This window comes from Nicotiana tabacum, chromosome 22 (assembly GCF_000715075.1).
Source record: "Nicotiana tabacum cultivar K326 chromosome 22, ASM71507v2, whole genome shotgun sequence".
Classification (NCBI taxonomy): Eukaryota; Viridiplantae; Streptophyta; class Magnoliopsida; order Solanales; family Solanaceae; genus Nicotiana; species Nicotiana tabacum.
This window is the reverse complement of record NC_134101.1, coordinates 75,957,328-76,101,506: the sequence shown is the minus strand read 5'-3', so window position 1 is coordinate 76,101,506 and position 144,179 is coordinate 75,957,328.

Sequence of the window (144,179 nt, the reverse complement as noted above, 5' to 3'; positions counted from 1 at the left end):
GCCGAGGTCATACGACCCAATCCAGAATAATGTGTACACTTCCGAGGGTCGAGCGGCACGAACCATAGATGCATCTATCAACTGCCAAGGCATTCGGCCCACTCCACAAGAAGAGAGGATACTTTATAAGCTTTTGACTTAAACGTTATTAAAGGATAATACACAATGTAATACAAATTCCATTAACGATATTTCACAATTCCTCTAAAAAGTCCCAATATAATTTAGGTCCTTTAATTAGAAAGTAGGGTGCAAACATCTCAAATAATTCATTATTTAGGTCCTAAGACTACCCGAACATAATCATAATTAGTAGTTACGCATGGAATCGCGTCACCTCGTACGTATGTAGCCCCCATAATTAGAAGCAACCATTGATTTAAATCACCTATGGGATAAATTTCCTCTTACCAGGTTAGACAAGAGATTTACCTCATCTCAAAGCTCACTTTCCGGCCTCAAATTCACTCCAAAGCCTCAACTCGGTGCCGAACAATCCGAAATTAGTCAAATGTTGTATAAATCGATTAATATATGTTCAAAAATTCATATTCTAACTATTAGAGTGATTACCCAACCCCAATTTAAGGATCCCTAAAATTCATCCCCGGGCCCACGTGCCCGAATTTCGAAAATTTTCAAAGAAAGTTGTTACCCATAACTTCACAAACTCAAATATATAGTTTTCACTCAATTCCATTACCATTTTCGTGGTTAAATATCATTTCTATCAAAACCTAGGGTTATTCATCTAAACCCATAATTTTAACAAATTTTCATGTTAAATCTACCCATAATCTATGTATTAACCCCATATTGCATAGAAATTACTTACCTCAATGAGCTAGAAAGCCCCCTTTTTGAAGCTCCAAAATTGCCCAAGTGTGAAATAAATGAACTCAAAATAGCCTAAGTCCTGTTTTAAAAGGACCACTCTGCCTCCAGCGATTCCGCACCTGCGGTCGCTGGGCCGTATCTGTGGCATCGCTTCTGCGGACCAAGGTCCGCTTCTGCAGAAGTGCCTAAGGCTGGCTGGTTTCGCTTCTGCGGACGGGATACCACTTCTACAGTCCCGCTCCTGCGCTTCTTTCCCCCGCTTCTGTGGACCACTGGCCAATGCCCAAAGCCGCTTCTGCGATTCTCTTCTTCGCACCTGCACCTCCGCAGGTGCGGTCCCTTCGCTGCTTCTGTGATCACTGGGCAGCCTGTGCTGCACCACTTATGCGGTCCATAGCACACTTCTGCAAGCTCGCACCTACGGCTAGCCTTCCGCAGGTGCGATTACACCAAAAACCTGGTGCTTCAGCTGTCCTTTCGAGTCCAATTGAGTTTCGCGCCTCATCCGATTAACACCCGAGGCCCCCGAGCCCCCTCCCAAATATACCAACAAGTTTGACATCATAAAACGAACTCGCTCAAATCCTCAAAATGCATAAAATAACATCAAAACTAAGAATCACACCCCAAACCAAATTGAATCAACTTACGAACTTCAAGTTCTTCCAACTTACTCCGAACGCGTCGAAACATACTTAAACTACTCAGAATGACCCAAAATTTTGTGTGCAAGTCTCAAATCACCATACGGAACTATTTTCAGGCTCGTAATCCCAAACGGACCTCGACAACACCAAAACTTACTCCAAACGAAATTTAAAAAACTTTTAAACCTTCAAGGTGCCAACTATCAATATTAATTGTCGAAACGCTCCCAGGTCATCCAAATCTCGGTCCAAACATACGTCCAAGTCCAAAATAATCATACGAACCGGTTGAAAATATCAAATCCCAGTTCCAAGGTTGTTTACTCACAATGTTGACCAAAGTCAAACTTAGCCTTTTAAAAGTCAATTAAGGAACCAAGTGTTCTGATTTCAACCCGAACCCTTCTGAATCCCGGACTAACCATCCCCACAAGTCATAAAATAGTAAAAGAACATTTGAGGTGTCTTATTTGGGGGAACGGGAATCTACAAGGAAAAATAACCGGTCGGGTCGTTACATTATTCCTGCCATCAGCTATTCCATGTAAATCTCTATTGTGCCATGTGGGTTGTGAGACAACATGATTACTCGCACATGTGTTGAGGTCTCGTGTAGCTTGTGGTGTTATGTGAGCAGGATGGCTCTCGATATGCAGGTTATTTATTGCACCTTAGTTGTGCTTGGGTTTCATAGAGTATGGAGTTATCCGTCTCCCCAAGGTTTGTATTATTCACTTGGCGTGCTTGTGGTCGATATTTGGGCATTTCATAAGTATAAGCACTACAACTTGATGTGTGTTTTCTTCTTGATTGTTATGTGTGGATCAGGTGGCGCGCCGTCACGGGTATATTGTTTGGACCGGGTGGCATGCCGCCACGGGCATGTTATGTGGATCGGGTTGCACGCCGTAACATTGTCATGTTTGGATCAGGTTGCACGCCATAACAGTGTCATGTTGGATCGGATTGAATGCCGCAATAACGAGATGTTGAGCATAGATCCTTACACTCATTTTGTGTGTCTTATTTTTCATATCTGAGGTAGGTTCACAGCATCTATTTGGCTATTTTGTTCGTTATGCGGGCTGGGTAGTCCTTTTCTAGAGTTCTTTTTTCCTTATGTATCAGATTAGAGTTTGTAGCTTATTGGTGCATTGTGGGCGTCATATGAGATTTCTTTTGGCAGTGTCTGAGATGGCTTATTTCCTGAGCAGCTTGGACTGGGTGAGATGAGGTTATCGGACCTGGGATCAGTGCGAACGGAGTTATGTAGGGTATATTAAAGATCGAATATCGTTATTCAGTTCAGAATGAGGTAATGGTTCTTGTCAGGAGGAGAGACTCTATGATCTGGTGATTCGGTAGGTGATTATTAATTTCTACACATCTTTGCCGTCGTGGCAGTATTTTGAGAGTTGGAATAAGACTTATATGAGTCATGAGGCATATTGCGGGCATCAAATTCGTGAAATTCCAGCTATTGTGGTCATGTTTTCAACATAGCTGCATGATCATGTTTTGGTACAGTGTGTGGTGATTGATATGGTGTTCGTGTGTTAGAATCAGGTCTTGTAAAGAAATTCAGAAGTTGGAATTCGGTTCTAAAGCTTATTAGCTAAGGTTATAGGGAGGATCTTCAGTCTGGCTCGAGATAATGTGCTCCATTGGGTTGTGGTGGCATGGGTAGGTGCCCGAGGTATTAAACAGTGATTTTGGACCACTCCAGAACAGTTCTTGGAACGTTCGAGGATGAACGTATGTTTAAGTGGGGGAGAATATAACAACCAGACCGGTTGTTTTGAACTTTAGCATATCGTTCGGCGGTTTGAGGCCTTGATTAGCTTCACTTCAGGTATTATGACTTGTACGTGTGGTCGGAATTGGATTTTTGGGAAGTTCGGAGTTGATTCAGAAGCTTTAGGTTGGAAGAGTTGACTAAGGTTTGACTTTTGAGTAAACGACCTCAGAATCGGGATTTGAAGGCTCCAATAGGTTTGTATGATGATTTCGGACTTGCGTGTATGCCTGAAATTTCATTTGGATATTTCTAGAAGGTCTCGGCACTAATCGACGAAAAAATTAGAAATTTGAAGGTTTGGAATGTTCATAAGTTTGACCTGAAGTTGACTTTTATGATATCGAATTCGAATTTCGGTTCTGTAAATTTCAGTAGCTTCGTTATGTCATTTATGACTTGTGTGCAAAATTTAAAGTCATTCCGGATTGATTTGATACATTTCGGCATGCATTTTGGAAGTTGGAAGATTCAAAGTTCATTAAGTTCGATTTGAGGTGCGATTCATGATTTTGATGTTGTTAGGTGTGATTTGAGGCCTCGAGTAGGTCTGTGTAATGTTACGGGACTTGTTAGTATATTCGGACGGGGTCCCGAGTGGCTCGGGTGTATTGCGGGGTGAGTTTTGAACGAGTTTGGGAATTTCGGCACTCTGCTGATGTTCTGGAACAGTTGAAGTGCGAAGAGCACATTTTGGAGTGCTGAGGCAAAGCCTTATGTGCGGAACGCAAAGGAAATGTGCGGACCGCAGAATTCCTCTTACGGCCGCAAAAAGGGGAATCTACAGATTTGATGGTCCCACTTTGGAAGATTATATTTTTTAATCTATACGGAATTGGGAGATGATCCAAAAATAAAAGTTGTAGCTCTTTGAGACTAGTTTCCAGAAAAATAAACCATTCATTATTTTAAAATATGTACAGAAAGTTATGGCTAATTTACTGAAGCCTGGTATTAGAGTCACTGTGGATGTGCGATCACACAATTTGGATTGCAGTCGCGGGACATGGGATGTGCGGTCAGCACAATGAGAGATCAGATTTTTGTACTTTATAAATGAGGGTTAGAGTATTATTTCACATTTGGACTTCGGAAGCTCGGTTTGTGGTGATGTTTTGTGGGTTTTTCAAGAAATTCATTTGGGGAAGTGATTCTAACTCGGATTTGGTTAATATGCATGAATATATCATTGTTTTCATCATTTAATTAGTATTTTGAGATGGAAATTTGGAGAAAATTGTAGAAATTTCATAAACTATAATTTGAGGATTTGAAGGTCGAGTTGTTATTTAAAGTTATAACTGAATTTGATATAGAAATAAATATATATATATATACTAGGTCGAGCCTTAATACTTTGAGTTGTGGGTGAATTATTTGAGAAATGGTAAAGATTATATTCATTTTGTGCTCATGTACTGTATTGTAAACACGTATCTCAAAATTCGGTAACTTTCTTCCTTTATTGTGGAGCGTGGCGAACGCCTCGGCAGTATACTAGATGCATCTATGATTCGTGCCGCTCGACCCTCGGCAGTGTAAATATTATTCTGGATCGGGCCGATCGACCTCGACAGAATCATGTGTTATATCGCTAGTAGTCCGAATATTCGCGAGATTAACCTTCCATTGATGCCCGACATTTTTACGGCATTCATTATTTATTTGATATTGGCATTAGGCATTTTCTGAGCTCTTAAGGTAGACTACAAGAGCGATAAATTTATACTTTAAAAGAAATATTTGGAAGATTAAGAAATTTATAGATTTACCCCACTATCGTTGTGCACTTCATATCTGTTATGATTTATTATATTATTTTATTGGACCTCTAGTAAGTGTCGATATCAACCCCTCGTCACTACTTCTCCAGGGTTAGGCTAGATACTTACTGGGTATGCGTTGATTTATATAATCATGCTGCACTTCTGCACTAAATGTACAGGATCTGACAGGTTCATTTGGTGATCATCTTGGTGCGTAGGCACATCTGTTGAGGAGACTTTAGGTGAGCTGTAATTCAGGCTACGCATCGCAGTCCACCGAGTCTCCATCGTACTATTTATTTTATCCTGTCTTATTTAAATTTTGGATAGACATTATATTTTTATTCTACTCCATAGAAAAATGCTCATGCACTTGTGACACCGGGTTTTGGGGTTATACTAGTTGATGCTTAGGGTTTCATACATTATTACCTCCTTTCTTTTCTTTTATAAATTACAAATGTTATATGTTCCCGTGACTTGGAAGTGTAAATCTTCTCTTCTTATTAAAATTTGTGATTTCGAAAGTAATAAAATGAGCAATAAAATTGGTAAATCACCATTGGCTTGCCTGACGATAGCGTTAGGCGCCATCACGACCTATAGTGGATTTTGGGTCATGACAATATCTATATTATATTAAAAAGAGGGTAGTATGCATTGTGATTAAGCCAAGTAGAAAGCTAAAATGAAGCCACTTGGAAATTTTAGGACAACATTAATAATTAGAAATTATTAATGGAAACATTATTAATGGAAGTAGTTGAATGAATCTTATACATAATCTAAATAGATCTTAGACAAATCTAATATATATATATCTATATTTATATATATATATATATATAGACTTTCTTCTACATTTGTAATGACCCGACCGGTTGTTTTGAGGCTTAGAGTAGCTTCACTTCAAGTATATTGACTTGTACGTGTGGTCGGAATTGAATTTCGGGAAGTTCGGGATTGATTTCGAAAGAAAATTCTAATTTTTGAAGCTTTAAGTTGGAAGAATGGGCTAAGATTTGACTTTTGAGTAAATGATCTCGGAATCGGGATTTGAAGGTTCCAACAGGTTTGTATGATGATTTTGGTCTTGGGAGCGTGTCCGGATGTTGATTTGGAGGTCCATAGGTCGTTTCGGCGTCAATTGGCAAAAGTTGAAAATTGGATGATTTTTGGGAAGTTTGACCGGAAGTGGACTTTTTGATATCGGGGTCGGATTCCAATTCTGGAAATGGGAGTAGGTCCGTAATATCAATTATGACTTGTGTGCAAATTCAAGGTCAATCGGGCTTGATTTGATAGGTTTCGGTGTCGAATGTAGATGTTTGAAGTTCTAAAGTACATTAAGCTTGAATTGGGGTGCGATTCATGGTTTCGACTAAGTTCGTATTGTGTTTTAGGACTTGTTGGAAGGTTTGGTTGAGGTCCCAGGGGGCCTCGGGGTAGTGTCAGTTGGTTAACGAATCAAGTTGAAGCTTAAAGAATGGCAGAAGTGCACCAGTTCTGGTGCAATCGCACCTGCGCAAGTTTGACCACAAAAGCGAAGAAATGGTCGTAGGTACGGTTTAGTCGAAGCTGGGCAGTGATCGCAAGTTCGAAGGGTTGTTCGCACCTGCGAGGTTGCAGATGCGTAGAGGTGTCATAGGTGTGAGAATGGGAGAGGAAGCCTGGGGGCATAGGTGCGGAAGTATATCCGCAGATGCGGATGCGCATATGCGCATGGGGGAGCGCAAATGCGGAAGTGGGCTGGAAGTCTTGGATCGCATAAGCGATGGGAAATCCGCAAAAGAGGGACCTCAAATGTGGTCAAGTGATCCGCATAAGCGAACATTGGGCAGAACATAAGGGATCAAATTGTTCATTTCATCGTTTTCATTTGGGATTTATGGAGCTCGGTTCTTGGGCGATTTTTAGGAGTTTTCGTCATGTAAAACAACGTAAGTAATTTTCCACTTGTTGTGAGCTAAATGTAAGGTGTATATGCGGATTTAAGGAGGAAAATTTAGGAAAATTGTTGGATATTGGTAGAAAACCTAAAATTGATAATTTTAGATTTTGACAACGATTTTGGAAATGGAATTAAGAATAAATTATATATTTGGGTTAGTAATGTTATGGGCAAGGTTTATCTTCGAAAATGTTCGAAATCCGGGCACGTGGACCGGGGGTTGACTTTATCAAATTTTCGAGCGGAGTTGAGAATTGTTTAAATTGATTAATTATGGGTATTAGAGTATATTTTGATTGGTTTGCACATTGTTTGACTAGTTTTATATCGACTGGCATCGGTTTGAGGTGTTAGAGAGGCTTTGGAGCCGGTTATGGAACTTCGGAGCGAGGTAAGTCTCCTGTCTAACTCTGTGAGGGGGAAACTACCCCCAAGTGATGTATTTGTTATGTGCTACTTGTTGCGGGGACTACGTATGCACAAGGTGATGAGAGTCTATGCGTAGCTAGATTCATTTTATGTTCGGGTAGACTAGGTTCCCGCCATGCTATAACTGTACTATTTAAGTTATCTCTTGCCTATTAAATTCCTTTATTTTACGTTGCGACTTAAGACTAGACTTGTGTAGAGTAATAGATTTGCTATTGTAGAGATTCGACGGGCTTCATGATTAGCCGCGAAATAATTGTACTCCTCTTACGGATTTCTCCCGCGTTATGTGTTCTCATCGAAAGGTTTTCTGTAAAATTTATAACTCACACATCTATTCGTGAGTGGGGTCAAGGACCCGTCAAAGCTTCTTATTCTAATGGGATCGGGCCATTCCCCTCGGCAGGATAGATACATCTATGGTTAGTGCTGTTCGACCCTCGGCAGTGCGCACATTATGATACATCGGGCCGTACGCCTCAGCAGGATTATGTACCACACTCTCATGTGAGCGGGACGTTTGCCTTAGCAATAAAATAGATTTATCTATTGTTCGGCAATGTTATGATGGATGGGTCATACGCCTCGGCATTTCGATAAAATACTCTTATGAAATCGTGCGTAATAATTAGCAAGAAGCCAGTATATGTGTGTGCTTTTCCTGATTTGAACTGTGACGACCTATCTGGTAAGGTCCATTATGTATGTACTCCGATTGAGGAGGTAACTACTAGCTGAGAGTTGAGTTATTGCTGGGAGGAGAATTTTACCATGTATTTATACTTATTATTTCGTTTATTTTCTCTGACTCACATCTGTTTACTTCTACTGTTTCTGTATTATTGGACCACTAGTAAGTGTTGATGTCGACCCTTCATCACTCTTTCTCTAGGGTTAGGATAGATACTTACTGGTATGTATTGATTTACGTACTCATGCTACACTTGCTGCACTTTTTGTGCAGGTACATATACGTATGGTGATCTTTTGGGCACTGAGTGGGGGCTATTGCGGGACTTTACCGTGAACTACAATTCATGTTACGACCCGCAGCATGCAGAGTCTCCATCAGAGTTATTTATATTCTCCTGTCTAATTTATATTTCAGACAGATGTTGTATTTTATTATATTTCCTAGTTGATTCTCATGCACTTGTAACACCGGGTTTTGGGGTTTCCTACGGGTTATTCATTATTGTAGTTCATGAAAATATTACCCTTTACCCTGTAAATTCTATTTCATACTATTATCAATGAAAATTATGATTTCAAAATAAAATGAGTACTTAAGTGATCAATTACCGTTGGGTTGCCCGACGGTGGTGTTAGGCGCCATCATGACCTTTAGTGGATTTTGGGCCGTGATAGCTTGGTATTAAAGTGTTAGGTTTACTTAGGTCTCACGAGTCATGAGCAAGTCTGGTAGAGTCTTGCGGATCAGTCCGGAGATGTTTGTACTTATCTTCGAGAGGCTGCAGGGCTGTTAGGAGCTGTTCCCTTCTTGATTTCCTCATTGTGCGGTTTGATTCCATTGGTGCTTGTGCCTTTATTTCCTTCCTACTCAATCTTATGCGATGCGAAGCGATTGTTATCGATTGGGCGTCGAGGAGTTGTAGTGGTACTGCAGACGTGGTGCAGGATATTTTTCCCTGCATGTTTGGGCAGGCTATTATCGTCACCTTGGGGTAGGATGTTCTTTTGTTCCAGCTCAGTATCTATATTTTCTATGGTTTCGAGACTGAGCATCGATTGCTACGATGTCTATGCATTGTTATTGCACAATGTTGGTGTAATGGTAAGGTTCTCGTTTATGTGTTGAGGCAGTGAATGGCTTGAAGAGAGGATTTCTCAGTTCATGATTAAGGGGTTCAGCATTTAATTCCAGCGGAGGAAAGGCAATCAGACTATAGATGTCCAGGTTTGGTTGATGAAGTAACGAGACTTGATATTTTCGAGCGTGGATGTGATGACCCAAAAGGTCATCTTATGTTTTAGAACTCGATTCTATGCTCTTAAGCCTTAAAAATCTCATTTTTACCCTCCTCGATTTGCGTACGCACTCTGGGCGTGTTTTCGGAAAACATTTATGTTAAAAACTGATAAAAATAAGAATTTTTTTAGTTGTCTTCGGTCAACATTTTTGGTAAACAGGCCCGGATCCGTATTTTGACAGTCCCTGTGGGTCCATATCGAATTATGGGACCTGGGCGTATGCCCAGAATCGAATTCGGAGGTCCCTAGCTCAAGTTATGAAAATTTTGATGAAATTAAAAGTCTGAAAATTATTTGTTTTTGAGTATTGATTGATGTTTGGCATTGTTAATACCGGGTCCGTATTTTGGTTTCGGAGTCCGGTACAGGTTCATTATAATATTTAAGACTTGAATGTGAAATTTGGTGAGAAACGGAGTCGATTTGACGTGATTCGGACGTCCAGTTGAGAAGATAGGAATATTAAAGTGTTCTTGAGAATTTCATTTGATTAATGCTAAATTCGTAGTTCTAAGTGTTATTTTGGCGATTTGATCGCGCGAGCAAGTTCGTATGATTTTTTAGACTTTTGTGCATATTTGGTTTCGAGCCCCGAGGGCTCGGGTGAGTTTCGGATAGGCTACGGGATGTTTGGGACTTAGAAAACATGGTATTTTGCTGCAGTAGGTGTTCTGGTATGTCCTTCTTCGCGTTCGCGAAGGCACTCTCGCGAACGCGAAGGCTTGGTCGTGAACGAGAAGCGATGGGGGCGTTACCCTTCGCGAACGCGACCACGCTCATCGTGAACGCGTAGTGTTAGGCACTGGGGGTGAGGGGAGTCAGTCTTTCCTTCATCACGAATGCGAAGGTCAGGGGGTAGCCTATGCGTACATGAACAAGGTCTCGCGAAGGCTTGGAAGCCTATGCCCTTCGCGAACGCGATAGTGTTCACGCGATCGCGATGAACACTGTCGCCCAGCACTTAAAACAAAATCAAAACGGGAATTGGCCATTTATTTCATTTTCTCAAAAACCAAACGGGCTAGAGGCGCTTTTCAAGAGTTGTTTTCTCCCCCAAAGTGTTGGTAAGTGATTCTAAACCATTTTCTTTCAATTACCTATTACATTTTATGAATTATCAACCTAAAATCTAGAGTTTTTATGGTAGAATTAGGGGTTTGAGTAGAAACAAGGAATTTCTGAAATTTGGAGATTTAGACCTCAATTTGATGTCGGATTCCAAAACCAATTATATATCCAGGCTCGGGGGTGAATGGGTAAATAGATTTTGGTCTGAACCTCGGGTTTTGACCAAGCGGGCCCGGGGTCGATTTTTGACTTTTTGGAGGAAGTTTGGGAAATCTAAATTTATGCAATGAAATTAATTCCTTTAGCAATGTTTGATATTTTTGAGTCGTTTTTTAATTAGATACGAGTGGTTTGGAGGTGAATTCTAGAGAAAAAGCTGTGATTGAGTATTAAGTGGCCTTCGGAGCGAGGAAAGTGTTGTGTCTAACCCTTACTTGAGGGAATTAGGAACCTTAGATTATTTGCTATGTGAAATTCATGTGAGCGGCGCATATGTGAGGTGACGAGTACTTATGCACCGCAAATTTACCTATTTTCCCCGTTTTTCTTATATTGTCTTTCCTATGCCTAATTGTTACATGTTTAAACTAGTGTTGTTAAATTGATCGTTCTTATCATGTTTATGGATTCTCTGATGATAATTGAGTATTTATTTCAAAGTTGAGATTGTTATTGTGGAACTAAATGTTGAAGTAAGGCTTGTACTTGTTATTCTATCTCCCTGTGTTATTTATGCATTGCATTATGGTAAGGGAGAGTGTTAATACACGAAGGGTGATGCCGTGCCATATTGTGAGTGTAAAAGCATGAAGGGTGATGCCGTGCCATATTGTGAGTGTTAATACACGAAGGGTGATGCCGTGCCATATTGTGAGTGTAAAAGCACGAAGGGTGATGCCGTTCCATGATATGAGAGTTAATGCACGAAGTGTGATGTCGTGTCGTTCCTATTGATTTTATGGTGAGATTGAGAGTAAAAGCACGAAGGGTGATGCCGTGCATTTTTCCTTACTGTATTCGTGATCCTGTTGATTCATAGTACATTAGTTGTTTCAATTCTCATTATGCTATATCTCTTTATTTCATTTTTTCCCCAGCATGTTTCCCCCTCCCGATAATTCTTGTCTAGCTCTTCATTATTGTTATTTGTATATGCACTGTTAAATTATACAAGTTGATTTGTAGGTGCCTTGCCTTAGCCTCGTCACTACTTTGTTGAGGTTAGGCTCGACACTTACCAGTACATGGGGTCGGTTGTACTGATACTGCACTCTGTATTTTCTGTACAGATTTTGGTACCGGCTCGGGTTGATCGAGATTTTTGTTGTTGGACCCGCTATCTGGAGACTCAAGGTAGATCTATCGGCATTCACAGACCTTGAAGTCCCCATCTATATTTTCTGTTTTACTGTTTCTTTCATTCAGACAGTTGTATTTCTTATTACTTGTTGTAAATTCTAGAATGCTCGTGAATTGTGACTCCAGATCCGGGTGGTAGTAATTAATATAGTTTTTATATTATTCTGCACTTATTATATTTCATCTTAGTTAATTATTGTTATTTACTAAATGGAATTAAGGATTTTGTTTAATGATTCTCTAATGTTGGCTTGTCTAGCAAGTGAAATATTAGGCGCCATCACGGCCCCGACGGTGGGAATTCCGGGTCCTGACAGTGGATGAATTTTCATTGTGATGTGGTGTCACCGTCCTTGTTTGAATGCATTACGGTTGTCCAGTGTTATGGTCTTCTTGGATTTTTCTTTCGGGGCAGGGAGTTATGAAATGGTGCCTGAGGGGCGGTTGTCAAAGATAGCAGTGTGCAGCGATTCAGAATCGAATTGGTATTTCTAATGCGGATGGCTTGAGGAAGATGATCTTCTAGGAGGTTTAGAGTTAGTAGCAATTCCTTAGTTCTGGTGCTACAGGTATGGACTGGATTTTAGGCAACATTTGGGCGGCAAAGTATGAGGAAGGACATGGCGGGAGGTGTCTCGCGACGGATGAATTACTAGCAGGTTAAGCATGAGAAGCGGGGGTCGAGAAGTGTCTTAAAGGAGATGGTTTGACCGAAATGGGAGTGGAAGAGTAGCATATGGATTCTGTGGTAGGATAGCCATGTACCTTGAGGAAGATTAGAGCGATTTGGGATGTCATGGTGGAAAGTGACTAGGTGCACAAATTATAATTGGAATGGTGGGTGAGCTTGGGCTCAGGAGAGTTTAATGATTTCGTGGTGGTTGTACCTAGTGCAGCGTCGTTAGAAGAGGTCGGTAAGAAATTCCACAGGTGGGTTATCTCCTGTGAGCAGGTTAGAGGTTGCGTGATGTTGATGAAGCTTCTGCGAAGAATACCACTTGCTACCCGGTAAGAGGTCAAATATGTGATTGTGACTGAGGATTCAGAATGTTCATGAAACGCTTAACAAAAGACTTTGAGAAATTTGGCAGGTTAATGGTACGGGATCATGGTAAATGAGAAAGAGGAATCATTATGGGCTCTACAGTATATGATGGTAGCTTAAAGCTAAGTGGGGGAGCCCCACTGTCTACAAGTGGATCGCGTGGTTGTCTGCTTGTGCGGTTTCTGGTTATCGATGCGTTGGTGGATTATTAATGACTAAGAAAAGGAACCATCAGGGGTAATTCAGCAAAGAACTTGATGAATGTGTGATATACTTTGCCTTATCTATTGAGGTGTAGGTTTGGGCAAAACCCAGATATAATTCAGCAATGACTTGATTGATTTGGGAGATATTTGATTCAAATGGCTTTGTTGTGTAAACAGATTCCGGAAGAGTCATGGCGGTTCAGATCATGGCTTGAGATTGTATTTTCTACGGTTTGGGAAATCAGCGTGTTGCATGGGCTCTTCGAAAATGAGCTAAGTGAAAGGTTTCTAGCCAATTAAGTGTTAATCTACTGGTAGTTCATGGGTTATGATGAATTCGTGTATTCTCGCGTAGCGGCATGACAGGTGCAGTGAGCGGTATGTGAATTTGAAAGTTGAGGACCAAGGTTGCAGTTCGGTGTTGACAAGAATGTCACGAGATCGGATGAGCCGGGAAGAATTTGATGTTCAGAGTAAGCTGACATTATCCTAGCGCCGCCTGGTAATAGTGTTCTGTGAAAGGAGCATTGTGTATTGATTTGTGGATTCTTGATCTACTTTATAGAATTTATACAGTTGGTGGTACGGATGTGCGTGCTTGGCTACCTGGGCGGAAGGTTGTGGGAGCGTACCCCACGGGGAAATTGTATTAGTGTGACATGCTAGTCACTTGATTATTAAAGATCGAAACCAAGTGTTGAGATTATTGGTACTATCATTAATGTGAAAGTTTATGCCTGGAAAGCGCTCTATTCCTTTGGTTGTGAACTGTGGGGGTTGTGTCGGATTGAGACAGCTTGATTATTCGCACATGAGTTGAGGTCCTGTGTAGCTTGTGGTGTCATATGAGCAGGATGGCTCTTGAGATGCAGTTAATTTATCGCACCTTAGTCGTGCTTGAGTTTTGTGGCGTATTACGCTATCCGTCTCCCCAGATTTATATTTTTGCACCTGGCATGCTTGTAGCCGATATTCGGTATTCCGTAGGTAGAAGCATTATGGCTTGATGGGTATGTACCTATTTATTGTTATGAGTGGATTGAGTGGCACGCCGCCACGGGTACATTATTTGGATGGGGTTGCACGCCGCAACGGTATCATGTTCGGATCGGGTTGCACGCTGCAACAATGTTATGTTGTGTATGGTCCCCTATATCTATTCCTGCATATTTTGTTTCTCATCCTCTGAGGAGGGTTCATAACATTTGTTCAACCATTTTATTCGTTATGCGGGCTGGGTAATTCTTTTCCAGAGTTCGCTCCTCCTTATGTCTCATATTCGAGTTGTAGCTTGTCGGCGCATTGATGGCGTCATATGAGATCTGAGTAAGTGTTTAAGGTGGCTTATTGCCTCAGAAGCTTGTATTGGGTGAGACGAGATAATTGGACCAAAAATATGTGCAATCAGATTTATATACGATACATTAAAGGGAAAATATCGTTATTCGGCTCAGAATAAGGTAATGGTTCTTGTCACGAGGAGAGACTCCATGAATTATTGATTCGGCAGGTGGTTATGAGTTTCTACACGTCTCTTTCATCGTGGCAGTATTACGAGAGTTGGAACAGGATATATATACGTCATGAGATGTATTGCGGGCATCAGATTCGTGAAATTCCAGCTATTGTGGTCGGAGGATGTTATTATAGGCAATCGACTTATGCGGTGCATGATGTGATTTCAGCATAGGTGAACGATCATGTTTTGGTACAGTGTGTGGTGACTGGTATGATGTTCGTATGTTAGAATCGGGTCTTGTAGAGAAATTCGGAGATTGGAATTTGGTTCTAAGGCTTATGGATTAGATAAAAGGGAGGATTTTCAGTTTGACTCGAGATAATATGTTCAACTGGATTGTGGTGGCACGGGTAGGTGCACGAGCTGTTAAACAGTGATTTTGGACAACTTTAGAGCAGTCCTTAGCACATTCGAGGCCAAACGTATGTTTAAGTGGGGGAGAATTTAATGACCCGACCGGTCGTTTTGAGCTCTAGCACGTCGTTCGGTGGTTTGAGGCTTTGAGTAGCTTCACTTCAGGTATATTGACTTGTACGTGTGGCTGGAATTGAATTTTGGGAAGTTCGAGATTGATTTGGAAAGAAAATTCTAATTTTGGAAGCTTTAAGTTGGAAGAATAGGCTAAGATTTGACTTTTGAGTAAACGTCCTCAGAATCAGAATTTGAAGGTTCCAACAAGGTTGTATGATGATTTTGGTTTTAGGAGCATGTTCGGATGTTGATTTAGAGGTCCGTAGGTCATTTCGGCATCAATTGGTGAAAGTTGGAAATTGGATGATTTTTTGGAAGTTTGACCAGGAGTGGACTTTTTGATATCGGGGTCGGATTTCAATTCCGGAAATGGGAGTAGGTCCGTAATGTCAATTATGACAGGTGTGCAAAATTTGAGGTCAATCAGGCTTGATTTGATAGGTTTCGGCTTTAAATGTAGAAGTTTGAAGTTCTAAAGTTCATTAAGCTTGAATTGGGGTGCGATTAGTGGTTTTAGCATTATTTGATGTGATTTGAAGGCTCGACTAAGTTCGTATTGTGTTTTAGGACTTGTTTGTAGGTTTTGTTGGGGTCCCGGGGGCCTCGGGGTAGTGTCTGATGGTTAACGGATCAAGTTGAAGCTTAAAGAATGGTTGAAATGCACCAGTTCTGGTACAATCGCTCCTGCGCAAGTTTGACCCAAGGTGCGTGAGAGCAGAAGATAGGAAATGGTCATATGTGCGGTTTGGCGAAGCTGAGCAGTGATTACAGGTGCGAAGGGTTGCTCGCACCTATGAAGTCGTAGATGCAGAGAGGTGTCGTAGGTGCGAGAATGAGAGAGGAAGCCTGGGGGCACAGGTGCGGAAGTATATCCGCAGATGCGGATGCACATCTGCGCTTGGGGGACCGCAGATGCGGAAGTGGGCTGGAAGTCCTGGATTGCAGAAGCGGTGGGAAATCCGAAGAAGCGGGACCGCGAATGCGGTCAAATGATCCGCAGAAGCTAAAATTGGGCAGAACTTAAGGGATCGAACTTGGTCATTTCGTCATTTTCATTTGGGATTTATGGAGCTTTGTTCTTGGGCGATTTTTAGGAGTTTTCATCATGTAACACAAGGTAAGTAATCTCCCACTTGTTGTGAGCTAAATGTAAGGTTTATATGTGGATTTAAGGAGGTAAATTTAGGAAAATTGTGGGATTTTTGTAGAAAACTTAGAATTGATAATTTTGGATTTTGACCACGATTTTTGAAATGGAATTAAGAATAAATTATATGTTTGAGTTAGTAATGCTATGGGTAATATTTAACTTTGAAAAGTTTCAGAATCCGGGCACGTGGGGTTGAGGGTTGACTTTATCGACTTTTCGAGCGGAGTTGGGAATTGTTTAAATTGATTAATTGTGGGTATTAGAGTATATTTTGATTGGTTTGCACATTGTTTGACTAGTTTTGGATCGACGGGCATCAGTTTGAGGTGTTAGAGAGGCTTTGAAGCCGGTTATGGAACTTAGGAGCGAGGTATGTCTCCTTCTAACTCTGTGAGGGGAAAACTACCCCTAGGTGATGTATTTGTTATGTGCTACTTGTTGCGAGGGTTACGTACGTACAAGGTGACGAGAGTCTGTGCGTAGCTAGATTCATGTTATGTCCGGGTAGACTTAGGTTCCCGCTATGCTATAACTGTACTATTTGAGTTGTCTCTTGCCTATTAAATTCCTTTATTTATGTTGCGACTTGAAAATAGACTTGTGTAGAGTGATAGATTTGCTATTGTAGAGATTCGATGGGCTTCCTGATTAGCTGCAAAATAATTGTACTCCTCATACAAATAATTTATAACTCACACATCTATTCGTGAGTAGGGTCAAAGACCCGTCAAAGCTTCTTATTCTAATGGGATCGGGCCGTTTGCCTAGGCAGGATAAATACATCTATGGATCGTGTCGTTTGACCCTCGGCAATGCACAGTTTGAATATTTTAATGTTGAATCGGGCCGTACGACCTCGGCATAAATAATGCGTAATAAATCTATGGAACTAGTTATAATTGATATTGCTTCATTGGCTTGAGATATAAATTGTTAAATGATGAAAATAAATTAGCTCTAACTCCATCATATGAACTCGGAATTCGACGATTCTTGTTCTTATGAGTCGCAAATAATAATACGAACCTAGTAGTTCAATAGAAACTCAAATTTAGACCCAAACTTATTTAGCAAACATTGAAATTGCTTCATTTTTAACCACGGGTCGTTTTGCCTTATAGATTCCTGTTCCCCTAAATAAGACTCCCCGTAGGTGCTTTTACTATTTTATGACTTGCGGGGATGGTTAGTTCGGGATTTGGAAGGGTTCGGGTTGAAATCGGAACACTTGGTTCCTTAATGTTGGCTATATAAGGTTATGTTTGACTTTGGTCAATGTTTTGAGTAAACGACCTCGGAATCGGGATTTGACGGCTCCAATAGGTTCGTATGATGATTTTGGACTTAGGAGTATGTTTAAATCGGGTTTTGGACGATCTAGGAGCGCTTCGGCGCTTAATAGTGAAAGTTGACTATTTGAAGGTTTTAAAGATCTTTAAATTTGGTTTGGAGTAGGTTTTGTTGTTATTGATGTCCGTTTGGAATTCTGAGTCCGAAAATAGTTCCGTATGGTGATTTAAGACTTGCATGTAAAATTTGGTGTCATTCTGAGTAGTTTAAGTATGTTTCGGCGCACTCGGAGTAAGTTGAAGAACTTGAAGTTCCTAAGTTGATTCAATTTGGTTTGAGGTGTGATTCTTAGTTTGATGTTGTTTTATGCGTTCCGAGGGTTTAAGCGAGTTTGCTTTATGATTTCAAACTTGTTGGTATGTTTGGGCAGGCCCCGAGTGTCACGACCTAATTTCTCCTATAGGTAGTGATTGCACCCAACGATGTCGCTAGGCAAGCCTATAATGAACTAACTTTGTGATCCTTTCTTTTACAGATTTTAAATAGTTGGTTTTTTTTTGTGCATACATAAGAAGTAAGAACTTAATAAAAATGGGAGATCAAGATTTTTACAACAACTGAGATAAATAAAATAACCCAAAAATCGTCAAGTGTCTACTAGCATGAATCACCAAGACCTGGTGTCACAAGTGTATGAGCAACTAGTAGAATATACAGAAGAATACTACACCACTGTTTGAGATGGGATAGACAGAAAATAAAAGCGAAAGAAAGACTTCGGCTATTGTAGAACGAGCTCAGAAGGGCAGCTCACTGCAAAGTCTCGGGATTCAGGGATGCGCGCCGAAGTGATATATTCAAACTATGCACTGTCGAGGGTCGAACGGCACGAACCATAGATGCATCTATCTGCTACCGAGGCGTTGAGCCAGATCAAAAAAATAGAAAATACTTTATAACAGTCGATTCCAGATTTATTAAGAGGCTAATATTTAAAGAAAACACCAATACTCATTAACAGTCAAGTGACCCATCCACAACATCAAGTAAGTGAAATTTAACCTTTCACAATTCCATTATCAAGTTCCAATATGACTTAAGCAATTAAGTTAGCAAGTAGGGTGCAAACATCGTAAGTATAGCATGGTATGGGTCCTAGACTACCCGGGCAATAGTGTAATTAGTAGCTACGTACGGACTCTCGTCACCTCGTACGTACGTAGCCCCCACAAATAGAAGCACATATTAATCAATTCACCGATGGGATTAATTCCCTCTTACAAGGTTAGAAAACAGACTTACCTCATCTCACAGCCTACTTTCCGGTCAAAGATTGTGCTCAAACCCTCAATTCGGTGCCAAACGACTCGAAACTAGTCAAATGTTATATAAAATAGTCAATACATGTTCAAAAGTTCACATCCTAACTATCAAAGTGACTTCCCAACCCTATTTGAAAAATTCCTAAAATTCACCCCCGGGACCACATGCCCGGATTCCGAAAATGTTTTAAGAATATTATTACCTATAACCTCATGAACCCAAATATATGATTTTTTTGCTAAATTCCATAACAAATTTCGTGGTTAAATCCTATTTTTATCAAAACCCTAGGTTTTCACCTAAACCCATGATTTTCACTAGTTTATATGTTATAATCTACCCATAAATGATGTATTTAACTCACATTTGGTAGAAATTACTTACCTTAATTAGTTGATGAAAATCACTCTCTAACCAGCTCCAAAATTGCCCCCAAGAAGTGTAAGAAATGAGCAAAAATGCCTAAGTCCCGTTTTAAAAAGACCACACTGCCTCCAGCGATTTTTGCACCTGCGGTCGCAGGACCGCACCTGTGGCATCGCTTCAGCGCACCGAAGTCCTCTTATTCGGAAGTGCCCAAGGCTGGCTAGCTCCGCTTCTGTGGACAGGGTCTCACTTTTGCGATCCCGCTTCTGCGGAGTGTGGGGCGCACCTTCGGTTCCCGGGCCACTTCTGTGGGTCCTTGATTGCTTCTGTGAGCTCGCACCTGTGGCTGGCCCTCCGCATGTGCGATTACACCAGAAGCTGAAGGCTTCAGCTGATGCTCCCAAGTCCGAACTTGGACCGAGCCTCGTCCGATTAGCACCCGGGGCCCCAGAGGTCCCGCTCGAACATACCAACAAGTTTGAAATCATAAAACGGACTTTCTCAAACTCCCGGAACGCACCAAAAAACATTAAAACTAAGAATTACACCCCAAACCAATTGAATAAAAAATATGAACTTCAAGTTCTTCAATTTACTCCCAATGCGCCGAAAAGTACTAAACTACTCGGAATGACACCAAATTTTGCGTGAAATTCTTAAATGACATTATGGAACTATTCCCGCTCTCGGAAACCCATTTGGACCTCGATATCACCAAAACCTACTCGAAACCAAATTTAAAAAACTTTAAAACCTTCAAAGAGCCAACTTTCACTATTAGGTGCCGAAACACTCCCGGGTTATCCAAAACCCGATCCGAACATACGTCCAAGTCAAAAATCATCATATGAACCTATTGGGACCATCAAATCCTGATTCCGTGGTCGTTTACTCAAAACGTTGACCGAAGTCAAACTTAGCCTTTTAAGGCTAACTTAAGGAACCAAGTGTTCCGATTTCAACCCAAACTCTTCCAAATCCCGAACTAATCATTCCCGCAAGTCATAAAACATTAAAAGCACGTACGGGGAGTCTTATTTAGGGGAATGAGGTTCTAGAAGGCAAAACTACCGGTTGGGTCATTATATTCTTTACCTATTAAACCAACCTTCATCCTCGAACGAGTCTAGAATCATACCTAGAGTGTTGAATAAGTGTGGATATTTGCTCCGCATGTCCTCCTCGGACTCCCAAGTCACCTCCTCGACTAGTTGCCCCCTCCACTGAATCTTTACCATGGAAATCCTCTTGGATCGCAACTGGAAAACCTACCTATCAACAGTGGCAACTCGCTCCTCCTTATAACCCAGGCTCTCATCTAACTGAATCGTGCTGTAGTCTAACACATGTGACAAGTCAGTGTGATACCTCTGGAGCATAGACACATGAATAATCGTATGAAATCCCGATAGACTGGAAGGCAAAGCAAGCTCATAAGCAACCTCTCCAACTTGTCACAACACCTCAAATTAGCCTATAAACCTTGGGCTCAACTTTCCCTTCTTCCCGAACCTCATGATCCCTTTCATCGGCAAGACTTTCAAGAGAACCTTCTCGCCCACCATAAATGAAACATCACTCACCTTATGATCTGTGTAACTCTTCTGTCTGGACTATGTTGTGCGAAGTTGCTCCTGAATCAATTTTAGCTTTTCCAAGGCATCCTTCACCAAATCAGTATCATATAACTTAGCCTCGCCGAGCTCAAATCACCCGATAGGAGAACGACATCACCGACTATATAAAGCCTCAAATGGAGCCATCTCGATGCTGGACTGATAACTGTTATTGTAAGCAAACTCGGCCAAAGGCAAGAATCGATCCTACTATCCTCCAAAGTCAATCACACATGCTCTGAGCATGTCCTCTAAGATCTGAACTGTCTGCTCCAACTGCCCGTCGGTCTGTGGATGAAATATTATGCTGAGTTCTACGCGGGTCCCCAACTCACTCTGTACTGCTCTCCAGAAATGCAAAGTGAACTGAGGACGTCTATCTGATATGATGGAAACAGGCACTCCATGCAACCGAACTAACTTCTGAATGTAAATTTGGGTCAACCTCTCTGAAGTATATGCAGTCACAATTGGAATGAAGTGTGCCGACTTGGTCAAACTATCGGCAATGACCCAAATCGCATCAAACTTCCGCAAGGTCCGTGGCAACCCAACTACGAAGTCCATAGTAATGCGCTCCCACTTCCACTCCGGTATAGTCATCTGCTGGAGTAGGCCACCTAGCCTTTGGTGCTCATACTTAACCTGCTGGCAATTTAGGCACCTAGCTACTTACTCAACTATGTCTTTCTTTATCCACTGCCACCAATAATGCTGCCTCAAGTAGCGATACATCTTCGTAGCACCTGGATGAATGGAATACCGAGAACTGTGTGCCTCCTCCAGAATCCTCCCCTTCAAGCCATCGACATTAGGAACACATAAACGACCCTGGAGTCGCAGAACACCATCCTCGCCTATAGTAGCCTCCTTGGCACCACCCTGTAGTACCGTTTCTCTGAGAACCATCAAGTGCGGATCATCAAACTATCGAGCCTTGATCTGCTCCAATAGTAAAGACTGGGCAACGACACATGCAAGATCTCGGCTGGGCTCTGAAATATCCAACCTCACAAGTCTGTTAGCCAAGGATTGAATGTCCAAAGCTAGTGGCCTCTCCTCTGCTGAAATGAATGCCAAGCTACCCATACTCTCTGCCTTTCTGCTCAAGGCATCCACGACTACATTCGCCTTGCCCGGATGATAAAGAATGGTGATATCATAATCTTTTAGTAACTCAACCCACCTGCACTGCCTCAAATTGAGACCCCTCTGCTTGAACAAATGCTGCAAGCTGCGATGGTGTAAACCTCACAGGACACCCCATAAAGATAATGCCTCCAGATCTTAAGAGCATGAACTATCGTGGCCAAGTCCAAATCATGTACGGGGTAATTTTTATCATGGGGCTTCAGTTGACGTGAAGCATATGCAATAACTTACCCTTCCTACATCAATACACAACCCAAGACAATGCGTGAAGCATTGCAATACACAGTATACATCCCCGAACAGGAAGACAACACTAGGACTGGTGCTGTAGTTAGAGCTGTCTTGAGCTTCTGGAAACTCGCCTCACAATCATCGGACCAACAGAATAGAGCACCCTTCTAGGTTAATCTAGTCAAAGGTACTACAATAGATGAGAATCCTTCCACAAACCAGCGATAATAACCTGCTAACCCCAAGAAGCTCCTGATCTTAGTCGCCGAAGTGGGATGAGGCCGACTTTGAACTGCCTCAATCTTCTTGGGATCCACCTAAATACCCTCTCCTGATACAACATGCCCCAAGAATGCTACAAAATCTAGCCAAAACTCACACTTGGAGAACTTAGCATATAGCTTCTGTTCCCGCAAGGTCTGAAGCACCACACTCAAATGCTGCTCGTGCTCCTCCATCCTGCGTGAGTAGATCAAAATGTCATCAATGAAGACAATGACAAACGAATCAATGTATGGCCTGAACACCCTGTTCATCAAATCCATAAACATCGCTGGGGCGTTAGTCAAGCCGAAGGACATCACTAGAAACTCATAATGGCCATATCTAGTACGAAAAGTAGTAATCGGAACATCCGAGTCCCGAATATTCAACTGATGGTACCCCGATCTCAAGTCGATCTTAGATAACACCCTAGCACACTGCAACTGGTCAAAAAGTCATCAATATGCGGCAATGGGTACTTGTTCTTAATGGTAACTTTGTTCAACTGGCGGTAATCAATGCACATCCGCATAGTCCCATCTTTCTTCTTCACAAATAACACTAGTGCACCCCAAGGTGATACACTTGGTCTGGCGAACCCCTTTGCTAGCAACTCCTCAATTTGTTCCTTCAACTTCTTCAACACTTTTGGAGCTATATGGTACGGTGGGATAGATATAGGCTGGGTACCTGGAGCCAAGTCAATACAGAAATCGATATCATGATCTGGTGGCATGCCTGGAAGATCAGAAGGAAACACATCGGAGAACTCCCGAGCTACTGGTACTAAATCAATTGTCGGAGTCTCTACGGTAGTATCCCGAACATAAGCTAGATAAGCCAAACAACCCTTCTCGACCATATGTCGAGTCTTCTGAAAAGAGATAACCCGACTAGATGCACTGATAGACGAACCCTTCCACTCCAATCTAGGCAACTCTGGCATCGCTAAGGTAATAGTCTTGGCATGGCAATCAAGGATGGCGTGATATGGGGATAACCCGTCCATGCCCAGGATGACCTCAAAGTCGGTCATATCAAGCAATAGAAGATCCGCTATTGTCTCGTACCCATAGATTGTGACCACACAGGATCAATAGATCTGATCCACAACAATAGAATTGCCCGTATGAGTTGACACATAAATAGGAGTGCCTAAGGACTCACGAGGAACATCCAGGAATTGAGCAAACAGAGATAACCCATATGAATAGGTAGAACCTGGATCAACTAATACCGAATCATCCCTACCGCAGATAGAAAAATTATATGTGATCATGGCATCTGAGGCTACTGCATCCGGTCTGGCCAGAAATACATAGAACCTAGCTCAGGCACCGACTGGCTGACCCCCAGCTGACTAGACTTTAGCTGGCTGGCCTCCACCTGCATGGCCTCTACTTCTAGGATGGCCCCTACCCGCCTGCCCTCCGTCTCTAGGCGGTCGGACAGTTGGTACTGTAATCATGGGATGCTGGCCCTGCCGTGTGCCTTGCCCCGAAGCCTGGGGAAGAACCTTGACACATGATTGAGATATCCGCACTCGAAACAACCTCTCGGTACGGTGATCTGCTGACCCGAAGCTTGACCCTGGTGGCCTGAATACCCAATGGGAGAACCCTAAATAGCTGGTGGGCGGAAAGAACTCTCTGGCGTGGCATTGAAAGAGTGTCAAATTAGAGCACCCCGAGGAGGAGGCGGTGCCTGATATGGGGGCCTTCTAGGTTGACCTCTCCCAAACTGACCTCTTCCCCCAGCCATGGCACCTCTAAACTCTTCAGAATAACGGACCCACTTGTCCCGCTACATCTACTCTCTACCTCTCTAACGGTAACCATCAAACCTTCAAGTTATCTCTACTACTAGCTAATAAGTAGTCCCCATCTCAACCTCCCGGGCCATAGTGACCTAAATACCTGAGTGCAACCCCGCAACAAACCTCCGTACTCTCTCTGCGTCAGTAGGAAGTATCATAAGTGCATGGAGAGACAACTCAGAGAATCTCACCTCATAATCGGTCACTGACATCTGACCCTACTGGAGCTGCTCAAACTAAACCCGTAACTCTTCCCTCTAGGAGGGTGGAATATACCTATCCAAGAAAAGGCGTGTAAACTGATGCCAAGTCATGGGAGGAGAACCTACTGGTCTGCCGAGAAGATGTGATTGCCACCATCTACAGGCCCTGCCCTCAAGTTGAAAAGTAGTGAAATCCACCCCATGGGACTCTAATATACTCATGTTATGCAGTATGTCCCTACACCTATCAATGAAGTCCTGGGGATCCCCATGTCACTCTCCTCCGAAGACAGGAGGGTGTAGCCTAGTCCATATGTTCAATAGCTTCTGCGGCCGCAGGCCACAGCTGGTCTGGGCTCAAGTACAGCTACTGCTACAGGTTGGACCCCACCCACGGGTAGTGTGCCCGAGGTCTGATATATAACAACTGCATGCCCAGGAGCCTGGGCAGTAGGGGTCTGTGCTCCCCCTCCCGCCTGAGATGTTTCTGGGTCTGCTAGAAATAAACCAACCTGGGTCATAGTATCCATGAACCGTAGAATACGGCCCATAACCTCCTGAAAGCCCGGTGCTGACATAAAATCTACGGGGGCTGGCTCTGCTGCAGGCATCTTACCTTGCTCCTCGATAATGAGATCCTCTACTAGAAGTGCAGGTGGTATAGCTGGGGCAACTCTGGGACGTCCTCGTCCCCTACCTCGGGTTGGTGCCCTACCCCCGGCCTCTACCTCAGCCTCTCGCAATAGGGGGAGTAGCTCCTCCCGGGTCTGGAACATCCGCCATGCGCGTTCTCACCATCTGTGAGAGAATAAGAGAAAGACACTTAGTATAATGTCAACTGCACGATAGGAGATGAAGAAAGAGTAGTTCCCTAACACCCTATAGCCCCTCGAAGATAAGTATGGACGTCTCCGGACCGATCCGCAAGACTCATTTAGGCCTGCTCATAACTTGTGAGACCTACATGAACCTAGTGCTCTGATACCATGTTGTCACGGCCCAATTTCTCCTATAGGCCGTGATGGCGCCCAACGATGCCGCTAGGCAAGCCTACAGTGAACTACCTCTCTGATCCTTTCTTTAACAGATTTGTAATAGTTGATTTTGTTTTGTTTGTGCATACATAAGAAGTAAGAACTTAATAAAATGGGAGATCAAGATTTTTACAATAAGTGAGATAAATAAAATAACCCAAAACCATAAAGTATCTACTAGCATGAATCACCAAGACATGGTGTCACAAGTGTATGAGCAACTAGTATAATATACAAAAGAATACTACACCACTGTCTGAGATGGGATAGACAGAAAATAAAAGCAAAAGAAAAACTTCGGCTGTTGCAGAACGGGCTCAGAAGGGCAGCTCACCGCAAAGTCTCGGGAATCAGGGATGTGCGCCGGACTAATATCCCGATGCACCTGCCTCAGATCCTGCACATTTAGTGCAGAAATGTAGCGTGAGTACATAAACAACATGTACCCAGTAAGTATCCAGTCTAACCTCGAAGAAGTAGTGACGATGGGTTGACTTTGACACTTACTATGGGCTAAAAGTAAAATGTCAAAATTATAACTAAGCATGGATTACATAATGTAGCTAAAAACTCAATAACCGGAAATAATAAACAATCCTTTTACTAATAGAAATTCCCAAATTTATTTCCATCATTTAACAATTTATATCTCAATCCAATGAAGCAATATTAATTATAACTAGTTCCATAGATTTATTACATGCTATTTATGCCGAGGTCGTAAGGCCCGATCCAACATAAAAATATTTAAATTGTGCACTACCGAGGGTCGAACGGCACGAACCATAGATGCATCTATCTGCTACCGAGACGTTCGGCCTGCTCCACGAAAAGAGAAAATACTTTATAACATCCGATTCTAGATTTATTAAGAGGCTAATATTTAAAGAAAACACCAATCCTTAATAACAGTCTTGTGACCTATCCACAACTTCAAGTAAGTGAAATTTAACCTTTTACAATTCCTTTTTTAAGTTCCAATATGACTTAAGCAATTAAGTTAGCAAGTAGGGTGAAAACATCGTAAGCATAGCATGGTATGGGTCCTAGACTACCTGGACAATAGCATAATTAGTAGCTACATACGGACTCTCGTCACCTCGTGCGTACATAACCCACACAAATAGGAGCACATATTAATCAATTCACCTATGGGATTAATTCCCTCTTACAAGGTTAGAAAAGAGACTTACGTCGTCTAAATGCCTACTTTGCGGTTCAAGATTGTGTTCAAACCCTCAATTCGGTGCCAAACGACTCGAAACTAGTCAAATGTTATATAAAATTGTCAATACGTTTTCAAAAGTTCACATCCTAACTATCAAAGTGACATCCCAACCCAATTTGAAAAATTTCTAAAATTCACCCCCCGGGCCCACGTGCCCGGATTCAAGAAAGTTTTGAAGAAAATTATTACCCATAACCTCGTGAACCCAAATATATGATTTTTTGCTAAATTCCATAATAAATGTCGTGGTTAAATCCTGTTTTTATCAAAACCCTAGGTTTTCACCTAAACCCATGATTTTCACTAGTTTATATGTTATAATCTACCTATAAACTATGTATTTAACTCACATTCGGTAGAAATTACATACCTCAATTAGTTGATGAAAATACCTCTCTAACCAACTTCAAATTGGCCCCCAAGAAGTGTAAGAAATGAGAAAAATGCCCAAGTCCCGTTTTAAAAAGACCACACTGCCTCCAACGATTTCCGCACATGCGGTCGCAGGGCCGCACCTGCGGCATCGCTTCTGCGGAAGTGTCCAAGGCTGGCTAGCTCCGCTTCTGTGGACGTGGTCCCACTTTTGCAGAGCGTGGGGAGTACCTGCGGTTCCTGGGCTGCTCTTCCTGGGCCGCTTCTGTGGGTCCTTGCTCGCTTCTGTGAGCTCACACCTGCGGCTGGCCCTCCACAGGTGCGATTACACTAGAAGCTGATGGCTTCAGCTGATGCTCCCAAGTCCGAACTTGGTCCGAGCCTCGTCCGATTAACACTCGGGGCCCCCCGAGGTCTTGCCCGAACATACCAACATGTTTGAAATCATAAAACAGACTTGATCAAACTCTCGGAACGCACCAAACAACATTAAAACTAAGAATCACACCGCAAACCAATTGAATCAAAAATATGAACTTCAAGTTCTTCAATTTACTCCCAATGCGTTGAAACGTATTTAAACTACTCGGAATGACACCAAATTTTGCGTGAAAGTCTTAAATGACATTAAGGAACTATTCCATGTCACTGAATCCTATTTGGACCTCGACATCACCAAAACCTACTCCAAAAAAAATTTAAAGAACTTTAAAACCTTCAAAGAGCCAACTTTCACTATTAGGCGCCGAAACGCTCTCGGGTTATTCAAAACCCGATCCGAACATACGTCCAAGTCCGAAATCATCATACAAACCTATTGGGACTATCAAATCCCGATTCTGAGGTCGTTTACTTAAAATGTTGGCCGAAGTCAAACTTAGCCTTTTAAGGCCAACTTAAGGAACCAAGTATTCCGATTTCAACCCAAACTCTTCCAAATCCTGAACTAATCCTTCCCGCAAGTCATAAAATAGTAAAGGCACATACGGGGAGTCTTATTTAGGGGAACATGGGTTCTAGAAGGTTAAACAACTGGTTGGATCGTTACACCGGGGGGCCCGGGTGTCAACCGGACTAGGCACGGACCAAGTTTTGACTTAGGGGTAGCAGCTGAAGCACCAGGCTTCGAGTGTAACCACACATACAGAGGGCTAGCCGTAGGTACAAGCTCGCAGAAGCAAGCAAGAAGTCGCAGAAACAGCCCAGGAACCGCAGATACGGATGGGCGTGCACACCTACGGACTCGCAGGTGTGATAAAAGAAATCGTAGGAATGGCCTAAGCCGCAGGAAAGGCGTGTGTGTCGTAGGAGCGGACCCACAGAAGCGGGACAGAGGTCCACAGAAGCAAAAGTAAGCCACTAGGCAAGGGCCTCATCTGCGATGACTTTTTCACAGATGCGAAGCCGCAGAAGCGGCCAACTCTCCGCAGGTGCGAAAATCGCAGAAGGCAGAACCTCATTTAAGACGAGACTTAGGCATTTTGAGCTCATTTATTTCAACACTTTGAGGTAAGTAATTTCTACACAATGTGAGTTAAATACATAGATTATGGGTAGATTTAACATGAAAAAATTGGGAAATCATGGGTTTAGATGAAAAAACCTAGGTTTTTTATAAAAATATGATTTATCCACGAAAATGGTTATGCGATTGGGTGAAAATTATATATTTGAGTTCGTGAGATTATGGGTAACAACTTTCTTCAAAAATTTTCGGAATCCGGGCATGTGGGCCCGGGAGTGAATTTTAGAAATTCTTCAATTGGGATTGGGTAATCACTTTAATAGTTAGAATATGAACTTTTGAGCACGTATTAATTATTTTATGTAATATTTGACTAGTTTCGAGTCGTTTGGCACCGAGTTGAGGGTTTAAAGCATAGTTGTGGACTGGAAAGTAAGCTTTAAGATGAGGTAAGTCTCTTTTCTAATCTTGTAAGAGGGAATTCTCCCCATAGGTGATTTAAATGATTATTTGCTTCTAATTGTGGGGGTTACGTACGCACGAGGTGACGAAAGTCTATGTGTAGCTACTATTCATGCTAATGTCCGGGTAGTCTAGGAACCAAATCATGGATTACATGAAATATTGGCACCCTACTTGTTAATTAAAGTGCCTAAAATACTTAAAACTTGTCGATTAAATTGTGGAAGACCATTAATGGAATTTGTTGTACCTTGTTTTTTACGGTTGAGTCAAATGCTTATAAGGATCTTCTCTTCTTGTGGAGTGGGTCGAACACCTCGGCAGTAGATAGATGCATCTATGGTTCGTGTCGCTTGACCCTCAGCAGTGTACACATTATTTTGGATCGAGCCGTACAACCTCGGCATAAATAGTGGTTAATAATACTTGGTGCCTAACCATACCTTATATTATGTTATGGTTTGAAAGGTTATGATTTGTAAAGAAAGTGATATATATGGGATTATTAAGAATTGTGGAAGAAGTATTTGCTCCTGCTTGTTAATGAGTTATTATTTTTACTTACATTACTCATGTTATTTAGAATTTCCTTTATTCATATTGTTAGTGTAACGACCCGACTTGTCGTTTTAAGAATCTATGTGATGTTAAACGACTTAAGGTCTTGAGCAACTTTGTAATATGTATTATGACTTACGTGTACGGTCGAGTTTGGTTTTCGGAAGATTCGGAATTTAATTTAAAGAACAATTCTCATTTTTGAAGCTTAAATGGAAAGAGTTGACCGGAGAGTTGACTTTTGAGCAAACATTTTCGGAATGGAATTTTGATGATTCCAACAACTCCGTATGGTTATTTTGGACTTAAGAGCTTGTTCAAAATTTTATTTGGAAGTCCGTAGTTAAATTAGGCTTGAAATGGCTAAAATAGGAATTTAAGTTTGGAAGTTTGACCGGGGAATTGAATTTTTGATATCGGGGTCGGAATCCAGTTCAGAAACTTTTCATAGGTCTATTATGTCATTTATGACTTGTGTGCAAAATTTGAGGTCAATCGGACTTGATTTGATAGGTTTCGGCGTCGAATATAGAAGTTTGAATTTTTTAGTTTCATTAAGGTTGAAGTGGGGTATGATTCGTGGTTTTAGTGTCATTTTATGTGATTTGAGGTTTCAAATAAGTTCGTATGATATTTTAGGACTTTTTGGTGTATTTGATTGAGGTCCCGAGAGCCTCGGGTGAGTTTCGGATGGTTAATGGATAAAAAGTTGGACTTAAACATCTGCTACAATTTTTATTCTGCTGGAAATTCGGGGGCAAAAATTGAAGGCCGAGGACCGAAGGCCGAAGATCGAGGGCCATGATCGAGGTCCGAGATCGAGGCCGAGGTTCGAAGGCCCAGGATTGAAGGCCCATGATCGAGGCCCAGGATCGAGGGCAATGATCGAGTCCATGATCGAGGGCCAGGATCGAGGCCATGATCGAGGCCATGATTGAGGGCCATGATCGAGGGAAGAGAACCGAGGGCAGCCTGGACAGAACTGTCAGTTATAAAGCAGAGGACTTCGTCCCATTTTCCATTTTTGACAAATTTGAGCTTGAGGAGAGGCGATTTTTGGGAGATTTCCAGAGAAAACATCGGGGTAAGTGTTCTTAACTCAATTATGGTTAGATTACACGAATCCATAATTTGTTTTCATCATTTAATTAGTGTTTTGAGATGGAAATTTGGGAAAAATTTTAGAAATCTCATCAAATGAATTTTTGAGATTTCGGTGTCGATTCGGAGTCAGATTTGAGTGAAACTAGTATTGTTGGACTTGTAATTGAATGGGTTATTGGATTTTGTGAGTTTCGTCGGATTTTGAGACATGGGCTCCACTGGCGATTTTTGAGTTAAATTTTGGATTTTTATTGGAAAATTAGTATTTTCATATGGAATTAATTCCTATAATTAGTATTGACTGAACTGAATTAATTTGAATAGATTTGAGCTATCCGGAGGATTTATTCAAGAAAGACGGCTATTTTGGAATATCGGCCTAACTCCGTAAAGGTAAGTATCTTGCCTAACCTTGAGTGGGGAAATTACCCCTTAGGCATTGAGTCTTATGTGGAAATTGTATAATTGAAACCATGTACGCGAGGTGACGGGTACGTACTTGATTTATATGTACATATTATATTGGTTGAAATTCGTAGATGCCCTTAAGTATTAAATTGAAAAAATTGTTGTAACTTATTAAATCCCTTATTTGTCATGCCTCATTCCTTGTTTGCCGAGGTTGTTTTTATATGATAATTTGGTGTGATTGCCACTTGACTTTTATGTGAACTCTGTGTTTGTTTGAGTTGCCATTTTTATGGAAAACACTTTCATTATTGATTTTACCTGCATATAATTTAAATGGAAAATTTAGTTAATAAGATGAATAAATCTATTTATTTCTTGAAGTTGTGACTTAAAAGAGGTATTGTTCCTTGATGAATTACTTATCAGTTCACATTGTTAAAAATTTGGAATTGAATTATAAAGGTCGTGAATCATATTGAGGCAATGCCAAATTGTGAAATATTATTCGATTGAGTTGTTCACTCCCGAACATTTTGTTAAGATGTTATACACATTATGATCGAGTCGTGAGCTCCTTATTGTGGAAAAATAATGTATTGTTGATTTCTGTGGAAAGTTGTAATATTTGAGCACTTGATGTGCAATTTATGATATGTTGTAATATTTGAGCACTTGATGTGCAATTTGTGATATGTTATAATATTTGAGCACTTGATGTGCAATTTGTGATATGTTGTAATATTTGAGCACTAGATGTGCAATTTGTGATATGTTGTAATATTTGAGCACTTGATGTGCAATTTGTGATATGTTATGATATGTGAGCACTTGAGGTGCAAGTTGTATTATGTTGTGATATTTGGGCACTTGAAGTGCTATTTGTGAAATATTGTGATATTGATACGCATGCGGTGATATAAGGTCAGGGTGTTGAAATGCATGCGGTGAGATAAGGGTGGCTTGAAACGCGTGGCTAGTTGGGGAACTACTAGAAGTCATGCGGTGTGATAAGGGTGGCTAAAACGCGGGATGCTATTTTGGAAAAAATAATTTCTTTTAAAAAATGAAATGTGAAGGCTCCGGCGGTGATATAAGAAAATGAGATATTGTGAATTTATTTATGATTTGGGACTACGAGGCGGTATCTCGGGAGTGCCCTATTGATATTTATTTATTTATGTTCTTGTCTTAGATGATTTTGTTTATTTTAATATGTAAATTACTGTCTTCTTCCATGATGTACTAGTTGACTTTATTATTATGTGTTTTGTGCTCCTAGTTGTATTGTGTTAACTTGGGCTTTTTAGCACGGGACTGTGAAGAAGTATATTTCTAGTTTTTCTTACTGATTTTCGATGATTGAGTTGATTTAAATAGAAGAAACTATTATTATGTTTTAAATTAAATAGTTTTACATCCAAGTTAGTAGTTTATCTGACGCTTTAATTTAAGTGCAATGTTATTTTCTTCACCCAAATGATTTCTAAAATAAATTCATTTCTTTGTTAATTTCTTACTTGATTTAAAAATTATAAACTCACTTTAGTGGAAATAAATTGATCATGTGTATCTTATATACATTGATATTATTGGCACGTGAGTTGTCCGTACAGTTGTGATAGAAATATGGGCACGAGGTGCCGTGAAAATATGAAAATGGGCTGAGACCCGTATGTTTATGATTTTGAAATGAGGTGTCACAAGATGACTTTTATTTGAAAGAATTATATTCAAAATATTATTTCAAAGATTTATATTTGAAGGACATGTTTAATTGGTTGTACTTGTGTTCCTTATTTGTCTGAGCAATAATTATGATGTTCTTGTTGCCTTGCTGTTATATCACTGGTTGATTTTGTTGTTATCATTGCTAGTTATTTTCTAGTACTATTGTATACTGCTATATTGCACATGTTATTTGACTAGTGAGTATCTTGACTGTACCTCGTCACTACTCCACCGAGGTTAGTCTTGATACTTACTAGGTACCGACTGTGGTGTACTCATACTACATTTTTGGACATTTTTGTGTAGAGCCAGGTATTGGAGATATCAGACTCGGGCAGAGTTAGTGTGTTGATTGCAAGGATTCAAGGTAGAGCTACTTGGTCGTCGCAGTCCCTTGGAGTCTTTCCATTTTATTGTACTGTCAACTCTTATTCGAACAATATTGTATATTCAATCTTTGAGATTCATTGCATATATTCAGTTAGAGTTCTTGACTTTGTATTACCAGTCTTGGGAAGGTGTTATAATTATTTCCGCTGTTGGTTTCGATTATTAAAAAAATAGCTTGAATTGTAATTGTTATCGGCTTACCTAGTCTTAGAGACTAAGTGTCATCACGACGCCTGTGGTGGGATTTTGGGTCGTGATAAGTTGGTATCAGAGCTCTAGGTTCATAGGTTCTACGAGTCACGAACGAGTTTAGTAGAGGCTTGCGGATCTGTACAGAGACGTCAGTACTTATCTTCGAGAGGCTACAGAGCTAGTAGGAAAATTTCCACTTCTTTCATTCCTTATCGTGTGACATTTATTGAGCTTGAAGCATATACCTTATGTTCTTTTGCATCCACTCGTGTATGAAATTGCGCACTCGGTATCAACTATGCACCAATGGTTCGTGATACTATAGAGGGGTTATATGGGAGCCAGGGTTTCTCAAGCATTGTTACCACATGTCGTCAAGATCGAGGATATGGAAGTATTAAGAAATCATTCAGTTGTGCACATGGGGGTGCAGCAGGTTCTGACATCTGGTTCATAAGTACGATCTTAAGAAGGTTTAATTAGTTGCCTAATCGTCACAATCGTGGTACGGTCACGAGGTGGATGTAGTTCTGAAGATAGTTGGTGGTATTAGAGACTCTGTGGATCGTATGGAATTTCCATTTAGTGAAGGGTACATACTAGCAGTCAAGGCACTGGAGGAAGCGAGTTTAACTGTCACAAGGATGACATGCACCAAATAAATGGCTTGAGGTGTCTTATGACTGGTGTCGTACGAGCGGTGAAGGTTGTATTGTGGATCATCAGACTGTGTCCTATGGCTTCGCGCCAAGTGAAGGGAGTCCACTATCAACGATCAGATTGTGGGGTCATGTGTTATATGAGTTTTTGCCTGAGATGTATTTATGTGGTATTGAAAGGTTCTCCGAAACTTGTATATGATTAAGAGCTGAGATTTGTATGGGATGATGCTGGGACCGCAGTGGGGTCATGGAAACAATTTCAGAATACTCGGGGTGTTCCAGTAAGTTCTTTTAATGCACCATCGGTACGGGGTTCCTATAATGGTTATTCCAGTTATCCGGCACAGACTCAGTATGAGAAGCCGAACCCGCAGAGGGGTTGTTATGAGTGTGGTGATACTAGACACATCAAGAGAAATTGTCCCAGACTTGGGAGGGATGGATTTCATCAGAGCACTCAAGCTACAAGATTTATTCCAGTTAATACTCCACGTGCACAACCAGTTAGAGGTGGAGGACAGACGGGTAAAGGGCACCCTAGAGGGGGAGTCCCAGCCCGTTGATTTATTTGCTATGGTGTGGCTGAAGCCACTACACTAGATGGTGTCGTTACAGGTATGATCCTGATCTGTTATAAAATAATATTTTTCCTTAATTTGATTCGGTTCTGAATATTGAGGCGAGTCCTCCTATTATGCTCTGCTTATGGGTGAGCTTCGTAATTTTGTGAATCACTTATATGTTATCCCTGTTGGGAGATTCGATGAGGTTAGCCCGTGTCTATCATTTTTGTTTTGTACACCATTGAGGACTATAAGTCCAAACGTGACTTTCTATTACTCTTTACAGTGGGTTTTGATGTGATTTCGGAATAATTGAGTTCAATTTTATGAATTATATGCCCTACCAGTATGGGAGTTCATTATGTATTGTGAAAACTGTTTACAGAATTTATTAAAAAGAAGAAAGAAAGGAAATTGAAAAATTCAGTTGGCACGATGTGCAAAATACTTGTGATTCAGAAATAAGGACGAGATCCTCGCATTTTAATATAAATTGATATGTTTAAACCGGGCTACGAGCTGCAGTGGAAGTTATATAAGGACTAGATCCTAGTGAGGAAAATTCTTGTGTTTAAGTTCTCCCTTGTGAAATTAAATTTGTACTATAGTACTAATAGGGAGTCATGCCTATTAGGCTTATTTGAAAATTCTTATATGAAATTCTCTGTGCATGCTCGCCAAATTCGTGTTGTAATTATTGAGTTTTAACCTACGAGGTAGATGCCTGCTCAGGTGGCGTTAAATGTGATTCGTTAACCGAGTAAATAATTATGAGGTCTTCATGCCTCGCATGTTGTGAAAAAAGAATTAGATATGAGATTTTGGGTAAGATGAGATAAATTGAGGATGCTGAAGTTAATTATAAACAACTATTATGACCAGAGATATGGTTATGGACATACATATGATGTGTTTCATGTCCAAATATCATTATGATAATGCAGTGCTTGTAATACTGATATTAGTGTTATTGATATATACATTGTGGTGCTTTGTTGGGTTGTGGATGTGTTGTTAGGAGTTATTTTGGTGTTACTCTGACAAGTGGATAGGCCCAATTACAGGGGAGACTCTGACGAAATTTCTGAAAAAATTGGGAGTTAGTAAAATTTGGGGGATTGAGACGTGCGAAAGAAGAAATAAGTTATTTTATGTGTTTGAGGGCGGACTCTACTTCTCATTCAAGGGTGAATGATCCTAAGTGGGGGAGAATGTAACACCCCGAAATACTTCAACACTATCAAGAAAGTTGATGTGTACGTAGGCACGAGTTGCTATAGTCAGTTGAGACTATTACCCTACGTTGATGTGAAAATCAGCCCTTTTGAAAATGTTTGGAGTGTAAGAAATTGGTTTTAAATTTTATAAGTATGGATAAAAGAAATAATCTCAAGTGAGATGATGTTGTCGGACCCATGTTAAATTGCGGAACATAAAATCACCCGTAGGTATGTGTGTAACAATACACTCGGTAATTTAATGTCCTCAGAATAATTCTTGGCACGTTCGTCCTCAAAAGTATGTTTTAAGAGGGGGAGAATATAACGATCCGACTTGTCGTTTTAAGAATATATGTAATGTTCAGCGACTTAAGGTCCCGAGAAACTTTGTAATATGTATTATGACTTGCGTGTACGGTCGAGTTTGGTTTTCGGAAGATTCGGAATTTAATTTAAAGGACAATTCTCATTTTTGAAGCTTAAATGGAAAGAGTTGACCCGAGAGTTGACTTTTGAGTAAGCGATCCCGGAATGAAATTTTGATGATTCCAACAGCTCCGTATGATGATTTTGGACTTACTAGCATGTTCGAAATTTTATTTAGAAGTCTGTAGTTAAATTAGGCTTGAAATGGCTAAAATAGAAATTTAAGTTTGAAAGTTTGACCGGGGAGTTGACTTTTTGATATCGGGGTCGGAATCCAGTTCTGAAACTTTTCATAGGTCCGTTATGTCATTTATGACTTGTGTGCAAAATTTGAGGTCAATCGATTGTAGAAGTTGGAATTTCTTAGTTTCATTAAGGTTGAATTGGGGTATGATTCGTGGTTTTAGCGTCGTTTTATGTGATTTGAAGTTTCAAATAAGTTCGTATGATTTAGGACTTTTTGGTGTATTTGGTTGAGGTCCCGAGGGCCTCGGGTGAGTTTCGGATGGTTAACGGATCAAAAGTTGGACTTAAACAGCTGCTGCAATTTTTATTCTACTGGAAATTCGGGGGCAGAAATGGAAGGCCGAGGATCGAGGGCCATGATTGAGGCCATGATCGAGGCCGAGGATCGAAGGCCCAGGATAGAGGGTCGAGGATCGAGGGCCGAGGATTGAGGGCCATGATCGAGGCCAGGATCGAGGGCCATGATCGAGGCCATGATCGAGGGCCATGATAGAGGGCCGAGGATCGAGGGCCGAGGACTGAGGGCAGCCTGGACAGAACTGTCAGTTATAAAGCAGGGGACTTCGTCCCATTTTCCATTTTTGACAAATTGGAGCTTGAGGAGAGGCGATTTTTGGGAGATTTCAGAGAAAACATCTGGGTAAGTGTTCTTAACTCCATTATGATTAGATTACCCGAATCCATCATTTGTTTTCATCATTTAATTAGTGTTTTGAGATGAAAATTCGGGAAAAATTTTAGAAATCTCATAAAATGAATTTTTGATATTTCGGTATCGATTCGGAGTAGAATTTGAGTGAAACTAGTATGGTTGGACTCGTAATTGAATGGGTTGTCGGATTTTGTGAGTTTCGTCAGATTTCGAAACGTGTATTTGAGTTAAATTTTGGATTTTTGTTGGAAAATTAGTATTTTCATATGGAATTAATTCCTATAATTAGTATTTACTGAATTGAATTCATTTGAATAGATTTGAGCTGTCCGGAAGATTTATTCAAGCAACACGGCTATTTTGGAATATCGGCCTAACTCTGTAAAGTTAAGTATCTTACCTAACCTTGAGTGGGGGAATTACCCCTTAGGCATTGAGTCTTATGTAAAAATTGTGTAATTGAAACCATGTACGCTAGGTGACGGGTACGTACTTGGTTTTTATGCGCATATTATATCGGTTGAAATTCGTAGACGCCCTTAAGTATTAAATTGGAAAAATTGTTGTAACTTATTAAATCCCTTATTTGTCATGCCTCATTCCTTATTTGCCGAGGTTATTTTTATATGATAATTTTGTGTGATTGCCACTTGACTTTTATGTGAACTCTGTGTTTGTTTGAGTTGCCATTTTTATGGAAAACACTTTCATTTTTGATTTTACCTACATATAATTTAAATGGAAAATTTAGTTAATAAAATGAATAAATCTATTTATTTCTTGAAGTTGTGATTTAAAAGAGGTGTTGTTCCTTGATGAATTACTTTTCAGTTCACGTTGTTGAAAATTTGGAATTGAATGATAAAGGTCGTGAATCATATTGAGGCAAAGTGCCAAATTGTGAAATATTATTCGGTTGAGTTGTTCACTCCCGAACATTTTGTTAAGATGTTTTACACATTATGATTAGGTCGTGGGCTCCTTATTGTGGAAAAAATAATGTATTGTTGATTTCTGTGGAAAGCTGTAATATTTGAGCATTTGATGTGCAATTTGTGATATGTTGTAATATTTGAGCACTTGATGTGCAATTTGTGATATGTTGTAATATTTAAGCACTTGATGTGTAATTTGTGATATGTTGTGATATGTGAGCACTTGGGGTGCAAGTTGTATTATGTTGTGATATTTGGGCACTTGATGTGCGATTTGTGAAATATTGTGATATTGATACGCATGCGGTGATATAAGGTCAGGGTGTTGAAATGCATGCGGTGAGATAAGGGTGGCTTGAAACGCGTGGCTAGTAGGGGAACTACTAGAAGTCATGCGGTGTGATAAGGGAGGCTAAAACGCGGGATGCTATTTTGGAAAAAATGATTTCTTTAAAATAATGAAATGTGAAGGCTCCGGCGGTGATATAAGAAAATGAGATATTGTGAATTTATTTATGATTTGGGACTACGAAGCGGTATCTCAGGAGTGCCCTGTTGATATTTCTTTATTTATGTTCTTTTCTTAGGTGATTTTGTTTATTTTAATATGTAAATTATTGTCTTCTTCCATGATGTACTAGTTGACTTTATTATTATGTGTTTTGTGCTCCTAGTTGTATTGTGTTGGCTTGGGCTTTTTAGCACGGGACTCTGAAGAAGTATATTTCTGATTTTTCTTACTGATTTTCGATGATTGATTTGATTTAAATAGAAGAAACTATTATTATGTTTTAAATTAAATAGTTTTACATCCAAGTCAGTAGTTTATCTGATGCTTTAATATAAGTGCAATGTTATTTTCTTCACCCAAACGATTTCTTAAATAAATTCATTTCTTTATTGATTTGTTACTTGATTTAAAAATTATAAACTCACTTTAGTGGAAATAAATTGATCATGTGGATCTTATATACATTGATATTATTGGCACGTGAGTTGTCCGTGCAGTTGTGATAGAAATATGTGCACGAGGTGCCGTGGAAATATGGAAGTGGGTTGAGACCCGTATGTTTATGATTTTGAAATGAGGTGTCACAAGATGACTTTTATTTGAAAGAATTATATTCAAAATATTATTTCAAAGATTTATATTTGAAGGACATGTTTAATTGGTTGTACTTGTGTTCCTTATTCGTCTGAGCAATAATTATGATGTTCTTGTTGCCTTGCTGTTATATCACTGGTTGATTTTGTTGTTATCATCGCTAGTTATTTTCCAGTACTACTGTATACTGCTATATTGCATGGGTTATTTAACTAGTGAGTGTCTTGATTGTACCTCGTCACTACTCTACCGAGGTTAGTCTTGATACTTACTAGGTACCGACTGTGGTGTACTCATACTACACTTCTGCACATTTTTATGCAGAATCAGGTATTGGAGATATCGGACTCGGGCAGAGTTAGTATGTTGATCGGAAGGATTCAAGGTAGAGCTACTTGGTCATCGCAGTCCCTTGGAGTCTTTCCATTTTATTGTACTATCAACGCTTATTCGAACGGTATTGTATATTCGTTCCTTGAGATTCATTGCATGTATTCAGTTAGAGTTCGTGACTCAGTATTACCAGTCTTGGGAAGGTGTTATAATTATTTTCGCTGTTGTTTTCGATTATAAAACAAAAATGTCTTTAATTGTCATTGTAATCTACTTATATAGTCTTAGAGACTAAGTGCCATCACGATGCCTGTGGTGGGATTTTGGTTCGTGACACTTAGCCCATAGTAAGTGTTGAAGTCGACCCCTCGTTACTACTTCTTCGAGGTTAGACTAGATACTTACTGGGTACATATTATTTATGTAATCATGCTACACTTCTGCACTAACCGTGCAGGATCTGAGGCAGGTGCATCTGGAGGTCCTATTGGCGTGCATCCCAGATATCCTGAGGCCTAGTGGTGAGCTGCTTCTTGAGCCATTCTGCAGTCCCTAGAGTCTCTCTTTTGTATTTATATTTTGTCTGCTCTATTTTGGACAGTAGCTAGAGTTTTGTATATTCTACTAGTTGCTCATAAACTTGTGACACCAGTTCTTGGAAATAATGTTAGTAGACACATGTTGATTTTGATTATCTATTTTCCTCTCATTTACTCTTAAATTGTCTATTACTCACTTTTATGAAATTTTTCGCTTCCCATTTGCTCAATAATTAAAAAAATCAACTATTTGTAAATTGTTAAAAGAAACAATCATATGATTAGTTTACTATAAGCTTGCCTAGCGGTAATGTTGGGCGCCATCGTGGCCTACAGGGAAAAATTGGGTCGTGACAATTAAATTGGAAAATTATTGCAACATAGTTAATCCTTGTTTGTTGAATTTATTTTTATATGATAATTTGGTGTGATTGCCACCTTGAATTTTATGTGAATCCCGTATTTTTATTGAGTTGATATTTCCTAGAGATAATTTCATTATGGATTATTCATTCGCAAATAATTTATTAAATAAATTTAAAAGGAGGCATTGATCTATTTGCCAAAAAAAAATTGGAATAAAGAAGGCATTGTTCCTTGATGAATTACTTTCCAATTCATGTTGTTGAAATTGGTATTGAGTTATAAATGCCATAAATCATATTGAGGCAAAATGTTAAATTGTGAAATATTGTTGTGTTGAGTTGTTCACTTTCGGATATTTTTGTTAAGATTTTATGCACATTATAGTCGAGCCATGGGCTCCTTATTGTGGAAAATAATGTATTGTTGATTTCTGTGGCAAGTTGTGATATTTGAGCACTTGATGTGCAATTTATGATATGTTGTAATAGTTTGAGCACTTAATGTGCAATTTGTGATATGTTGTAATATTTGAGCACTTGAGGTGCAATTTGTGATATGTTTTGATATTTGAGCACTTGATGTGCAATTTATAATATGTTGTGATATTTGAGCACTTGAGGTGCAAGTTGTGTTATGATGTGATAATAGGGCACTTGAGGTACGAATTGTGATATATTGTGATATTGATACGCATGCGATGGTATAAGATCTGGGTGTTGAAACGCATGCAGTGAGATAAGAGGGGCTTGATACACGTGGCTAGTAGGGGAACTACTAGAAGCCATGCAGGGTGACAAGGGTGGCTAAAACGCGAGATGTTATTTCGGGAAAAATAATTTTAAAAACTAAATGTGAAGGCTCCCGCTATGATATAAGGAAAGATTGAAATTTATTTATGATTTGGGAATACGAGGCGGCACCTCGGGAGTGCCCTTTGTTAAAATTTATTTATGATTTGGGACTACGAGGCGGTACCTCAGAAGTGCCATTTGTTGATATTCTCTATGACTGCACTTGCCTTTGGTTATTTTGTTTTTCTGTGATATGTAAATTCTTGTGTTCTTATGTGATGTATTATTTGATTTTTGTTATGTGTTTTGTATTCCTTGTTGTATTGTGTTGGCTTTGGCTCTTTGTACAAGACTATGAGAATTTGTGTTTTTAGTTTTTACTGGTTTTCGAGGTTTGAGTTATTTTTGTAATGACCCGGCCGGTCGTTTTGAGTGTATTAGCCCCGATCCCCTATTTACTGCTTCCCCCGTATCGTTTTCTACTTATGTGACTTGCCGGGAGGTTTTGTTATGGTTTCGGAATGATTTGGGACACTTAGTCCCTAAAACGGAAGCTTAAGTTCTAGGATTTTGACCATAGTCAAACTTGTATGAAGACGACTCCGAAATGGAGTTTCGTCGGTTCCATTAGCTCCGTTGGTTGATTTTGGACTTAGGAGCGTGTCCGGATTGTGAATTTGAAGTCTGTAGCTGAATTAGGCTTAAAATGGCGAAAGTTGAATTTTTGGTAAGTTTGGTCGGAAGTGGAATTTTTGATATCTGGGTCGGATTCCGGTTTCGAAGGTTGGAGTAGGTCCGAAATGTCGAATATGAGTTGTGTGCAAAATTTAAGGTCAATCGGACGAGGTTTGATAGGTTTCGGCATCGGTTGTGCAAGTTTGAAATTTGAAGTTCATTAGGCTTGAATCGATGTGTAATTTGTGTTTTTAGCGGTGTTTGATGTGATTTAAAGGCTCGACTAAGTCCGTATGATGTTTTAGGACTTGTTGGTATGTTTGGTTGAGGTCCCGGGGGCCTCGGGTGAGTTTCGGATGCTTAACAGATCGAATTTTGGACTTGTGTAGCAGCTGAAGTTTTTCAACTTCTGGTGTCATTGCACCTGCGGTGGGGTTGGCCGCAGGTGCGGACATGCATGTGGGAATGGAGGATCGTAGAAGAAGAATTGGGTAGCCCAGGCTGGGTTCACAGGTGAGGAAAGATTTACGCATAAGTGGCCTCGCTTCTGCGGTGGGAAGGTGTGCAGGAGCGATGAGGTCGCAGGTGTGGCCCTCCTCTCGCAGATGCGGACCGAGGGGACTTAATTCAAGTCCACACCTATGATGGAATTTCTGCACGTGCGGCATCGCAGGTGCAACTGGAAGCCCGCAGATACGAAATCGCTAGGTAGAAAAGGGCCAAGTTCGAGGGTTTTATCCCATTTTCAATTTTTGGGACTTTGAGAGCTCGGATTGAGGCGATAATTCAAGGATTTTTCAGAGAGAACCTTGGGGTAATGATACTTAACTCGTTTATGGTTATATTCCAATAATCTATAGTTGATTTCATCATTTAATTAAGGAATTTGGTTGAGAAATTTGGGGAAAATGGGAAAAGTTCTTCAACTATGTTTTTGAGTTTTGATTGGGATTTTGATATCGGATTTAGATAATATTGGTACGAGTGAACTCGTGAGTGAATGGGTGTTTATATTTTGTGGCTTTTACCCGATTTCGAGACGTGTGCACGGGTCGGCCTTTTAGGACGATTTTCGAAATTCTTGTTAAAGTATTGATTTCATTAATTAGATTAGTCTATTATAGTTGTATTTATGATATGTAATTATTTTTGGCTAGATTTGGGCCATCCGGAGTCGGATAATCGAGGAAAGGTCATTCTTACTCATTGATTGAGCTTGGTTCAAGGTAAGTGGCTTGCCAAACCTTGTGTGGGGGAAATCCCCTTAGGATTTGGTACTGTTGTGATATGTGAGCACCATGTACGTGAGGTGACGAGTGCGTACATGGGCTATTTGTTGTAAAACCCGATTTTTCACTGAGTAGTGACCTATTTTCATCTTAATTGAGTTATACCAGCATGTGTAGTTATCCTGCTTAGTCTAATATGGCATGTCTACATGCTTTAACTGCTTATTTGGACTCTGTGCAACATGCCTAGTTGATTTCCTATTTCTCCTTGATTTTTATCAGTCTTAACTGTAGGATTCTTGCTGTTAACTGTTGTATTTGTCGGTTGAGCTGTGTGTTTACTATTGAGACTACGAGGCAGTACCTCGGGAGTTCTCTCTATACATTTACTTTTGAGACTACGAGGTGGTACCTCGGGAGTTCTCCTGCACATTTACTTTTGAGACTATGAGGCGGTACCTCGGGAGATCTCCCTGCATATTTTGGGACTACGAGATGGTATCTCGGGAGATCCCCTATCGAGTATTTACTTTTGGGATTAAGAGATGGTATCTCGGGAGCGCCCCTGTTGTTATCTCATTGTGATGTGTTGTTATTTCTCTGTGAATTCTTTCTATTAAATTCTCTATTTTACTTCATTTTTATTATATCCCAGTAGAGCCCTGACCTGACCTCGTCACTACTCTACCGAGGTTAGGCTTGGCTCTTACTGGGTACCGTTGTGGTCTACTCATGCTACTCTTCTGCACATATTTTGTGTGCAGATCCAGGTGCTTCTTATCAGCCCCGCTATAAGCTGAGAGTGCTTGCTACTGTACGGAGACTTCAAGGTACATCTGCCGCGTTCGCAGACCTCTGAGTCCCCCTCTATTCTCTCCTATGTCATTTACCTTTCATACTCCCTTTATTAGACTCTAGTGTATAGAGATACTAGTTTCCCTTCTATAGCTTGTGACTTATGATGTTCCGGGTTTTGGGAATACTATGTATTACTAGAGTGTTGGTTATTGTACATGCCAAGCGGCATTGTTACCAGTTATTTAGTTATCTGTTGCATCTAGTTGTTAAGTTTACTTCCATTTTTCTTATTTTCGCATTTTGTTAGGCTTACCTAGTCGTAGAGACTAGGTGTCATCACGATGTCTTACAGAGGGAGCATTGGGTCGTGACAAGTTGGCATCAGAGCTCTAGGTTCATAGGTGTCGTGAGTCATAAGCCGGTTTATTAGAGTCTCGTGGATCGGTACGGAGGCGTCTGTATTTATCTTCGAGAGGATATGGAATTGTTAGGAAACAAATTTCACTACTTTGATTCCTTATCGTGCGAAAATTGTTGACTTCAAAAACTCTAAACTTCTGTGTTCTATTCTGTCACAGATGGTGAGGACACGTACAAGTGGATCTAATAACCAGACACCCGCGCCCCCTGCTTGAGCCGCCAGAGGCCGGGGCTGGGGTAGACACTAAGGACGTCCACGCGGTGCAGCTAGAGCACCCGCACGAGCTATCATAGAGAAGTCCCCAGTAGCTCCAGCTGGAGGGCAGACACCTAAGATACATGTTGCTGCACTAGCCCTCCAGGAGACTCTAGCCCAGTTTCTGAGCATGTTCAGCACCTTAGCTCAGGCTGGATTGATTCCACTTGCTCCTACGACATCTCAGGCTGGGGGAGGAGCACAGACTTTCGTCGCCGGTACTCCAGAGCAGCGGGTTCAGGTCGACGAGGTTCTAGAGATTATACCGATGCAGCTGGTAGCTCCATCTCAGCCCGAGGTTAGGGCAGCAGTTTTGAGGTAGAACAACTTAGACATGAGAGGTACAAGAAGTGCCACCCTCCTACCTTTAGTAGATTGGCGTCAGAGGATGCCCAGGGTTTTCTGGAGGAGTGTCACCGTATTCTTCGTACTATGGGTGTAGCGGAGTCAAGTGGGTTTTTTTTTACTACATTCCAGCTTAGAGGAGCAGCCTATCAGTGGTGGCATGCTTATGAGTTGAGTAGTCCGGTCGAGGCAGCTTCACTTACATGGACCCAGTTCTCATACATGTTCTTGAGTGAGTACGTTCCCCAGAGCCTCAGAGACACATGGCGCGCAGAGTTTGAGCAGTTTCTCTAGGGTGATATGACTGTGTCAGAGTATGCAGTTCGCTTTAGCGATTTGGCCCGACATCCACCAGCCTTGGTTGCTACAGTTCAAGAGAGGGTTCGTCTGTTTATTGAGGGACTCCACCCCAATATCAGGCTTAGCATGGGCCGAGAATTGGAGATGGATATTTCTTACCAGCAGGTTGTGAGTACTGCTAGGAGATTGGAGGGTATGCTTGCTCGGGAGAGAGAGGAGAGGGAGGATAAGAGGTCTCGAGAGGCTGGTACTTATAGTGGTACTCATGCTGCAGCTGCAGTTCGTCATAGTAGGGGTTATGTGAGTCTACCCATTCATTCAGCTCTTCCAGCTGCCAGTGGTATTCTGGCCCTTTCTAGGCCCTAGGAGTCTTATTATACACCACCAGCATCTAGTGCACCTCCTGAACAGGGTGCTTTTAGCGGTTAGTCCAGTAGACTTGGCCCGAGCCAGTCGCAACAGCCATGCCCTCCGAGAGCTTGTTTTGAGTGTGGCGACACTCTCCATATGGTGAGGGATTGCCCCAGACTTAGGAAGGGTGCACCTCCACAGACTTCTCAACCGCCGCATGCTCCACCGGGTCTTCAGGCTATGATTACAGCACAGCCTACCGCCCCACCTGCTCAGCCAACTCGAGGTGGAGGTCGGGGAGGTCTAGGTCGCCCTAGAGGGGAGGTTAGGCCAGATATTATGCTCTTCCTACTCGTACAAAGGTAGTTGCTTCTGACTCTATCATTATAGGTATTGTTCTGGTCTATCATAGAGATGCGTCGGTTTTATTTGACACAGGCTCCACTTATTCCTATGTGTCCTCTTATTTTGCTCCGTATTTGGGCGTGTAGCCCGTGATTCTTTGAGTTCTCCTGTTTATGTGTCTACACCTATGGGAGATTTTATTGTTGTTGACCGTATGTATCGGTCGTGTTTGGTTTTTCTTAGTGGTTTTGAGACCAAAACCGATTTATTATTGCTCAACATGGTAGACTTTGATATTATTTTGGGCATGGACTGGTTGTCGCTCCATTATGCTATTCTTGATTGTCACGCCAAAACTGTGACGCTGGCTATGCCAGGATTACCGCGATTAGAGTAGAGAGGTACCTTAGAGTATACTCCCAGCAGAGTTATTTCATTTCTTAAAGCTCAACGAATGGTTGAGAAGGGGTGTGACGCGTATCTAGCTTATGTGAGAGATGTCAGTATTGATACCCCTACAGTTGAGTTAGTCCCAGTAGTGAGGGATTTTCCATATGTATTCCCAGCTGATCTACCGGGCATGCTGCCCGACAAAGATATTGACTTTGGCATTGATTTGATGTGGGGCACTCAGCCCATCGCTATTTCTTCCATATCGTATAGATCCTCCTGATTTGAAGGAGTTGAAGGAGCAGTTACAGGAGTTGCTTGATAAGGGCTTCATTCGGCCCAGTGTGTCACCTTGGGTGCTTCTGTCTTATTTGTGAAGAAGAAGGATGGTTCTATGCGGATGTGTATTGATTACCGCCAGTTGAACAAAGTCACAGTGAAGAACAAGTATCCACTGTCTCGTATTGATGACCTATTTGATCAGTTACAGGGTGCCGGAGTCTTTTCCAAGATTGACTTACGTTCAAGCTATCATCAGTTGAAGATTCGGGAGCCAAATATCCCGAAGACAGCTTTTAGGACTCAGTATGGTCACTATGAGTTTCTTGTGATGTTATTTGGGCTGACCAACGCCCCAGCAACATTTATGCACTTGATGCATAGTGTGTTCCGACCCTATCTTGACTCATTCATCGTTGTGTTTATTGACGACATTCTGTTATACTCCCGGACTCAGGAGGATCATGAGCAGCACCTGATGACTGTGCTTCAGGCCCTGAGAGAAAAGAGGTTATATGAAAAATTTTCAAAGTGTGAGTTTTGGCTATACTCAGTGGCATTTTTGGTTCATGTAGTATTGAGTGATGGGATCAAGGTGGATCTGAAGAAGGTTGAAGTAGTGCAGACTTAGCCCATACCGTTCTCAGCTACGGAGATCCGGAGTTTTCTTGGTTTAGCGGGGTATTACCGTCGATTTGTAGAGGGCTTCTCATCTATTGCAACACCTATGACCAGGCTGACCCAGAAGGGTTCTCCGTTCAGGTGAACAGATGAGTGCGAGGACAGCTTTCAGAAGCTCAAGACAACTTTGAGTACAACCCTAATATTGGTATTGCCTACAGGTTCGGGGTCTTATACTGTATATTATGATGCGGCGCAGATTGGTCTTAACATAGTGTTGATGCAGGGCGGTAGGGTGATTGCCTACGCATCTAGACAGCTGAAGGTGCATGAAAAGAACTATCCTATCCATGACCTTGAGTTATCAGTTAATGTTCGTGCCTTGAAGATTTGGCGGCACTATTTGTACGATGTCCCTTGTGAGATCTACACCGATCACCGGAGTTTGCAGTATCTGTTCAAATAGAAGGATCTTAACTTGCGTCAGCGGAGGTGGTTGGAGCTGCTTAAGGATTATGATATCACCATTTTGTTCCATCCCGGGAAGGCCAATGTGGTGGCCGATGGCTTGAGTCGTCGGGCGGAATGTTTGGGGAGCTTAGCATATCTAATAGCAGCAGAGAAGCCATTGGCATTGGATGTTCAGGCCTTAGCCAACTAGTTTGTTAGATTGGATATTTTGGAGTCGAGTCGAGTATTGGCTTGTGTGGTCTCTCGGTCTTTCTCTTTATGATCGTATCAGGGAGCGTCAGTATGATGACCCCCATCTGTTTGTCCTTAAGGACACGCTTCATCACGGTGATGCTAAGAAGGTCACTATTGGAGATGATGGTGCACTGAGGATACAGGGCAGGCTATGTATGCCCAATGTAGATGCTCACTCACAGTTCGCGGTACTCCATTCACCCGGGTGCCGCGAAGATGTATCAGGACTTGATACAACATTACTAGTGGAGAAGAATGAAGAAGGACATAGTGGAATATGTAGCTCGGTGTCTGAATTGCTAGCAGGTAAAGTATGAGCATCAATGGCCAGGCGGATTGCTTCAGAAGTTCGAGATTCTGGAGTGGAAATGGGAGCGGATCACTATGGATATCATTGTTGGGCTTCCACAGACTCAGCAGAATCATCTTGCCACTTGCGGAGGTTGCTTACAGAAACAATTATCTGTCGATCATTCAGATAGCATCGTATGAGGCATTATATGGGAGGCGGTGCCAATCTCCAGTGGGTTGGTTCGCACCGGGAGAGGCTAGATTATAGGGTATAGACTTGGTTCAGGATGCTCCGGAGAAAGTTAAGGTGATTCGGGATCGACTTCGCATAGCCCAGTCCAGACAGAAGAGTTACGCGGATCGAAGGATTGGTGATGTTGCATTTATGGTTGGGGAACGGGTCTTGCTTCGAGTTTTGCCCATGAAGGGTATTATAAGGTTCGGGAAGAAGGGCAAGTTGAGCCCTAGATATATCGGGTCTTTCAAGATTCTTGAGAGGGTTGGAGAGGGGGCTTACAGACTTGCACTACCACCTAGTTTCTCTGCAGTTCATCCAGTATTCCATATTTCTATGCTCCGGAAGTATCACGATGATCCGTCCCATGTGTTGGATTTCAGCTCAGTCCATTTGGACATGGATTTATCTTATGTTGAGGAGACGGTGGCTATTTTGGACAAGCAGGTTCGAAAGCTGAGGTCGAAGAACATTGCTTCCATGAAGGTTCAGTGGAGGGGTCAGCCGGTCGAGAAGGCGACTTGGGAGACCGAGCATGATATGCGCAGACGCCATCCTCATCTTTTCACCACTTCAGGTATGTCTCTATGCTCGTTCGAGGATGAACGATTGTTTTAAGAGGGGGAGGATGTAACAACCCGGCCGGTCGTTTTGAGTGTATTAGCCCCGATCCCCTATTTACTACTTCCCCCATATTTTTTTCTGCCTATGAGACTTGCCGGGAGGTTTTGTCATGGTTTCGGAGTGTTTTGGTACACTTAGTCTCTAAAATGGAAGCTTATATTCTAGGATTTTGACCATAGTCGGAACTGTGTGACGACGACTCTGGAACGGAGTTTTGTCAGTTCCGTTAGCTCAGTTGGGTATTTTGGACTTAGGAGCGTGTCCAGATTGTGAATTGGAAGTCTGTAGCTGAATTAGGCTTGCAATGGCGAAAGTTGAAGTTTTGGGACGTTTGTCCGGAAGTGGACTTTTTTATATCAGGGTCAGATTCTGGTTCCGGAAGTAAGTGTAGGTCCGAAATGTCGAATATGACTTGTGTGCGAAATTTGAGGTCAATCGGACGTGGTTTGATAGGTTTCGGCATTGGTTGTGGAAGTTTGAAACATTGAAGTTCATTAGGCTTGAATCGATGTGTAATTTGTGTTTTTAGCATTGTTTGATGTGATGTAAAGGCTCGAGTTAGTTCGTGTGATGTTTTAGGACTTGTTGGTATATTTGGTTGAGGTTTCGGGGGCCTCGGGTGAGTTTCGGGTGCTTAACGGATCGAAATTTGGACTTGTATAGCTGCTAAAATTTTTCAACTTCTGGTGTCATCGCACCTGCGGTGTTGTTGGCCACAGGTGCGGACACGCATGTGCGAATGGAGTATCGCAGAAGCATATTTGGGCAGCCCAGGCTGGGTTCGCAGGTGTGGAAATATTTAAGCCGAAGCGGCCTCGTTTCTGCGGTGGGAAGGTGCGCAAGAGCGATGTGGTCGCAAGTGCAGCTCCTTGGTCGTAGGAGCACATCCGCAGGTGCGGCCCTCCTCTCGCAGATGCGGACCCAGGGGACATAAGTCATGTCCGCAAGATAGTTAAATTAAAATAAGGGTAGTATGCATTTGTTACATCTCGCATTTTCGTACGTTAAAGTTTCATCTTCAGTTAATCGACGTAGACTTGGGGATGAGATTATCTTGAGGTTATAAGCATTTATGCTATTTAAAACAAGTGATAAGTAAGTGCTATGAAGGATAAAGGGGAAACGAATCAAAGAAAATAAGTTTCGTTGAAGGTTGTCGATTTGGGATATAATACAATCCGAGCCATAATACCCGGTATTTATGGACTAGTGCCATACAAGGTACCCCATAACCACGATAAGTAGGGTACATAAAGTATATTAAAAGATAGTAGTATTTTATGTAATTGGAGATAATTCTTAATTATGTAGGTAATTGGTTAATTATTGGGTAATGGGATATTACCTAAATAACTAAGAAATTATGCGGCAGCACCCGAATCCCATTTTAAGTGACTCATTATGTCTTGCATAGATGGCATATTTGGAGGGATTAGGAAGGCTTAGTCATCCAACAAGTGGGCCATACCCAAAAGCTTTCTATAATTAATAAGACTATCAACTTACTTCACATTTTTGGCAAAGTAAATTCATGTGTCTTACAAAGCAAATTGAATCTCTTATAGAAGAGTGGCTGATCGTGAGCTCTTTAAAGAGCAAAACAAATTTGTACCAAGAATTGATAACGTTGGTTGATTGATTTTGTAATGCGTGAATTGCAAATTCTACGAGAATCGGTACAGGTATGTTAAGGTTATCCTTTCTTTCTTTTGGCATGATCTATACGACACCAACGAAACGAGCAAATACACAATTTTCATAAATGAATCTATTCATAGAAATATTAGGGGGTGTCTATATTCTTGATTCCCCATGTGAATTATTATTATATCTTCTGTTCATGGGTCGCAGAAAAATACGTATTTGATAAAATTTATCCGACAGGCATATTATTTTTATGACATTTTGAGAAAATCTTATTAACGTATTTCTTATGCATTTCATGCATTTATACATGTACATTGACCCATGACCAGATGGCGTTATATATGCGTATATTATATGTATATGGAGTATGGAAAAAGGTTATGGCGTTATAGACGCACCACCACCCGATCAGCTGGTACACGTTGATGATTTTGCCCACAGTGGCCGAGATGATATAATGGGATGCCCTCAGAGGCTTGATGACGTTATGTACACCTATACCCATGCATGACACGATAATTGTATGCGCGTGCATGACATTATAAATGTTTCAAGATTTACAAGTCATTTAGACTTACAGGCGGAATTCTTTATTACATGTTTCATCTATGTCTTTTGTGTACTGATTTTTATGCCTTACATACTCAGTACATTATTCGTACTAATGTCCCTTTTTGCCTAGGGACGCTACGTTTCATGCCCGCGGGTGCAGGTAGGCATGCTGACGGTGCCCCTTCTTAGGATCTTTGATCAACGAGAGTTGGCGTGCTCTATTTGATCCAGAGCTGCTTTTGATTTTGGGACGATATACTTGTATACATATATGGGTATGATGTGGCCCAGTACCGTCCTTGTACAGTTGTATATTCTGATAGAGGTCTGTAGACAGTATGTATAGTTGGATAGTATGTGGCATTGTCGGCTTCCCGTTTTGGGTATATAGTTGTCTATAGTAGCCTTGTGGGCTCGCCCTACGTATTCTACATGTATATGTACATATGCCTTTTGGCAGATTTCCTTCATGTATGTTATTCTCACAATTTAGCAGATGTTATTCAGGTTTATATCGTAGACGAATGCTTAGGGGTGTTCGACAGGTAGGACTCGGGTACCCGTCGCGGTCCATCAGTTTGGGTCATGACAAAAGTGGTATCAGAACGGTTTTGTCCTAGGGTTGTCTACAAATCGTGTCTAGTAGAGTCTTGTTTATGGGTGTGTTGTGCACCACACTTATAAACAGGAGGCTACAGGACATATAGGATATTATCCTCTCTTCTTATCTTAGATCGTGCGATATAAGAATTCATGTTCCTAACAATATGTTATATTTTTAGCGATGCCTCCAAATACTACAGCCGCCCAGAAGGGAAAGTCTGTGGCTGGTGAGACTACTAGTCGAGCGCCATGAGTTATCAGGGCTCGGGGAGAGTCTCATAGTGAGATTCCATCTCAGACTTTACATACCCTGCCCTCTCCAGAAGAGCTCCAAGGGGCACCAGCTCCAGCGCCCGCCCCTGTACGTTCAGCCCCTCATCCAGATACACCGGGTGAGGAGATGAGAGATGTTATTTAGCTGTTAACTCGATTAGTAGCCGCACAGGCTCGGCGTCAGGAAGTAGGTATAGGTCATGAAGATAGGTCCGTCAGTGCGAGGGTTCGTGATTTCATTTATTTGGACCCTCCGGTATTCACTGGGGCAGATCCAAATGAGGACCCTCAGGTATTTATCGATAGAATGCAGAGAACTTTGAGGGTAATGAAGGCCATTGTGACTGAGTCAGTTGAGCTAGCTTCCTATAGACTCCAAGGCATTGCAGTTAATTGGTACGAGTCTTGGGAATTGTCCAGAGAGGAGATTGCCACTCCAGCGGTATGGCAGGAGTTTACAGAAGTTTTTCTTCGTCATTATCTTCCACCAGAGCTTAGGCGGGCCAGAGTTGATAGGTTCTTGACCCTTCGGTAGGGGTAACATGAGTGTGCGGGAGTACAGTCTTCAGTTTGATTCGTTGGCTAGGTATGCTCCCACTATTGTATCTAAGATAGAGGATCGGGTTCACCAGTTCGTGATGGGGTTAGAGCCGCACTTGCTTAACGATTGTATGTCGGTCTCACTTCAGGCAGAGATGGATATTTCTCGTATTCGGGCATACGCTCAGGGTGTAGAGGAGCGTAAGCAAAAATAGAGGGCCGATCGTGAGCATGATAGGGCCAAGAATAAGAGAGCGAGGTCTTTGGGTCCTTCTGGTGAGTTTCAAGGTGGTCAGAGACAACAGTACTCAAGGTATCCAGCCCAGCCATCGGCTAGCACACCCCCTCAATTTGGCGAAAAGAGATTTGATCGTTCCACATATTCAGGGCCTGGTCAGAATTCTAGGGCCTCAGGTTCTCAATATAGGGGTGAGTCAAGTCAGATGAGGCCGCCCTTGACACGATGTGCTCAGTGTGGTAAGCAGCATGTCGGGTAGTACCGTATGGGGTTGGGTGTTTGTTATACTTGTGGTTATCCAGGCCACGTTATGAGGGATTGTTCGATGAGAGGTGATGCAAGCATAGCTCAGCCAATGGGATCTGTAGCTGATTCGTCATCATCAGTACGCCCCGCTGGGCAAAGTTCACAAGAACCAATGAGTCGTGGTAGAGGCAGAGGTAGAGCGTCTAGCTCGAGCGGTCCTCAGAACCGCATTTATGCATTACCAGGACGACAGGATCAGGAGTCATCGCCTGATGTTGTTACAGGTATATTATCAGTCTCCTCATATGATGTATATGCACTGATTGACCCAGGTTTCACCTTATCATATGTTACTCTGTTGGTTGCTAGTAAGTTTGGAATAAAACCTGAATTGGTTAAATATTTTGAGGTGTCTACACCTGTTGGGGACTCAGTGATAGCTAAGCGAGTATATAGAGGTTGTATAATAGTAGTTCATAGTCGATCTACAGTAGCAGACCTAATTGAGTTATATATGGTGGAATTTGATGTTATAATGGGTATGGATTGGTTGGCTTCTTGTAACGTTGATTGTAGATCAAAGATGGTCCGATTTCAATTTCCAGGGGAACCTGTTTTGGAGTGGAAAGGTAACACGGCATCGCCGAGAGGTAGATTTATTTCCTATCTCAAGGCAAGGAAGATGATCAGAAAGGGCTATATTTATCACTTAGTTCGGGTTCAGGATGTGAAAGTAGAGTCACCAACCATTCAGTCCATCCCTGTGGTTAATGAGTTTCTCGATGTTTTTTCGGATGAGCTTTCGGGTCTTCCGCCAGAGCGAGAAATTGAGTTTGCTATTGACCTACTACCAGATACTCATCCAATATCTATTCCTTTCTATAGAATGGCCCTCGCAGAGCTGAAAGAGTTGAAGGAACAACTAAAGGGCTTGCTTGAAAAAGGCTTTATCAGACCTAGTACATCACCGTGGGGAGCACCTGTGTTATTTGTAAGGAAGAAATATGGTTCCTTACGGATGTGTATTGATTATAGACAGTTGAATAAGGTGACGATCAAGAATAAGTACCCGCTCCCGAGGATTCATAATTTATTTGATCAGTTGCAAGGTGCCAATGTAACGACCCGGTCGGTCGTTTCGAGAGTTATAGCCCCGTTTCCCCCATTTCTACTTATTTGTGTGTTGTTCAGCTATGTTGAGTTGTTTTGAATTGGTATTTTGGGTTCGAAGTAGTTTTGGAGTGAAATGAGGCACTTAGACTCTTAGTTAGAAAGCTAAGTTAGAAAAATGTCAATCGGAAGTTGACTTATGAGTAAACAAATTTGGATGTGGATTTTTATGATTCGATTAGCTTCGTTGGGTGATTTTAGACTTAGGAGTATGTCCAGAATGTAATTTGGAGGTCCGTGGTAGAATTAGGCTTGAATTGGCGAAAGTTGGAAGTTTAGAAGTTCTTAGGCTTGAATCCGAGGTTGATTTGGTGTTTTGGTGTTGTTTTGGGTGTTCCGAAGGTTTGACTAAGTTCGGGTAGTGATATATGACTTGTTGGAATTATTGGTTGAGGTCCCAAGGGCCTCGGGTGAGTTTCGGATAGGTTTGGGTAGTGTTGCGCTCGTTTTTCTTATGTTTCGACGTCGTTTCTTCAAGCATAAATGATATCATATTGAACAAATGAGCTCCGATTTCTTTTTTGATTAAAGCATTAGATCCGTATCGTAATTACGGACCATAGCAAAAAAAATCGTCGAATTTGGACATCGTATGAGGATTTTATTGTCATTTTACTAAGAATTAGGTTGCTAGATTTTTCAGATTAATTATGCAATTGCCACTGACGGTGTATTTAAAAATCTGCACGATTTGCAAATATTAAAACCTACATATCTCCTTCATTATAAGGTCAAATTGAGTGATTCAAAAGCCTAACTTGACTAAAGTTTTACAAGGAATCCATTGGAGGCATAAAAAGTGAGTTTCAGGATCGTTTGGCATGAGAAACGTGGCAGAATAACTGGCAGAAAAAATATATAAAACGAGGGTTTGTTCATTCGGTCATATTTTGAGTTGGGAACTCGGATTTGGGCGATTTTGGGGACGATTTTCACCATAAGGATTGGGGTAAGTGTTTTTTATTCAGTTTTGGTTATATTTCATGAATCCATCTTCGTTTTATGGATTTGATTGATAATTTCAAAGTGAAATTGAGGGAGTTAGGGTTTGAGTTTTGGAGAGTTTAAGTGAGGATTTGAGGGCACCAAACAGAGTCCGATTTTGATGAATTTTATATGGTTAGACTCGGGAGAGGACGAAGTTTATTATTCTGCCATTTTTGACTTATTTCAAGACGTGGACCCGGGGCCGGGTTTTGGCCGATTTCGAATTTTTGGCATATTTTATGAAGTTTTTATTGAGGAACTCGATTCTTTAGACTATGTTGATAGTAGTATTCTTATTTTTGGTTAGATTCGGAGCTTTTGGAGACCGAGTCCAGAGACGAGGGCATCCCGAAGTAGGATTTTACGATGTTAAGTAAGTAATATTTTTAACTCTGGCTTTGAGGGTAAAAACCCAGAGAATTTGATATCATGTGACTATTTGTAGGTGATACCCATGCTAGGTGACGGGCGTGTGGGTGTATACCTCGAGGGATTGAGACTTGGTCCGTCCCGTGAGGCCTCATGGCCATCATATGTGTTTACGTAGTTACTTGTTGTTGAACTTGTCTGCCTTCATGTTAAAGATCATGCTTAGGCTTTATTCATGCTCACATTATTTGTACTCAGTCATAGAAATTATTGTACATGTTTATCTCAGTCTCTATTATTTGCTAATATGTTGTGATACTTGATGTGGGATGTGTTCCCTTATTTGTTGATGATGGTGAGGCTAGTGAGGTACATGATTGAGTGAGGCCGAGGGTCTGGTTGTGAGGATATTAATACCATAGCGCGTGAGTTGTCCGCGTAGCACGTGAGTTGACCGTGCGGGTTCAGGTATTGATACCATAGAGTGTGAGTTGTCCGGGTAGCACGTAAGTTGACCGTGCGGATCCAGGTATTGATATGATAGCACGTGAGTTGTCTGTGCTTAGCGCTTGGGCTTTGGGAGCCCCTCCGGAGTCTATACACACCCCCAGTAAGCGCAGAGTGTTGAGTGTTTTGAGTGTTGAGTGCGAGTGATGAGTGATAGAGTGACACTGCTGTGAGGTTGTATTTATTTGTGTTGTTGCTGCATTTATCTGTTAAACTTCTTTGTGGCATTTACTGAGTTGTGGAATTTACCTATTTATTTCTGTTTATTTTTAAATTATGAAAATAAATAATTTTACTGTTTTACTTAGCTCGTCACTACTGCTCAGTTCCTTGGTTATTTCTGTTACTACTGAGTCGGTTGTACTCATACTACACCCTGCACTTTATGTGTAGATCCAGGTGAGTTAGAGCGCGGTGATCGATGAGTTCAGGCTGGCTATCTGTGGAGATTGCAAGGTAGCTGCTAGCATCCGCAGGACCTTGTTACTTCTTTCGTCATTTCTTCTTTTGGACAGTTAGACAGTTTATATATCTTAGTTTATAGATTTAGACACTCATGACTTAGTGACATCCCGATGTTTGGGTCTCGTTTCCGTATTTTCTATAATTATATTTAGAGTTGATTTAGTTTATGAAAAATTCAAATGTTGGAAATGTTTTATTAAATTCTTATAATCGGTTTAGTAGTAATATTTTGGGAAGTAGGCTTGCCTTGTAACACGACAGGCACCATCACGACCATGGTTAGATTTTGGGTCATGACAAGTTGGTATCAGAGCCTAGGTTACATAGGTCTCACGGGTCATGAGCGGGTTTAGTAGAGTCTTGCGGATCGGTAGAGAGACGTCTGTACTTATCTTCGAGAGGCTGCAGAACCTTTAGGAAAATTTCACTTTCTTGAATTCTTTTTATGCGGTATTGATTCAGCTTGAAGTGTAACTCTTTGAATTCCTTCCACACATTCGTATGCGCACATGGGCACTCAGTATCAGTTGTGCATCGATGGCTTGTGATTCCCCGAATGAGGTGCGAGATGTGATTTCTGTGTGTTGATGTCGGGCCAGTCTGGAGGACATGAGGACGAATTTTGACTGTAGCCTAAGCACTGAGGTGTTGATTGTGTGAGCGCATGCTTGTGGTACTTTTGGTGATATTTAAAAGAGTATTCAGCGGCTTATGAGCCTTAGGGCGGTGTGGTTTTATGCTTGGGTCTCGTGTGGTGAGTCCGGGTTGAGGATTGTGGTGTTATGGCGGGGGGAAGTATCAATTTGAAGGTAATTCAGAAGGGACTCGGATACATAGGACATCTTGGTAGTAGGTTAGATCGGCATGGTAATGGGTATGATTAGTTCTTTGGGTGTGTCTGAGGTAATGAGTTCTACAGGTGTTTTGTGGCAATGTCCTTGGGTTTTTGGTGGCCTGCGTAGCTTGGTTGAGTTAGAAGGATTCAATCCTGACGGATTGGTTTAGAGCCATCGGGGTTCGGAGAGAGTTCTTGATGGTTTCTACCACGGTTAGAGAAGTGTATTTTCTACTGGCGTGAGGAGCATGTGATTTCATCTTGGGTTATGGCTATGACTGGAGACAGCTTGTTCAGACTTATAAAGGTGTGTAGGTTGCAAGATTCAGATCTTATAAAAATTGATTCCAAGGCTGGTGGGTTTGGTTGAATTGAGAAATTTCACTTATGTTGTGTTATCGGACCTACAATGGATAGAGGTGGCATGGGATCACCCCCGGGTATGTGCAAGGTAAGGATTATGTGGTGGTTTGATGGTTTTGAGAACAACTCTTGGCTCATTCGAGGACGAACGTTTGTTTAAGAGGGGGAGGATGTAACGACCCGGTCGGTCGTTTCGAGAGTTATAGCCCTGTTTTCCCCATTTTTGCTTATTTGTGTGTTGTTCAGCTGTGTTGAGTTGTTTTGAATTGGTAGTTTGGGTTCAGAGTAGTTTTGGAGTGAAATGAGGCACTTAGACTCTTAGTTAGAAAGCTAAGTTAGAAAAAGTCAATCGGAAGTTGACCTATTAGTAAATGAATTTGGATTGGGATTTTTATGATTCGGTTAGCTTCGTTGGGTGATTTTAGACTTAGGAGTGTGTCCGGAATGTAATTTGGAGGTCCGTGGTAGAATTAGGCTTGAATTGGTAAAAATTGGAAGTTTAGAAGTTCTTAGGCTTGACTCCGAGGTTGATTTGGTGTTTTGGTATTGTTTTTGGTGTTCCGAAGGTTCGAATAAGTTCGTGTAGTGATATATGACTTGTTGGAACTATTAGTTGAGGTCCTGAGGGCCTCGGGTGAGTTTCGGATAGGTTTGGGTTGTGTTGCGCTCGTTTTTCTTATGTTTCGACGTTGTTTCTTCAAGCATAAATGATATTATATTGAACAAATGAGCTCCGATTTTTTTTATTGAAGCACTAGATCCGTATCGTAATTACGGACCCGTAGAAAAAAGAATCGTCGAATTTGGACATCGTATGAGGATTTTATGGTCATTTTACTAAGAATTAGGTTGCCAGGTTTTTCAGATTAATTACGCATTTGCCACTAACAGTTTATTTAAAAATCTGCACGATTTGCAAATATTAAAACCTACATATCTCCCTCATTATAAGGTCAAATTGAGTGATTCAAAAGCCTAACTTGGCTATAATTTCATAAGGAATCCATTGTAGGCATAAAAAGCGAGTTTAGGGATTGTTTTTCATGAGAAACGAGGCAGAATAACTGGCAGAAAAATATATAAAACGAGGATTTGTTCATTCGGTCATATTTTGAGTTTGGGAGCTCGGATTTGGGAGATTTTGGGGGCGATTTTCACCATAAGGATTGGGGTAAGTGTTCTCTACTCAGTTTGGATTATATTTCATGAATCCATCTTCGTTTTTGGGATTTGATTGATGATTTCAAAGTGAAATTGAGGGAATTAGAGTTTGAGTTTTGGAGAGTTTAAGTGAGGATTTGACGGACCAAACGGAGTCCGATTTTGATAAATTTTATATGGTTAGAATTGGGAGAGGACAAGATTTATTATTCTGCCATTTTTGACTGATTTCAAGATGTGGGCCCAGGGGGCCGGTTTTGGCTGATTTCGGATTTTTGGCATATTTATGAAGTTTTTATTGTGGAATTCGATTCTTTAGATTATGTTGATAGTAGTATTCTGATTTTTGGTTAGATTTGAAGCTTTTGGAGATCGAGTCCAGAGACGAGGGCATCCCGGAGTAGGATTTATGCTGTTAAGGTAAGTAATGGTTTTAACTCTGGCTTTGAGGGTATAAACCGGGAGAATTTGATGTCGTGTGACTGTTTGGAGGTGATACCCACACTAGGTGACGGGCGTGTGGGTGTATACCTCGAGGTATTGAGACTTGGTCTATCCCGTGAGGCCTCTTGTCCATCATCTGTGTTTACGTAGTTACTTGTTGTTGAACTTGTCTGCCTTCATGATAAAGATCATTCTTCGGCTTTATTCATGCTCACATTATTTGTACTCAGTCATAGAAATTATTGTACATATTTACCTCAGTCTCTATTATTTTCTAATATGCTGTGATACTTGATGTGGGCTGTGTTCCCTTATTTGTTGATGATGGTGAGGCTAGTGAGGTACATGATTGAGTGAGGACGAGGGCCTGGTTGTGAGGATATTAATACCATAGAACATGAGTTGTCCGCGTAGCACGTGAGTTGACCGTGCGGGTCCAGGTATTGATACCATAGCGCGTGAGTTGTCCGCGTAGCACGTGAGTTGACCGTGCGGATCCAGGTATTGATATGATGGCATGTGAGTTGTCTGTGCTTAGCGCTTGGGCTTTGGGAGCCCCTTCGGAGTCCGTACACACCCCCAGTGAGCGCAAAGTGTTGAGTATTTTGAGTGTTGAGTGGTCAGTGCGAGTGATGAGTGATAGAGTGACACTGCTGTGAGGTTGTATTTATTTGTGTTGTTGCTGCATTTATCTGTTAAACTTCTTTGTGGCATTTAATGAGTTATGAAATTTACCTATTTATTTCTGTTTATTTTTAAATTGTGAAAATAAATAATTGGACTGTTTTACTTAGCTCGTCACTACTGCTCAGTTCCTTAGTTATTTCTGTTACTACTGAGTCGGTTGTACTCATACTACACCCTGCACTTTATGTGCAGATCCAGGTGAGTTAGAGCGCGGCGATTGTTGAGTTCAGGCCGGCTATCTATGGAGATTGCAAGGTAGCTGCTAGCATCCGCAGGACCTTGTTACTACTTTTGTCATTTCTTCTTTTGGAAAGTTAGATAGTTTATATATCTAAGTTTATAGTTTTAGACGCTCATGACTTAGTGACACCCCGATGTTTGGGGCTCATTTCCGTATTTTCTATAATTATATTTAGAGTTGATTTAGTTTATGAAAAATTCAAATGTTGGAAATGTTTTATTAAATTCTTATAATCGGTTTAGTAGTAATATTTTGGGAAGTAGGCTTGCCTTGTAACACGATAGGTGCCATCACGACCATGGTTAGATTTTTGGTCGTGACAACCAAGTGTTTCTCAAAGATAGACTTGAGGTCCGGGTACCATCAAGTAAGGATTAAGGAGAAAGATATTCCAAAGACAGCATTCAGGACTAGATACAGGCACTTTGAGTTTCGTGTTATGTCGTTCGGTTTCACTAATGCCCCAACAGTATTCATGGATTTGATGAACCATGTGTTCAGATCCTTTTTTGATCTGTTCGTAATTGTATTTATTGACGATATATTGGTGTATTCTCGTTCAGAGGCTGAGAATGCAGATCATTTGCGTACTGTGCTAAGAGTTCTACAAAAAGGGAAGTTGTATGCAAAATTCTTTAAATGTGAATTCTAGTTGAACTCTGTAGTTTTCCTTGGGCATATCATTTCGGGTTAAGATATCCGGGTTGATACACAAACGATTGAAGCATTAAAAACTTGGCCTAGACCCACGACACCGACGGAGGTTCGTAGCTTTTTCGGTTTGGTAGTTTATTACTGGAGATTTGTAGAGGGATTTTCATCCCTTTCAACACCTTTGACAAAGTTGACTCAGAAGGGAGCAAAGTTTCAATGGACTGATGCTTTCAAATGGAGTTTTCAGGCATTAAAGGACAGATTAACTTCAGTACCGGTTCTAACGCTCCCAGAAGGGACCGATGGTTATGTTATCTATTGTGATGCCTCGGGCGTTGGATTGGGTTGTATACTGATGCAGCATGGTAAGGTTGTAGCTTATGCTTCTAAACAACTAAGAAAGCACGAGAAGAATTACCCAACCCATAATATAGAATTAGCCGCAGTGATTCATGCACTAAAGATGAGGAGGCACTACTCGTATGGCATCCATGTTGATATCTATACGGATCATAAGAGCCTCCAGTATATCTTCAAGCAAAAGGAATTGAATTTATGTCAAAGGAGATGGTTGGAGCTACTTAAAGATTATGACGTTGATATTTTATACCATCCGGGGAAGGCGAACGTGGTAGCTGACGCCCTCAGCCATAGATCTATGGGTAGCCTGTCATATTTACAACCAGAGAAGAGGGAAATAGCCCATAAGCTTCATCAGCTAGCTAGTCTTGAAGTTCGGTTACTGGACTCAGGAGATATTGGAATTACTATTCAGGATACGGCAACATCCTCGTTAGAAACTGAAGTGAAGGAACGCCAGTACGAGGATCCTGTGTTAGTTCATTATAAGGATACCATCCCTCAGAAAGAGAAGAAGACACCATTTGAGATTACAGAAGATGGGGTCCTCAGATATCGAGGACGATTGTGTGTCCCTAATGTTGCAGGGCTGCATCGGCAGGTTATGGGAGAAACTCACTATTCTCACTATTCTATCCATCCAGGAGCAACAAAGATGTATCATGATATCAGGGAAGAATATTGGTGATATGGAATGAAAAAGGATATAGCGGAGTTTGTTGCTCAGTGCCCTAACTGTCAGCAGGTTAAGATTGAGCATCAAAAACCCGATGTATTATTGTAGGATATAGAGATTCCGACTTGGAAGTGGGAAGTAATCAATATGGATTTCATCGTAGGCCTAACTTGTACCTAGCGTAAGTTCGATTCTATATGTGTGATTGTTGATAGGCTTACAAAATCAGCCCATTTTCTGCCCGTAAGGACTACATATTCCGCAGAGGATTATGCAAGGCTTTATATTAAGGAGATACTACGACTGCATAGTGTCCCTGTATCTATTATCTTGGATAGAGGAGCTCAATTTACAGCTAACTTCTGGAGGTCCTTCCAAAAAGGATTGGGGACTCAGGTAAGTCTTAGTATAATATTTCATCCCCAGACAGACGGTCAGGCTAAGCATACTATTCATACACTTGAGGATATGTTACGGGCTTGTGTTATAGACTTCAAGGGTAGCTGGAATGATCATCTGCCACTTATTGAGTTTGCATATAATAATAGCTACCATTCAAGTATTCAGATGGCTCCATACGAAGCTCTTTACGGACCGAAGTGTAGGTCACCTATAGGGTGGTTCGATGTTGGGGAAATTACGTTAGTAGGACCAGAGTTAGTACAACAGGCAATCAAAAAAATTAAGCTTATACAGGAAAGGCTATTAGCACCTCAAAGCCATCAGAAGTCTTATGCAGATAATCGACGGCGAGACTTGGAGTTTCAGGTTGACGACTGGGTATTCCTTAAGCTATCACCGATGAAAGGTGTTATGAGGTTTGGTAAGAAAGGAAAAATCAGCCCTCGGTACATTGGACCATATAGGATCATACGCAAGGTAGGCCAGGTAGCATATGAGTTAGACTTGCCTTCGGACTTGGAGACTCTATATCCAGTCTTTCATATGTCTATGCTCCGTAAATTTATCGGAGATCTTTCCAGAATCGTGTCAGTTGACGACGTTCAGGTCACAGAGCAGCTATCATATGAAGAAGCTCCCATTGCTATATTAGACAGACAGATTCGAAGATTGAGAACTAAAGACGTAGCTTCAGTGAAAGTACTTTGGAGAAACAACAATGTGGAGGAAATGACTTGGGAGACCGAAGAAGACATGAAGCCTAGATATCCTCACTTATTTCCTCTTCTAGAGAAGGGTCCGACTGAGACATCACAACCTTAAGGTACGTGTATGGATTCTTGTCTTAGTTATTGTCATTGGTCGTGTGAGGCCATTGTCGTTATCGATGATTGTTGTCCTATGTGACGTTGAATTATTGAGTTTCTACAGGAATAGTTGGTAATAGTATTGTTACAAAGGTGACTCTACCGACGTTTATATAGATCCTGGGGATTTAAACATTTGAGGACGAATGTTTCTAAGGGGGGAAGGATGTTACATCTCGCGTTTTCGTACGTTAAAGTTTCGTCTTCAGTTAATCGACGTAGACTCGGGGATGAGATTATCTTGAGGTTATAAGCATTTATGCTATTTATAACAAGTGATAAGTAAGTGTCATGAAGGATAAATGGGAAACGAATCAAAGAAAATAAGTTTTATTGAAGGTTGTCGATTTGGGATATAATACGATCCGAGCCATAATACCCGGTATTTATGGACTAGTGCCATACAAGGTACCCTATAACCACGATAAGTAGGGAACATAAAGTATGTTAAAAGAGAGTAGTATTTTAAGTAATTGGAGATAATTTTTAATTATGTGGGTAATTGGTTAATTATTGGGTAATGGGATATTACCTAAATAACTAAGGAATTATGTGGCAGCACCCCAATCTCATTTTAAGTGACTCATTATGTCTTGCATAGATGGCATATTTGGAGGGATTAGGAAGGCTTAGTCATCCAACTTACTTCACATTTTTGGCAACATAAATTCATGTGTCTTACAAAGCAAATTGAATCTCTTATAGAAGAGTGGCTGATCGTGTGCTCTTTAAAGAGCAAAACAATTCCGTAGCAAGAATTGATAACGTTGGTTGATTGATTTTGTAAAGCTTGAATTGCAAATTCTACGAGAATTGGTTCAGGTATGTTAAGGTTATCCCATCTTTCTTTTGGCATGATCTATACGACACGAACGAAAAGAGCAAATGCACAATTTTCATAAATGACTCTATTCATAGAAATATTAGGGGTGTCTATATTATTGATTCCCCATGTGAATTATTATTATATCTTCTGTTCATGGGTCTCAGAAAAATACTTATTTGATAAAATTTATCCGACAGGCATATTATTTTTATGACATTCTGAGAAAATCTTATTAATGTATTTCTTATGCATTTTATGCATTTATACATGTACATTAACCCATGATCAGATGGCGTTATATACACGTATATTATATGTATATGGGATATGAAAAAAGGTTATGGCGTTATATACGCACCACCACCTGATCAGCTAGTACATGTTGATGATTTTACCCACAGTGGCCGAGATGATATGATGGGATGCCCTCAGAGGATCGATGAGGTTATGTACACCTATACCCATGCAGGACACGACAATTGTATGCACGTGCATAACATTATAAATTTTTCAGGATTTACAAGTCATTTAGACTTACAAGCGGAATTCTTTATTCCATGTTTCTTCTATGTCTTTTGTGTACTGATTTTTATGCCTTACATACTCAGTACATTATTCGTACTAACGTCCCTTTTTGCCTGGGGACGCTGCGTTTCATGCCCGCAGGTGCAGGTAGGCTAGCTGACGGTCCCCCTTCTTAGGATCCTTGATCAACGAGAGTTGGCGTGCTCCATTTGATCCGGATCTACTTTTGATTTTGGTACGATATGCTTGTATACATATATGGGTATGACGTGGCCCAGTCCCATCCTTGTACAGTTATATATTCTGATAGAGGTCTGTGGACAGTATGTATAGTTGGATAGTATGTGGCCTTGACGACTTCCAGTTTTGGGTATATAGTTGTCTATAGCAGCCTTGTCGGCTAGCCCTATGTATTCTGCACGTATATGTACATATGCCTTTTGGGCAGGTTTCCTTCATGTATGTTATTCTCGTAATTTAGCAGATGTTATTCAGATTTATATCTTACACGAATGCTTAGGGGTAGGGCTGCTTATCGGGCGAACTTGGCGGTTAATTACTCTTAACGGTTTGGCTTAACGGTTATCGGTTTTTAAATGTATTAATCCGCTAGCCACCCGATAAGATATCGGGCGGATTGGTATCGGTTTAGCTCTTATCGGGCGGTTATTGGGCGGTTTATCGGCCTAATTCAATCTATATTGCGTGTATTAATTATTTGCTGACCGCCTAACATACAAATTCAGAATAGGAAATTATACATTGAGTCCAGACATACATGTCTTTTAACGCCTACATAAGAATGATGTAGTGTCATGTGTTGTAGAGTGAAAAAAGATGTGGCACAACACTGTTGTTCTTCTATTAAACATAGACAACATGCATTAGTTTTAAAAAACAAAAGCAGAGGTGAACCATAGACATCAACTTAAACAATCTTGTTGTAGGGTGGGAGAATAAGCTAAGCTAAGCCAAGCCTGGGATCTTCTGATGCATAGTACGTAAGGATTCTGATTATTTAGGAATTAGGCGTTAGAACTTAGAGATAGAGTACTGGAAGAAGTGGAAGGGTTTTTGATCTTTAATATATATATATATAGAGAGAGATATATATTTAATATATATATATATATTCTTAACGGGTTAACGGATTATCCGTTAAGAAAATTAAATAATCCGCCCCCAAACCGATAAGCCGTTAATAAAAAAATTTCAATCCGTTCCCCGTCCGTTAAACCGTTAAACTAATACCAATAAGCCATTAAGCTTCGATTTCGATTCGGTTTTCGGTTTCGGTTTGGTTTTGAACACCCCTACTTAGGGGTGTTCGACAGGTAGGACTCTGGCACCCGTCGCGGCCCATTGGTTTGGGTCGTGACAGCATTGTGGTTACGCCAAGTGGCAGGCTAAAAAGAAGTCACTTGGCAATTTTAGGACAACATTAATAATTAGGAATTATAAGTGAAACATAATTAATGGGATGAAATTAATATGGTTGGACTCGATTCGATTCGGAGTTGGAATTGGATGAAATTAATATGGTTGGACTCGTAATTGAATGGGTGTTCAGATCTTGTAAGTTTTGTCGGGTTCCAAGGTGAGGGCCTGGGATTTGACTTTTGGGTTGACTTTTTAGTTTTTGTTAAATATTAATGCTTTATTATCCGAAATCATTTCCTATGAGTTCTATTTATGAATTGAAGTTATTTTGGCTAGATTTGAGCCGTCCGGAGGTTGTTTCACTCGAGAAGGTCATTTTAGAGTAACGATCTAGCTTCTTTGAGGTAAGTATCTTGCCTAACCTTGTGTGGGGGAACTACCCCTTAGGATTTGAGTCGTTTGTGCTAATTGTGTCATGTGAAGGCCGTGTACGCGAGGTGACGAGTACGTGCTCGGGCTTATTTGTGGAAATTTAATCGTTTAGGGCCTTAGGTTCTTAGGTTCTTATGTTCATTAGATATGAAGTTGTTTTATCATGCTAAATCCTCCACTTACTAAATTTACCCTTACGTTCCGTATTTGGTATTTATTTGATTCATGTTTTACCCTTTTTGCCAATTGAACCCTTATTTGCCTTAATTGAATTTGTTGTTATCTCTTCCGTAATTGCTTAACCTTAATTGACGTTATTAGTATCTCTTTCGTAATTGCTTAACCCTAATTGAAATTACTATTATCCCTTCTGTAATTGCTTAGCCTTAATTGAAGTTTGTTATTCCTTCCATTATTGATGTATTCTTATTTGGAATCATTGATTTATGTTATCTTTCGTATCGCCGAATTGTACTTTTGAGGAATCATTGCTACACATTATCTCTTCCTTGTTGAGTTATCCTTGTTGAGACTATTATTCCCTGTTGTGTCCTTCTTTGTGAGCTCGTTCTTCCGTATCTTTGTGTTCTAAAGTTCCTGAGTTGATTCACTTGTCGTATTCTCATATTATTATCGTTGTTGTTGTTGTATTCAGTGTTGTTGAGCTGAGGGCTATGTGTGGTTGTGATATTGAAATTCTTTTGAGGAAACGTTGTGACATATGGGTACATATTTGGAAAGTCTTTTATTTGAGTTGTTGTGTTTTGGCACACGTATTTTTGTTGAGAGAATTGTTATTGTTTTTGCACGAGGTTTCTACCGTGCGGTTGTTATTATGGCACGAGGTTTCTGCCATACGGTTGTTATTCTGGCATGAGGTTTCTGTTGTGCGGTTGTTATTGTGGCACGAGGTTTCTGTTGTGCGGTTGTTATTGTGACACGAGGTTTCTACCGTGCGGTTGTTATTATTACATGAGGTTCCTGGCATGCAGTTGTTATTGTTGCACGAGTTTATGTCGTGCGGTTGTTATTGTTGCACGAGGTTTCTGTCGTGCGGTTGTTATTGTTCGCACGAGGTTTCTTGATGAATGTAAAATATTTACTTATTATATACTTTTAATATCCTACTTTAAATAATATAGTTAAAATATATTTCGAATTTTTCCTCTTTCTAACTAGTTTTGAAGAAAAAAAGAAGAAACAAAATTACAAATAACAGAAGGAAAAGACAGAATGCTCGATGAAAGTCTGCTATGGCAAGCACAAGAATTGAAATGGCAAGATGGAAGCATATAATTGAAGTTTGACGTGTTCTAGCCGACATCCTTAGACGTATCCAAACTCCTATATTCGACATATCCAAGCTCATATCTTCAGATGTGTCAAAGCTCATATCTTCAAACCTATCCAAGATCATATCTTCAGACGTGTCCAAGCTCATATCTTCAGACGTGTCCAAGCTCCTAGTCTTGGACGCGTCTAATTATTTAATGCCTGCAAGACTTTTCTATAATTAGAATGCAAATTTGGCATCGGAAAAGGGGGAGACGTAGCAAGAGAACTACTTTTCTCTAAACTTTGGTCTTAACTTCTTTATTTAACTATTCCATTTTCTTCTTGTAAGTTTTTGGATTTTCTAAGAGTATTGGTAATATTCTAGAATTCCTTTTTGTTGTGAGATTTAAATACTCCATAATGGAGTAATCTCATTTGTTGGGATAGTTGATGAAGTTTGATAAATAATTTTATAATATTATTTCAGTTTTAATACATCCTTGGCTTGAAATTTTCTTTTTATAATTCATATTGTGCTGAAATAATGGTTTCTAATTAATCATTATTATCACTTCTATATATTTTCTTTAATTTATTCTTATATTAATTTTTTAATTCTCACGGAGAAAAATAAATATATAATAACCAATGAATAAAATAGTAGAGTGAGAATAATTTCTTGTAAAACTCTTATTTCAAATCTGTAATCTTGTTTGTCTCAGTTTTTATTCTCACGGAGGAATTGTTGTAGGCAAGATTACTAATTTTTAGTAAAAATATTCTCACGAAAGTTTTACTACCTTTTAGCACAATTCAAGCAAGAAAATATTTCGGTTTGATCGTCACTAGTTTTAACTCAATTAATTACATAACCTCACGGAGTGCTATTAATTGACTTTTTTCTTAGTGAGAAAATATAATTGCATTAGCAATAAGCAATTATTCTTTAGAGAAATACATGTTGAAATTGAGATTTTATTATAATAATATTATCAAGTGAATTCAACGATTCCCAACTCTTTTTAAATTGTAAATCTTTCGGAAGCTGCTGGGGATTGGCATAAGTCTACTTCAGATTAAATATATTGTTACTAATTTGAGAACTTACTATTTATATTATTATCTTTGTTATCAGTATTTACTAAATATTACTACTTGTAACTGTATTCTACATTAGTATTATATTATTGTTTTCCATCATTAGTGTCACGACCCAAACTAACCCCTGTCGTGATGGCGCCTATCGTGGAACTAGGAAAGCCGACTCATTTCCAAAACTAATTTATATTTTTATTTCAAAGATAATTTCAATGTTATTTAACATAAAAACCTTGATAAAAGAGTTCCAATCAAAATAAAAGTGTAGAAGGAAAAGCCCGACATCGGGGTGTCACTAGTCATGAGCATCTACTACAATCTGTCTAACAATATCAAGGCTAACTCAATCTGAAAAATAGCTAAATACAACTAGAGGAAGATAAGAGGGAGAAGAGCAGGGGTTGCGATCGCCAAACAGCTACCTTGCTATCTCCGAGAAAAATCTGCAACCAGAACAATCAATAACCTCTATCGTGTCCAGCTACACATGAATCTGCACAAAAGGTGTAGGGAGTAACGTGAGTATGCCAACTCAGTAAGTAACAACAATAAATAAAATCTGAGCAGTACTGACGAGCAATAAAGCATATAACATTCATATCAGGAAATCTCAGTGAAATACCATATGCATTTAAAAATAATGATTTGAATCAAAACATCTCGTTTAAACCCAGTTCCAGTAAAAATCAGTTAAAGATATTTTTCAACAGTTTTAAGACAGAGGAAAAATGCAAAGGTGAGCAAAAATAATGAAATTATAAACAGCCCCTCGGGCAAAATATCACTCATATACAGCCCCTCGGGCAAACCTCTCAGTCACTCGTGCCACTCGGGCATACCTCACAATCACTGTTGCCACTCGGGCATACCTCACAATCACTCATGCCTCCCAGTCACTCAGCACTCGGCACTCGCACTCAGTAGGTACTTACGCTCACTGGGGGTGTGTACAGACTGCGGAGGGGCTCCTTCAGCCCAAGCGCTATAATCTGCACGGACAACTCACGTGCTGCACGGACAACTCACATGCTATAATAATAAAGTATGTTGTAGGCGGGTAGCCCCGATCCATACTCATCCTCACAATCAGGCCCTCGGCCGATATCAAACATGCTGCGGCATGCAGCCCGATCCCATAAATATCCTCACAAATCAGGCCCTCGGCCTCACTCAGTTATAAACCTCTCAAGCCACTCGGGCATTTCAGTAAAACAGGGCATTCGGCCGAAAACATTTATATGCATCAAAATAGAGTCATAAAACAGAGTTATGCGTTAAACAAGTATAAACATGAGTGAGTATAGATTTTTAATCAAAAACAATGAGAGGATAATAAGAAAAGGCCCCTAAGGGTCCAAACAGCACTGGCACAAGGCCCAAACATAGCATTCAACCCAATTTACAGAAACTTTTTCTAAAACATATAAGTATCATATAGTTTCAACAAAATATGCAACTTTACAGTTGCTACGGGACAGATCAAGTTACCAATCCCCAACGGTGCACGCCCACACGTCCGTAACCTAGCATGTGCGTCACCTCAAAGTAGTAAAATGATACAAAATTTGGGGTTTCATACCCTCAGGACTAGATTTACAATCGTTACTTACTTCAAGTCATGAAATTCTTATTCTGCAATGGCATTTCCTCGTGAATTGGTCTCCAAACGCCTCGAATCTAGTCATAAATAATTCATTTCAGTCAATAAAATTCATGGGAATTAATTCCATAAGAAAATAATGATTTTCCATAAAAGTCCGAAAATTAGCTCAAAAATTGCCTGTGGGGCCCACGTCTCGGAACTCGACAAAAATTACAAAATCCGGAAGCCCATTCAACCACGAGTCTAACCATGCCAATTTTACCAAAATCCGACCCCAACTCGACCCTCAAATCTTCAATTTAAACTAAGAGGGTTTTCAAATTTTCCCAACTCAATTCACCAATTAAATGAAAAAAACAACCATGGATTCGGGTAATTTAACTAATATTGAGTTAAGAACACTTACCCCGTTGTTTCCTCTGAAAATCACCCAAACATCGCCTCAATCCGAGCTCCAAATCGTCAAAAACTAAAAATGGGACGAAGTCCCATTTTCAGAACTTAAACTCACTGCCCAGGCTTTTCTTCTTCGCGAACGCGGTTAGCGCCTCGCGTTCGCGAAGCACAAAATAGCTCCCGTCCAAATTCCTCCTTCGCGAACGCGACATCACCCTCGCGTTCGCAAAGAACAAAATGCCTCTACCTCAATGGCTTCTACGCGAACGCGTTCAACCCATCGTGAACGCGATGCTTCGTTCCCCCTCACTACGCGAATGCGACACCCCCTATGCGAACGCGTAGACCAATTGCATGGGGTCCTCGACTGCTTCCTCTCTTCTTCGCGAACGCGATGCACACCCAGTCAACTATTCACGAATGCATTCTTCTCTTCGCGAACGCGAAGAGCAAATATTGACAGCCTCTCAGTTCCTCTTCGCGAACGCGAGGCTCCACTCACGAACGCGATGAAGGAAACCAGATGGTGCATCAGAAATATTCCAGTAGAGTTCCAAGTCCATAATCCAACCCGTTAACCATCCGAAACTCACCCGAGCCCCTCGAGACCTCAACCAAATATACCAACAAGTCCTAAAATATCATAAGGACTTAGTCGAACCCTCAAATCACCTCAAACAACGCTAAAACCATGAATTACACCCCAATTCAAGCCTAATGAACTTTGAAATTTCTAATTTGTACAAACGACTCCGAAACCTATCAAATCACGTCCGATTGACCTCAAAATTTGCACACAAATCATAAATGACATAACATAGGTATTTCAATTTTCAGAATCGGATTCCGACCCTAATATCAAAAAATCAACCCCGGTCAAACTTCTCAAAAATTAAACTTTCGGCATTTCAAGCCTAATTCCTCTACGGATCTCCAAATAATATTCCGGAAACTCTCCTAAGCCCAAAATCACCATACAGAGCTATTATAATTATCAGGATTTAAATCTGAGGTCATTTACACATAGGTCCATATCCGGTCCACTTTTCTAACTAAATTTTTCAATTATGAGACTAAGTGTCTCATTTCACTCCGAGTGCCTTCCAGACCCGAACCAACTAATCCGATAAGTCATAAATCAATTGCAAGACATAAATTGAGCAGTAAATGGGGGAACAGGGTTATAATATTCAAAATGATCGGTAGGGTCTGTAACGACCCGACTTGTCGTTTTAAGAATTAACGCCTTGTTCAATGACTTAAGGTCCCAGACAACTTCATAATATGTATTATGACCCGTAGGTGTGGTCGAGTTTTGGTTTTTGGAAGATTTAGAATTTAATTGTAAGAGAAATTCTCATTTTAAAGCTTAAATGGAAAGAGTTTACCAAAGAATTGACTTTTGAGCAAACGACCTCGGAATAGAATTTTGTTGATGTCAATAGCTTGGTATGGTAATTTTGGACTTAGGCGCGTGTTTGGATTTGGATTTGGAAGTCCGTAGGGCAATTCGACTCATTTTGGCGAAAGTTGGAAAATAGACGATTTTCGGAAAATTCGATTGAAGGTTGAATTTTTAAAAATGAGGTCGGAATCTGATTCTAGAAATTTGAATAGGTTCGTTATGTCACTTATGACTTGTGTGCAAAATTTGTGGTCAATCGGACTTGATTCGATAGGTTTCGGCATCGAATGTTGAAAATGGAAATTTCATAATAGACTAAAGTTTCAAGTGAGTTCGCATAAGACCTAAATTCAAACGCACATAAATCTCATGATATGAAGCGTTATATGGTGTGTTACCTATCACAAGAAAGGTCTATGTGTCTAGTTTCCAACGCTTCAAACCGTTCGTCATTTGGATACTCCTACAAGAAGTTATGACCCAATTACAAAAGGCTGGAAAAATATGATTCTGCGACCAATTCTGCGATTGCAGAACCATTATGCGATCGCAGAAGTAGTTATGCGACCGCAAAATGGTCGCAAACCTGTCAAGTGAAGGACTTTTCTGGGCATCAATTTTGTGGTGCATTTTGCGACACGCATACCCATTCTACGGTCCATCATGCGACCGCAGACCTGCTTTCGGAGGGTTAATTTTTCTATTTTCATAACTCGACCCCATTTTGATAAATAGGCTTTGGGGTTTATTTTGGAGCAATTATCTGAGGTTTTTTATAGAGAAGTGAGAGTGTTCTAGAGAGAGGAAGTAGATAAAGTGTTTTGTTCATCAAGATCTTGTCCAAACTTTGAAATCCAACAAGGAAATCTCACAAGTTCTTCATCTAAGAGATTGAAGTTGCTAGAATTTTTGGGACCTCGTAGTAATGTAAGGAAGGCTCAAGAAAGATTGGAGCCTAACTTCAAAAAGGTAAGTGTCTTTCTTAACCTCGAGTGGGGGAATTTTCCCTTAGGCATTGAGTCTTATGTGCAAATTGTGTAATTGAAAACTATGTACACGAGGTGACGAGTACGTGCTTGGTTTAAATGTGCGAACTTCATTGATTAAAAATCCTTAGATGCCCTTATGTATTAAATTAGAAATTATTGGCACTTATTAAATCCTCTATTTGTCATGCCTAGATCCTTGTTTGTTGAAATTGTTTTTATATGATGATTTGGTGTGATTGCCACCTTGAATTTATGTGAACTATATTTTGTTAAGATTTTGTGCACATTATGGTCGAGCCATGGGCTCCTTATTGTGGAAAAGGATGTATTGTTGATTTTTGTGGCAAGTTGAAATATTTGAGCACTCGATGTGCAATTTGTGATATGTTGTAATATTTGAGCACTTGATGAGCCATTTGTGAAATGTGAGTACTTGATGTGCATTTGCTGAAATCATATTTACTTTGGGACTATGGAACGGTATTCCGGGAGATCCCCCTGCCCTGCATATTTACTTTGGGACTACGGAACGGTATTTCAGAAGATCCCCCTGTCCTGCATATTTACTTTGGGACTACGGAACGGTATTCCAGGAGATCCCCCTGTCTTGCACATTTACTTTTGGGACTACGAGGCGGTACCTCAGGAGATTCTCCCTGTCTTGCAAATTTTCTTTTGGGACTACGAGGCGGTACCTCGGGAGATTCCCCCTGTCTTGCATATTTACTTTTAGGACTACGAGGCGGTACTTCGGGAGTGCCCTTTTGTTGATATTTTTCTATGGATGCACTTGCCTTTCGTTATTTTTTTTTTTTTTTTTTGTAATTTGTAAATTCTTGTGTTTTCCGTGATGTATTATTTGACTTAATATTAAGTGTTTTTGTATTTCTTGATGTATTGCGTTGGCCTTGACTTTTTCGTACGAGACTTTGAGGATTTGTATTTTTGGATTGTACTTGTTTTTGATGATTGAGTTGTTTTAAATAAAAGAAAAATTTCTAGTATGTTTAATTTAATAAATTCTATATCCAAATCAGTAGTTTAGCTGATGCTTTATTTTAATGGAAATGTCATTTTTTCTCACTCAAACGATTTCTAAAATAAACTTATCTTTTTGTTGATTTCTTACTTGATTTAAAGATTTTTAACCTTACTTTATTGAAAATAAATTGATCATGTGGATCTTATTTACATTGATATTTTGGTACGTGAGTTCTCCGTGCAGTTATGAAAATAGTATGGGCATGAGGTACCGGGAAAAAATATGATGATTTTATTATTGACACGTGAGTTGTCGGTGCGATGGTGATAGAAATATGGGCACGAGGTGCCGTGGAAAATATTAAAGTGGGCTGAGACCCGTAATTTTTATGATTGTGAAATGAGGTGTCACATGGTGACTTTTACTTGAAAATATATTTATTGGAAAGAATTATAATTGAAAGATAATTATTCAAAAGAAATATATTCTAAAGATATTTATCTTAAAGAATAATATGTGAAGGATTTATATTTGAAGGACTTGACTTGTTGATTCTACTTGTTTTCCTTATTCGCCTGAGTAATAATTATGATGTTCTTATTGCCTTGTTGTTATATCACTGGTTGAGTTTGTTGTTATCATTGCTAGTTGTTTTTCAGTACTATTGTATAATGCTATATTGTACAGGTTATTTGACTAGTGAGTTTCTTGACTGTAGCTCGTCTCTACTCCACTGAGGTTAGTCTTGATACTTACTGGGTACCGACCATGGTGTACTCATACTACACTTCTGCACATTTATGTGCAGAGCCAGGTATTGGAGGTATCGGACCTGGACAAAGTTAGAGTGTGATCGCAAGGATTCAAGGTAGAGCTGCTTGGTCATCGCAGTCCCTTGGAGTCTGTTCATTTCATTGTACTGTTAATTTTTAATCAAACAGTATTGAGTATTCGATCATTGAGATCATTTCATGTATTATGTTAGAGTTCATGACTCAGTACTACCAGTCTTGGGAGGTTGTTATAATTATTTCCGTTGTTGGTTTCGTTTATAAAAAAAATGGCTTCGAGATGTAATGGAAATCGGCTTACCTAGTCTTAGAGACTAGGTACCATCACGACGCTTGTGGTGGGATTTTGGGTCGTGACAAGTTGGTATCAGAGCACTAGGTTTATAGGTTCTACGAGTCACGAGCAAGTCTAGTAGAGTCTTTCGAATCAGTACGGAGATGTCTGTACTTATCTTCGAGAGGCTACAGAACTGTTAGGAAATTTCACTTCATTCATTCCTTATCGTGCGGCATTTATTCAGCTTGAAGCATATATCTTATGTTCTTTTGCATCCACTCGTGTATGAAATTGCGCACACGGTATCAACTATGCGCCAACAGTTTGTGATACATTAGAGGAGTTATAAGGGGGCTAGGGTTGCTCAACCATTATTACAACGTGTCGTCCAGATCGAGGGTGCGGAAGTATTGAGAGATCATTCAGTTGTGCACATTAAGGTGCAGCAGGTTCTAACATCTGGTTGATAAGTATGATATTAAGAAGGTTTAATTAATTGCCTAATCATCACAATTATGGTAGGGTCACGGGGTGGATGTAGATCTGAAATAGTTGGTGGTATTAGAGACTATGTAGTTCATATGGGATTTCTATTTAGCTAAGGGTACATACGCAACAAAGGCACTGGAGGAAGTGAGTTTAACTATCACGAGGATGACATGCGCCAAATAAATGGCTTGAGATGTCTTATGACCAATGTCCTACGAGCGATGAAGGTTAGTATTGTGGATCATCGGAATATGTCCTATGGCTTCACGCCAAGTGAGGGAGTCCACTATCAACGATCAGATTGCGGGGTCATGTGTTATATGAGTTTTGGCCTGAGATTTATTTATGTTGTATTGAAAGTTTCTCCGAAACTTGTATATGATTAAGAGCTGATATTTGTATGGGATGATGCTGGGACTTGCAGTATTCCCTTGTCGTTAATAATTCTACATTTCAGTATCAACGGGGTCATAGAAACAATTCCAGAATACTCGAGGTGTTCCAGTAAGTTCTTTTTATGCACCACCGGCACGGGGTTCCTATAATGGTTATTCCAGTTATACGGCAAAGACTCAGTGTGAGCAGCCGAACCCACAAAGCGATTGTTATGAGTGTGGTGATACTAGACACATCAAGAGAAATTGTCCCAGACTTGGGAGGGGTGGATTTCATCATAACACTCCAACTACAAGCTTCATTCCAGTTAATACTTCATGTGCATAGACAGTTAGAGGTGGAGGACAAATGGGTAGTGGGCGCCTAAGAGGTGGAGGCCCGACCCGTTGATATAATTGCTATGATTCGGCTGAGACCAATACACCAGATGGTGTCGTTACAGGTACGATCCTGATTTTGTTATAAAAGGGTATTTTCCCTTAATTTGATTCGGTTCTGAATATTGAGGTGAGTCATCCTATTATGCTCCGCTTATGGGTAAGCTTCGTAATTTTGTGACCCACTTATATGTTATCCCTGTTGAGAGAATTGAGGAGGTGAGCCCGTGTCTGTCATTTTTATTTTTTGGTGCACCATTTAGGGCTATAAGTCCAAAAGTAATTTTTATTATTCATCACACTGGGTTTAATGTATTTCGGAATAATTAATTCTAATTTTTATGAATTATATGTCCTACCAGTATGAGGGTTCAGTATATGTTGTGAAAATTGTTTATGAAATATATTGAACAGAAGAAAACAAAGGAAATTGAAAGTTTCAGTTGGCTCAATGTGCAAAATACTTTTGATTCGGAGTTGAGGACGAGATCCTCGCATTTTTATATGATGTGAAATATTTAAACTGGGCTACAAGCCGCGGTGGAAGCTATATAAGGACGAGGTCCTTGTGGTGAAATATTTATGAGTTTAAAATTCTCCCTTTGTGAAATTTAATTTGTACAATAATATTAATAGGGAGTCATGCCTGTTAGGCTTATTTTATAATTCTTGTATATTTTCTGTTCATATTCAGCCAATTTTGTATTGTAAACATTGAGTTTTAGCCTATGAGGTGAGTGCCCAGGTGGCGTTAAAAGTGACTCATTAATCCGAGTAAATAGTTATGAGGTATTCATGCCTCACATTTTGCTGTCAGTGTTGTGAAAATTCGAAACAAGGTTTTGGTTAATATGAGGTTAATTGGCGATGTTGCAATCGACTATGAACAACTATTAAGACCAGAGATGCGGTGATGGGCATACATATGATGTGCTTCATGTCCTGATATCATTATGATAATGCGGTGCTTGTAATGCTTAGATTAGCGTTATTGATATATACATTGAGGTGCTTTGTTGGGTTGTGGATGTGTTGCTAGGAGTTGTTTTGGTGTTACTCTAGCAGGTGGATAGGCCCCATTTACAGGGGAGACTCTGCCGAAATTTCTGAAAAATTTGGGAGTTAGTAAAATTTGGGGGATTGAGTCGTGCGAAAGAAGAGATAAATATGTTATGTGTTTGAGGGCGAATGATCCTAAGCGGTGAAGAATGTAGCAACCCGGAAAATTTTTGAAGTACTTCAACACTATCAAGAAAGTTGATGTGTGCGTAGGCACGAGTTACTATAGCCAGTTGAGACTAATACCATATGTCGAAGTGAAAATCAGGCCTTTTGGAAATGATTAGAGAGTTAGGGAATTTGCTTTAAAGCTTATAAGAATGGAGAAAATAAATAATCTCAATTGAGATGGTGTCGTCGAACCCGTATTAAATTGCAGAAATGTAGAATCACCCACAAGTATGTGTGTAAGAATACACTCAGTAATTTAAAGTCCTCAGAAAGATTCTTGGCACGTTCGAGGACGAACGTATGTTTAAGAGGTGGAGAATGTAACGACCTGACTTGTTGTTTTAAGAATTAATGCCTCGTTCAATGACTTAAGGTCCCCGAGCAACTTCATAATATGTATTATGACCCGCGGGTGTGGTCGAGTTTGATTTTCAGAAGATTTAGAATTTAATTGAAAGAGAAATTCTCATTTTGAAGCTTAAAGGGAAAGAGTTAACCGAAGAGTTGACTTTTGAGCAAATGACCTCAAAGTAGAATTTTGATGATGTCAATAGCTTCGTATGGTGATTTTGGACTTAGGCGCGTGTTCGGATTTGGATTTGGAAGTCCGTAGGACAACTCGACGCATTTTGGCAAAAGTTGGAAAATAGACAATTTTCGGAAAGTTCGATCGAAGGTTGAATTTTTGATAACGAGGTCGGAATCTGATTCTGGAAATTTGAATAGGTCCTTTATGTCACTTATGACTTGTGTGTAAAATTTGAGGTTAATCGGACTTGATTCGATAGGTTTCGGCATCGAATGTTGAAGTTGGAAATTTCATAATAGACTAAAGTTTCAAGTGAGTTCGCACAAGACCTAACTTCAAACGAGCATACCTCTCTTGATATAAAGAGTTATATGGTGTGTTATCTATCAAAAGAAAGTTCTATGTGTCTAGTGTTCAACGCTTCAAACCGTTCATCATTTGGACACTCCTACAAGAAGTTATGACAAAATTACCAAAGGCTAGAAAAATACGATTCTGCGACCAATTCTGCGATCACAGAAGTAGTTATGCGACCGCAAAATGGTCGCAAATCTGTCCAGTCAAGGCCATTTCTGGGCATTGATTTTACGGTGCATTTTGTGACCCGCATACCCATTCTGCGGCCAATTATACGACCGCAGACCTGCTTTCGGAGGATTAATTTTCCTATTTTCATAACCCGACCCCATTTTGATAAATAGGCTTTGGGGTTTATTTTGGGGCAATTATCTGAGGTTCTTTAGAGAGAAGTAAGAGTGTTCTAGATAGAGGAAGTAGATGAAGTGTTTTGTTCATCAAGATCTTGTCCAAACTTTGAAATCCAACAAGGAAATCTCACAAGTTCTTCATCTAAGAGATTGAAGTTGCTAGAATTTTCGGGACCTCGTAGTAATGTAAGGAAGGCTCAAGAAAGATTGGAGCCGTCCGGAGGTCAATTCAATCAAAAAGGCGATTTTGGAATATCGGCCTAACATCAAAAAGGTAAGTGTCTTGCTTAACCTCGAGTGGGGGAATTTCCCCTTAGGCATTGAGTCTTATGTGCAAATTGTGTAATTGAAAACCATGTACGCGAGGTGACGAGTATGTACTTGGTTTATATGTGCGAATTGCATTGATTAAAAATCCTTAGATGCCCTTATGTATTAAATTGGAAATTATTGGAACTTATTAAATCCTCTATTTGTCATGCCTAGATCCTTGTTTGTTGAAATTGTTTTTATATGATGATTTGGTGTGATTGCCACCTTGAATTTATGTGAAATATATTTTGTTAAGATTTTGTGCACATTATGGTCGAGCCATGGGCTCCTTATTGTGGAAAATGATGTATTGTTGATTTTTGTGGCAAGTTGAAATATTTGAGCACTCGATGTGCAATTTGTGATATGTTGTAATATTTGAGCACTTGATGAACCATTTGTGATATGTGAGTACTTGATGTGCAGTTGCTGAAATCATATTTACTTTGGGACTACGGAACGGTATTCCGGGAGATCCCCCTGCCCTGCATATTTACTTTGGGACTACGGAACGGTATTCCGGGAGATACCCCTGTCTTGCACATTTACTTTTGGGACTACGAGGTGGTACCTTGGGAGATTCCCCCTGTCTTGCACATTTACTTTTGAGACTACGAGCCGGTACCTCGGGAGATTCCCCCAGTCTTGCATATTTACTTTTGGGACTACGAGGCGGTACCTCGGGAGATTCCCCCTGTCTTACATATTTACTTTTGGGACTACGAGGCGGTATTTCGGGAGTGCTCTTTTGTTGATATTTTTCTATGGATGCACTTGCCTTTGGTTATTTTGTTTTTTTTTTTTATGTAATTTGTAAATTCTTGTGTTTTACATAATGTATTATTTGACTTAATATTAAGTGTTTTGTATTTCTTGATGTATTGCGTTGACCTTATTATTGACACGTGAGTTGTCGATGTGATGGTGATAGAAATATGGGCACGAGGTGCCGTGGAAAATATGAAAGTGGGCTGAGACCCGTAATTTTTATGATTGTGAAATGAGGTGTCACATGGTGACTTTTACTTGAAAATATATTTATTGGAAAGAATTATATTTGAAAGATAATTATTCAAAAGAAGTATATTCGAAAGATATTTATCTTAAAGAATAATATGTGAAGGATTTATATTTGAAGGACTTGACTTGTTGATTGTACTTATGTTCCTTATTCGCCTGAGTAATAATTATGATGTTCTTATTGCCTTGTTGTTATATCACTGGTTGAGTTTGTTGTTATCATTGCTAGTTGTTTTCCAGTACTATTGTATACTGCTATATTGTACAGGTTATTTGACTAGTGAGTGTCTTGACTGTACCTCGTCTCTACTCCACTGAGGTTAGTCTTGATACTTACTGGGTACTGACCGTGGTGTACTCATACTACACTTCTGCACATTTTTGTGCAGAGCCAGGTATTGGAGGTATCAGACCTGGACAGAGTTAGAGTGTGATCGCAAGGATTCAAGGTAGAGCTGCTTGGTCGTCGCAGTCCCTTGGAGTCTGTTCATTTCATTGTACTGTTAATTTTTAATCAAACAGTATTGAGTATTCGATCATTGAGATCATTTCATGTATTATGTTAGAGTTCGTGACTCAGTACTACCAATCTTGGGAGGTTGTTATAATTATTTTCGTCGTTGGTTTCGTTTATAAAAAAAATGGCTTCGAAATGTAATGGAAATCGGTTTACTTAGTCTTAGAGACTAGGTGCCATCACGACGCTTGTGGTGGGATTTTGGGTCGTGACAGGGTCATTACATTCTCCCCCTCTTAAACAAGCGTTCGTCCTCGAATGGGTTTAGAATAATACCTGGAGTCTCAAATAAGCGTGGATATTTGCTCCGCATCTCCCGCTCAGTCTCCCAGGTGGCCTCCTCCACAGGCTGACCTCTCCATTGCACCTTCACTGAAGCTATATTCTTTGACCTCAACCTTCGAACCTGCCGATCCAAAATAGCCACCGGCTCCACATCATAAGTCATATCACCCTCCAACTGAACCGTGCTGAAATCCAAAACATGGGACGGATCTCCAATATACTTCCGGAGCATGGAAACATGAAACACTGGATGCACACTCGACAAGCTGGGTGGCAAGGCAAGCTTATAAGCCACCTCTCCTATCCTCTGAAGCACCTCAAAAGGTCCAATGAACCGGAGGCTCAACTTGCCCCTCTTCCCAAACCTCATAACACCCTTCAAGGGTGATACCTTCAGCAAAACCTTCTCCTCAACCATAAAAGACACATCACAGACCTTTCTATTCGCGTAGCTCTTCTGCCTAGACTGCGCCATGTGAAGCCACTCCTAACTCAATTTCACCTTATCTAATACGTCCTGGACCAAGTCTGTACCTAAGAGCCTAGCCTCACCCGGCTCAGACCATCTAACCGGAGATCTACACCTCCTCCCATATAAAGCCTCGTACGGAGCCATCTGAATACTCGACTGATAATTGTTGTTATATGCAAAATCCGCGAGTGGCAAAAACTGGTCCCATGAACCCCTAAAGTCAATGACACAAGCACACAACATGTCCTCCAATATTTGAATAGTGCGCTCGAACTGCCCGTCCGTCTGAGGGTGAAAAGCTGTGCTCAACTCACCTGAGTACCCAACTCTCACTGCACATCCCTGCAAAACTGTGATGTGAACTGAGCACCCCTATCTGAAATGATGGAAACTGGGACACCATGCAGGCAAATGATCTCTCGGATGTAAATCTCAGCCAACCACTCTGAAGAGTAAGTAGTACCAACTGGAATGAAGTGCACAATAACCCAAATAGCATCGAACTTCCTCGAAGTCTGTGGGAGCCCAACTACAAAGTCCATGGTGATCCGCTCCCACTTCCACTCTGGGATCTCTAATTTCTGAAGTAAGCCACCCAATCTCTAATGCTCAAACTTAACTACTGATCATCGGAGTCTGCAGTATCTGCTAAAGCAGAAGGATCTTAATTTGCATCAGCGGAGATGGTTGGAGCTTCTTAAGGACTATTATATCACTATCTTGCACCATCTGGGGAAGGCCAATGTAGTGGCCGATTCTTTGAGTCGCCGGGTAGAGAGTTTAGGGAGTTTAGCATATCTTCCGGTAGCAGAGAGACCTTTGGCATTGGATGTTCAGGCCTTGGCGGGCCAGCTTGTCAGATTGGATATTTCGGAGCCTGGTCGGGTATTGGCTTGTGTGGTCTCCAGGTCTTCTCTTAATGACTACACCAGGGAGCGTCAATCTATCACGACCCAAACTAACCCCTGTTGTCACAGACATATCGCCCTGGTGAAGCCGTTCAAACTGTCTGCGCAGCTCCTCTCTGCGGGATCAAGGCACGAACTTCTCCAAAACGACCACGGAGAACTGCAGCCAAGTAAGGGGTGCTGCGCCAACAGGCCTACACCTCTCGTAAGTCTCCCATCATCTGAGTGCAGCCCCAAAAAACTTAAAGGTAGTGAATGAGACCCCACAAGTCTCCAAAATACCAGCAGTACGGAGTATCCTCTAACACCTGTCCAAAATGTCCTGAGCATACTCTCTCTCTGTGCCACTAAAAGGTGGTGGCTGGAGTCTCCTAAAACTCTCCAACCTACGCTGATCATCCTCAGGCATAGCAGGAACTACATAATCTTGAGCAACTGCAACCGGCTGGGCTGGTGGTGCGTCTGGTGTCTGAAGTCCCTGAATAACCTGCTCGGGTGTGCGAGCGACGGGAGTCTGAGTGCCTCCCCTGGCCTGAGAAGTGGTTGCGGCCATCGAAAGGGAGACCGCCTGAGCAAGGCCGATACATGCGGTCAGAATCTGAGCTAGGGCCTCCTGAAGGCCTGGAATCATAATAGGTACAGGTGGTGCCTGAGCTGGTGCATCAACAACTGGAACTTGGTCCTGATCTGGGACAACCGGTGGATCTGCAGGTACTGCCCTAGTTGTTGTACGGGCTGTACCTCTGCCCCTACCATGGCCTCTACCGCGGCCTCGGCCTCTCGCGGCCCTGGATGGTGGTACTGGTGGCTGGCCCTCCTGACCGATAACACGAGTCCTCACCATCTGTGAGAGAATGAAACAACATATGTTTAGTTACTAGAATCAACAGATTCGCACGATAAGAATTCAAGAATGCAGAGTTTCCTAAAGGTTTTGCAGCCTCTCGAAGATAAGTACAGACGTCTCTGTACCGATCCGCAAGACTCTACTAAACCCGCTCATGACTTGTGAGACCTATGTAACCTAGGCTCTGATACCAATCTATCAAGACCCAAACTAACCCCTGTCGTGATGGCGCCTATCGTGGAACTAGGCAAGCCGACTCATTTCCAAAACCAACCGATATTTTCATTTCAAAGATAATTTCAATGTTATTTCACATAAAAACCTTCATAAATAAGTTCCAATCAAAATAAAAGTGCGGAAGTAAAAGCCCGACATCGGGGTGTCACTAGTCATGAGCATCTACTACAATCTGTCTAACAATATCAAGGCTAACTCAGCCTGGAAAATAGCTAAATACAACTAGAGGAAGATAAGAGGGAGAAGAGTAGGGATTGCGATCGCCAAACAGCTACCTTGCTATCTCCAAGAAAAATCTGCAACCAGAACAATCAATAACCGCTACCTTGTCCAGCTACACCTGAATCTGCACACAAGGTGCATGGAGTAACGTGAGTATGCCAACTCAGTAAGTAACAACTATAAATAAAGACACAGCAGTAGTGACGAGCAACAAAGCATATAACATTCATATCAGGAAATCTCAGTGAAATACCACATGCTTTTAAAAATCAGGATTTGAATCAAAACATCTCGTTTAAACCCAGTTCCAGTAAAAATCAGTTAAAGATATTTTTCAACAGTTTTCAGACAGAGGAAAAATGCAAAGGTGAGCAAAAATGATGAAATCATAAACAGCCCCTCGGGCAAAATATCACTCATATACAGCCCCTCGGGCAAACCTCACAGTCACTCGTGCCACTCGGGCATACCTTACAATCACTCTTGCCACTCGGGCATACCTCACAATCACTCATGCCTCCCAGTCACTCAGCACTCGGCACTCAACACTTGCACTCAGTAGGTACCTGCGCTCACTGGGGGTGTGTACAGACTTCAGAGGGGCTCCTTTAGCCCAAGCGCTATAATCTGCACGGACAACTCACATGCAGCATGGACAACTCACGTGCTATAATAATAAAGTATGCTGCAGGCGGGCAGCCCCGATCCACACTCATCCTCACAATCAGGCCCTCGACCGATATCAAACATGTTGTGGCGTGTAGCCCGATCCCATAAATATCCTCACAAATGAGGCCCTCGACCTCACTCAGTCATAAACCTCTCAAGCCACTCAGGCATTTCAGTAAAACAGGGCATTCGGCCCAAAATATTTATATGCATCAAAATAGAGTCATAAAACAGAGTTATGCGTTAAACAAGTATAAACATTACTGAGTATAGATTTTTTAATCGAAAACAATGAGAGGATTGTAAGAAAAGGCCCCTAAGGGTCCAAACAGCACTGGCACAAGGCCCAAACATGGCATTCAGCCTAATGTACAGAAACTCTTTCTAAAACATATAAGTATCATATAGTTTCAACAAAATATGCAACTTTACAGTTGCTATGGGACGGACCAAGTCACCAATCCCCAATGGTGCACGCCCACACGCCCGTTACCTAGCATGTGCGTCACCTCAAAGTAGTAAAATGATACGAAATCCGGGGTTTCATACCCTCAGGACTAGATTTACAATCGTTACTTACTTCAAGCCGTTAAATTCTTATTCTGCAATGTCCTTTCCTCGTGAATTGGTCTCCAAACGCCTCGAATCTGGTCATAAATAATTCGTTTTAGTCAATAAAATTCATTGGAACTAATTCCATAAGAAAATAAAGATTTTCCATAAAAATCCAAAAATTACTCAAAAAGTGTCTCGGAACTCGACAAAAGTTACAAAATCCGAAAGCACATTCAACCACGAGTCTAACCATACCAATTTTACCAAAATCCGATCCCAACTCGACCCTCAAATATTCAATTTAAACCAAGAGGGTTTTAAAATTTTCCCAACTCAATTCACTAATTAAATGATAAAAACAACCATGGATTCGGGTAATTTAACCAATATTGAGTTAAGAACACTTACCCCGTTGTTTCCTCTGAAAATCACCCAAAACGCGCCTCAATCCGAGCACCAAATCATCAAAAACTAAATATGGGACGAAGTCCCATTTTCAGAACTTAAACTCACTGCCCAGGCTTTTCTTCTTCGTGAACGCGGTCAGCGCCTCGCGTTCGCGAAGCACAAAATAGCTTCCGTCCAAATTTCTCCTTCGCGAACGCGACATCACCCTCGCGTTCGTGAAGCACAAAATGCCTCTGCCTCAATGCCTTCTACGCGAACGCGTTCAACCCATCGCGAACGCGATGCTTCGTTCCCCCTTACTATGCGAACGCGACACCCTCTCTGCGAACGCGTAGACCAATTGCCTGGGGTCCTCGGCTGCTTCCTCTCTTCTTCGCGAACGCGTAACACCTCTTGCGTTCACGATGCACACCCAGTCCACCCTTCGTGAACACGTTCTTCTCTTTACGAACGCGAAGAGCAAATATTGCCAGCCTCTCAGTTCCTCTTCGCGAACGCGAGGCTCCACTCGCGAACGCGATGAAGGAAACAAGATGGTGCATCAGAAAAATTCCAGCAGAGTTCCAAGTCCATAATCCTACCCGTTAACGATCCGAAACTCACCCGAACCCCTCGGGACCTCAACCAAGTATACCAACAAATCCTAAAATATCATACAGACTTAGTCGAACCCTCAAATAACCTCAAACAACGCTAAAACCATGAATTACACCCGCAATTCAAGCCTAATGAACTTTGAAATTTCTAATTTCTACAAACGACTCCAGAACCTATCAAATCACGTCCAATTGACCTCAAATTTCGCACACAAGTCATAAATGACATAACAGAGCTATTCCAATTTTCAGAATCGGATTCCGACCCCGATATCAAAAAGTCAACCCCCCGATCAAACTTCTCAAAAATTAAACTTTCGGCATTTCAAGCCTAATTCCTCTACGGACCTCCAAATAATATTCTAGATACGCTCCTAAGCCCAAAATCACCATAAAGAGCTATTGGAATTATCAAAATTCGAATCCGAGGTCGTTTACACATAGGTCCATATCCGGTTCACTTTTCTAACTTAATTTTTTAATTATAAGACTAAGTGTCTTATTTCACTCCGAATTCCTTCCGGACTCGAACGAACTAACTCGATAAGTCATAAATCAATTGCAAGACATAAATTGAGCAGTAAATGGGGGAACGGGGTTATAATATTCAAAACGACCGGCCGGGTCGTTACAGTTAGTTACTATTACTACTTCCTCATTTCGTTTACCATTTTTTTTCATTACATCTATTGCTAATTAGTACTAATATAATTACTATTATCGTATAATAATAATAATAATAATAATAATAATAATAATAATAATAATAATAATAATAATAATAATAATAATAATAATATATCGTACTACTATTTTTATTATTTTTGTTTTCCTTGTTATTCATCACATTCTTTTAATTATTTTCTTTAAATACTACTACTACCACTTTAGGAGTCAAGTTCAATTTGTTTTTTTTAGAACTTTGAGTAGTTTATGACCCGCTCTTCTACAAAAGAGTTGGTCAATTACGATCTTGAAATTGAAAGATCACTTCGATTGCGCAGGAAAGGGAAAGCATTATCTTCTCAAAGCTTAGCTTGTGAAGGAATAGAGAATCAAGAAGTAGAAGAGCGCAACCCACTGGAAATTCCACCACCAGCCCATGTAGATGAACAATTTGATGAAATGGCGCAAAGGCCAGCAAACAGAATCCTAAGAGATTATGCTAGAGCAGACCACTTCAACTGTGAATCTAGTATCAGAAAACCCCCAGTGGCAGCCAACAAATTTGAAATCAGGACCGGCCTGATTCAAACAATTCAACAATCTTGTATCTTCACTGGAGATTCAAGTGAAGATCTACACTATCATGACCCAAAATCCGCTAAAGGTCGTGATGGCACCTAACACCGCCGTCATGCAAGCCAACAATGATTCATCAATTTATTTACTTATTTAAGTGTTTGAAATCATAATTTTCCCTAATTAAATCGTATGAAATAAAGATTTCACAAATACAATAACGAACAACCCGTAGAAACCCCCAAAACCAGGTGTCACAAGTGCATGAGTATTTTTCTAAGGAGTGCAATAATAGTACAATATCTGTCCCGAATGTAATAAGACAGAATAAGATAAATAGTACAATGGAGACTCGGTGGACTGCGATGCGTAGCCTGGAATACAGCTCACATGAAGTCTCCTCAACAGGTGCGCCTACGCGCCAAGGTGATCATCAATGAACTTGTCAGATTCTGCACATTTAGTGCATAAGTGCAGCATGAGTACGTAAATCAACGCGTAACCAGTAAGTATCTAGCCTAACCCCGGAGAAGTAGTGATGAGGGATCGACATCGATACTTACTAGAGGCCCAAGCAAATAATATAATAATCCATAACAGGTATGAAGTGCACCGCAGTAGTGAAGTAAATTTGTAAATCTCAAAAGTTTCCAATTGTTTTCTTTAATGTATGAATTTCTCAATCTTGTATTCTATCTTAATATCTCCAAAAGTTGTCAAGTGTCATCATTAAATAAACCCGGAGTACCATATAAAATGTCGGGCATCAGTAGAGAGGTTAACTCGTGAATATTCGGGCTACAAGCAATATAACACACGATTCTGCCGAGGGACGTTCGGCCCGTTCCGGAATAATGTTTACACTGCCGAGGGTCGAGCGGCACGAACCATAGATGCACCTATATAATGTTGAGGCGTTAGGCTCGCCCCACAAGAAAAGGAAGGAAGTTACTGAATTATGAGACACATGTTTACAATACCGTACGTGGGTACAAAAATGGATATAATCTTTACTTTTTCTCAAATAACTCGCCCACAACTCAAAGTGTTAAGGCTTGGCCTAGTATTCACATAATTATTTCTAATTCAATTTCATTTATTACTTTTATTAATTAATGTCAGCAACATGAGCTCAAATAATTCAAATATTACAGGATAAGATTCCAGGTCTACCCTGACGTAAATATGCTATAGCTACGTATGGACTCTCGCCACCTCGTGCGTACGTAGCACCCATAACTAGTTGAACATAACAATAAATATCACCTAGGGGTAGTTTCCCCCTCACACGGTTAGACATGAGACTTACCTCGCTCCGAAGTTCCAAAATTGGCTCTAACGCCACTTATTACCTCAAATCGATGCCCGTCGATCCAAAACTATTCAACAAAGGTGCAAACCCATCAAAATATAATCTAATACACATAATTAATCATTTTAAACAACTCCCAACTCCGCTCTAAAGGTCGATAAAATCAAACCTCGGGCCTACGTGCCTGGATTCTGAAAATTATTGAAGATAAACCTTACTCATAACACCACGAACTCAAATATATAATCTAATTCCATGTCCAATTTCATGGTCAAAATCCAAAAATGATAATTCTAGGTTTTCTACCAAAAATCCCACAATTTCTACTAATTTCCATACCCTAATCCACATAAAAACCATGTATTTAACTTTTAATATGTGGGAATCACTTACCTTATGTTACTTGATGAAAATCTCCCCTTGAAGCTCTCCAAAATCGCCATAACCAAGTGAAAAATGGGAGGAAAATGGCCAAATCCCATTTTTATAAAAACCTTACTGCTCAACGCCCCTTCGCATCTGCGGAAAATGAGCCGCTTATGCGGCTCCCTTCAGGCCCCTCAATCTACCCTTCTACAGCTCCTTATGCGTAGGTGCGGTCCTGCTTCTGTAGAACTCTACCGCATCTGCGGTCCCAGCCTTCCCCAGTCATTCCGCTTCTGTGATCGATCAACCGTAGGTGCGACTCCGCTTCTACGGTCCACCTGATAGCTTGTACTACCCCAGCCCCAATCACGTCTGGCCGCTTCTACGGTTCCGCACCTGTGACCAAAACCTAGCAGGTGCGATTACACCAGATATGCTGCCACCAGCCTTTTCATAAGGCCAAATTCAATCCGTTAACTATCCGGAATCCACCTGAGGCCTCCGGGGACCTCGACTAAATATACCAGCCAGTCCTAAAACATCATACAAACTTAGTCGAGCCTTTAAATTACATCGAACAATGCTAAAACCAAGAATCGCACACCAATTCAAGCTTAATGAACTTTAGAACTTCAAACTTCTACATTTGACGCCGAAACCTATCAAATCAAGTTCGATTGACCCCAAATTTTGCACACAAGCCATAAATGACATAACGAATCTATTCCAAGGCTCGAAATCCCAAACGGACATTGGTAGTATTAAAATCCACTTCAAGTCAAACTTAAGAATTTCTTAAACTTTTAAAATACCAACCTTCCACAAAAGCGTCAAAACGCTCCCGGTTGATCCGATACTCAATCAGAACATACGCCTAAGTCCAAAATCATCATAAGAACTTATTGGAACCTTTAAATCCCGATTCCTAGGTCATTTACTCAAAAGTCCAATCTTAGCCAATTCTCCCAACTTAAAGCTTCCGAAACTAGACTTTTCCTTCCAAATCAACTCCGAACTTCCCAAAATTAAATTCCGGTAACACGTACAAGTCAATATATCTGAAGTGAAGCTACTCAAGGCCTCAAACTTCTGAACGACGTGCCAGAGCTCAAAATGACCGGTCGGGTCGTTACACACACATTCATTTAATTGATTTCCTGGAACTTGTTGAAATTGCTAAGTATAATAGAGTATCTCCTGAAGCAATCAAGTTAAGGTTATTTCCTTCTTCTTTAAAAGGAGATGCCAGACGTCTCCATACCGATCAGCAAGACTCTACTAGACTTGCTCATGACTCGTGAGACCTAAGTGAACCTAATGCTCTGATACCAAGCTGTCATGACCCAAAATCCGCTATAGGCCGTCATGGCACCTAACACCGCCGTCAGGCAAGCCAACAGTGATTCATCAATTTATTTACTCATTTAAGTGCTTGAAATCATAATTTTCCCTAATTAAATCGTATGACATAGAGATTTCACAATTACAATAACGAACAACCAGTAGAAACCCTTAAAATCCGGTGTCACAAGTGCATGAGCATTTTTCTAAGGAGTGCAATAATAGTACAACATTTGTCCCAAATGTAATAAGATAGAACAAGATAAATAGTACGATGGAGACTCGGTGGACTGTGATGCATAGCCTGCAATGCAGCTCACATGAAGTCTCCTCAACAGGTGCGCCTACGTGCCAAGGTGATCATCAATGAACCTGTCAGATCCTGCATATTTAGTGCAGAAATGCAGCATGAGTACGTAAATCAACGCATACCCAGTAAGTATCTAGCCTAACCCCTGAGAAGTAGTGACGAGGGGTCGACATCGACACTTACTATAGGTCCAACCAAATAATATAATAATCCATAACAGGTATGAAATGCACAGCAATAGTGAAGTAAATCTGTAAATCTTAAAAGTTTCCAATTGTTTTCTTTAAAGTATGAATTTCTCAATCTTGTATTCTATCTCAATATCTCCAAAAGTTGTCAAGTGTCATCATTAAATAAACCTGGAGTACCATATAAAATGCCGGGCATTAGTAGAGAGGTTAACCCGTGAATATCCTGGCTACAAGCGATATAACGCATGGTTCTGCCAAGGGACGTTCGGCCCGATCCGAAATAATGTGTATACTGCTGAGGGTCGAGCGAAACGAACCATAGATGCACCTATATAATGCCGAGGCATTCGGCTCACTCCACAAGAAAAGGAAGTAAGTTACCGAATTACGAGATACCTGTTTACAACACCATATATGGATACAAAAATGAATATCATCTTTACCTTTTCTCAAATAACTCGCCCATAACTCAAAGTGATAAGGCTTGGCCTAGTATTCACATAATTATTTCTAAATCAATTTCATTTATTACTTTTATTAATTAATGTCAGCAACATGAGCTCAAATAGTTCAAATATTACAGGATAAGATCCCAGATCTACCCTGACGTAAACATGCTATAGCTACGTACGGACTCTCGTCACCTCGTGCGTAAGTAGCACCCACAACTAGTTGCACATAACAATAAATATCACCTAGCGGTAGTTTCCCCTCTCACACGATTAGACAGGAGACATAACTCGCTCCGAAGTTCCAAAACCGGCTCCAACGCCACTTATTACCTCAAATCAATGCTCGTCGATCCAAAACTATTCAACAAAGGTGCAAACCCATCAAAATATATTCTAATACCCATAATTAATCATTTTAAACAACTCCCAACTCCGCTCGAAAAGTCGATAAAATCAAACCTCGGGCTTACGTGCCTGGATTCTGAAAATTCTTGAAGATAAACCTTACTCATAACACCACGAACTCAAATATATAATCTAATTCCATGTCCAATTTCATGGTCAAAATCCAAAAATGACAATTCTAGATTTTCTACCAAAAATCCCACAATTTCTACTAATTTCCATGCCCTAATCCACATAAAAACCATGTATTTAACTTGTAATAGGTGGGAATCACTTACCTTATGTTACTTGATGAAAATATCCCCTTGAAGCTCTCCAAAATTGCCACAACCAAGTGAAACATGGGAGGAAAATGGCCAAATCCCGTTTTTATAAAAACCTTACTGCCCAGCGCCCCTTCGCATCTGCGAAAAATGAGTCGCTTCTGCGGCACAGAGTCCGCTTATGCGGCTCCCTGCAGGCCCCTCAATCTACACTTCTACGGATCCTTATGTGCAGATGTAGTCCCGCTTCTACGGAACTTTACCGCTTCTATGGTCCCAGCCTTTCCGCTTATGCAATCCACCAACCGCAGTTGCGACTCCGCTTCTGCGGTCCACTTGATCGCTTGTGCGACCCCAGCCCCAATCACGTCTGGCCGCTTTTGCGGTTCCACACCTGCGACCAAAACCTCGCAGGTGCGGTTACACCAGATATGCTGCCACCAGCCTTTTCATAAGGCCAAATTCAATCCGTTAACTATCTGGAATCCACTTGAGGCCCCCGGGACCTTGACCAAACATACCAACTAGTCCTAAAACATCATACGAACTTAGTTGAGCCTTTAAATCACATCGAACAATGCTAAAACAAAGAATCGCACCCCAATTCAAACTTAATGAACTTTAGAACTTCAAATCCGATTGACCCCAAATTTTGCACACAAGTCATAAATGACATAACGAATCTATTCCAAGGCTCGGAATCCCAAACGGACTTTGGTAACATTAAAATTCACTTCAAGTCAAACTTAAGAATTTCTTACTTTTAAAATACCAACCTTCCATAATAAGCGTCGAAACGCTCCTGGGTGATCCGATACTCAACCAGAACATACGCCTAAGTCCAAAACCATCATAAAAACCTATTGGAACCTTCAAATCTAGATTCCAAGGTTGTTTGCTCAAAAGTCCAATCTTAGCCAATTCTCCTAACTTAAAGCTTACGAAACTAGAAATTTCCTTCCAAATCAACTCCGAACTTCCCGAAATTAAATTATGGCCATGTACAAGTCAATATACCTGAAGTGAAGCTACTCAAGGCCTCAAACTATTGAATGACGAGCTAGAACTCAAAACGACCGGTCGGGTCGTTACACACACAGTCATTTAATTGATTTTCTGGAACTTGTTGAAGCTGCTAAGTATAATGGAGTATCTCCTGAAGCAATCAAGTTAAGGTTATTTCCTTTTTCTTTAAAAGGAGATGCCAAACTTGGTTACAAAGTTTGCCTCAATGATCTATTGCCTTATAGGATCAGATGACTCAAAAAAGTTTGAACAAATAGTTTTCTCCTGCTAAAACTACAAAATTAAGACAAGACATATCTTATTTCTTGCAGACTGACACCGAGTCAGTATATCAAGCTTGGGAAAGATTAAATGAAATGTCCACACTATGATATTCCTGAACATATCCAGTTATATATTTTTTATCACGGGTCAAAACCTTCTTATAGAAATGTGATAGTTGCAGTTGCGGGAGGTTATGTAATGGGAAAATCCATAGATGAAGCATTGCTATATTGAATGAAATTTTTGAGAATGTCATCCAATGGCCATCTGAGCATTTAATCATCAAGAAAGTAGCTACAGTAAATCAGGCAGATGCTTTAAATACGCTAACACAATAAATTGTTTCTTTGGCACAAAAGTTTGAATCTTTACAGCTGAATACACAACAAACAAGCCAGTCTGAGGCTTGTGACTTGTGTGGAGGAAACCATCAGAACCATGAGTATCAAGAAACCAATCACAATGATGAGCATGTCAATGTCATCGATTACAAGCAGTATCCTTTTGGAAGTCCAATGTCACAGAAACATTGAGGTTTTCAATGGAGCAATCCAAATGGTGTTGTGAACTCTCAAAGCTTCTAGAAGCAACAAATACAAGGTCCACTTGGATACTAGAATCCAAACCACTGTCAATCAAACTTCAGACTTATCAGCAGCAACTCCATATCAGCAAAGGCCTCAACAAGACCATACTAGTCTTGATGACCTTCTGTACAAGTACATTAAGGTCACTGATGAAAAGATAGAGAGCCAAAATTCATCCCTCAAAATATGGAAATTAAGTTGAGCTGATTGGCAGCTCTTATGTCAGAAAAGATTCAGGGTCCCTTACCAAGAAATACAGAGTAAACCTCAAACGAGCACCTTAAGGACATCACCTTAGGGTCAGGTAAGGAACTCGATGAACCTTATGGAGACAGACAAGAAAAGAACCAACCAGAACAACATGTAGAATATGGTAAGAATATTCAAAAACCATTTGAACCATCAGAGGAGAAATAAGTAAAGAAAAAAGAAGAAAAGAATATTGAAAAATTGAGTCCTCTCCCTGTGACAATTCCTTTTTCACAAAAAATGAAAAGAGAAAAGCTTGATAGTCAATTTGCAAAAATTTTGGAGATTTTAAAACAGATTCAAATCAATATTCTGTTCACTGATGCTTCACTACAAATGCCTTCATATGCCAAATTTTTAAAAGAAATTTTGTCAAGTAAAAGAAAATTGGAAGAAGTTTATGTGGTAATGCTTACTGAAAAATGCAATGGTATACTTCAAAATAAGCTATCACAAAAACATGGTGACCTAGGCAGTTTTACAATTCCATGCACTTTGGGAGGAGTATATTTTGAAAAAGCACTATGTGATTCTGGAGCTTCAAAAAATTTGATGCCATTTTCTATCTTTAGAAAATTGAATCTCGGTGAAATGAAAGATATAGATGTTTCTCTTAAGTTTGCAGATCAAAGTACTAAGACACCTAAGGGAATAATTGAAAATGTACTTGTAAGAGTAGATAAGCTTATTTTTCCTATGGATTTCATAGTACTTGAAATGAAGGAATGTAGTGATGAACCGATAATTTTGGGTAGACCTTTTCTTGCTACAAGTACAGCAATCATAGATGTCCATCAAGTACAACTAATTTTGAGAGTTGATGAAGAAAGAGTCATTTTTGATATGCAAAAGATACTAAGGTTTTCAGGAGATGAGGCATCATCTTCGTGTTTTTCAATTGACGTGATTAGTTATCTTACAGATGAATTCAAAGATGATCAATTAATTTCAGAGTCAATAGAAAGATGTTTGGCCATAGCTGGCACCACACAGGATGATGATCCTATCATCAGAAGAGAAACTGAAATATTAGAAAAAGATTCTAAAGGTGAGGAGATGCAACCAGAACAAGTTCAACCAAAAATTAAACTCAAAGTTCTCCCATCTCATTTAAAATAAATTTATCTTGAGGAAGAATTATTTCCAGTAATTATTTCATCTTTTCTTACTACATGACAAGAAGAAAAATTGATTGAAGTATTGAAAGCACACAAAGGAGCCCTGAGATGGACTATTAAAGTTATCAAAGGGATTAATCCAGTTGTTTGTACACACAGAATCCTCATGGAGGATAGCTACAAGCCAATAGTCCAACCCCAAAGGAGATTGAATCCAGCAATGCAGGAAGTGGTGAAAAAAGAGATTGTAAACTTTTTAGCGACATGTATCATTTACCCAATTTCAGACAATCCTTAGGTAAGACTTGTTCAGGTAGTACCAAAGAAAGGAGGTATGACTGTTATAATAAATGAAAGTAATGAAATCATACCTACCAGGACCGTCACAAGATGGAGAGTCTGTATTGATTACAGACGTTTCAATGATGCTACTATAAAAGATCATTTTCCTTTATCATTTATTGATCAAATGTTGGAAAGAATTGCAGGATATTATTTTACTGTTTTCTTGATGGTTATTCAGGGTATAACCAGATACCAATTGCACCAGGAGATCAAGATAGGACAACTTTCACATTTCCTCATGGAACATATGCCTATAGGAGAATGCTATTTGGTCTGTGCAACGCCCCTGCTACATTTCAGTGTTGCATGTCAGCAATTTTTTCTGACATGACTGAAAAGTTTCTTGAATTTTTTATGGATGATTTTACACTCTTTGGCAAAACATTTGAAGATTGTTTTCATCATTTGACCTTAGTTATTAAGAGATATGAAGAGACAAATTTGATTTGTCACGACCCAAAATCCATTATAGATCGTGATGGCGTCTAACGCCGCTGTTAGGCAAGCCAACGATGATTTACCAATTTGATTGCTCATTTTATTACTTTCGAAATCACAAATTTTAATAAGAAAAGGAGATTTACACTTCCAAATCACGGGAACATACAACATTTGTAATTTATAAAAGAAATGAAAGGCAATAATAATGTACGAAACCCTAAGCATCAACTAGTATAACCTCAAAACCCGATGTCACAAGTGCATGAGTATTTTTCTAAGGAGTACAATAATAATACAACATCTGTCTAGAATGTAAATAAGATAGGATAAAATAAATAGTACGATGAAGACTCGGTGGACTGTGATGCGTAGCCTGAATTGCAACTGACCTAAAGTCTCCTCAACAGATGCGCCTACGCACCATTATGATCACCAAATGAACCTGTCAGATCCTGCACATTTAGTGCAGAAGTGCAGCATGAATACGTAAATTAACGCGTATCTAGTAAGTACATAGCCTAACTCCGAAGAAGTAGTGACGAGGGGTCGACATCGACACTTACTAGAGGTCCAATAAAATAATATAATAATTCATAACAGATATGAAGTACACAATGATAGTAGGGTAAATCTGTAAATTTTATAATCTTCCAAATATTTCTTTTAAAGTATAAATTTCTCGCTCTTGTATCCTACCTTAACAATTCACAAAATGCCAAGTGCCAATATCAAATAAATAAGGAATACCGTAAAAATATCGGGCATCAGTGGAAGGTTTATCTCGCGAATATTCGGACTACTAGTGATATGAACGATCCTGTCGAGGTCATTCGGCTTGATCCAGAATAATGTGTACATTGTCGAGGGTCGAGCGACACAAACCATAGATGAATCTATTATACTACCGAGGCGTTCGGCCGGCTCCACAAGAAAGGAAGGAAGTTACCGAATTAAGAGACATGTGTTTACAATACAGTATATGAGCACAAAATGAATATAATCTTTACCGTTTCTCAAATAACTCGCCCACAACTCAAAGTGTTAAGGCTCGACCTAGTTTACATATATTTATTTCTAAATAAAATTCAGTTATAACATTAATTAATTAAGCCAGCAGAACGAGTTCAAATAATGCAATTATTACATAATAAAGTCTTAAGTCTACCCGGACATAAACATGCTTTAGTTACGTACGGACTCTCGTCACCTCGTACGTACGTAGCACCCACAACTAGTTGCACATAACAATAACTATCACCTACGGGGTAGTCTCCCCCTCACAAGGTTAGACAGGAGACTTACTTCGCTCCGAAGTTCCATAACCGGCTCCAACGCAACTCAAACACCTCAAACCGATGCCCGTCTCTCCAAAACTAGTCAAACAAATGTGAAAATCCATAAATATATACTCTATTACCCATAATTTAACAATTTATAAAAAAATACCCAACTCCTCTCGAAAAGTCAACCAAAAGTCAATGGTGAGGCCCACGTCTTGGAATCCAACAAATTACAAAATTCAAACACCCATTCAACCATGAGTCCAACCATACCAAAATTAGTCAAATCCGATCACAACTCGACCTTCAAATCCTTAAATTATAGTTTATGAAGTTTCTACAATTTTACTCAAATTTACATCGTAAAATACTAATTAAATGATGAAAACAATGATATATTCATGTATATTAACCAAATCCGAGTTAGAATCACTTACCCCGATGAATTTCTTGAAAAACCCACGAAAAATCGCCACAAACCGAGCTCCCAAAGTCCAAATGTGAAATAATACTCTAACCCTCATTATAAAGTACAAAAATATGATCTCCCATTAAGCTGACCGCACAGTTTTTGTGTTGTCCGCACATCCCTAGTCCCGCGGTCGCGATCCAAATTGTGTGGTCGCACATCCATAGTGACTGCACTACCAAGCTTCAGTAAATTTTCCATAACTTTCTATACAAATTTCCAAATGATGAATAGTTTATCTTTCTGGAAACTAAACTCAAAAGCATCTCCAAACTCCTTATAGATTAGAGAATATAAGCTTCCGAAGTCAGACCATCAAACCTGCAGATTCCCCTTTCTGCAGCCGCAAGAGGATTTCTGCGGTGCGCACATTTCCTCTATGGTGCGCACATTTCCTCTGCGGTCCGCACATTTCCTCAACGGCCTGCACATGAGGCTTTGCCTCAGCACTCCAAAATGTGCCCTCCACACTTCAACTGTTCTAGAACATCGGCAGAGTGCCGAAATGCCCAAACACGTTCAAAACTCACCCTGAAACACACTCGAGACACTCGGGACGCCGTCCGAATATACCAACAAGTCCCGTAACATAACACAGACCTACTTGAGTCCTCAAATCACACCAAACAAGATCAAAATCACGAATCACACCTCAAATCGAACTTAATGAACTTTGAATCCTCCAACTTCCAAAACCCGTGTCGAAACGTATCAAATCAATCCGGAATGACTTCAAATTTTGCACACAAGTCATAAATGACATAACAAAGCTACTAAAATTTCCAGAAACAAAATCCGAACTTGATATCATAAAAGTCAACTTCTGGTCAAACTTATAAACATTTCAAACCTTCAAATTTTCAATTTTCGTCGATTAATGCCGAGACCTTCTAGAAATATCCAAATGAAATTTCGGGAAGACACCCAAGTTTGTAATCATCATATGAACCTATTTAAGCCTTCAAATCCCGATTTTGAGGTTGTTTACTCAAAAGCTAAGCCTTAGTCAACTCTTCCAACTTAAAGCTTTCGAATCAACTCCGAACTTCCCAAAAATCCAATTCCAACCACACGTACTAGTCATAATGCATGAAGTGAAGCTACTCAATGACTCAAACTGCCGAACAATGTGCTAGAGGTCAAAATGACCGGTCGGATCATTACATGATTCTTAATTGAGAAAAATGTCATTTTATGGTTACTGAGGGAATTGATTTAGGACATAAAATCAGTGCTAAAGGGATATAAGTTGATAAGGCTGAAATTGATCTTATAGCAGGATTACCCCATCCTAGTACTGTTAAAGGAATTAAAAGCTTTCTAGGTCATGCGGGTTTTTATAGACTTTTCATAAAAGACTTTTGAAGATTTCAAAACCGCTGACTAACCTTTTGATGAAAGATATTAAGTTTGATTTTTCAGGTGATTGTTTAAAATCATTTAAGACCCTTAAGGAAATGTTATCAACCACCCTTATAGTTGTGTCCCCAAACTGGAATCAACCTTTTGAGGTCATATGTGATGCTAGTGATACAGTAGTTGGAGCTATTTTAGGCCAAAGAAAGGATAAGATCTTTCATCCCATTTAGTATGCTAGTAGAACAATGAATGAGGCTCAACTAAATTATGCCACAACTGAAAAAGAGTTACTGGCAGTTGTATTTGCTTTTGATAAGTTTCGATCTTATTTGATAGGAACCAAGGTCACTATTTTTACTGATCATGCAACTTTGAAATACCTCTTCGCAAAGAAAGATGCTCAACCTAGATTGTTAAGATGGATTTTACTTTTACAAGAATTTGACCTTGAGATAAAAGATAAAAAAGGGACAGAGAAATAGGTAGCTGATCATTTTTCTAGATTAGAAAATCCTCCCCTTGAGTGTAGTGAGATAAAAGAAGAGTTTCCTTATGAACATATTTTTTTCAGTCGACACAGTTGTGACTCAATGTGACGACCCGGCCGGTCGTTTTGAGACTATTAGCCCTGATCACCTATTTACTTCTTTCCTCGTATCATTTTATGCTTATGTGACTTGTCGGGAGGTTTTGTTTTTGGTTTCAGAGTGATTTGGGATACTTAGTCCATAAAACGGAAAGTTACATTCTAGGATTTTGACCGTAGTTGGAACTATGTGAAGACGGCTCCGAAATAGTTGTTGTCGGTTCCGTTAGCTCCATTGGGTGGTTTAGGACTTCGGAGCGTGTCCGGATTGTGAATTGGAGGTCTGTAGCTGAATTAGGCTTGAAATGGTAAAAATTAAATTTTTGAGAAGTTTGACCAGGAGTGGACTTTTTTGATATCTGGGTCGGATTCCGATTCCGGAAGTTGGAATAGGTCTGTAATGTCAAATATGATTTGTGTACAAAATTTGAGGTCAATCGGACATGATTTTATTGTTGTTTGATGTGATTTGAGGTCTAGACTAAGTTCGTATGATATTTTGGGACTTGTTGGTATTTTTGGTTGAGGTCCCGGGGGCCTCGGGTGGATTCTGGATGGTTAGCGGACTAGAATTTGACTTGGGAGTATTGCTGAAGCATCACAGCTTCTGGTGTCATCGCACCTACGGTGGGGTTGGACGTAGGTGCGGACACGCATGTGCGAGAGGCCAAGCGCAGAAGCAGGATTGAGGAAGTGGCCAGGGGTCATAGGTGCGAGGGAATTTCCGCATCTGCGAGCCCGCAGATGCTCTTGAAGTTCCGCAAATGTGAAGAATGAGCTGGAAGGGGAGTCCGCAGAAGCGAAAATTTGTTCGCAAGCACGCATTCGCAGGTGCGGCCATTTGATCGCAGAAGCGGACCCAGGTGTGTAAGTCAAGTCAGCACCTGCGATGGAATTTCCGCAAGTGCGGCGTCGCAGGTGCAACAATGGGTCTGCATGTGTGAGATCACTGGGTAGAAAAGGGGAATTACGAGGGTTTGATCTCATTTTCACTTTGGGACTTTGAGAGCTCGGATTTAGGCGATAATTTGAGGGATTTACAAAGGACGATATTGGGTAATGATTCTTAACTCATTTATTGTTATATTTCACTAATATATTGTTAATTTCATCATTTAATTAAGGATTTGGGTTGAATACATTGGGGAAAAAGTTGAAAAGTTCTTCAATCGAAGTTTTGGGCTTTGATTGAGATTTTGGTATTGGATTTGAGTAATTTTGGTACGAGTGAGCCCGTGGTTGAATGAGTGTTCGTATTTTGTGACTTTTACCCGATCCTTAGACGGGGCCTAGGTTGACGTTTTGGGGCGATTTTCGAAATTCTGATTAAAGTCTTGATTTCATTAATTAGATTAGTTTATTATAGTTGTATTTATAGTATGTGATTGTTTTTGGCTAATTTTGAGTTATTCGGAGTCGAAAAGTCGAGGAAAAGGCATTCTTGTTGATTGATTGAGCTTGGCTCGAGGTAAGTAGCTTGCCTAACCTTGTTAATTTTGAGTTATTTGGTACTGTTGTGATACTTTTGTGATATGTGAGCGCCGTGTACGTGAGGTGACGAGTGCGTACACAGGCTAATTGTTGGAAAATCCAGTTTTTACTAAGCAGTAACTTGTTACGTCTTAATTGAGTTATACCAGCATGTGTAGTTATCCTGTTAGCCTAACATCGCATGTCTACGTGTATTAATTGCTTATTTAACTGTGTACAACATGCTTAGTTGATTTTCTGTTTTTCCTTGACTTGTATTTAGTCATAAACGGTAGGATTTCTTGATGTAATTGTTGTTTCCATCAATTTTGAGTTGTGTGTTTACTTTTGGGACTACGAGGCGGTACCTCAGGAGATCCTCTGTTGCATATTTATTTTTGGGACTACGAGGCAGTACCTCGGGAGATCCTCTTGCATATTTACTTTTGGTACTATGAGGCGGTACCTTTAGAGATCCCCTGTTAAGCATTTACTTTTGGGACTACGAGACAGTATCTCGGGAGTGCCCCTGTTGTTTATCCTTACGTGCTGTGTTGTTATCTTTCTGTAGTTTCTCCTCGTTAAATTTCCAGTCTCTTATTACATTGCTATATTTTTCTGCCTTAAATTATTATATACCAGTAGGGCCCTAACCTGACCTCGTCACTATTTTATCGAGGTTAGGCTTGGCACTTATTGGGTACCGTTGTGGTGTACTCATGCTACTCTTCTGTACATATTTTGTGCGCAGATCCAGGTACTTCTTATCAGCCCCGCTATTAGCTTAGAGTGCTTGCTGCTGCTTCGGGGACTTCAAGGTATATCTGCCAGCGTCGGCAGACCTCGGAGTCCCCCTCTATCCCTTTCATGTTGTTCCTCCTTTATTTCTTCTAGTTACTGATGTATAGAAATAGTTAGACAAATTCTTAGAGCTTGTGACTTGTGATTACTAGGTTTTGGGAATATTGTTATACTCGAGCTGTTGGTTATTTGTACATGCCGAGCGGTATTTTTTTGTTATATAGTTATCTGATGTAAATTAGTTGTTGATTCTATCTTTATTTTTGATTTTTCAGTAATTTCTAGGCTTACCTAGTCGTAGAGACTAGGTGCCGTCACAACATTTTACGGAGGGAGAATTGGGTCGTGACACTCAACCACCCTGGATTGCAGATATCGCGAACTACTTGGTTTGAAAGTGGATACCCCAAGATCTCTCTTACCAACAAAGGAAAAACTTATATATGATGCAAAGTATTATCTATGGAATGAACCTTACTTGTTTTAAAATTGTGCAGATAATATTATTAGTAGGTGTGAGATTTTGTATCACTGCCATGATAGAGCAATTGGAGGCCATTATGCAGCAAATCGAACGGCTTTTAAAGTTTTAGAAGCCGGATTGTTTTGCCGACACTCTTTAAAGATGCTTGAGCATATGTTGCACAATGTGACAGATGTCGAAGAACAGGTAATATCACTAAGAGAGATGAGATGCCATTGCAATCAATACATATATATGAAATATTTTATGTTTGGAGAATAGATTTCATGGGTCCATTTCCTTCTTCTCACTCTTTTGAATATATCTTTGAAGCCGTGGATTATGTGTCAAGATAGGTTGAAGCCATACCCACAAGGAAGAATGATGCGCGTAGAGTGTGCAGTTTTCTTAGAAAAAAATATTTTTACTAGATTTGGCACACTACAAGCCATAATTAGTGATCAAGGCACTTATTTCATGAATAGACAATTTTCTGCTTTGTTATCAAACTATGGTGTGACTCACAAAATAGGAACACCATATCATGCTCAAACTAAAAAGACAAGTTGAGGTATCCAACCGCGAGCTAAAAAGAATTCTTGAAAAAAAGGTTGGAATCTCAAGAAAAGACTGGACTTTAAAATTAGATGATACATTATGGGCATACCGAACAGCGTTTAAAACGCCAATTGGAACGTCCCCATATAGATTAGTCTTTGGAAAAGCTTGTCATTTGCCCCTTGAATTAGAACACAAAGCTTATTGGGCATTAAAAGCACTAAATTTTTATTTGACCTCCGCTGGTAAAAATAGATTTTTTCAAGTGAATGAGTTGGAAGAACTGAGATTAGTAGCTTATGAAAATGCAAGAATTTTCAAAGAAAAAACAAAAATTTGGCATGACAATATGATCTGACAGAAAAGTTTTAAAGTTGTAGATCAAGTACTTCATTACAATAGCCGACTCAGGCTATTCCTAGGAAAGTTGAAATCCAGGTGGACATATCCTTACAATGTTACAGATGTAACTCCATACGGTACAATTGAAATTCAGTAGAATAATAGAGGACACAAGTTTAAGGTAAACGGTCAAAGGCTAAAAATGTACTTTGGAGAACATTTTGAGCAAAATTCGTCGGTCACTTTGATAGACTAATGAATCTGAATATTAATAAGTCGATTTGACGAAGTTAAACTCAGAACTATGATACCCTACTGTAATAACACGACCGTTCGTTTTGAGATTATTAGCTCTGAACCCCTAATTATTGCTCCCTTATTTCATTTTGTGGTGACGTAACTGCTGGAAGGATTTGTTTTTGGTTTCAGAGTGAAATAGAACACATAGTCCCTAAATTTAAAGTTTAAGTTCCAAGTATTGATCGTAATTTGAATTGTGTGAAGACGACTCTGGAATGGAGTTTCAGCGGTTCCAATAGCTCTGTAGGGTGATTTTGGTCTTAAGAGCATGTTCGGATGTTGATTTGGAGGTTCATAGGTCATTTTAGCGTCAATTGGCGATTGAGGGAGAATTGGATGATTTTTAGAAGTTTGACCGGGAGTGAAATTTTTGATATCGGGGTTGGATTCTGATTCCTGAAGTTGGAGTAGGTCCGTAATGTAAATTATGACTCATGTGCAAAATTTGAGGTCAATCGGACTTGATTTGATAGGTTTCGGCATATGATGTAGAAGTTTGAAGTTTAAAGTTCATTAGGCTTGAATCAATGCGCAATCCATATTTTTAGCGCTATTTGATGTGATTTAAAGGCTCGACTAAGTTCGGATGGTGTTTTAAAACTTGTTGATATATTTGGTTGAGGTCCCTGGGCCTCGGGTAGATTCCAGATGGTTAACAAATCAAATTTGGATTTGTGAGAATGGCTGAAGGCACCGGTTCTGGTACAATCGCACCTGCGCAAGATTGACCGCAGGTGTGAGCGGGCAATCGCAGATGCAAAATGATGAGGATGGCTAGTGGTCGTAGGTGCGACGTGAAGACCGCAGAAGCGGAGTCGCTTATGCGGGGGAATAAGGGTAGAGGCGGAAAGGCTAAGGAGGCATGTTGATCACAAAAGCGGACATGGTCCGCAGGAGCGAGTTCACAGAAGAGTTCCTTGGCCGCAGAAAAGGAAGAGCAGATACGCATTTGTGTCACAGATGCGGACGTGCCTGGACTAAGTTACAACCGCACCTGCGATGGAAATTCCGTAGGTGCGGAGCCGCAGATACGGCTGTGGACTCGCATAAGCGATTTCACTGGGCAGAAAAGGGCCAGTTCCTAGGGTTTAGTTTCATTATCCATTTTTGAACCTAGAGAGCTCGGATTGAGGAAACATTTTGAGGGTTTTTCAGAGAAAACATTTGGGTAAGGATTCTTGATTTGTTTTTGATTTATTTCCACCAAGATATCATTTATTCTTCATTTAATTAAAGATTTGGTTGGAGAAATTTGTAAAAAAGGTGGAAACATCCTTAGGCCAAATTTTGAGGTTTTGATTGAGAATTTTGTATCGGATTTGAGTAATTTTGGTATGGGTGAACTCAATATCAAATGGGTGTTCATATATTTTGACTTTTACACGATTCCAAGACGTGGGCTCGGGTCGCCCTTATGGGGCAATTTTTTTATTCTTTGCTAAAGTCGTAATTTCATTATTTAAATTAGTTTCTTGTAGTTATATTTGTAGTATGTAATTGCATTTGGCTGGATTTGGGCCATTCGGAGTCGGAAAGCCGAGGGAAATGCATTCTTATCGACTGATTGAGCGATATTTGAGGTAAGTGACTTGTCTAACCTTGGGGAGGGGGGGATACCCTTAGGAGTTGGTACTGTTGTAACAATTTGTGATATGTGAGCGCCGTGTATGCGAGATGACGAGTGCGTACACGGGCTAAATACGGAAATTTTGGTTCTTGATAAGAAGTCTTCTTTTAAATTACTTAACTGAGTTGCCTAAGCATGTGTAGCTGTCATGTTTAGCCTAGTATCGCATGTCTACGTATCTTAACCTTTACTTGAAATTCGTGCACCATGCTTAGTTGAATTACTTGCTTCCATGATCTTGTATTCAGTCTTTAACTATATGATTCCTTGCTGCAAGTTCGTTAATCCATAGGTTATGAGTTGTGTGTTTACTTTTGGGACTACGAGGCAGTACCTCGGGAGATTCCCTATTGTTTATTTACTTTTGGGACTACGAGGTCGTACCTCGGGAGATCCCCTGTTGCATATTTACTTTTGGGGCTACGAAACGGTACTTTGGCAGATCCCTTGTTACATATTTACTTTTAGGACAATGAGGCGGTTCCTCGGAAGATCCCCTTGTTGTGTATTTACCTCCCGAGGTACCGCCTCATAGTCCCAAACATAAATATGCAACAGGGGATCTCCCAAGGTACCACCTCGTAGTCCCAAAAGTAAATATGCAACTCATAAATTATGGAACAATGAACTTACGGCAAGGAATCCTATAGTTGTAGACCGAATAAAATAATCAAGGAAACAGGTAATTCAACTAAGCATGTTGCACAAATTTGAAGTAAAGGTTAAGACACGTAGACGTGATACTAGGCTAAACATGACAGCTACACATGCTAAGGCAACTCAGTTAAGGAATTTAAAAGAAGTCTACTCAGCAAGAACCAAAATTTCCAAAATTAGCCCATGTACGCAGTTGTCACCTCGCGTACGCGGCCCTCACATATCACAACTTGTTACAACAGTACCAAATCCTAAGGGGATTTCCCCCACACAAGGTTAGACAAGTCATTTTTCTCAAATCTCGCTCAATCAGTCGATAAGAATGTCTTTCCCTCGGCTTTTCGACTCTGAACGGCCCAAATCTAGCCACAAGCAATTGCATACTATAAATATAACTACAAGAAACTAATTTAAATAATGAAACTACAACTTTAGCAAAGAATCGAGAAATCGCCCAAAAAAGTCGACCCGATCCCACGTCTCGGAATAAGGTAAAAGTCATAAAATACGAACACTCATTCGACCACGAGTCCACCCATACCAAAATTACTCAAATCCGATACAAAATTCTCAATCAAACCTCAAAATTCGGCCTAGGGAGTTTTCCACCCTTTTCACAAATTTCACAACCCAAATCCTTAATTAAAGGAAGAATAAATGATATCTTAGTGGGAAATAATCAAAACAAGTCAAGAATCTGTAGCCAAATATTTTCTCTGAAAAAACCTCGAAATTTTGCCTCAATCCGAGCTCTCTAGGTTCAAAAATGGAGAATAAAATTAAACCCTCAGAATTGGCCCTTTACTGCCCAGCGGAATAGCTTTTGCGAGTCCACAACCGCATCTGCGACTCCGCACCTGTAGAATTTCCATCGCAGGTGTGGTTCTAACTTAGTCCAGGCACATCCGCATATGCGGACCCAAATACGCATCTGCGCTTCCGCTTCTGCGGCCAAGGAATGCTTCTGCGCACGCACTCTTGTGGACCATGTCCGCTTCTATGATCAACAGGCCTCCCAAGCGTTTCTGCTTCTCTGCTCATTCCTCTGCAGAAGAGACTTTGCTTCTGCGGTCTTCTGCTTCGTATCTGCGATCGCTCGTGGGCTTCTGCGAGCTCGCACCTACGGTCAATCTTGCGCATGTGCGATTGCACCAGAACTGGTGCCTTCAGCTATTCTCACAAGTCCAATTTGATCTGTTAACCATCCGGAATCCCCCCGAGGCCCCCCGGGACCTCAACCAAACATACCAACAAGTCCTAAATCACCATACGAACGTAGTTGAGCCTTTAAATCACATCAAATAATGCTAAAAATACGGATTGCGCATCGAATCAAGCCTAATGAACTTTAAAACTTCAAACTTCTACATCTGATGCTGAAACCTATCAAATCAAGTCCGATTAACCCCAAATTTTTTGCACAAGATAATTGACATTACATACCGACTCCAACTTCTGGAATCGTAATCCGACCCCGATATCAAAAAGTCGACTCCCGGTCAAACTTTTCAAAAGTCATCCAATTTTCCAACTTTCACAAATTGACGCTAAAATGACCTACGGACCTCCAAATCAACATCTGAACACACTTCTAAGACCAAAATCACAACATGGAGCTATTGTAACTGTCAAAACTCCATTCCGAAGTCCTCTTCACACAATTCAAAGTACTGTCAATACTTGGAACTTAAACTTCAAATTTAGGGACTGTGTCCAATTTCACTCTAAAATCAAATAAAAATCATCCCGGTAGTTACGTCACCACAAAATGAAATAAGGGAGCAATAATTAGGGTTACGGGGCTAAAACTCTCAAAATGATTGGCCGGGTCATTACAGTTTTCATAGGTGTTCTTGAGAGAGTTTGTTCCCTAAACCCTTCGAGATGCATGATGCCTAGAGTTTGAGCAGTTGTTCCGAGGCACTATGTCAGTGTCAGAGTATGCCGTTATATTCAATGAATTGTCCAGACATACACCTACTTCGGTTTCTATAGTTAGAGAGTGAGGCCGCAGGTTCATTGGAGGACTTAGTCATGATATCCGGTTCAGCATGGACCGGGAGAGAGAGGTAGGGAAGCTAAGAGGCCTCGTCGACTGGGGAGACCTATTAGTTCCTATTTTAGAGGCAGGGTACGAGATGGTAGAGGTTTTTGTGGGTCAGCCAGTTCAGTTTGCACTACATGTCTTGCACGGTGTTTTGGGTACCCATGGGTCTCAGGGTACCCGTACAGACAACTTCCACAACCACGTCAGCAGATAGGTTGCTTTGAGTGAGGAAATACCAGCCACATGGTGTGAGATTGTCTCGGACTCCGGACAGATGTGTCACAATGGGGTAATCAGGCTATGAGTTCTATTTTAATTGCAGATATTTGTGCACCGCCAGCTTGGGGTGCAGGTTAGGCGAGTAGAGGGTGCCTAAGAGGATAGTCATATGAGATTAAAAAGAGGATAGTCAAGCTTAATATTAAGCTAAGTGGCGTACTGAAAAAAAGTCACTTGATACTTATAGGACAAAATCTAAAATTATTTAGACAAAATATAATAAGAATTAAGCCATCAGATTTAATCAAATTTAATCTAAAGGTATAAATTAATTAAGTCTGACTCCTATTTTCATTGTAAAAATATTCCAAAAATTTTCAAAAATAAGAATTTCTATTTAAATAATTATTTACTAACACCATGATTTGTTTTCTCCCATCCCATAATTTCTTTATTTTTTAGAAACATTATGTAAAAAAAATTGATAGTGGAACCATTATTGTAAAAATTTGAGATAAGATGTTTTTATAAGAAAAATCACAAAGATAAGAAAAATCACACTTTGAAATCTATATTATATTAAAAGGAGGGTAGTATATATTGTGGTGAAGCCAAGTGCCAAGATAAAAAGAAGCCACTTAGCAATTTTAGGACAACATTAATAATTAAGACTTATAAATGGAACATAATTAATGGAAGTAGTTGAATGAAATAGATCTTTGACATAATCTAAATAGATCTTAGACAAATATATATGGCTATATATATATCTATATATATATATATATATATATATATATATATATATGTATTGATCCACTCATAGATTTTCTTCTAAATTAGTTAGAAATATGGAGGTAAAAAATTAATTAAAAACTATAATAGAAAAAAATAAAAAATATAGAAAGTCGTAAATTGAGATAACCTATGACTATTTATACTTTGGAGTAAGTTAAAATATGAAATTAAATTAAATTTTACTTTAGGGTCTTGAGCAGCTTCGTATTATATATTATGACTTGCGTGTGTGGTCGGGTTTGTTTTTCGGATGATTCGGGATTGAATTGGAAGGATGATTCTTGTTTTAGAAGATTAAGTGGTAAGAGTTTATCGGAGTTTGACTTTTGTGTAGATGACTCCGGAATAGTGTTTTGATGATTTCGATAGCTTTGTATGGTAATTTTGGACTTAGGCGCATGTCCGGATTTGGATTTGGAGGTCTGTACGTTAATTTGATGCATTTTGGCAAAAGTTGGAAATTTGAAGGTTTGAAAGACTAAGAGGTTTGATCGGGAGTTGACTTTGTTGATATTGGATTCGGATTGCGATTCTGGGAGTTGAAATAGCTCCGTTGTGTCATTTGGGACTTGTATACAAAATTTGGCGTCATTTGGAGGCAGGGTACGACATGGTAGAGGTTTTTGTGGGTTAGCCAGTTCAGTTTGCACTTCAAGTCTTGCATGGTGTTTCAGGTACCCATGGATCTCAGGGTACCCGTACCGGACAGCTTCCACGGACACGTCAGCGGAGAGGTTGCTTTGAGTGAGGAAATACTAGCCACATGATGTGAGATTGTCTCAGGCTATGGATAAATGTGTCACATCGGGGTAATCAGGCTACGAGTTCTGTTTCAATTGTTGTTATCCCTGCACTGCCAGCTTGGGTGCAGGTTAGGCGAGTAAGGGGCGCCTAAGAGGTGGAGTGTCACAACCCAAAATCCACTAGAAGTCGTGATGGCGCCTAACATCGTTGTCAAGCAAGCCAACAGTGAATGTTTAACTTAATTACTCATTTTAGTATTTCTGAAATCATAATTTTTATCAATTAAATAATAAGAAATAGAATTTACAGGGTCACTGATAATGTTTTCACAACTACAATAAAGGACAACCCATAAGCACCCCCAAAACTCAATGTCACAAGTGCATGAGCATCAACTAGGAAATAAAATAAAATACAACATTTGTCTGAGATACAAATTAGACAGGAGAATACAAATAACTCTGATGGAGACTCTGCAGGCTGCGGATCGTAACATAAAATGCAGCTCACGGTAAGTCCCCGCAATAGCCGCGCCTCTGCTCCCAAAAGGTCACCAAACATAAATGTACCTGCACAAAAATATGCAGCAAGTGTAGGATGAGAACGTAAATCAATGTGTACCAAATGAGTATCTAGCCTAACCCCAAAGAAGTAGTGACGAGGGGTCGACATTGACACTTACTAGTGGTCCAATAAGATAGATAGAGTAAGGAGTAAGCAGATATGGGCCAGAGTAAATAAACGAATTTAAACAAGTATAAATACGTGATACTGTCCTCCTCTCTATAATAGACTCAAGCTCTTAATTAGCAATTACCTCCTCAACCTGACCATATATATATAATGGACCTCACCAGATAGGTTGTCATAAATCAAATTTGGAAGACTCATAGATATACTGACTTCTTGTCAGATATTATGCACGATTTCCATGAGAGTATTTTATAGAAATGTCAAGGCGTACGGCCCGATCCCATCATAATATGTGCACTGGCGAGGGTCGAACGGCACGAACCATAGATACATCTATTACACTGTCGAGGCGAACTGCCCTCTCCCATGAAAATGTTGTACATAATCATGCCGAGGCAAACAGCCCGAACCTATTAGAATAAAAAGCTTTGACGGGACCTTGACCCCACTCACGAAGGAACATGTGAGTTATAAGGAGCTTTGAGGAAACCTTTCGATGAGAACGCATAACGCGGGAGAAATTCGTAAGAGTATAATTATTCCGCGGCTAATCATGAAACTCGTCAAATCTCTACAATAGCAAGTCTATCACTCTACGTCCATCTAGTCTCAAGTAGTAATGTGAAGTAAAAGAATTTAATAAGCAAATTATAACCCAAATAGTACAGTTATAGCATAGCATGAACCTGAGTCTACTCGGACAATAATATGAATGTAGCTACGTACGGACTCTTGTCACCTCGTGCGTACGTAGCCCCTGCAACAAATAGCACATATCAATTACAACAACTAAGGGCTAGTTTCCCCCTCACAGAGTTAGACAAGAGACTTATCTCGCTCCAAAGTTCTATAACCGGCTCCAACGCCGCTCTAACACCTCAAACCGGTGCCCGTCGCTCCAAAAATAGTCAATCAATGTGCAAATCCATAAATATATACTCTAATACTCATTATAAATAAAATTATAACAATTTCCAATTCTATTTGAAAAATCGATAAAGCCGGCCCTTGGGCCCACGTGCCCGGATTCAGAAAATTTTCGAAGATAAACATTACCTATAACATTACTAACTCAAATATATAATTTATTCTAAATTAAATGTCTAATTTCATGGTCAAATTCCAAAAATACCAATTTCTAGGTTTCTTCAAAATCCCAAATTTCTACTAATTTTCATGTTTAAATCCATATATAAACCAAGTATTTAACATGTAATAGGTGGGAATCACTTACCTTGTGATGGGTGACAAAGAAGCTCCTCCAAAATCGCCCCTAGCTCGGCTCCCATGGAAGATTGAGATGAAAATGAGCCAAAACCCGTTTTAGCAAACTTATACACTGCCCAGGCGACCCTTCTTAGCGTTCGCGTGAAATGCCTCGTGTTCGCGAAGGCCAAATGCTAGTGCCTCAAAATTCCTCTTTGCGTTTGCGTCGCCTACGCCGCGTTCGCAAAGCCTCAGAACCCTGCCCCTTCGCATTCGCGGTCCAAGAGTCGCGTTCGCAAAGGCCAACCTGCTCCAGGCCCAGCTCCCTCTTTCTTTCTACGCGTTCGCGATCGCCCCTTCACGTTCGGGTAGGTTCCTCATGCCCTTCTCCACGTTCACGACCCCTGTGTCGTATTCGCGATGAACAAAAATCAACCACCCAAAAACCCTTCTTCACGAACGCAGGACTCCCTTCGCGTTCGCAAAGGACAAAACCAGAACCAGCAACAGCAGCAGCCAAAACAGCCAGAATTGGTCTGAAACCACTCTGAATCACATCCGAGGCCCCCGAGACCTCACACCAAACAGTCCCATAACATAACAAAAACTTGCTCGAGGCCTCATATCACATCAAACAACGTCAAATCTACAAGTTGCGTATCGATTCAAACTTAATGAACCATTGAACTCCTAACTTCCACATTCGATGCTGAAACCTATCAAATCACGTCCTATTGACCTCAAATTATACATACAAGTCACATTTGACATTACAGACCTACTCCAACTTTCGGAATCAGAATCCGACCCCGTTATCAAAAAGTCCACTCCCGGTCAAAATTCCAAAAAACCCCAACTTCCAACTTTCGCCAAATGGCCCCAAAATGACCTACGGACCTGCAAATCCACATCCGGGCGCGATCCTAAGACCAGAATCACCATACGGAGCTATTCCCAGGCTCGGAATTCCAAACGGACATCGATAACATTAAAATACACTTCAACCCAAATTTATGAAATTCTTCCAAAATGCCAACTTTTCACAATAGGCGTTGAAACGCTCCTGGGTCATCCAAAACCCGATCTGGACATATACCCAAGTTCAAAAGCATCATACGAACTTGTCGGAACCTTCAAATCCCGATTCCGTGGTCGTTTACTCAAAAGTCAAACCTTAGTCAATTCCTCCAACTTAAAGCTTCCGAAATTAGAATTTTCTTTTCAAATCAACTCCGAACTACCCGAAATTTAATTCTGATCACGTGTACAAGTCTTAATAGCTGAAGTGAAGTTACTCAAGGCCTCAAACCGCCAAACGACATACTGGAGCTCAAAACGGCCGGTCAGATCGTTACATTCTCTCCTACTTAAACATACGTTCGTCCTCGAACGTGCTAAGAACTACTCAGGAGTTGTCCAAAATCACTGTTTAACACCTCGTGCACCTACCCGTGACATGTCACCTAGTTGAGCACATTAACTTGAGCCAGACTGAAGATCCTTCCTGCTACCTTAGCTAGCAAGCTTTAGAGCCACATTCCAACATTCGGAGTTTCTCTACGATACCATATTCTAACACACAAACACCGTATAAATCACCAGACACTGAACCCAACGGGACCATGCTCTTCCGCAGAAATCAGACCATGCACCACATAACTCATTTCCCAAGGCAATCTCCCCCAAGCACAACGGCTGAAATTTCCACTGACCCGAACCCTGTAGTATACCTCATAACATATATAAGCTCTATTTCAACTCTTGCTATACTGCCACGAGGAAGATATTTGTAGAAACTCATAACCATCTGCCGAATCACAAATCATGGAGTCTCTCCTCCTGACAAGAAGCATTACTTCATTCTGAACTGAACAACAATATTTGCTCTTTAATATACCTTATATAAATCTGATCGCACTGATCACAGGTCCAATAAGCTTGTCTCACCCAGTACAACTTGCTCAGAAAATAAGCCACCTCAAACACAGCCAAAAATCTCATATGATGCCACAATGTGCCAACAAGCTACAAACTCGAATGTGATACATAAGGAAAATGAACTCTGGAAAGAACTACTCAACCCACGTAACTAATTAAACAACCGAAAAGATGTTATGAACTTTCCTCAAAAAATTAGAAACAAAACACACAAGAATAGATATAGGGAAATGTACTCAACATCACATTGTTGCGGCGTGCAACCAATCCACACATGATACCGTTGCGGTGTGCAACCCGATCCAACCATATTAATCTATAAAGAAATACCTACCGATCCAGAATGCTCATACCTACAAAATACCTGAATCTCGACCACAAGCATTCCAAGTGTATAATATCATCCCTGGGGAGACGGATAGCGCCATACGTTACAAAACTCAAGCACGACTAAGGTGCAATAAATGACATGCATCTCGAGAGCCATCCTGTTCTCACAATACCATAAACTACATGGGATCTCAAAACGAGTGCAAATAATCATACCGTCTCATAACCCACATGGCACAATAGAGATTACGCGGAATATCTGACGACAGAAATAACATCCAAGGCCCGAAGACCCCTCTGTAAGAAATGTCATGTTGAAATGAACACATCCGGCCTGATATAGAGTGCACATTCACATCTAGATCCATCCACAGACCTCAAGCCGATCCTGATCGTACCGCACTAGGCTAATAACCTTTGAAGGATCCATAACAACCCTACTCATGACACATAAGAATAACCGTCCAATCTGGAACAAACTTCCACAGTTCACAACCAAATGAATAGAGTGACTTCTATGCCTAAGCTCTCACATTAGCGATAGTACCATAATCTCCATACTTGGTTTTAATCTTTAATCAATCAAGTGACTACATGTCACATTAATACAATCTTCCCATGGGATACACTCCCACGACTTTCCGCACCAAGTAACAAAGTCTGCACATCCATACCACCAGCCATACAATGCTGTAAAGCAAATCGAGAATCCTCAAATCAATACACGAAGTCTCTTACGCAGGACACTGATCTCAGGTGACGCTAAAGACTATACCACCTTACTCTAAACATCTGAATTCTTTCCTACTCATCCGAGCTCGTAATATTCTTGTCTACACCGAATCGCAACCTTGATCCTCACCTTACAATTCACATGCCGCTCACTGCACCTAACATGCCAATACGCGAGAGTACAAGAATTACATCATAACTCCTGAACCACTAATAGAATAAACACTCCATCATATGGAAACCTTTCACTTAACTCATTTCAGGAGAACCATTGTAACACGCGACTTAATTCCCAAATAACATGAGCGCTAAACATCCTCCTCGAATGCACAAGGAGAAACACCCTGCTCCTAAGAAGACGATAATAACCTCCTTGAATGCGTAGAGAGAAACACCCTGCTCCCCGTCTGTAGTACCACTACAACTCCTTGATGCCCAAATGACACGAGTGCTAAACATCGTATAAGAATGAGTAGGAAGGATATAAAGGCATAAGCCTCAAAGGAATCAAATCGCACAATGAGAAATCAAGAAGGGAAGTGCTCTTAACAGCCTTGTAACCTCTCGAAGATAAGTACAGACATCTTCGTACCAATCCGCAAGACTCTACTAGACTTGCTCATGACTCATGAGACCTAAGTGAACCTAATACTCTGATACCAAGTTGTCACGGCCCAAAATCCACTAGAGGTCGTGATGGCGCCTAACATCGCCGTCAGGTAAGCCAATACTGAATGTTTAACTTAATTACTCATTTTAGTATTTCTGAAATCATAATTTTCATCAATTAAATAATAAAAAATAGAATTTATAGGGTTACTGATAATGTTTTCACAACTACTATAAAGGACAACCCATAAGCACCCCCAAAACCCGGTGTCACAAGTGCATGAGCATCAACTAGGAAATAAAATAAAATACAACATCTATCTGAGATACAAATTAGATAGGAAAATACAAATAACTCTAATGGAGACTATGCAGGCTGTGGGTCATAACATGAAATGCAGCTCACGGTAAGTCCCCGCAATAGCTGCGCCTCTGCGCCCAAAGGATCACCATACATATATGTACCTGCACAAAAATATGCACCAAAGCATGAGTACGTAAATCAACGCATACTCAGTAAGTATCTAGCCTAACCCCAGAGAAGTAGTGACGAGGGGTCGACATCGACACTTACTAGTGGTCCAAATTGACAGATACAGTAAGGAGTAAATAGATATGGGGCAGAGTAATTAAACAAGTGTAAATACGTGATATTGTCCTCCTCTCTACAATAGACTCAAGCTCTTAATTAGAAATCACCTCCTCAACCTGAGCATATATATATAATGGACCTCACCAGATAGGTTGTCATAATTCAAATCTGGAAGACTCATAGATATACTGACTTTTTGTCATAAATTACGCATGATATCCATGAGAGTATTTTATAGAAATGCCGAGGCGTACGGCCCGATCCCTTGCGATTAGTTCTTATGTTTTGATTCTCCCTTGTGTAATCACTTCGTAGTATGGTACTGATAGGGAGTTGTGCCTGTCGGGCTTGTTTGGTAGTTCCTTCATGTGTATCCTTACATATTCAGTCATATTCGTGTTGTGCTTATTGAGTGTTAGCTTACGAGGTGTGTGCCTCGGTGGCGTTAGATGTGACTTGTTGATTAGGGTGAGCAGTTATGAGGTCTTCATGTTTCTTGTATCGTTGTCAGTGTTGTGAAGGTTTGAAATAGGGTTCTGATGGATATGAGGCTAATTGTCGGTACTAGGTTTGATTATGGGCAGCTATTGTGGCTAGGGTTGTTGATAAAGGCATATGTGTGATGTGTTTCGTTGCGTAGTTGTAACTTGTGGGTGTAGGTATAAGCTATTGCAGCTGGTTGAGGTTGATACCGTGTGTTGATGTGGGAATCGGGTCTTTTGGGAATGATTGGATGGTAAGAATATTGGTTCTAAGATTTTCAGTGTGGGTGAAAGGAATAATTTTCAGTTGGGATGGTGTCCTCGGGCCTATGTGGATTGGGGTAACGTAGGATCACCCATGGGTGTATGTATGGTAAGTTCACTCAGTGATTAATGAGTTCAGAATGATTTTTGGCACGTTCGAGGATGAACGTTTGTTTAAGAGGGGGAGAATGTAACGAACCAACCGGTCATTTTGAGAATTAGCATCCCGTTCAATGTCTTAAGGTCTCGAGCATCTTCGTATTATGTATTATGACTAGCGTGTGTGGTCGAGCTCGGATTTCGGATGATTCGGGATCAATTTGGAAGAACGATTCTTGTTTTAAAAGCTTAAACGGTAAGAGTTGACCGGAGTTTGACTTTTGTGTAGAAGACTCCGAAATGGCATTTTGATTATTCCAATAGCTTCGTATGGTCATTTTGGACTTAGGTGTGCATCCAAAATTGGATTTGGAAGGCCGTAGGATAATTTGAACCATTTTGGCGAATATTGGAAAGTTGAAGTTTTGGAAGGTTAAGAGGTTTGATCGTGAGTTGACTTTATTGTTATGGGAATTGGATTGCGATTCCAAGAGTTAGATTAGCTCTGTTATGTCATTTCAGACTTGCATGCAAAATTTGACGTCATTCCGGGTTGATTTGATATGTTTCGGCGCGAGTTGTAGAAGTTGAAAGTTCTTAAGTTCATTAAGTTCAATTTTGAGGTGCCTTTCATAGTTTTGATATTGTTTGATGTGATTTGAGGCATCGAGCAGGTCCGCATTATGTTTTGAAACTTATTGGTATGTTCGTACGGGGTCTCGAGGGGCTCGGGCGAGTTTCAGATAGGTTTGGGTTGTATTGCGCACGTGTTTTATGTTTCGACGTCGTTTCTTCAAGCATAAATGGTACCACATTAAGAAAATGACCTCCAATTTATTTTTTTATTAAATCAGTAGATCCATATCATAATTACGGAGACATAGCAAAAAGAATCATCAAATTTGGACATCGTATGAGGGAGTTATGCTCATTTTAGTGTCGGGAAAGAGAGTTGGTGCTGGTGCTTCGCAGATGCGAAGTTGGGTCCACATCTGTGACTCCGCAGGTGCAAAAAATGGTCCGCAACTGCGGAAAATACAGCTAGCAGACCGCAGGTGCAGAGTTTTGGGCGCGGAAGCAAAATTCCCTGTGTATTAAAAAATCAGACTGCGTTTATTTAGTATTTTAAGCATATCTTGAGTTCTAGAGCTCCGATTGAGGTGATTTTTTCGTCATTCTTGTCGTCTTTTCATAGGGGTCAGTATCTAACTATAATGTTTTATTTTAATATGATTACAGAAGTTCAATTTTTAATTAATCCATGTTTTGATTGCAGAATTGGGGGGTTTTTATTTCTAAAGAGAATAATTGGGTTTTAAACATAGATTCGGAGTCAGAATTGGATGAAATTAGTATGGTTGGACTCGGTATTGAATGGGTGTTTGGATCCTGTGAATTTTGTCGGGTTCCGAGGTGTAGGCTTGGGATTTGACTTTTGGGTTGACTTTTTAGTTTTTGTTAAAGATTGAAGTTTTATTATCCGGAATCGTTTCCTATGAATTTATTTTTGATTTGAAGTTATTTTAGCTAGATTTGAGCCGTCTGGAGATTGTTTCACTCGAGAAGGTCATGTTTGAGTAACGGTCTAGCTTCTTTGAGGTAAGTATCTTGCCTAACCTTGTGGGGGGAGGGGGAACTACCCCTTAGGATTTGAGTCTTTTGTGCTAATTGTGTCATGTGAAGGTCGTGTACGCGAGGTGACGAGTTTGTGCTTGGGCTTATTTGTTGAAATTTGACCGTTTAGGGCCTTAGGTTCTTATGTTCATTATATATGAAGTTGTTTTATCATGCTAAATCCTCCACTTACTAAATTTACCCTTACGTGTCGTATTTGGAATTTATTTGATTCATGTTTTACCCTTGTTGCCAATTGAACCCTTATGTGCCTTAATTGAATTTGTTGTTACCTCTTCCGTAATTGCTTGACCTTAATTGACGTTATTAGTATCTCTTCCGCAATTGCTTAACCTTAATTGAAATTACTATTATCCCTTCTGTAATTGCCTAGCCTTAATTGAAGTTTGTTATTCCTTCCTTTGTTGAAGTATTCTTATTTGGAATTATTGATTCATGTTACCTCTCTTATCGTCGAATTGTACTTTTGTGGAATCGTTACTTACACATTATCTCTTCCTTGTTGAGTTATCCTTGTTGAGACTATTATTCCCTATTGTGTCCTTCTTTGAGAGCTCGTTCTTCCGTCTCTTTGTGTTCTGAAGTTCCTGAGTTGATTCACTTGTGTTATTCTCATATTATTGTCGTTGTTGTTGTTGCATTCAGTGTTGTTGAGCTGAGGGCTATGTGTGGTTATGATATTGAAACTGTTTTGAGGAAATGTTGTGACATGTGGGTACATATTGTGAAATTCTTTTATTTGAGTTGTTATGCTTTGGCACACGTGCTGTTGTTGAGAGAATTGTTATTGTGTTTGCACGAGGTTTCTGCCTTGCAGTTGTTATTATGTTTTCATGAGGTTTCTACCGTGCTGTTGTTATTGTGGCATAAGGTTTCTTCCGTTCGGTTGTTATTATTGCACGAGGTTTCTTCCGTGCGGTTGTTATTGTGGTAGGAGGTTTTTGTCGTGCGGTTGTTATTGTAGCACGAGGTTTTTGTCGTCCGATTATTACTGTTTCACAAGGTTTCTGTTGTGCGGTTGTTATTGCTGCACGAGGTTTCTTCCGTGCGGTTGTTATTATTCGCACGAGGTTTCTGTCGTGCCGTTGTGATTCATTTTATGATTTGAGACTACAAGGCGGTACCTCGGGAAGGCTCTGTTGTCATTTCCCCTTTTCTGTGCACTTGTCTTTGATTGTTGTTTTCCTTAGCATATTGCTAATTATTTTCCTCTGTGTTGCTCTATTTGATCAGTTCAATGTAGCTAATCTTGTTGTGCTTGTCGTTACGTCCACTTCATTGATGTTTTATTTACACTGTATATTTCGTGGTGATCGTTTCTTATATGCCATTCCATATCTCCACTCTTAATTGTGGACTTGAATGTGGTATAACACTTGCACATGCATACATGTAGATAAATCACCCATATTGGTTTAAGGAGATGAGTCTTGACGTTATTGACCATTACATGTACTCTTGTCCACTTGTCTTCTATGTGAGAGTTGTCCACTTGGCATGTGAGTCATCCGTGCAGTTATGGATTGAAATATGGGCACAAGGTGCCAAGTGATTAGGGTTCAAGAATTGGGACATCGTGGAAATGCAAGAGCAAATCTAGTGTGAAAGTGGTTGTTCTTATTGAGTTGTTTCTGGTTTTCTTTTATTTGGTTTCACTGACGTAGATTGTGTTCAGTTTACCCTATAGCAGTATTACCCGATTGTTTCCTGTTAAATATTGTTGTTATTAGTGTATTATTGCAAGTATTAATATGTGTTCCTTATCCTGCTTAATTTTATATTAATATTGTTTCCTCTGTTAGTTCACCGCCACACTTGTTCAGGTTGTTTAGTCCGGTATGTGTCTTGATTGTCCCTCGTTACTACTTCACAGAGGTTAGTCTTGATACTTACTGGATACCGCTATGGTGTACTCATACTACGCTTCTGCACATTTTTATGCAGATCCAGGTGCCTCGATTGTTGTTGATTATTAGTTGGCTGGTCGAGCATTATTGTGGAGACTCAAGGTAAACCTGTTGCCGCGTTTGCAGGCCTCGGAGTCACCTTCTAATATTTTTCTTGTACTGTTTAATTTGATTCCGAACAGTTGTATTTAGGGATCTTATAGCAAACTCAGTAGAGCTTATGACTTGTACTACCGGTTTTGGGAATTGTAAGTTGTGTATAAAGATTTCTATTTCATATTCATCATTTGATGGTTGAATTCTTCTATTAATTTAGTAAGTGTTAGGCTTACCTAGTTTTAGAGACTAGGTGTCGTCACGACTTCATACGGAGGGAAATTGGGGTTGTGACAAGTTCGTATCAGAGCTCTAGGTTCATAGTTGCTACGAATCATAAGCGAGTTTAGTAGAGTCTTACGAATCAGTACGGAGATGTCTGTACTTATCTTTGAAGGGTTGCGTAACTATTAGGACAGTTTCACTTCCTTTATTCCTATCGTGTGAGTTCATTGATCTCGGAGTTTGAACTTGTGTCATTCTATTCTCTCACAAATGGTGAGGACACGCGCCGCAGTTACCGACAACGCTGCCCCCAGAACCGGTGTTTCTAGGGACTGGGGCAGAGGCCGAGGAGGAGCACGTGCTACAGCTAGAGCAGCTGACAGAGCAGCAGTTGAAGAGCCACTAGTAGCTCCATTTGGGAGGAAGGTACCGGAGGCGCCTGTTGTGACCCCATGACTTCAGGAGACTTTAGCACAATTCCTGAGCATGTTCGAAACATTGGCTCAGGCAGGGTTAATCCCGGTTGCACCAGCTACTTCACAGATCGGGGGAGGAGCTTAGACTCCCACCGCCCATACTCCATAACAGCGAGTCCACGTTGGTAAGGTTCCAGGTGTCATGCCGACAGAGTCGGTTCCCAGTTCATCTCGTGGTTAGGGCAATAACATATGAGGAAGAGCACCTTAGACTTGCGAGGTTCAAGAAGTAATACCCTCCTACTTTCAGTGGTTTGGCTTCAGAGGATGCACATGGGTTCTTAGGGGAGTGCTACTGTATTCTCCGCACTATGGGTATTGTGGAGACAACTGGGGTTGCATTTACTATGGTCCAACTTAAGGGAGCAGCATATCAGTGGTGGCGAGTGTATGAGTTGGGTAGTCTGGCCGATGCAGCTTCACTTTCATGGGTTCAGTTTTCATAAGTGTTCCTGAGAGAGTTTGTTCCCAGACCCTTCGGGATGCATGAAGCGCGGAGTTTGAGCAGCTGTACCGGGGCCCTATGTCAGAGTATGCCATTATATTGAATGAATTGTCTAGACATACACCTAATTTGGTTTCTACAGTTAGAGAGTGAGGCCACAGGTTCATTGGGGGACTTAGTCATGATATCCGGTTCAGCATGGCTTGGGAGTTGGAGTCAGATATTCCATTTCAGCAGGTGGTAGAGATCGCTCACCGACTAGAGGTCATGTGAGGTCAGGAGAGAGAGGCGGGGAGGATAAGAGGCCTCGTAGAATGGAGAGACCTATTAGTTCTTATTTTGGAGGCATTATACGACATGGTAGAGGTTTTGTGGGTCAGCTAGTTCAGTTTGCACTTCAGGTCTTGCACGGTATTTCAGGTACCCATGGGTCTCAGAGTACCCGTACCGGATAGCTCCCACAGCCACGTCAGCGGAGATATTGCTTTGAGTGAGGAAATTCCAGCCACATGGTGTGAGATTATCTCAGACTCCAGACAGATGTGTAACAGCGGGATAATCAGGCTATGAGTTTTGTTTCAACTGCTGATATTTGTGCACTGCCAGCTTAGGGTGCAGGTTAGGCGAGTAGAGGGCACCTAAGAGGGGGAGGCCCGACCTGTTGATGTGTTTTCTACAGTAAGGCTGAGGCCACTGCACCATATGATGTCATACATGTATGGGTTTGAATTTTTATAAAGGAGAATCATTCGTATTTTGCTTCGATTCTGCTTATCAGGGTGAGTCCTTCTATTTTACTTCACATATGGGCGAGTTTCGTGATCTTGTACTCTACTTATGTGTTTACCCCTGTCGGGAGATTCTATAGTGGTAGCATGTGTCTATCATGTTATTTTAATTCATTATTGAGATCTATGGGACTAGAAGTGACTTTTTGTTACTCATTTTAGTAGTTCTAATGTGATTTCTGGGTGATATGTTACGATTTATAATTTAGATGCTCTACCGGTGTGGGAGTTCAGTATGTGTTGTGATTTTATTGGCAGAATTGAATTAGTGGAAGGTTTCGGTTGGTATGATGTATTTTCCACTTGTGATTCATAGTCGAGGGTGAGACCCTCCCGGTTTTGTGTGATTTGATGTGTTTGAACCGGCCTGCGTACCGCGGTGGAGTTATATCAAGATGAGATCCTTGCGATTAGTTCATATGTTTTGATTCTCCCTTGTGTAATTTGTTCATAGTATGGTACCGATAGGGAGTTGTGGATGTAGGGCTTGTTTGGTAGTTCCTTCATGTGTCTCCTTACATATTCAGTCATATTTGTTATAGTAATCTGTAATGACCCGGCCGGTCATTTCGAGAGTTGTAGCCTAGTTCTCTCTTTTTTGCTCATTTTTGTACTTCACTGTTGCTTTATGACTTATCGGGTTAGTTGGTTCATATCAGGAGAGAATTCAGAGTGAGTTGAGACACTTAGTCTCTTAATTGAAAGCTTAAGTTGAAAAATTCAACCGGATGTCGACTTATGTGTAAACGACCTCAAATTTGAATTTTGATGGTTCCGTTAGCTCCGTTGGGTAATTTTGATCTTAGGAGCGCATCCGAATTGTGATTTGGGGGTCCGTAGTAGAATTAGGATTGAAATGGCGAAAGTTGGAATTTTGGAATGTTTGGCCGGGAGTGGACATTTTGATATTGGGGTCGGATTCCGATTCCGAAAGTTGCAGTAGGTTCATGGGGTCATTTATGACTTTTATGCAACATTTGAGATTAATCGGACGTGATTTGATAGGTTTCAGCGTCGTTTGTAGAATTTAGAAATTTCAAAGTTCATTAGGCTTGAATCCGTATGTAATTCGTGTTTTTGATGTTATTTGAGGTGAATTGAGGATTCGACTAAGTTCGTATCGTGATTTAGGACTTGTTGGTATGTTTGGTTGAGGTCCCGAGGGCCTCGGATTGATTTCGGGTAGTTAACGAACTTGGTTTTGAGTTGGTGAAGCAGCTGAAGTATTGCTGCTACTGGTGTAACCGCACCTGCGGAGTGGGCATTGCAGGTGCCAGCCCGCCGAAGTGGGAAGAGAGCCGCAGAAGTGGGCTAGGTGGAGAAGGCAGAAGTCACAGGTGCGAGGTCCTTTCCGCACATGCATGTCCGCAGATGCGCGTCAAGGATCGCAGAAGCGGAAATGGCTGGGAGCCACTGGTCCGCAGAAGTAGAAGGCCTGCGAAGAATCGCACCCGCAGAAGCGGGATTTGGACCGCAGAAGTGGTTGGTCGACTTAAGTGAGTTTCCACAGAAGCGGATGAAGGATCGCATAAGCGGTGCTGCAGAAGCGGCTAAGTGGTCGCAGGTGCGAAAAGCCTGGGCAGAATGTTTAAAAACAAGGGTTGGCGATTTTAGTCTCATTTCAACATTTTGAGCTCGGATTTTAGAGATTTTGAGAGGGCTTTTCAAGGGAAATTCTTGAGGTAAGATGCTTGTGTCCATTTTTCTTCAATGATTATGTTTTCCCACTGATTTCCCACCTAGTTGGTGTGTTTTTGAGGTGAAATTTGGGGATTTAAGGCTAGGGATTTAGATAGTTAAGTTTGGGGAATTGAATGGCCATTTGATGTCAGATTTTGATAAATTTGGTATGGTTAGACTCGTGAGTGAATGAGCTTCCGGGTTTTGTGACTTTTGTCGGATTTCGAGACGTGGCCCGGGAGTCAGGTTTGATTTAATTTCGGATTTTTGGCTTATAATTCGTATTTTGCTTATGGAATTGATTCCTTTAGCCCGTATTGATTGTATTGTATTGATTGTGGCTAGATTCGGGACGTTTGGAGGCCGATTCGCGAGGCAAGGGCATTTTGGAGTAGACTTTTGCTCGGCTTGAGGTAAGTAATAGTTTTAAATCTGGTCCTGAGGGTATGAAACTCCTGATTATGCGTTATGTGATCGATTTGGAAGTGACTAGCATGCTAGGTGACAGGCGTATGGGCATGCACCGTAGGAATTGGGACTTGTTCCATTCTGTGGAACTGTAAAGTTGAATAACTTGTTGTTAGCTTTATGCTCTCCCTGTGTTGTAGAAATTTGACTACAAATCATGTTAGAAATCATGCTTAGGCTATGTGATGGTACAGTTTGGACCCATGGTGGTTGTTTCTTACTGTCACCTCACTGATTTCATTGATATTTCATACTCAGTCATATCCATGCATTCATGTCATATCTCAGTCTCAGTTATTATTTATTGATACATCATATCATTGTGGCCGGGCTAGTTTTATGACATTGTGAGCCCGTGAGTAAGACTGGAGAGATAGATGACTGAGTGGGGCCGAGGGCCTGAGTGAGAATGATATTTTGGGATCAAGCTGCACGCCGCAACATGATATATTGATTACATTTATGGGATCGGGTTGCATGCCGCAATGAGCCTTAAGGATGTATATGTATATGGATCGGGTTACACGCCGCAATGAGCCTTATGGCTATTTATATATTATGGGATCGGGCTGCACGCCGCAGCGATATAGCGCTTGGGCTGAAGGAGCCCCTCCAAAGTCTGTACACCCCAGTGAGCGCAAGTACCTATCGAGTGTGAGTGTTGAGGGTTGAGAGCCTAGTGATGCGCTATTGAGAAAGAATAAGTGATTGTTGCCCTGAGAGGTGGTATTTGCTTCCATTGTTGTTGCACATAGTTGTTATATGTTATTATTTTGAAACTTCTGAGGGATATTATATCAGGATTTTACTGGAACTTAGATATTTGAGCAGCTGATTCCGGAGACTATCGAGGTAGCTGCATGGCGTTCGCAGGCCTTGGCTCTCCTTCATTATCTTTATCGCATTTCAGTTCTTATTCCTTAGACGTTGTATAGGACTGCTCCTGGTATAGATGCTCATGTACTCGATGACACCCCGATTTTTGGGATAGATTGTATTGTGATGCAAGTTTATTTCTGTTCCACAAAGATTTTTCTTAAATATTAATTTCTTCCGTCTATAATTTCAAAGATTTTACTGTGTTAAGATAGTGAGTAGTGGCTTTCCTAGTACCACGAAAGGCGCCATCACGACGGTTGATTTTTGGGTCGTGACAAGTTGGTATCAGAGCCTAGGTTACATAGGTCTCACGAGTCATGAGCAGGTTTAGTAGTGTCTTGCGGATCGGTACGGAGACGTCTGTACTTATCCTCGAGAGGGTGCCGAACCCTTAGGAAAATTTCACTTTCTTGTATTCTATCGTGCGGAATTGATTCAGCTTGAAACATAACTCTTTGAATTCATTCCACGCATTTTGTGCGCATGTGAGTGCTCGGTATCAGTTGTGCATCGCCGGCTTGTGATTCCATGAACGAGGTTCGAGATGAGTATTCTATGTTTTAGTGATGGGCCAGTCTGGAGAACTTGAGGCCAGGGTTAGACCGCAACTTAAGCTCGATAGTTTCGGTTATGAGAACTTGTGAGTTTAGACTCCTGTGATCGGTAATGTCCCTATGAGTGGAAAATTGTGGCTCGATGAGCGGTCGAATGGCTATATGATGAGTATGATGTGACTGCGGGATGTGTTCAAACGGGTTGAATGTGACGAATAAAGTTTACTTGTAACTTAAAACTTTACTATTGGGTATTTGATTTCTATCTTGATTTGTTGTATAGTCTCGAGTTGTGAGTGTATTAAAGGATCTTTAACGTTGTTTAATTGTGGAACAAATTAAATTCCCATGTCTTGTTAATGAGTTTGGACTCAGGAAGATTAAGTGCTTGCGTAGTAATTATGGCTGCGAAAGGGTATAAAAAGATACCAATTTTAGGCTAAGCAGGGGGTTATCTCTTGCAGAGTAATGTATGTAGGTGTGTTCCTTATAATGTTGAGCAGGAGAGTTTCTATTCGACCAGCGGAGTGTATGTGTTGAGATTTGAATTTGAATCTGGGTGAGAAAGTTGACTTGACTGTCAAGAGAATAAATGTGAGCTTAGCGGATGATTGAGGTACTTTATGGTTTGTGTTACCTGAGCTCGTGAATCATTTTTGTTGAATCGACTGCGGGACTATAACAATAGTAGAGTATGGGTATGGTGAGTTATCAGATGTTTTATTATATAGCTTTAAGCCAAGTAGGGGAGTCTGCTATCTACGATTTGATTGCATGATTGTGTGCTGTATTGGTTTTTGCCCGAGGCATACTTGTGGATTAGTTATGACTTGCAGAGGTTGAGATTGAGGATGGCTCGAGTAAGGAAATTCCTGAATATGGGCTACATTGCACTTTATGAAAAATATGAAAATCATGGAATGAATAAGTTGTTATTTTGAAGAATGCAGTGCGCACAAAGTAAGAATTTGATTGGTGATGTTAAGGCAGGGGTACTTCTTTGGGTGTTGTTGTGCTAAGGGGACATGTGTCTTTCATCCCGTTTGGGAGGTGCAATTTGGAATTAAGCAAAGTGCGTGTCTCGGTTGTGGTACTTTGTGGTGCTTAAGAAGAATAAAATGGCTTATGGGCCTTAGGACAGTGTCGTTTTATGTTAGGATGTCTTGTAGTAAGCTTTGGGTAAGGATCATTGTGTTCTGACAAGGAGAAATGTCAACTTGAGGGTAATTATAATGTGATGAGGCTCTACAAATGTTTTGATGATAATATTCTTGGGTTTGGTGACCCGCGTGGCTTGGTCGAGTCATAGGAATTTAGTTCTGATAGCTTGATTAGGTGAAAATAGATTTTAAAGTGTTCTTGATGGTTTCTATCATGGTTTGAACTGGATATTTTCTACCGGTATGGGAAACGTGTTGTATATTGTGATTTCCTCCTGTAAGGAAGCAAGAGGAAGGTTTCTAAATGACCGGGTATGTAATTTTCTAGTTACCCAGAGTTGATAACGAGATTCTTGTGCTTGTCACATGATGGCATGATAGATATGGTGTGTTGTACAGGATTAGGATTTACATGTACAAGGTGGCAGTTCAGTCTTAAAAGGAAGATCACGAATTATGGATAGAATGGTCAATTTCAGATGTTTAGACGAATGTTATAGCTGCTCGATAATCCTTGAGAAGGGTGCGCATTTCAATAGGCGCATTGTGTTTTGACTTACGGATGTTCATTGGTATTGCGATACTCACCTGGTTAATAGACTGTTGACATTCAAATTATTACTATATGGCACGAAAGAATTATGAAAGTATTCCTCATGGGATGATCGTTCATGAAAGATGTGTTAGTCATTCGAGTGTTGGAGTTGGGATCAGTTATGGTGGTTCATGTGTTCTATGAATTTGGAGACTGGGAGTTCTCCGAAGCATATTGTTTCAGGGTTGCGGCCTGCTTGAGGTGAGTGTTTTATTTAAACTTAGTGGAGGCACTAGTTGCGCTAATTATTTTTGATAGCTACGCGCTATGAGTGCGCATAAATATGGGGTTTGAGCCCATGTGCGGGCATCGGAGCAAGTATTCATACTCGGAAGAATGCTTAAGCTATGATCTGCCTAGACTTGACTGTTAAGCGTAAAGTTATAACGTTTTTCGTATCTGTAACTTTGTTGAGAACTATCTAGGCTATACTTGAGGTTACAAAGAGGCCAATTACCTGAATAAACTGGGTAATTACTATTTATGTGTTAGCTTGCTGATTTGAGTTGTGATAGCACACTTTGCACATGCCTACTCTATGGCGTGTTATTTATATAAGTCCAGGAGCATGTGAATCTTATTTCATTTACCATGTACATGTGTACTTATTTGATTGCTCATGTATGATAAGCTTGGACCGAAGGCCTGTGACCATGCCAGATGGATTATGTTATAGGCACGTGAGTTGTCCGTGCAGATCTATGTACTGATATTATTGGCACGTGAGTTGTCCGTGCGGGTCCAGATATTGATACTATAGCACGTGAGTTATCCGTGCAAGTGATGTTAATTTGAGCTATGGGAGAGATGGCTACCGTTATTAGATTCGTGTGTCTTGGTTCTACTATACGAGATGAGCTCATAACATTGCGGTTGTGGTGGTTCTTGTTGAACCTAAAAACGGCTTTCTTCTTTGAGACATTTTCCATTTTTGGGTACATGGATTGCACAGTTTGTGGCTTGAATTATATTGGTGTGGCATGTCTGTGGAATAGTTGTGTTCGATAATATAATGTCATTGGACCTAGAATGGGTACTATAAAGTTTGATTACGGCGTGTTTGGGAGAATAATTTAGAATTCGGCTTAAATAATTGGCTATGTTACTTGTTGAACGAATGAAGCTCCATGACCTTTTGATTTGGTTAGTGGTTGTGAGTTCATGTATGTTTCTTTCATTATCGGTGGTGTACGAAGGTTTTGGAACGAGGTTCTGTTGAATGTGGGGTTTTCTACTAGTACTTGGTTGGTTTGAGTAATTACGGTGATCGAGAATGGTGTTACGAGTATGCGAGTTCTGTAGTATGTTATGCGATTATATATGGGGTTATGGTTACGGCTTGATATAACTTGTTCAAACTCATAAAATGTGTAGATGTGAGACTCGGGTCTTGTAAGAAATTTTGGATGTTGGAAATTGGGTTCTAAGTTTAACGGACTAAGGTTAAAGTAATGATCATCAATTGTGTTGTGTTGTCAGGCCTATATGGAATAAGGGACGTGGGATCACCCTGGGTATGTGCATGGTAATGTGGAATAGTGATTCGAAGGTTTAGGAACAACTCTTGGCACGCAGTTTACATCACAGTTTTGGAGAGCAGTGCAGTGAGAATTAGGTTCATAGGTTCAGTTGAGTACAACATTTCACCCTCTGAAGAACGGGTAGTCCGAGCACACTATTCAGATATTGGAGGATATGCTACGTGCGTGTGTCATTGATTTTGGGGGCTCATGGGACCATTTTCTGTCACTCGCGGAGTTTGCTTACAATAACATCTACCAATCGAGCATTCAGATGGCTCCGTATGAGGCTTTATATGGGAGACGGTGTAGATCTCTGGTGGGTTGGTTTGAGTCAGGTGAGGCTATGCTATTGGGTACTGATTTGGTTCAGGATGCATTGGACAAGGTTAAATTGATTCAGGAGCGGCTTCGCACGGCACAGTCTAGGCAGAAGAGCTATGCCAATAGGAAGGTTTGTGATGTGTCTTACATGGTTGGGGAGAAGGTTCTGCTGAAGGTTTCACCCATGAAGAGTGTTATGAGGTTCGGGAAGAAGGGCAAGTTGAGCCCTCGGTTCATTGGGCCTTTGGAGGTACTTCAGAGGATTGGGGAGGTGGCTTACAAGCTTGCCTTGCCACCTAACTTGTCGAGTGTGCATTCAGTATTTCATGTTTCTAGGCTCCGAAAGTACATCGGCGATCCATCTCATGTTTTGGATTTCAGCACGGTTCAGTTGGATAGTGATTTGACTTATGATGTGGAGCCGGTGGCTATTCTGAGCCAGCAGGTTCGGAAGTTGAGGTCAAAGGATATAGCTTCAATAAAGGTGCAGTGGAGAGGTCAGCCGGTTGACGAGGATACTTGGGAGACCGAGTGGGAAATGCGTAGCAGATATCCATATCTATTTGAGACTCCAGGTATGTTTCTAGACCCGTTCGAGGATGAACGTTTATTTAAGAGGGGGAGGATGTAACGACCCGGCCGGTCGTTTCGAGAGTTTTAGCCCCGTTCCCTCTTTTTTGCTCATTTTTGTACTTCACTATTGATTTATGACTTATTGGGTTAGTTGGTTCGAGTCCAGAGAGAATTCACAGTGAGTTGAGACACTTAGTCTCTTAATTGAAAGTTTAAGTTGGAAAAGTCGACCGGATGTCGACTTATGTGTAAACGACCTCGGATTTGAATTTTGATGGTTCCGTTAGCTCCGTTGGGTAATTCTGTACTTAGGAGCATATCCGGATTGTGATTTGGGGATCCGTAGTAGAATTAGGCTTGAAATGGCGAAAGTTCAAATTTTGGAAAGTTTGGCCGGGAGTGGACTTTTTGATATCGGGGTCGGATTTCGATTCCGGAAAGTTACAGTAGGTTCGTGGGGTCATTTATGACTTTTGTACAAAATTTGAGGTCAATTGGACGTGATTTGATAAGTTTCGGCATCATTTGTAGAATTTGGAAATTTCAAAGTTCATTAGGCTTGAATCCGTGTGTAATTCGTGTTTTTGATGTTGTTTAAGGTGAAGTAAGGATTCAACTAAGTTCGTATCGTGATTTAGGACTTGCTAGTATATTTGGTTGAAGTCCCGAGGGCCTCGGGTTGATTTCGGGTGGTTAACGGACTTGGTTTTGAGTTGGTGAAACAGCTGAAGTATTGCTGCTACTAGTGTAACCTCACCTGCGGAGAGGGCACCGCAGGTGCCAGCCCGCAGAAGCGGGAAGAGATCCGCAGAAGAGGGATAGGTGGAGAAGGCAAAAGTCGCAGGTGCGAGGTCCTTTCCGCACCTGCGTGTCCGCAGATGCGCCTAAAGGATCGCAGAAGCGGAAATGGCTGGGAGCCACTGGTCCGCAGAAGCGGAAGGCCTACGCAGAAGCGCACCCGCAAAAGCGGGATTTGGACTGCAGAAGCGGTTGGTCGCCTTAAGTGAGTTTTTGCAGAAGCTGATGAGGGACCGCAGAAGCGGTGCCGCAGAAGTAGCTAAGTGGCCGCAGGTGCGAAAAGCCAGGGCAGAATGTTTAAAAACAAGGGTTCGCAATTTTAGTCTCATTTTAACATTTTGAGCTCGAACTTTGGAGATTTTAAGAGGTCTTTTCAAGGGAAATTCTTGAGGTAAGATCCTTGTGTCCATTTTTCTTCAATGATTACATTTCCCAACTGATTTTCCACCTAGTTGGTGTGTTTTTGAGGTGAAATTTGGGGGTTTGAGGCGAGGGATTTGGAGAGTTAAGTTTGGGGAATTGAATGGCCATTTGATGTCAGATTTTGATAAATTTGTTATGGTTAGACTCGTGAGTGAATGGGCTTTCGGGTTTTGTAACTTTTGTCGGATTTCGAGACGTGGGCCTGAGGGCCGGGTTTGAGTCAATTTCGGATTTTTGGCTTATAATTCGTATTTTTCTTATGGAATTGATTTCTTTAGCCCGTAATGATTGTATTGTATTGCTTGTGGCTAGATTCGGGATGTTTGGAGGCCGATTCACGAGGCGAGGTCATTTTAGAGTAGAATTTTGCTAACATTGAGGTAAGTAATAGTTTTAAATCTAGTCCTGAGGGTATGAAACCCCAGATTATGTGTTATGTGATCGATTTGATGGCGACGCACATGCTAGTTGACGGGCGTGTGGGCATGCACCGTAGGAATTGGGACTTGGTCCATTCCGTAAAACTGTAATGTTAAATAACTTGTTGTTAGCTATATGCTCTCCCTGTGTTAAAGAAATTTGACTGCAAATCATATTAGAAATCATGCTTAGGCTATGTGATGGTACTGTTGGGACCCGTAGAGATCGCGTACTTATTGAATTATTTGCTAATTGTTGTCTTGTACTCAGTCACGGTTTTACTTGCGTATCATATCTTAGTCTCTTCTTGATTTTTTTTTGATACACTATGTTGTTTCTGTTTGGGTTGATCTTTATGATTTCTGAGAGCCCGAGAGACTGGAGAGGTTGGTGACTGAATTAGGGCCTAAGTGTCAAGTTGTGAGCTATATGTATATATATGGATCGGGTTGTATGCTGTAACGAGTTTGAGGGTTGTATGTATATGGATCGGGTTGCACGTCGCAACGAGCCTTATGGTTGTGTGTGTGTGTATATATATATATATATATATATATATATATATATATATGGATCGGGTTGCACGCCGCAACGAGCCTTATGGCTATTTATATATTTTGGGATCGGGCTGCACACCGCAACGATATAGCGCTTGGGCTGAAGGAGCCCTCCGGAGTCTGTACACCCCCAGTGAGCGCAGGTACCTATCAAGTGAGAGTGTTGAGGGCTGAGAGCCGAGTGATGAGCTATTGAGAAAAAATGAGTGAATGTTTCCCTGAGAGGCGGTATTTTCTTGCATTGTTGTTGCACATAGTTGTTATATGTCATTGTTTTGAAACTTCTGAGGGATACTATATTAGGATTTTACTTGAACTTGGATATTTGAGCAGCTAATTCTGGAGACTATCGAGGTAGCTGCATGGAATTCGCAGGCCTTGGCTCTCCTTCATTATCTTTATCGTATTTCAGTTCTTATTCCTTATACGTTGTATTAGACTGCTCCTGGTATAGATGCTTATATACTCGATGACACCCCGATTTTTGGGATGGATTGTATTGTGATGCGAGTTTATTTCTGTTCCACAAAGGTTTTTCTTAAATATTAATTACTTCCGTCTATAATTTCAATGCTTTTACTGTGTTAAGATAGTGATTAGTGGCTTGCCTAGTACCACGATAGGCGCCATCACGACGGTTGATTTTTGGGTCATCACATAATCGGCTTACCTAGTCTTAGAGATTATGTGTCATCACGACATTCTACGAAGGGAGTTTGGGGTCGTGACATTTATACTTTGGAGTAAGTTAAAATATAAAATAAAACTAAAATTTACTTAAGATATTAAAGATTTGATGATTTTAAGAAGTAAAAGAAAAGACCATACGTAAAATATACAATTTATTTATAAAGTAAGAAAAAAACTTAAATAATTATTAAAAATATTTTAAATACAAGAATAATAAAGTCATATTAATATTGACAAATCAGGCAAATGAATACTTTATACATAAATAAATATTTCTTATATAATTAAAAAAAATTAACTTAATAAGAACAAATTTTAACCACTCGGATAAATGGTAAATGGATTACTATGCGATAGAATATACATAAAGTATAACTAATTCTCTCTCTCAACTATATATATATATATATATATATATATATATATATATCTTTCAAATCATGCGCTTAAATTTAAATTTAAACAGTTTATAGAGAGAATATAAATATCTATATCTATATTATATTAAAAAGAGGATAGTCAAGCCTAATATTAAGCTAAGTGGCTTATTGAAAATAAAGTCACTTGATACTTACATGACAAAATCTAAAATTATTTAGACAAAATATAATAAGAATTAAGCCATCAGATTTGATCAAATTTAATCTAGAGGTATAAATTAATTAAGACTGACTCCTATTTTCATTGTAAAAAGATTCCAAAACATTTCAAAAATAAGATTTTCTGTTTTAATAATTATTTACTAACAACATGATTTGTTTTCTCCCATTCCATAATTTTTTTATTTTTTAGAAACATTATGTAGAAAAAATTAATAGTGGAACTATTGTTGTAAAAATTTGAGATAAGATTTTTTTATATGAAAAATCACACTTTGAAATCTATATTTTATTAAAAGGAGGGTAGTATACATTATGGTTAAACCAAGTGGCAAGAGAAAAAGAAGTCAGTTGGCAATTTTAGGATAATATTAATAATTCAGAATTATAAATGGAACATAATTAATGGAAGTAATTGAATGAAATAGATCTTAAACAAGTCTCTCTCTCTCTCTCTCTCTCTCTCTCTCTCTCTCTCTCTCTCTCTCTCTCTCTCTCTCTATATATATATATATATATATATATATATATATATATATATATATATATATATATATATATATATATACACACACACTCATAGATTTTCTTCTATGTTAGCTATAAATATGGAGGTAAAAAATTAATTAAAAACTATAATAGAAAAAACGTAAATTGAGATAACATATGACTAATTTATTATAACAACCCGACCGGTCGTTTTGAGGATTTGTGTCTTGTTCGGTGTCTTAAGGTCTCGAGCAGCTTCGTATTATGTATTATGACTTGCATGTGTGGCCGGGTTTGATTTTCGGATGATTTGGGATTGATTTGGAAGGATGATTCTTGTTTTAGAAGCTTAAGCGGTAAGAGTTGACCGGACTTTGACTTTTGTGTAGACGACTCCGAAATAGTGTTTAGATGATTTCGATAGCTTCGTATGATGATTTTGGACTTAGGCGCATGTCTGGATTTGGATTTGGAGGTCCGTAGGTTAATTTGATGCATTTTGGTGAAAGTTGAAAATTTGAAGGTTTGGAAGATTGAGAGATTTGACTGGGAGTTGACTTTGTTGATATAGGATTCGGATTGTGATTCCGGGAGTTGGAATAGCTCCGTTGTGTCATTTGGGACTTCATGCAAAATTTGATGTCATTTCGAGTTGATTTAATATGATTCGGCGCGAGTTGTAGAAGTTGAAAATTCATAGTTCATTAAGCTTGAATTGAGGTGCGATTCATGGTTTTGATATTATGTTTCGGGATTTAAGGCTTCGGGTATGTTCATGTTATGTTTTGGGACTTGTTGGTATGATTTGGCGGGGTCCCGAGGAGCTTGGGTGTATTTTGGATCATTGGTTAAGAGACTGTTAAGCTAAGAAATTTGGAGTTTGACCATGGTCAATATCGGGTCAAGACGACCTCTTTTCAGTGTTTTGAGTGCGCGAGCAGGTCCGTAGTGTGTTTTATGATTGAAATTCATATACGGTTTGTGGCTGGGAGGTTCCGGATGAGATTCGGATTATTTCGGTGAAGTTTGGGATTGCTAGTGCTGGTACTTCGCAATTGCAAATTTTTTGTTGCAATTGCGAATACTGCAATTGCAAACTTTTTGTCGCAATTGCGAAACTTTGTCGTAATAGTGAACATGTGGTCGCAATTGCGAACTATGCAATTACGAACTTTTGGTCGCAAATGCGAACATCCGCATTTGCGAATTTTTGGTCGTAAATGCGACATCTGCAACTGGGTTAAGAGTTGGAATTTCGGGATTTTAGCTCATTCTTTCATATTTTGAACCCTAGACTCGGTAGGAGGCGATTTGGAAGGGGGTTTTATTTACAATCATTGGGTAAGTGATTTTGATCAATTTCCAACTATTTTACATGATTTTAAATGAGATTTAACATCAAAGTTATGAGAATCAAAGGGCAATTTTAAGAAACTTTGTCTATGTTTTAAAAAATGAAAATTTAGGATTTGAGAGTCGAATTTGACTCAGATTTTGAAACAAAACACATATATAGGCTCATGGGATTATGGGTAGTCGGAATCTATCCTTGGACCCCAGTTTTGACCGGCGGGCCCAGGGATTGACTTTTGAAAAATTGTGTAAAGATCATAACTTTATTTATTGGAATTGATATCTCTTGCATTATTTGATGTTATTAAGTCGATTTTGGTTAGATTTGAGCCAAGCGGAGGTGAATTGTAAAGGAAAAGCTATTTTAGAATATTGATTGAGGGCTTTTGAGGTAAGTATCTTGCCTAACTTTTTGTGGGGGAAGTACCCCTTAGGATTTGAGTCGTTTGTGCTAATTGTGTTATGTGGAAGTCGTGTATACGAGGTGATGAGTATGTACTCGGGCTTATATATGGAATATTGACCGGTTTAGACTCTTGGTCTTCTTTCATGTACTTATTTGAAATTGTTAGCACATGTTATATCTTTTATTCGTCATGTCTAATATCACATGCTTTATTTGAAGTTGTTGTTACATGTCACATTCCTTACTTGTCGAGTTTGCTCTTATATGCTTTATTTGAAGTTATTATCACTTTTATCATTATGTGATTTCTTTTATTGTGGAGTTACTCTTAGTTGAAATTGTTGTTACATGATATCCTTTTCTTGTCGGGTTATTCTCAAGCATTTAGACGTAGTACTAGTTCATGCCATCTCTTTCATTGTTAGCCTATTCATACACTAGAATCCGAAGTTTGTCATTTCATAGAAATACTTTCACTATTGAGTTTATCCTTAAACAATTAATTGGAATTGAGGTTATCGGAAGTCATTAATATATTTTAATTGAAGTTGTGTTTAAAGGGGGTGTTGTTCCTTGTCGAGTTACTTTTCCATTCATTTTGTTGTTATTGAGATTCTTTATACGTTGTGTTGAGCTGTGGGCTATTTGTTATGGAAATATTGATATCGTTGGATCTTTGGAAAAGTTGTGGCCTATGGGCACTTCTTATATGAGTTGATATGTTGTGTTGTTGCGATGATAGCACATGTGAATTATTGTGTGGTTTGGTTGTTGTTATGCGGAGTATAAGGGTGGCATTTCACCGTTATTGTTATACGGGGCATAAGGGTGGCATCTCACTATTGTTGAATATACAAAGTGATACGGGTGACTATTGTGTTATTGTCCGGGCGGAGCGATAAGGGTGGCTATTATACAGAGTGATACGGGTGGCTATCGGAGAGATAAGGGTGGCTAATGATAATGTCAGGCGGAGTGATACGGGTGGCTATCAGAGAGATAAGGGTGGCAATATCAGGGGTGATGTATGATGGCTTAGGGACATTGTGTTGGTGATTTTCTTGTGATGGTGTGCTTTCCCCTTGTATATGTCATACACCTTGCGTGACTTGTTTTGTTGCTTCGATGAGCTACTCGATGTCTTTGATATTACTTGTTGACTTGGGCTGCAGTAGTATACTCGCACAAGCATACACCGTAGCATGCCACTTATGCTAGTTCAGGAGTATGAAACTTGACCTTTATTGATCACGCCCATGTGTACTTGTATTATCCATTTTCATGTTGCTATTGAGCCTGTGACCATGCCGGGCGGATTGTGATTGTGAGCCTATGACCATGTCGGGTGGATTGTGATTGTGAGCATGTGACCACGCCGAGCGGATTGTAATTGTGAGCTTGTGATCATGCCGGGTAGTTTGAGATATTGGCACGTGAGTTATCCGTGCGGTTGTGATTCGGGATGTGGGCACGATGTGCTATGAGTATATGATGGTGGATTGAGACCCGTGATTTATGACTAAGAGAAGAAGTATTACGGAGTGATTTCATTGTGAACCTTGTGTTAGAACAGCTTGACTTATTGGTTGTCAATGTGTTCCTTATTTGGTTTCAACAATACTTTCATGGTGTTCCTATTGCCTTACTGTTTATATCACATGTTAATTCTTGTTTCCATTTACTGATTCATGCGTTCTGTTATTAGCTTTATAATTCTATATTGCACCGGTTATTTTGTCTAGTGAGTGTCTTGACTTGTACCTCGTCACTACTCCACCAAGGTTAGTCTTTATACTTACTGGGTACCGACAGTGGTGTACTCATACTACACTTCTGTATATTTTTATGCAGATCTAGGTATTGGAAATATCGGACTCGGGCGGAGTTAGTTTGTTGATCGCAAGGATTCAAGGTAGAGCTGCTTGGTCGTCGCAATCCCTTTCCTTATATTGTACTGTCAGATTGTCACTTGAACAATGTTGTATTTCGATTTTTGAGATCTTTTCAAGTACTTAACTAGAGTTCGTGACTTTGTATTACCAGTCTTGGGAGGTTGTTATGATTATTTTTGCGTAATCTCATTTCTCTCTCGTATCGATATTCATATTAAACTCTATTTCAAATTAGCATTGTTAATAATTGGTTTAATTGTTATAGTAATCGGCTTGCCTAGTCTTAGAGACTAGGTGCCATCACGACATCCTAAGGAGGGAGTTTGGGATCGTGACATTTATACTTTGGAGTAAGTTAAATATAAAATAAAACTAAAATTTACTTAAGATATTAAAGATTTGATGACTTTAAGAAGTAAAAGAAAAGATCATACGTAAAATATACAAATTATTTATGAAGTAAGAAAAAAACTTAAATAATTATTAATAATATTTTAAATACAAGAATAATAAATTCATATTAATATTGACAATTTGGGCAAATGAATATTTTATATGTTAATAAATATTTCTTATAATAAAAAAATTAACTTAAGAACATATTTTAACCACTCGGATAAATGGCAAATGGATTACTATGCGAAAGAATATCCATAAAGTATAACTAATTCTCTCTCTCTCTCTCTCTCTCTCTCTCTCTCTCTCTCTCTCTCTCATATATATATATATATATATATATATATATATATATATATATATATATATATATATGTATGTATGTATGTATGTATGTATGTATGTATGTATGTATGTATGTATGTATGTATGTATGTATGTATAAGAGGATAGTCATATGAGATTAAAAAGAGGATAGTCAAGCTTAATATTAAGCTAAGTGGCGTACTGAAAAAAAGTCACTTGATACTTATAGGACAAAATCTAAAATTATTTAGATAAAATATAATAAGAATTAAACCATCAGATTTGATCAAATTTAATCTAAAGGTATAAATTAATTAAGACTGACTCTTATTTTCATTGTAAAAAGATTCCAAAACTTTTCAAAAATAAGATTTTCTATTTTAATAACTATTTACTAACAACATGATTCGTTTTATTCCATTCCATAATTTTTTTTATTTTTTAGAAATATTATGTAGAAAAGATTGATAGTGGAACCATTGTTGTAAAAAATTGAGATAAGATTTTTTTTATAAGAAAAATCACACTTTGAAATATGAGCAGTAGATTCAAAGTTACTATTGAATTTATTTTATATTTATTTTTATTGTATTAGAATGAGTATTGTCACGACCCAAAATTTACTATAGGTCGTGATGGCGCCTAACGCCGCCGTCAGGCAAGCCAACGATGATTTACCAAATTAATTACTCATTTTAGTATCTCAAAATTATAATTTTCCTTAATTGTACAGTATAAAGTAAGATTTACAAAGTGAATGAAAATATTTATACGAACTTCAATAATGAATAACGTGAAAGAACCCCCAAAACCCAGTGTCACAAGTGCATGAGCATTTTCTAAAGAGTACAATACTAATACAACATCTGTCCCGAATGCAATAAGACGGAATAAAATAAATAGTACAATGGAGACTCGGTGGACTGCGATGCGTAGCCTGGAATGCAGTTCACATGAAGTCTCTCCAGCAGGTGCGCCTACGCGCCAAGGTGGTCATCAATGAACCTGTCAGATCCTGCACATTTAGTGTAAAAGTGCAGCATGAATACATAAATCAACGCATACCCAATAAGTATCTAGCCCAACCCCGGAGAAGTAGTGACGAGGGGTCGACATCGACACTTACCAGTGGTCTAAGCAATAATATAATAATCCATAACAGGTATGAAGTGCACAGCAATAGTGAAGTAAATCTGTAAATCTCAAAAGTTTACAATTATGTCCTTTAAAGTATGAATTTTCTCAATCTTGTATTCTATCTTAGTATCTCCGGAAGTTGTCAAGTGTCATCATCAAATACACCCGGAGTACTGAATAAAATGCTGGGCATCAATAGAGAGGTTAACTCGAGAGTATTCGGGCTACAAGCGATATAACGCACGATTCTACCGAGGACGTTCAGCAGATCCGGAATTAGGGGTGGCAAGTGGGCCGGTCCTAAGTGGGCTTCGCGGGCCCGATCCTAAGTGGGCCGGTTCTAAGTGGGTTGGTCCTATGCGGTCCGATCCTAAACGGTCCTGGGCTTTGCGGGCTTACTGCTGGAACCGGCTCGGGACCGGGACCACGAACTAACGGGCCCAGTTTAGTGGGCCGGTCCCGGGCCCAAACGGGCCTAAACGGGCCCAACAGAAACTTTCTCTTTTTAATTTTTTTTTTATAGAAGTTAGAGAAAAAATAGTAATAAAGATATATAAGCTATATTCGATTTATATACTATATATACATCTTAAAATATACTATATATACATGTATATCTACTATATATATCTACTATACTATACTATAATATATATACATCTTACTATATATAAGCTATATTCGATTTATATACTATATATACATCTTAAGATATACTATATATACATGTATATCTACTATATATATCTAGTATACTATGTATATATAGTATATCTTAAGATGTATATGTAGTATATCTTAAGATGTATATATAGTATAGTATATATAGTATATCTTAAGATGTATATATAGTATATCGAATATAGTTTATATATCTTATGAGATGTATATATAGTATAGACTATAGTATAGTATAAATATAAGCTTATATGTATACTATACTATACTATAATATATATACATCTTACTATATATAAGCTATATTCGATTTATATACTATATATACATCTTAAGATATACTATATATACATCTTAAGATATACTATATATACATAGTATACTAGATATATATAGTAGATATACATGTATATGTAGTATATATAGTATATCTTAAGATGTATATATATCTTAAGATGTATATATAGTATAGTATATATAGTATATCTTAAGATGTATATATAGTATATCGAATATAGTTTATATATCTTATGAGATGTATATATAGTATAGTATATATATATAAGCTTATATGTATACTAAACTATACTATAATATATATACATCTTACTATATATATATATACTATACTATAATATATATACATCTTACTATATATAAGCTATATTCGATTTATATACTATATATACATCTTAAGATATACTATATATATACATGTATATCTACTATATATATATCTAGTATACTATGTATATATAGTATATCTTAAGATGTATATGTAGTATATCTTAAGATGTATATATAGTATAGTATATATAGTATATCTTAAGATGTATATATAGTATAGTATATATAGTATATCTTAAGATGTATATATAGTATATCGAATATAGTTTATATATCTTATGAGATGTATATATAGTATAGACTATAGTATACTATATGTATAGTTTAAGATATAAAAGAACAAAAATATTGTAAAGAGATATTCAAATCAATGCGTTATATTTTTATTATAGCATTGAAAATCATGGCAATATCTTTCTTAGTCTTCCTCCCCCCTATGGAATGAGGACAACAAGGTGCTAATACCACCATTGAGAAGAAAAAGAAACTAATCAAGATGTGCCAAAATATAAGTTACATATTAATTTACATGGTATCTCTTACAAATTTCATAAATCCTTCAAGGTTCGGAGGAATTTCCATTGGTGGTGGCGGAAATGAAGCTTGCTCATCACCGCTTCCAGGCGAAGCATCATCCTCCGCAAGTTCAGCTAGCATTTCTTCATAAGCTTCATCTACCTCTGGTTGTGATTCAGCAAGTCCAAAAATTCTTCTTTCCGAACGGATCCAATCTCTGAAAAGTACTGATTTTTCTAAGCTCTCCCTCATAGACGCTCTATAATGACTGAGTTGAAGTCTTGCTTGACTGAAAACGCTCTCTGATGCCACTGTTAAAGCTTGAATAGTTAAAATATCTAGGGCCATCCTTGAAAGAATTGGAATGTGTTTTTCTTTGTCCTTCCACCATTCCAAAATATTAAAGGAGCCGTCGGGATTTACTTTCTCAATTCCCTGTGACAAATAAACTTCAAGCTCATTTAGTTGTGAAAAATCACTAGTACTAGAACCTTGAGAACCCCTGAACCCTGCCCAAGCACTAAGTGCTCTTACTCCCGCAGTTCTTTTAGATGATTGAGAACTAGAAGAAGAAGGAGTTGGAACATTTGGTCTAGCATGATCTAATGCAACTTGATAAGCATTATAAATAGTTTGAACATTTATTTTAATTGAGGCTATTGCGTTCGGAAGTTTAGACAACTCCTCATCTTCAAGTGCTAAACCATTATAAACAGTTTCATACCAAAATTGAGGACCTCCTAATTTCATAGTAGGATTTAACAATGCAGCAATACCATAAATAGGGGGAATAGGGAAAAAATATTTTTTAAACTTTTTTCTCATGGAATCAATAGCAAGTTGATAAATTTCCCCACCATCTGAAAAATGATCAAACAAATTTGCAAGTTCTGCAATATAAACTAAACAGTTAGAAATAGTAGGATAATATTGCCCAGAAAATTCATTTGTAACAATATGGAATTTTTCTAAAAAATCTACAAGCATTTTAATATTAGCCCAATCCGCATTTGTAAGGTGCTCATCATCATCACTTACATGAGCATTAAACGTTGAGTTTATGGGGTTTCTATATTCATATGCAATAACTAAACTTTCATACATGTAATTCCATCTAGTTGGACAAGGTTTAGGAACCTTTCTTTCTCTTAGGCCAAATTCATCGCATCTTTTAAAATATTCTCTAAGTCTACTTCTACGATTTGAATAAAAAAGCCAATTAAGAGCCATTTTAACTTTTTCAATTTCAACATTTAAAATTCGCATGTCATCACCCACAGTTAAATGGTAAATATGACAGATACATCTAACATGAAAAATATTACTAAATACAGGACTTAGTATCGTGGTAAGCAAGGCTACAGCATTTGTGTTACTAGTAGCATTATCCATTGAAACTGATATTATTTTATCACTAATGCAAAAATATCTACAAATATCCGCAATCGTGCTAGAAATAAACTGCCCTGTGTGACGTGAATTAATTATTCTATAAGCAATAATGCGCTTTTGCATTATCCAATGCTCATCAATCCAATGACTGGTAACAGTAAGGTAATCACAGTCATTACCACTTCTACCAATATCAGTTGTAATAGCAAGACGACAATTTATATGAGTAAATAAATAGCGCAAATATTGTTCATATTCATGTTTATATTTATAAATATCACTCTTTACGGTTGTGCGAGGAAAACCTTTATAAGTAGGATTAAAAAATTTTCTAATACAATGCATAAAGTGGGGGTTAGAAGGAAAACTATAGGGTAAGCACATAACAGTGACCATTTTTGCCAATTCTTCCCGATCTTTTTTTGGATCATAATATAAAATACCACCGGTAACAGTGTTAATTCCCGGTTAAAATTGATTTGACCCGGTACTAAGGTCAGCCTGACTAGGTGCACTTGTCCCCTCAGCCAAAGCTTTCATACGAAGATATCTAGCTTTATCTTGAGGGTGTAGCAATATGTGTCTAGCCAAACTTCCAAACTTCCCCTCCCCCCCGACTTCCAACATATTGAAAAACTAACTCTTTGCCACAAGTTTTACACTTAGCCTTATTTTTTTCTCTTAGTTGAGTAAAAAATTGCCAAACAAGAGATGTTTCTGCCCGTTTAGGAGGTTGTCTAGAAAAAGTAGGGGCATTAATAGGAGGGTCAGATGGGGGATCATCTAGATTATTATTAGTTGGGTTAACTTCAGGAGCAGGATTAGTGGGTGTATCATCATCCGGCTGCGTTTCATCAAAATCTATTTCTTCATCATCATTTTCATCAATAGTTGGATTACCATAAAGAGCATTCATATATTCATGGTTTAATTGTTCACCGGATGCTATATTATGGAAAAATTGACTCTCGGTAAATTGTAATAAACTATTATCGCTATCAAAAATAGGAGGTGTAGGACGGGTAACATGTTTGGGTCGTGGAGCCGGGGGAAGTGGAGGAGGAACATATTGGCCACTAGATTCACCACTCTTCGATTTTCCATTATTTTTACTAAACATATTTTTTAAGGAATAAGCCATCTTACCTAATCAAGCAAAGTAAATAAAACAAACAAAATTATAATATTAAAACTTAAGAGTTGGAACGAGTTTACCGAATTGACGAACAACTTGTTGGAAATTGATTATCGTTGAAGACTTCAATTCACCAACTTCACAATTGTTTCACAAATTGTAACAATAAAGTAAGCAATAGTAGAAGTAAATTAGAGAGAGATTGTGATAGATTGATGATTTTGTAAGAAAAAATGAAATAATGATGGGGTATTTATAGTTAAAAATAGGGAAAAAGTGT